This window comes from Anolis carolinensis, unplaced genomic scaffold, assembly GCF_035594765.1.
Source record: "Anolis carolinensis isolate JA03-04 unplaced genomic scaffold, rAnoCar3.1.pri scaffold_13, whole genome shotgun sequence".
Taxonomy (NCBI): Eukaryota; Metazoa; Chordata; class Lepidosauria; order Squamata; family Dactyloidae; genus Anolis; species Anolis carolinensis.
In genome coordinates, this window is record NW_026943824.1 from 12726664 (window position 1) to 12870842 (window position 144179).

Genomic DNA, 144179 nt, shown 5'->3' on the forward strand with positions numbered 1-144179 from the left:
GGAATTGCTACAAAATCTGGAGAGGTGTCATTTTGCATGGACTTTTGCCCAAAAGAAAACTGTTGTAAACTATAAATCCCAGGACTCCATGCCAGTTAAAATGGTACCAAGCTGGATTACTTCAACAATGTAGATGCACCTAAAGAGCAGTCGCAGGAAGTCAGCCTAAACATTTTGGATACTATTCAACACAGTGAGGACTGGAGGGTCGGGAACCACTCTTCGTGCCAAAATTGGGATTTTAAGAGCCATGAAAACATGCATGATGATGACGATTACGATAATAATAATAATAATAATAATAATAATAATAATAATAATAATAATAATAATTACATTGCATGGAAAGTTCCTTGACAAAATTGAAGGAAAAGCTGATAAGGAGAAGACCTGGCTCTGGCTCACAAATGGGACCCTGAAGAAGGAGACAGAAGGCCTGATCCTTGCAGCCCAGGAGCAAGACATCAGGACAAAGGCAATTCAGGCCAAGATCGAAAAATCAGCTGATGACCCAAAATGCAGACTGTGCAAGGAAACCGATGAAACCATTGATCATATCCTCAGCTGCTGTAAGAAAATTGCACAGACAGACTACAAACAGAGGCACAACTATGTGGCCCAAATGATTCATTGGAACTTATGCCTCAAGTACCACCTGCCAGCAGCAAAGAACTGGTGGGATCACAAACCTGCAAAAGTATTGGAAAATGAGCACGCAAAGATACTGTGGGACTTCCGAATCCAGACTGACAAAGTTCTGGAACACAACACACCAGACATCACAGTTGTGGAAAAGAACAAGGTTTGGATCATTGATGTTGCCATCCCAGGTGACAGTCGCATTGACGAAAAACAACAGGAAAAACTCAGCCGCTATCAGGACCTCAAGATTGAACTGCAAAGACTCTGGCAGAAACCAGTGCAGGTGGTCCCGGTGGTGATGGGCACACTGGGTGCCGTGCCGAAAGATCTCAGCCGGCATTTGGAAACAATAGGCATTGACAAAATTACGATCTGCCAACTGCAAAAAGCCACCCTGCTGGGATCTTCACGCATCATCCGAAAATACATCACACAGTCCTAGACACTTGGGAAGTGTTCGACTTGTGATTTTGTGAAACGAAATCCAGCATATCTATCTTGTTTGCCGGGGCATACAACATCGTTGTGTTGATAATAATAATAATAATAACAATTATTATTATTATTATTATTATTATTATTATTATTATTATTATTATTATTATTTATAGTTGTGGAAAAGAAAAAGGTTTGGATCATTGATGTTGCCATCCCAGGTGACAGTCGCATTGACAAAAAACAGGAAAAACTCAGCCGCTATCAGGATCTCAAGATTGAACTTCAAAGACTCTGGCAGAAACCAGTGCAGGTGGTCCCAATGGTGATGGGAACATTTGGTGCCATGCCAAAAGATCTCAGCCGGCATTTGGAAACAATAGACATTGACAAAATTAAGATCTGCCAACTGCAAAAGGCCACCCTACTGGGATCTGCGCGCATCATCCGAAAATACATCACACAGTCCTAGACACTTGGGAAGTGTTCGACTTGTGATTTTGTGATACGAAATCCAGCATGTCTATCTTATTTGCTGTGTCATAATAAAATAATAATAATAATGTTACCTACTGCCTGCTTTTTGTTTGAGCCATTGAGCTAATTCAATGGGCTCCTGTCTTTTCTATTTTTCTATTTTCTATTTTTCTTTTACAGAAAGTCAAATGAAAATCTGCTGCCATGACTCCCATCCAATTACACTATGTAACAAGATTTGGAAAAAAAATTATGTTCCTGGTTTGAAAATGTTCTTTCCTATTTAGTCATGTGGCACTTACTTTGAAAGTAGTTGTCCTACTCCAGAAACTTCGCTTTTGTGGCTGCCACACACTAGGTTGAATTGGTTGAGACTTGATAACATATTCATTGAAAAACCAGAGCCAAATGTGTTGGAGGATGTCCCACAAAAACAAAGTTTTGGCACTTTAATAAACGTTCCCCATGCTGTTATGATAGATCCAATTAGGAAATGACATTTATAAACCAGGAACAAAACGTGTGTTACATAGTGTAATCAGGGGCCTATTGTGACATCCTGAGTGATGAAACCCAAGGGCTGCCATTGTAAGGACAGCTCCTGGTCCCATCGGAGGCCTTTTTTCCTCGTCCTTTGGGGAAGGGATCCCATGATTTCGACTCGGGGGTCCGCAATGTCATTCGAAGAGACCACCAGCCGGAGGAGGAAGAAGCGGCACATGATGCTGGTCTTCTACTGGGTGAAGAAGAAGAAGGCGGCAGCGGTAGAGGAGGAGAAGAGCGTGACCCCAGGACCAGACTGCGGGGCCCCCCACACCCCGCCTTACTTCACCCGCAGCAAACGGCACGGCACCCAAAGACCCACAACCCCGTCGCCCCCCACCGAAGAGACGACCCTGTGCCCCTTCGCCTCCACCTCGGCCATCGAGGACGTGATCCAGAAAAGACCTCGGCAGAAGCCCCAGCAGAAGCCCCGGCAGAAGCCGAAGAAGAGGAAGAAGCTCCGGAAGAAGAGGAGGAAGAAGAAGGTAACGGTGCCGGCACCCGGTCCTTGTTTCGAGGGTCCTCAAACCTTTTAAACAGTGGGAGGGAAAGGGGAAAGAGAGCCAGGATGGAGAGATTTTGGTGGAGCAAACCGAGAAAGGGCTAATGGTAATAATAAATAAATGTTTATTATTATTATTAATTCATTTCTATCCCGCTTTTCTCCCGTGGGTGGGATTCAAAGTGGCGTACTGAAATGGCAGACAAAGGTTTGAGGAAATGAGACAAAGGGAGTTCCGGTGGCTGTAGAAAAAAAAGACATTTATTCTCAGTGGCCAGAGAGAATAAGTAAATAAGAAAAAGACCTTCCCCTGTAATCAGGAAAGCGAAGGTGTCAGACAAAGAAACACAGATCCTTATATACTATTTTGGCCTACCTCTATCTACGTCACATAGGTATTATCCATCACCAATTAGTGTCAAAAAAAGTCTTACTTGGCACTTAACTAAAAAGCTACCTTTGCATTTTTCCTAAATATAGACTACTTCAAGACCTCTGACCTCCATTAGGCGTTATCTCTGGAATTCCCATCTAAGTTCTCAGGATCCATTAATTAAGGAATTTCCCCCTATCTTAGCTGTCAGAGAGTCATTAGCACTCCTCCAGGGCGCCAGGTCTTATCTTGATATCCCCAAAAGCCTTAATTTGTCTTTTGTCCATTAGCTTATCTACTCTTGTTGACACTTAACATATGTCCCTGGCACTCAGGGTGAACTTTGGTCTTGCTTATGGGAAGACAATTATTTGCTGAGCAGAGTGTATTTTTGGGCTATAGGCACACAATTCTGCTTGTGATTACATTTTTCCTATTTCTATTTCTTAACATGATTACATTCAATATATAGTTTCCAATACAAGTATTATATTTTCCCAATACACCTTCATCATTACAACATATAAAATTATTACAAATACATTCATACAAAGATATCCATAACCTCCGGCCTGGGAAGCCTCCCAAGGCCAACAAGTGCTGGAAGGGCAAGGCCAACATGCTGGTATCTCCTTCCTTCCTTCCTTCCTACTCTTCCTTTCCTCCTCTTTCTCGCTCTCCTCCAACAGCGGCACACACTCTTGGTACCAATTTTCCCCACATGTCTCGTGCACCTTATTTTAGGTCCTGCAGCCCACCAATGGGCTGTGGTCCACTGCTTTGCAGAGAACAGCCAGTAGGGTGTTAGGAATTGTGGGAGTTGGAGTTCAAAACACCTGGCAGACCATGCTTGCTCTAAACCTTCATCCAATCATTATTAAACATGCCCTACAATGAGGTCGGGTGGGCCATATCTGGCCCCGCGGGATGTAGCTTCCTGGGGAACCTAAGGGTGCATTTTTAAATACAGTATGACCATTTTAAATATGACCACAAAAGAACCAGCCACAGAGCCTTGGGCTTTTAAAGGGATCTCTGCGGCTTTAAAGACGGACCAGATCAAGGGTCTACAATTCTCAATGCGTCTACAAGGGATAGCAAAGAATAATTTCTAATTTATTTCAAATTCTCTTGTTTCTGTTTCTCATAAAGGACAAGACACTATCATTGACGACTTCCACCCGGATATTGAGATCCGCGTCCAAAGCCCTTTCCTTGTTGCCTTTGCTGGACGAGGTGATTCTATTTGTATTCTTGATGTCCATGATTTCCAATATGATGCTTATGTCTTATTGATTTCAATTGATCTCATACGGAGTAAACAAGACTGTATCCAATATTGGTAAATAATAAGAATACATAATAAATAACATGATATAATATATAATAAATAAATGATATAATATATAATAATATAATATATTATAAATAATAGGATATAATATGCATAATAAATGATAGGATTAGATCCAATGAAATAATTTATACAAATAATATATATGAAGGTGTTGTTGAAGGCTTTCATGGTTGGAATCATTGGGTTGCTGTGAGTTTTTCAGGCTGTATGGCCATATTCCAGAAGTATTCTCTTCTGATGTTTCACCCACATCTATGGCAGGCATCCTCAGAGGTAATGAGGATGCCTGCCATAGATGTGGTCGAAACATCAGGAGAAAATGCATCTGGAACATGTCCATCCAGCCCAGAAAATGCACAGCAACCCAGCGATTCCAGCCATGAAAGCCTTCGACAACCTATTGACAGCATCTTAGTAGACAACCCTAATTTGACTATGTCCATTTGCACCATCTTAAATCCTGCCACCTTACTTCCAGTTTCAGAGGGAACTCTGATGCAGCAGAGGTTGGAGGTCCAAAATGGCACATGCACAATTGGAACTTTAATTCTTGCAGGATGGAAATCCTTTGACATACAACAACCACTTGGGCCAGAGTTAAAAGGGCACACAGTGACACATACAACCATGTTCAGTTCCAATTATTAGACAAATCTGGCACATTGCAGCACAACTCAAGAAACTGGTAAACTACGATGAAAGATTTGCAATCCCTCCAAATGGGAGCAGGCTCTCTAGCCAACCCCCGGATACAGCACAGATTAGCATTGGACAAAAACACAACTTGTTGTCATTCAGGGCAAATTAATCCAAGAAACACCAGATGATAAACACGATATACACACAGAAATCAGGTTAGTAGAGTCCTCTCGCCTTTTGACTTCCTAACCTACTGTGGGCAAAGGCTCTGGTCATGTTTGAGATTGCAATTTTCATAATATTATTGATATTCTTGTGTCGCTTCATCTTGATAACATGTGCTTATAGTATTGCACTGTCCTCTGCAGTGGCCCTATATTGTTCCCCACTGAGACCGCAAGAACCACACAAGAGAATACAATCCGAAATTAGCAGAAACATCCAGAGTGGATGCAGATGATTGATCAGAATAGGGGTCATTGCGTGACAATGATGTTAACTGTTGTTGTTGTTTTTTTACTTTCAGTTCGAAAAAAGGAAAAAAAAGTGGGGAATGTAGGGACCATAAGCCAGAAAATAGTAAACTATTGCCAATATAGCTTTGCCTCTGCATATATCATATAGCCTTTATATAGACAATATAAGCACTTTGTATGAACCAAAGTAGTACCATGTTTCCCCGAAAATAAGACAGTGTCTTATGTTAATTTTTTGCTCCCAAAGATGCACTATGTCTTATTTTCAGGGGATGTCTTATTTTTCCACATTTATTGTTGAACAAAAAAATGAACATTTATTATATACTGTGCAGTAGTTGTCATCACAAACCAGCATAACCAGGCAAACTGTGAATCCTATCAAGAATTTCTTGTTATTGCCATTATTTCTATGTACAACAATCTATGGTACGCACATTTACCAATCCTTCATGCTCTGGTGCTCTGTTTGCTAGGTCTTACTTTCAGGGGAGGCCTTATATTTAGCAATTCAGCAAAATCTCTACTAGGTCTTATTTTCAGGAGATGTCTTATTTTCGGGGAAACAGTGTATGTGCAACACAGGGCCTGTGCCACTCCCTTCCTGTGAGCTGGTGCCTTCCTTCAGGAAGTTCCAGAGAGAGAGAAAAGTTCAGAGTAAACAAGTTAGGTCATTGGTATCACTTGTGCCAAGTAGGTGTGGAAGGTAGGGAAGATCCTCAGCCATTGGTCAATTCTAGATAAGCCGAGATATAAAGTTCTTTGTTTGCTACGCATGTGTTGCGATGGCCATTTGTATGGTACGAACCCACAAAATGTGGGTCCCCACGGCTATTTTTGCCTTATCATCAGCTGTGATAATAAAAGGCTTATTTTATTGCTCTCCTGGAATTCTCTCCTTTACTCCCCCTCCGGGCTAGTCTCCAACAATATTAGTAATTTATGTTGTTACTAGCTGTGCCCTGCCACGCGTTGCTGTGGCCAATTGGAATTGCAGTGAATAGCCCTGCTGCTTCAAAGCCTGGTCGTTTTCTACGTAGGGTATCTTTGCTAGGCCAGGTTGAATGAGATGGAGTAGCCTCGTGGTTTCCAAAGTCTGGCTTTGAAGCTGCAAGGCTGTTCGGTGTTAATCAAGGTGGGCCACAAAGGGGTTGAGATATGTGTGGAATAACGTGCAGTGTGGTAGAAAGAACTGTTGTGTGGTTGAGGCAGGTGTTGCCATGGATCTCCTTGATTAGCATTGAATAGGCATGCAGCTTCAAGGTCTGCCTGGTTAGTACTTGGAAGAATCCTTTACTGGGACGTGTTAGCTGGGTGTGATTATTTAAGTTGTTTAGCATTGAATGGTCTTGTAACTTCAAAGCCTGGCTGCTTCCTGCCTGAGAGAATCCTTTGTTGGGAGGTGTTAGCTGGGCCTGGTTGTTTCCTGTGTGGAATTCCCCTGTGTTCTGAGTGTTGTTGTTTATTTAGTGTCCTGATTTTAGAGATTATATTGTTGTGAATTGTTATTGGAGCACAGTAATTATTACACATTATATTGATAATGTTATATGATTTGCCTGGAACAGGATTATATGAGGCCCCTTCTACACAATGGTTTAAAATCCACACTGAAGTGGTGTTGGTTTTTTTGGGGGGTTTTTTGTGGGCCTAGGAGGCAGGCTGGCTTTGAAGCTGCAAGGCTGTTTAGTGTTAATCAAGGTGGGTCACAAAGGGGTTGATCTATGTGCTGTCTGTGCTCAGACTGGCCTTTGGCGCAGGCGCAGGATAGAGCATTCTGGTTTTTGGGGTTTTTTGGCCCCATGGAGGTTAGGGATGTGTAGTTTGTTTGTAAGAACGTAGAGACGTGGATGAGGGGTTGTGTTGTCAATTTTCTAGGTTGGGGGGCCTTTAGTTTTGTTGCTTTGCCCGGTGGAGCGATGCCATTCTCCTTTTATATATATAGAAGATAATAATATTTTCTTTGATTAAAAAACACAAAAAGCTACTCAAATGCATATGTCAAAATATTAAAAAAATACAAAAAGCATACCTTATGACTCAGGTTTTTAAAAGGTTAAAAGTGTTTCTGAAGGCCTTAGATTTTTAGAGCAACCGGAAGGCCCCGCCACGTTCTGGCGTTGCCATGGCGACGGCTTCTCTCCCCTCTATGGGTCCTTCGCTATGTGGCGTTGCCCCGGAAACGCCTTTCCCCGCCCACTCCGGCCCAGCATTCTTTGCGCGCAGGCCTGTTTCTTTTTTCCCCCTTCCAAGATGGCGGCGCCCAGTCCCGAGCCGGGTCGCCCTCCTTTCCCGTTCCGCTTCCCGGTCCCTCCGGCGGGCGAGGAGGAGGACCGCCCGGCCCGGAGGCAGCCCCAGGAGGAAGGCCCCCGGCGGAAGAAGCCCGCCTGCCGCGCCTGCACAGACTTCCGGAGCTGGATGCGGGAGCAGAAGAGGCAAGGCGCCGCGGTGAGTGAGTGAGGCCTAGCCGCCGCCCTCCGGCCTGCCCTCGCCTTGGAGGCCCAGTCACGGGGGAAGATAGATAGATAGATGGAAGGCCTGCACTTCTCAGAATCTTAAGCCTAGCCACTGGGATCCAAGGGCCTTCTTTATAAGAAGAGAGAAAAGAAATAGAGAAAAATAGAGACAAAGATAGATACATATAGATAGTTAGGGAAACAGAGAGAAAGATAGAGATAGATAAATAGAGAGATAAATACAGAGATAGATATAGATAGAAATAAATAGAAAGATAAATAGAGATACAGAGAGAAATAAATAGAGATAGATAGATCGATAGATAGATAGATAGATAGATAGAGGAAGGCCTGCACTTCTCAGAATCCTAAGCCTAGCCACTGGGATCCAAGGACCTTCTTTATAAGAAGAGAGAGAGAGAAATAGAGAGAAGTAGATACGGTAGATAAATAGAGAAAGAGAGAGAGAGAGAGATTAATAGCTAGATAGATAGATAGATAGATGGAAGGCCTGCACTTCTCAGAATCTTAAGCCTAGCCACTGGGATCCAAGGGCCTTCTTTATAAGAAGAGATAAAAGAAATAGAGAAAAATAGAGACAAAGATAGATACATATAGATAGGGAAACAGAGAGAAAGATAGAGATAGATGAATAGAGAGATAAATACAGAGATAGATATAGATAGAAATAAATAGAAAGATAAATAGAGATACAGAGAGAAATAGAGAGAAATAAATAGAGATAGATAGATCGATAGATAGATAGATAGAGGAAGGCCTGCACTTCTCAGAATCCTAAGCCTAGCCACTGGGATCCAAGGACCTTCTTTATAAGAAGAGAGAGAGACAGAGACAAAGATAGATACATATAGATAGGGAACTAAAGAGATAGATAAATAGAGAGAGAGATAAATACGCACACAGAGAGATAGATGTAGATAGAAATAAATAGAAAGATAAATAGATAGAGATAGAGAGATAAATACTGAGAGAGAAATAGAGAGAGAGAGAGAGATAGGTAGATAGAGGAAGGCCTGCACTTCTCAGAATTCTAAGCCTAGCCACTGGGATCCAAGGACCTTCTTTATAAGAAGAGAGAGAGAAATAGAGAGAAATAAATAGAGACAAAGATAGACATATATAGATAGATAGGGAAATAAAGAGATAAATAGAGAGAAAGATCAATACAGAGAGATAGATAAATAGAGAGATAAATACAGAGAGATAGATAGAAATAAATAGAAACATAAATAGAGATACAGAGATAAATATCGAGAGAGAAATAGAGAGAGAGAGAGAAATAGGTATAGATAGAGAAATAGAGATACATAGATAGAGGAAGGCCTGCACTTCTCAGAATCCTAAGCCTAGCCACTGGGATCCAAGGACCTTCATTATAAGAAGAGAGTAAATAAATAGAAAGATAAATACAGATACAGAGATAAATACTGAGAGAGAAATAGAGGGAGATAGATAGATAGATAGATAGATAGATAGATAGATAGATAGATAGATAGATAGATAGATAGAGGAAGGCCTGCAGTTCTCAGAATCCTAAGCCTAGCCCCTGGGATCCAATGACCTTCTTTATAAGAGGAGAGAGAGAAATAAATAGAAATAAATAGAGACAAAGATAGATAGATAAAGATAAATAGGGAAATAGAGAGAAAGATAAATACAGAGAGATAGACAAATAGAGAGATAAATACATAGAGATATATATAGATAGAAATAAATAGAGAGAAAGATAAATAGATAGAGATACAGAGATAAATACTGAGAGAGAAATAGAGATAAATACAGAGATAAATACAGAGAGATATATATACAGTAGATAGAAATAAATAGAAAGATAAATAGATAGAGATACAGAGATAAATACTGAGAAAGCGAGAGAGAGAGAGAGAGAAATAAAGATAGAGAGATGGAAAGATAATTAGATAAGAGAGATATAGATAAGACTGCACTTCTCAGAATCCCAAGTCTGGCCACTGGGATCCAGGAGCCTTCTTTATAAGAAGAGATAGATAAATAGATAGAGAGAAGTAGATAGATAGAGAAAGAAAGAGAGAGAGAGAGAGAGAGAGAGAGAGAGATAAATAAAGAGATAGATAGATAAATAAAGAGAGATAGATAGATAGATAAATAAAGAGAGATAGATAGATAGATAGATAGATAGATAGATAGATAGATAGATAGATAGATATGACTGCACTTCCCGGATCCCAAGCCTAGGCACTGGGATCCAGGAGTCTGATTTATAAGAAAAGAAAGATAAATAGATAGAGATAGATAAAGATAAATAGGTAGACAGATAAAATGATAGCGATAAATAGAGACATAGGTAAATAGAGAGATAAATAGATAAATAGGTAAGAAAGATAGATAGAAAGATAGATAGATAAATAGAGAGAAATATAAATAGGTAGATAATTTGAAAGATAATAGATAATAATAAACTTTATTTATATTCCACCCCATCTCCCCAAGGGGACTCGGAGCAGCTTACAATAATGTAACAATGTAAATAAAAAACAGAAGGAAGACAAATAACCAATTTAACTTACGTATATTATCAAAAGTAACAATGCAAATCAATTAAAATATTACATTGACACAACAACCATCATCCATGAATAAAAATAAACAGCAGTCATGTTATATAGGGGAGAATAGGCTACACCTGTTAATTTTACAGGGAAGACATTCATAGATGAGCTAAAATCAGTCTGTATTTGAAATGCATGGAGACAGAAGTATTTTGATTGATTTTAGATTTTTGAATATTTACATATACTTAAATGAGATGACTTGGAGCCAGGAACTAAGTCTATAAACATAAAACGAATTCATGTTGGGATACATATATACATTCCGCATAGAACCTGAAGATAAGTTGCATACATTTGTTTAAATAATGTGTAAGCATAATACAAAGTGTGAAATGTCCTTTCATGTGTTAAAATACACAAAGTGTGAGTATTTGTCTTCTGTTAGGCTAAGATATTTTGGTACCCAAAGCAGCAAAAAGCCTCTCTCCCAAGCAATGAAAATCCAACAGGAATGGATTTCTCATCTAGTAATTAGTCAAAAGCTTCTGCCAGGGGGAGCTGCCTCATTTTGTCTAATTGTAGAGAAGGAAAAGGAGCTTGCTAACACTTTGAGTTTCCGAATCCATTCTTTATGACTGTTATGTGTTAAAATATTTACATCCCACCATTTATCTTTGGATTTGATGTGGGCCTTACAATATAGACTCTTTCAAACACTTCTACATTTAAAACTGTGGGTGGTTTTTAAAAGATATATTAAACATGTCCGCAGTTGAAATGGGTTTGAAACTGCCATCAACTTGAAAAAAAATGATCATTTTCCAAACAGGAAATTGGAGCCGAATTGAAAGAGAACCCCTTGAATTGTCCTCTGGATCGGGAGGAGTTGGGCAGGAATTCCTGGTCCTTCCTTCATACGATGGCGGCTTACTACCCCGACCGGCCCAACAAAACTGAGCAGCAGGAAATGATCCAGTTCATCAACCTATTCTCCAAGGTTTTCCCTTGTGAGGAATGCAGAGAAGATTTTAGGAAAAGGTGAGGGTTCATTTTACATATATATATATATATAAAGGTAAAGGTTTCCCCTGACGTTAAGTCCAGTCATATCTGACTTTTGGTCTCCAGCTCAGTGCTTTAACGCACTTCGCCACCAGGGCTCCACACACACACACACACACACACACACACACACACATATATATATATATATATATATATACACACACACACACATACATACAGTCAGTCAGTCAATGACACTGGAGCCTCGCTTTTTTCTTTTTTGACAGGATACAACAGAATCAGCCCGATGCCTCCAGCCAGCGCAATCTGACGCAGTGGTTTTGCCGGATCCACAACGAGGTGAACCAGAAACTGGGAAAGCCCGAGTTTGACTGTTCCCTCGTTGACGAGCGCTGGCGGGACGGATGGAAAGACGGCTCCTGCGATTAGAAGAACTTGAGAGACTATTGGAACTGGATCAAAGGATCTATCTATATATTTTTTTAATGAAAAACCCAAGAAAATCAAGTCTGACATGGACCCAAAGCAGGGAAGTAAAATCATAGCTGTTTACATTCATCTCCCTCATTTCAGCTGCTAGAAAGAGATCTCATTGTTCCGCCTTCTGAGCCAGACCATGCAAAAAGGGACAGAACTATCCTCCTATTTTGAAAATTCTTTTTACCTTTAAGAAAGTGTGTGCTGTTTTTTTTCTTTTAATGTTCTGATCATATCAGACTGGCCCTTCTCTCATGTAACAGTACAGTAGGAGGTTGGAGAACATTTGGGTAGACCTTAGGCCATGCATTTGCAATGTTTGTGCCAAACTCAGAAGTCTGGGGCTACAAAACATTCAGAGCTGCAGGTCAAATTGCATCCACAGAACAATGGGATTATAACTTAGCCACATATTGGATTCATGTAACTTGGACTTCAGGGACCCCAGTTTGCATCTAACTGGAGTTTTCCATTTTACCTGAATATTGAAATTTGTGGTTTGGATAAATGATTATTACACAACTATAGTTGTCATCTATAAGATTATCTTTTGATACTCGGTTTGTGACCTCTGTTTCTGCATTCGCTGCCGCTCCTGCCTTGACTAGTATTTCAAAATCATTACAATCAGTTTGATAAACTGGCAGATTGTGGGCATCTGGTTAATGGGTTTAAGTGAGTAATTGTTGAATTATTGTTTTGAGGCATTTCTAATAATTTGCATAGGCCTCCTTTAGCTGCATTTTCTTGCCATGTAAACCTAGGGATTACCCTGCAAAGACATTGCAGCGGAAGTGAGAAATGGGACACATTGATGCCCCGATGCAAAGACTTGGTGTGATTTTTAGGGGGTCAAAGCACTGACTTAGATAGTATAAATTTCTGTCATTTCCATCCATCCATCCATGGAAGAATGAAGAACACAAGGGCTGGAGACTTCTGGCAATCTGTGCAATTAATCTTCATACTACATTGATTGGGATCCTTTCCAGGCTTGGTAATGTTGAGTTTTGGAATGCAGGTCTTAAGAGTCCTAAAAAGTAACTTCCCCAAGGTCCAGTTAAGAGCAGATAATGTCTAGTCTCGAACAGTAACCTTATGGACTGTATGTTGCTCAAGCTGGGACTGGAGATGGTACAATTCAGTGAGACATCTGAATATTTCTGTAATTCTGCTAGAATTAAGATAGCCGATGGGGAGAATGTGTGTAAAACTACCCAACTGGAGCCATGTTTAATACATAAAAATAGTCCATAATCCAACTCGTATTAATGACTTCCTTGCCAACGTTGGATGCATTTTTCATGATGGAAATCTTGAATTTTGCAAATAAAAGAACCATAATCTGTAATTTTTTTCCGTAAGCATTTCATGATGAAGAATACGAATTGTTTGAGAGCACTCTGTGAAGGTGATGGTAAATAAAGTGTGTGTTGGTGGCCAAAGAATAAAAAGGGAAATTTGACTGCTACTTGTTTCTTTTTAAAAAATAATATTTCCCTCCAGTGATAACAGGCCTTGGAAGAAGGCGTATTATTTTATTGTGTTGCGGAGAGATGGGCAAGGCTTCTCGTTCAAATACAGAATGCATATCTACATATACATAAATTTGCAGAATGGATGGATAGATAGATAAAGGGATGGATAAGAAGGAAGGATGGGTGGGTGGGTGGGTAGATAGATAGGAAGGTAGGGAATGGATAGTATGTGGATAAATATATACAGTAGAGTCTCGCTTATCCAGGCCTTGCTTATCCAAGCATCTGGATTATCCAAGCCATTTTTGTAGTCAGTGTTTTCAATATATCGTGATATTTTGGTGCTAAATTTGTAAATACAGTAATTACAACATAACATTACTACGTATTGAACTACTTTTTCTGTCAAATTTGTTGTCTAACATGATGTTTTGGTGCTTAATTTGTAAAATCATAACCTAATTTTATGTTAATAGGCTTTTCCTTAATCCCTCCTTATTATCCAAGATATTCGCTTATCCAAGCTTCTGCCGGCCCGTTTAGCTTGGATAAGTGAGACTCTACTGTAGATAGGAAAGATGTGCTACTCAAGCAGGCCAATGGCAACATTTACACTTGCCTCAAGCAGACAAAGAGTTCTTTCTCCCACTTTGGACCTTCCACAGATATATAAATCCCACTTACCTACTTTCCAACAGACCTTACAAATCTCTGAGGATGCCTGCCATAGATGTGGGTGAAACATCAGGAGATAATGCTTCTGGAACATGGCCATACTGCCCGGAAAACTCACAGCAACCCTGTGATTCCAGCCATGAAAGCCTTCAACATTTAAACCAAGTTTCTGCAGCTACGTTAAGCCTAGAAGACAATGTCCCCAAATAAACCACACACACATATACAAATGGGCTTTGCGACCACTTAACCTCATAGAGTCAAAGGGCACTCCAAAGGCTATCTAGTCCACCCCCATTCCTATTGGAAATACAACCTTCAAGTGATTTGTTTATCTATGATTCTGTTGTTTACTTATTGTATGTATGTTCTGATATGCAGCTTTATTTCCTTGCTCTATGTTTTCATGGGGGTGGGGTGTTGCAGACCCCACGATCTGCTGTGAGAGGAGCAGAGCTCAGACTCCATTAAACCTTTATTTATTTTTATTTATTTACAGCATTGATATTCCATCCTTCTCACCCCGAAGGGGACTCAGGGCGGATCACATTGCACACATAAAGGCAAACATTCAATGCCATGACATAGAACAGAGACAGAGACAAGACGCAGGCACCGGGCTGGCCTCGAACTCATGACCTCTTGGTCAGAGTGATTTGTTGATTTGTTGCAGCTGGCTTGCTTTCCAGCCTGTGCCACGGCCCGGTCCTTTGTTGATTTGTTGATCAGTAAGGCCTTCGACAAATTCCCTCACAACCTTCTAGCAAACAAACTAGTAAAATGTGGGCTAGACAAAACTACAGCTAGGTGGATCTGTAATTGGCTAAGCGAACGAACCCAAAGGGTGCTCACCAATGCATCGTCTTCATCATGGAAAGAAGTGACAAGTGGAGTGCCACAAGCAGGGCTCCGTCCTGGGCCCGGTTCTGTTCAACATCTTTATTAACGACTTAGACGAAGGGTTAGAAGGCACGATCATCAAGTTTGCAGACGACACCAAACTGGGAGGGAGAGCCAACACTCCAGAAGACAGGAGCAGAATTCAAAACGATCTTGACAGACTAGAGAGATGGGCCGAAACTAACAAAATGAAGTTCAACAGGGACAAATGCAAGAGACTCCACTTCGGCAGAAAAAATGGAATGCAAAGATACAGAATGGGGGACACCTGGCTAGACAGCAGTACATGTGAAAAAGATCTTGGAGTCCTCGTGGACAACAAGTTAAACATGAGCCAGCAATGTGATGCGGCTGCTAAAAAAGCCAATGGGATTCTGGCTTGCATCAATAGGGGAATAGCGTCTAGATCCAGGGAAGTCCTGCTCCCCCTCTATTCTGCCTTGGTCAGACCACACCTGGAATCACACTGAGTCCAATTTTGGGCACCGCAGTTGAAGGGAGATGTTGACAAGCTGGAAAGCGTCCAGAGGAGGGCGACTAAAATGATCAAAGGTTTGGAGAACAAGCCCTATGAGGAGCGGCTTAAAGACCTGGGCATGTTTAGCCTGCAGAAGAGAAGGCTGAGAGGAGACATGATAGCCATGTACAAATACGTGAAGGGAAGTCCTAGGGAGGAGGGAGCAAGCTTGTTTTCTGCTGCCCTGCAGACTAGGGCGCAAGGGAACAATGGCTTCAAACTACAGGAAGGGAGATTCCACCTGAACATCAGGGAGAACTTCCTCACTGTGAGAAGGGCTGTTCATCAGTGGAACTCTCTCCCCAGGACTGTGGTGGAGGCTCCTTCCTTGGAAGCTTTTAAACAGAGGCTGGATGGCCATCTGTCGGGGGTGCTATGAATGCGATTTCCTGCTTCTTGGCAGGGGGTTGGACTGGATGGCCCATGAGGTCTCCTCCAACTCTACTATTCTATGATTCTATGTTGCAGCTGGCTTGCTTTCCAGCCTGTGCCATAGCCCGGTCCTTTAGACTCCACAGACTCTATTAGACTGCTCAGATCAAAGACTTGAATGCACATGTTTGCTGTTTGTTATAAGAGAGATATTCTGACCAGATGGCACAGAGATGATCTCAAAAATATCTGAAACTGGACTGTATATGCTGAACACATGAAGATTGTGAGTAAACCAAACGTGTTATTTTACCAAAGCCTACGCCATTTTTTATCTCTTGAGTGCATGATATAAACAATTTGTTTTCATGGGAGTTGATGCTTTTTTGGGCACTGAAGAACACTTGTAAAGCACTGCTATTTTATGCACTGGCATGATCTCTGTTTTCCTAACAGATCAGAGATAACAGGTTATTCTGTCTAATAACTGAAGCCAGTTGCCAAGCATTATTGCATTTGGTTGTATACCACATAAGAAGGTTCTACTCAAACAGATTTTGCCCCTTCTCTGAAAGGTCGTGCTTTCCAAAAGGTTAGGATCTCCAAATTGTTATAAATGCCATCTGGGGACAGAGGCCGTTTCTAGTTCCTCAGCTCCTCTGTCCTTCGTAAAACTATAAATCCCTGAGTTCGACTTATGTATCTCTTTTATTAGGGGAGGTCTGGGGTCTTTGATCACATAAAGGTGCTTTACATTTGCTCTTACTTTGGCACATGTAAGTGTGTGCGTCCAAATATGCAAGTAATTGTGTTTGCTAAGAGTCGAGAGTGTCGTGCAGAACCTTCAAAAGGCCAGTGTTGATCCTCGGCTGCGTCCATAGGAACGGAAGGTCTGGATTGTCGGTCACAGAAGGCCAGGAGAACGGCTCCTTTGTGACCCGCTTCTGGTTCAGTCAGAGACTGTTGGGAGAGATTCATTCCACAGGTGGAAAGATGGAGCCTGGTGTCTGGCCTTTCTTCCTCCTGTGGGATGATGCTGACACTTGGTTTATTTTTTCATGGCATGTCCTTATTGTCCTCGCCTGTGTTGTCATCTTCAGGCTGAGGAAATCTGGTGCAGCCGCCAAGTCTTTAACCAGCAAGACGGTAAATTTTTCTTTGTTGGAAGAGGAAGAGGATGAAGAGGATTTACTCCTGAGTTCATGCTCATCTTTTTCATCTTCGTCATCTTTGTCGAGCCAGGACCTGGAGACTTCCTCGGAGGAGGAGGAGGAGGAAGAAGATAATGACGAACACCAGCTGAGGAAGAGGCAATGGGCACGGCGAAGACTCAGAAAGCTGAAGCCTGTGGTCGAGGGTTTGAGAACCTTGCCGTTCATGGAGGAGGGCCACTTGGATGGAGTGAAGAGTGGGAGGGCAGGGCGGGATCACCAGCACCCTCCATCCTCATGTTCCACAGCTCCAAAGGATGGATCCCACCCTTTCCAGGTCAGAATTTGGGTTCATTCTGGGAAGAAGTCGCTCCAGACTGGGCCCAAGACCGTTCCTAAACTGGTGGTGACCTCCCAAAAAACCACTGCCCCAGAAGAGGAGGTGAAGCGGCCTATGCCCAAGCTCATCCTGCATAACAGCCGCCGAGAGTGCAGCGGACCAAGCCTCCTCCTCCGATGGAAGACCAACTGTGTGGTCATGAACCTGAAATGCAAGTCCCTCCAGGTTGTATGGAACCACCAAACCCAGTGCCACCAGTCCCTGCCCAAGACAGCACTCATTCCTTTGCAGCCGCGGCCAGATATTCCACCTCGGAGACACGCCGTCCTTGAATTCAGAGGTGTAAAAACTCCATATTGTTTCCACCGTGCACGACAGCTCTTGGAATCCCATAGAATTGGGGGAAAACTCCGGCACCAACGGGGACAACAGAGGCTGGGACCATGGTCCTTGGGAAGCTTTGATGTGCTCCTTGGCAGCTCCCAGTCTTTCATCTGCAGAGAGACAGCACAACAACTGGACAACCACATTCAGAGAAAGATGGCAGAGAGGGTGTTTGGCCTTCCCAGGAGGGTCATGGACTCTCTTAATCGCTTCATGCCTGCCCCCCTTGCGATCCCAGAGGTGCCCACAGATAACAGGGAGGCCTCAACGTCTCTCCAAAGTGAGATATCTTGGACAACTTCGACAGCGGCACTGAGTTTCATACAAGGACAATGCCCAGGAAGCGGCCAGCCCTCAACAATGCAAAGACTCATATCCAAATATTCTGTGCAGATCCATCTGAAACTGGCAGGTGTGGCATTCAAAGTGCCCCCGGTGACAGCCGACCAGGTCAGGGAATGCCAAAGTCTTCCAAAAATGATCTCACGTGGGATGAAAACCCATCAGCTGCGAACCCAAGAGCTCTCCTTTGTGGAACGTGAAGCCTTGGGCCACCTCGAACTCAACCTCATCCACAAAGACTTGATTTTCAAGTGGGGTCTGCCCACGCTCTACCAAACATCCCTCTCCTTCCTGTCTGCAAGTGTCTGGTGCCAGGCAGGCCCTCCTTCCTCAACTTGGAGGAGCACAAGCGTCGGCTTCCCTTCCACAAAGACCCTGCGGTTCATTGGCCAGGGAGCCCAGATGGAGCTGGAATGGCACATCAGATGGAAGAGGCTGCAGCACTTGTGGGGGCTGCCCCGCCTTGTCCAGAGGTCCCTGAGGAGGCTTTCCCCAGAAGCCCCCCACATGCAGAGACCTGGGCAGATGGAGGTGGTTGTGCTCCCTGCTCAGCTCTCCTTCCTGAGTGATGTTACCAAACAACAGCTGGAGAGAAACTTGCGGAAAAGGATCATCTTCCGGCAATGGTGCCTGCCCAAGAGAGTCCTTGAGTCCCTCTGGCTGCTTTGCCCTGAGATGGTAAGGACTGTAGATGTGGAGCGCAGACTGAGGAGCAGAGCAGAACCAGCTCCACGGCAACCTCGGGTGTTCCCCACGCCGCGTTGTGAAGCCCTGGAGAAGATGGTGCTCCACTTGGAGAAGAAGTGTTTGGAGGTGCAACTGGGAGTCCCCCTGGCCTTGACCCAACCACCCTCACCCACATTGAGGCGGCCTCTGCCCCAAAAGATCTTCCCTGGCCAGAGATGCCCCAAACCACGCAGCCACTCTCTCACCTTTGGCCGCCAGGAGGACATGGACCGCCTGGAGCTGACCCTGCGGCACAACCACCTGACGTCCCTCTGGGGACGGGGCACTCGTTTCCTTGAGGATCTGGGTCCAAGGGCGCCCCGTGCCCCCTCCTGCTTCCAGCCCCCCAGGCCCAAGCAGGCAAAGGCTCTCCCGCTCTCAGAAGAGGAGACCCCGTTCCTCCAAACGCAGGAGAGGGAAGCCTTGGAGCTCCATGTCAAAAGCAAGAGGCTCCAGCACGAATGGCGCCTGCCTGGCCTGCTTGAGAGGTCACTTTCGGGATTCCGGCCAGCTCCCCGCTTGCAGACCGGCCCCTCAAAACTGGGTATCTCTATCGATGTTCTGCGGCAGGACCCCTGCTTTCTCCCACAAAGCACCTTCCAACGCTTGGACTTCCATCTTCAGAGGATGAAGCTGCAGAGGCAATGGGGATTGCCCAAGAGGGTCCTGGGATCCCTGAAGGGTCTCTGCCCTGGGATCATGGTGGGTCCCCCTGATGTCCACCAGACGGAAGATGGGGTGGCCCTCTCCCAGGGTCCTGGTCATCATGTGAATCCTGGTCTCTCCATCCCTGGGAGGACGGAGGGGAAACTTCTTCCCATGTTGGCGCCCAACATTATGAACAGGATGGAGGTCCACTGGGCCAGGAAGTCCATGGAGGTGAATCTGGAATTGGTTCCAGATATGGTCAGGCGCTCTTGGCTGCAGATGGCCCGTCTTTCCAGGCACCCCCTCCCCAGAAATATCCCTCCAGGTTTAATGCCGCAGAAGGTCCGCACATCCTCCTTCCCATTTCTCCATGCAGGGAAAATGGACAAGATTGAGATGTCCGTGAAGTGTCACCACATGGCCTTCCTGTGGGGCTTGGGGACTCTCCATGTAGAGGCCCTGAGTGGGATGATGGAGCCCAAACCCACTCCTGAGCATCCAGGACCCAGAGGGAGCTGCATTGCTTTCTCAGAATCGGAAACACCCTTTCTCCTGGAGGAGGAGAGGCAAGCTTTAGAGACTCATGTGTCAATGAAGAAGATCCACCATGCATGGGCATTACCAGGCCTTGCCCAGAAGTCCATAATGGCTTTTATGCCAGAGCCTCCCCAAGCACCCTTCCATCAGAAAACCACGATTGACATTGAGATCATTCCAGGGGAGCTCTCCTTCCTTTCCCAAAAGGTCTCCAGTGTCTTGGAATTCCACATTCATAAGAGGACCATCAAGCAACAATGGGGCTTGCCCAGGAGGGTGCTCCAGTCCCTCCACCTGATGGCCCCAAGGGATGGAAGTCATCACCAAGAGCCTTCTGATGGCCAGAGCTGGAGAAGCTGCCTCAGATGGCCTGTCCATGGGGAAACCCCCATTGGAAGTTGGCCAATGGGTGCAAGAGGAGCAGAGCAGGACATCCTGAGGAGAGGGGCAGAGAGTATTTTGGACACCGAGATCTTGAGAAAGGTGGCTAAAAAGGGTACAGAAATGTTCTTTGAGGCTTCCCCAATAGCCACTGAAGCCTCCTGTGAAGATGGAGGTCCCCAGACAGGACAAGCCTTTCTCAAGGTGATCCCTGCTGGCCATGGCACCAGGCAGCCCCAAAGCACTTCTCTGACCATGGTATCCCACAAAGAGATGGGGAGGATGGAGTTGGATGTCCAAAGCCATCACTTGTCTCCCTTATGGGGCATGAGCAAGACCGACAAGGAAGGGCTTCCTGGAATGGGGCGGGCATCATCCAACCTGCCCCATAAGTACAGACAGGTAGACATTGAGTTCTTGGAGATACAGACACCCTTCATCCTGAAAGAGGTGAGAGAAGCCCTAGAACTTCATGTGACCAAGAAAAGGATCCAGCATGCATGGGCATTACCAGGTCTTGTCCAAAGGTCTGTAATGGCTTTTATGCCAGAGCCTCCCCAAGCACCCTTCCATCAGAAGACCACGATCGACATTGAGATCATTCCAGGGGAGCTCTCCTTCCTTTCCCAAGAGGTCTCCAGTGTCTTGGAATTCCACATTCATAAGAGGACCATCAAGCAACAATGGGGCTTGCCTAGGCGGGTGCTCCAGTCTTTCCGCCTGATGGCCCCACGGGATGGTGGTCTTCATCAAGAACCATCGGATGGCCAGAGCAGAAGGAGCTCCCTCAGAGGGCTTGGCCTTGGGACAACCACCATTGGAAGTTGGCCAATGGATGCAAGAGGAACAGCGCAGGAAATTTTGAAAAAGAGAGGGGCAGTGGATATGCTGGATGCTGAGAGAGTGAAGAAGGTGGAGCATCACGTGGCTAAGAAGCACATGGAGATTCATTTCAGGGTTTCCTCAGTGGACACTGGAGTCTCCGGGGAAGATGGAGGTCCCCTGGCAAGGCAATCCCTTCCCAAGCTGATCCCTCCTGGCCATGGCAGCAGGCAGCCCCGAAGCACTGCTCTGACCACGGTATCCCACAAAGAGATGGGGAGGATGGAGTTGGCTGTCCAGCGTTGTCACTTGGCTTCCTTGTGGGGCCTTGTGGGGACTTACATAGATGGGCTCGCAGGAATGGGTCCAGGGCTATCCACCCGGCTCCCCAGGTATACACAGGTAGATGTTGAGTTCTTGGAGATGGAGACGCCCTTCCTCCCAAAGGATAGGAGAGAAGCCCTCGAATTTCATGTGACATGGAAGAGGATACACCATACATGGTCCTTACCAGGCCTTGTCCAGAGGTCTCTTCAGGCCTTCCTTGCACCTTCTCTGCTGGTGCCAACGTCAAAATATCACCCAGTTGGCACAGTCCAGGAAATTGGGATCCAGAGCAATAGACCATCTTTTTTCTCTGACTCGGTCCAGAAGGACCTGGAGGCCAGTTTGAAAAAGATGGCCATTCGCCGGCAGTGGGGCCTCCCCAAAAGGGTCCAGAATTCTCTCCATGCGGTCTCACTGGCCACACCAGCCACCAGGGCACAGTGGCCCCACCAGGAAGAGTCCCGTTCTGCAAAACCCGCAAGAGGAGGCCATGGACTTAAAATGGAAACAACACCGCCAAGAGAGGGTCCTCGTCAGAAAAAGGCGGTCCAAAGGTTATCTAAGTTGGATCCTGTCTTCAGGCAGAAGCAGCTCAGGAGCCCATTCCTGCCCTTCCTGGAGGAGAAGATGGTGGATATGATGGACATGAACATCCGGTACAAGTACCTGAGGTACCTCTGGGGGTTTCCCAGTGACCATGCGGGCTCCTTATACTGGAGACACTGGAGGGCAAAATCCAGACCCAATGTCAAGAAGGTCCCCATGACCACCAAAACACTGGAGATAGGTAGGGCTCCAATGGTCCCAAAGGGACATGGGGTAAGGAACCAACCAAGATCTATGGCTAAAGTGTCTGCAGGACTGAAGGCCATGGACCCCACAGCATCCCACAAAGGGAACAGGGAACTGGAAGAGTTCTACATCACGCAAAAGAAGATTTGCTACCAACAAGGTCTCCAGAACTTTTCGGCCACACTCAACGCAAGTGCCCTCAAAACCCAAGTGAGCCCAGAGACTCCTGAGGAAGAAACGTTGGAGACCAGAGAGGAAGAGATGCCTCTCTTGGGTGGAAGCCAAGGGATTGAGCAGACTTTGAGTGAAAGGTCATCCATCTCTGGTGAGAGTAGTCCACAAATCATAGAGGAACCAAGGGAGCAACCCCAGAGAAAGCTTCATGGGAGACATTCGGAGGCAAAAGCATCCACAGGTGGTCAGACCATGGATCTCCGTGCCTTCCAGGAGGGGAACAGGGGGCTGCTAGAGTTCCACATTATGCACAAGCAAATCTGCCGCCGGTGGCAGGACTCCTTGGCAGCCTACAGCCCACCGGACTTCACCTTCCAGGTGAATACAGAGATATCTCCGGAAGAGACCTTGGAGACCACCGAGAAAAAAATGGCCTCCTCAGAGGGAAGCCATGAGGTTACGAGAGTGTGGTCTGAGCAAAGATCACAACTATGGGACAAAATAGATGCTACAGATGGACAAAGCCGATCCACCACCACTGAAGGGCGGTCCAGTAGCGAGAGTGTCCACACATCTGAAGGGTCAGCTGTGGAAAGGGTCCTGGCAGTGACTCCTGAGCCACTGAGCCCATCTGCTGCTAAGGAGGAGACTGTCCCTGACACCTATCTCTCCTCATGGGCCACAGAAGACTATTCCACTACTGATGATCAAGGAGGCCTACTCCATCCTTACGTCCCATCTTCTCAGGAGGATCTCCTCCAGCCCTCACAAGCAACCACACACCAGACACGCATCTACGCCCGAGCTGTGCGGTCCTTCTTTCAACTTGTGGACATTGTCGAGGATGGGTTGGTGGTGGGGTTGACCCAGGAACAGAAGAAAATACTTCGCTGGAGGGCCAGAGAGCAGGAATCCCGAATCTGTTCTGGAAGGGGACCCACAGAGGCACCCACCGAGGCCACCCTTGACAGTGAAAGCTCCTCATGGACCAGCGAAGACACCAATAGCTCCTCATGGACCACTGTAGACACGGATAGCTCCTCATGGACCACGGAGGAGTATGAGAGCATGCCTGGATCCCCTCAACCTCACGACGAGGAGAGTCATTAGCTCTTTTAGCAGAAATATAAAAAGAAGTTAAGCTTGTCTATTTGTCTTTATTTATTTGTTTGTTTGTTTATTTATTGCATTTATATACAACTTTCCCCAGAGTTGGACAGAGTTTTCCCCAGGGAAAACCTTTACCTTTACCTTACATAGGTAGGTAGATACATAGAAAATATATACCCGTATATACTCAAGTATAAGCCGACCCGAATATAACCCAAGGCACTTAATGTTATCACAAGAAAACTGGGAAAACATTGACTCCAGTATAAGCCGAGGGTGGTAATTTCAGCAATAAAAATAGAAACCAATAAAATTACATTAATCGAGGCATCGGTAGGTTAAATGTTTTTGAATATTTACATAAATCTCTAATTTAAGAGAAGACTGTCCAACTCTGATCAAATCATTATTCTCATCTTCTTCAATGTATCCTTTTAATAATAAGAGTAAAATAATAATAATAATAATAATAATAATAATAATAATAATAATAATAATAATAATAATAATAATAATAACAACTCAGGACCTCAAGATTGAACTTCAAAGACTCTGGCAGAAACCAGTGCAGGTGGTCCCGGTGGTGATGGGCACATTGGGTGCCGTGCCAAAAGATCTCAGCCGGCATTTGGAAACAATAGACATTGACAAAATCACAATCTGCCAACTGCAAAAGGCCACCCGACTGGGATCTGCACGCATCATCCAAAAATACATCACACAGTCCTAGACACTTGGGAAGTGTTTGACTTGTGATTTTGGGATATGCAATCCAGCATATCTACCTTGTTTGCTGTGTCATAATAAAATAATAATAATAATAATAATAATAATAATAATATATTGGAGAACTCTCTAGGAAAATATTATTATTATTAATATTAATAATAATAATAATAATAATAAATACAGTAGAGTCTCACTTATCCAACATAAATGGGCCAGCAGAATGTTGGATAAGCGAATATGTTGGATAATGAGAGATTAAGAAAAAGCCTATTAAACATCAAAATAGGTTATGATTTTACAAATTAAGCACCAAAACATCATGTTATACAACAAATCTGGCAGAAAAGTAGTTCACTACACATTAATGCTATGTAGTAATTACTGTATTTACTAATTTAGCACCAAAATATCACGATATATTGAAAACATTGACTACAAAAATGGCTTGGATAATCCAGAACGTTGGATATGTGAGACTCTACTGTACAGGAAAATAATACATGTAATAATAAATGTAGTAAAATAATAAATGCAATAATAATAATGTCACGCTCACTTCAAAGGATCAGTCTGAACGCAGATCAAAGATAGCTGCTCTCAAATCCAATCTTTATTGAAGAATACATGACTTTGGAAAAGTCGAGAATGACCTAATGTTTACATACATTCAATTTTATCACTTCTGATGCAACGTAATAGCACACGCAAATATCATCATCAAACCCCACCCTCCGGATCACATTACTACCATTCCCACATACTACATCAATTATAATTGTTTATACTTTCAACCCTGAGTTCCCAGGCTCATTTTATCTTCTCCCGCCAGGTGCTTGCAGGGTTGTTTTATGTTATGAAGCCAGATTCAGGGCTTGGAAATCCAGCCCTGGGATTTGGCTCCATGACATGGCGCCCTCGTTTTCTTCGTCCTCCTCTCCGGTTCTTCTTTCATCATAGTCCTGAAACAAATCAAACAATAACTCTATGTGTCCATTTTGTCCAAAGTCCCCATATACTTTTTCAGTAAGCTGCGATGGAATACTGGGTGTATTTTCCCTAAACTTTTTGGCAATGCCAACTGGAAAGTTACTTCATTGATAACACCCTGTATTCTGAATGGTCCAATATATTTGGGGCCCAACTTTCTCGAAGGTAGCCCCAATTTGATGTTTTGGGTACTTAACCACACTAGATCTCCTTTATCCAATTTATCGCCTTCCACCCTCTTTCTGTCCGCGAACGCTTTATACTTTTTGTGTGCTTCCTTTAAGGATGCAGTCACTTGACTCCAGCATTCTAGCATTTGCGTTTTCCATTTTCCTGCCTCTGTTTCCTCATTCTCTGTCCATCTTGGCAACTGGGGCAAAGGCTGTATTTCATACCCGTAAACTACTTCAAAGGGGGTTTTATTTGTTGCTGAATGTATAGTCGAATTAAAAGCTAGTTCTGCAAAAGCCAACCACCTAGACCAGTCATTTTGTCTCATGTTAGAGTACATTCGAAGGAACTGCCCAAGTGTCTGCTGAGTACGTTCTACTGCCCCGTTTGTCATGGGGTGAAAAGCAGAACTTAGACTCCTTTCTGCTCCTAGCATTTCCAAGAATTTTTCCCAAAATTTTGCTGTGAATTGTACTCCTCTGTCACTGACCACTCTACTGGGACATCCATGCAGTTTGTAAATATGGTTTATGTACAATTCAGCTAGTTTCTCGGCCGATGGTAGTTTCGTCAGTGCTATAAAGTGGGCCTGTTTAGAAAACAGGTCTAATACTGTCCAAATATAACGATGTCCTTTGCTAACCGGCAGTTCCCCCACAAAGTCCATAGCTACACATTCCCAAGGTCTGGTAGGTTCCGCTACTGTTTGTAATAATCCCATAGGCTTCCCTCCTCTCGATTTATTTCTGGCACAATCATCACATTGAACAACATGATTCTTTATGTCCTTCCTCATTCCTGGCCACCAACAATGTTTTGCTATTGCCTTCGTTGTTTTTGTAATTCCTGTATGACCAGCGCTCTGGTTATTGTGAAAACGATGCAAAATCTTAATCCTTAATATTGCTGGGATATACAGTTTCTTGTTAACAAACCAAAATCCCCCCTTCTGCTCCCCCTTTTCTGCGTTGGATGCGATCCACTGATCTCCTTCATAAGACTGTTTCAGTTCGTTTCCCCAATTATCTTCCCCGTCGAGTTCAACAATAGCCGTGTTCTCCTTTTGGGTTTGCGCTCTTGTCCTGACAGCTAAGCCCCATTGTTTATCAGAGAATATTGTCCCCTCTTTTGCTGTGGTTATGCCTTCGTGTTGAGGCATGCGTGAAAGGGCATCTGCCAAGACATTCTGCTTCCCTTGAAAAAATTTTAATTGGAAATCGAACCTGCTGAAGTATTGCGCCCATCTAATTTGTTTGGGGGACAATTTTCGAGGAGACTTTAAATACTGGAGGTTCTTATGGTCAGACCAAATTTCAAATGGGATTCCGCTTCCTTCGAGGAAGTGTCGCCAGCATTCTAAGGCTTTTAATATGGCTAATGCCTCTTTTTCCCATATTGGCCAACATTTTTCAGTTTCGCTGAACTTCCGGGACAAATATCCACAGGGTTTTAAGTTCCCATTTTGATCTTTTTGCAATAGTACTGCCCCGTACGCACAGTCTGAGGCATCGCAATGGATTATGAAAGGGCTTCTGATATCTGGATGTTTTAGGATGGGTCCTTCTGTGAAGCATTCTTTTTAGGGTTTCAAATGCCTTTTGGCATTCTGGCGTCCAACTCAGTTTGGCGCCAGGAGCTTTTACTTTTGCTGTCTCCCCTTTCCCTTTTGTTTTTAAAAGTTCAGTAAGGGGTGCGGTTATTTGCGCGAAGCCTTTTATGAAGGATCTATAAAAATTTGCAAACCCCAGAAATGATTGTAATTGCCTCCTTGTTTGAGGCACTCCCCATTCTTTTACATCTGATACTTTAGCTGGATCCATAGCTAACCCTTCTGGAGATATCCGATACCCCAGAAAGTCAATTTGAGTTTTATTAAATTCACATTTGGACAGTTTTGCGTACAGCTTTGCTTCTCTTAGTCTCTGCAACACTTCCCGGACCAATTTCACGTGCTTTTCCTTATCTTCGCTCACAATCAAGATATCATCAAGGAATATGAATACCCCTCTGTACAACAATGGGTGTAGTATTTCATTTATAAGCTGCATAAAGCAACCGCCTCCGTTTTTTAATCCGAAAGGCAAAATTTTATATTCAAAATGGCCGAATGCGCAGGAAAATGCAGTTTTCCAAGTATCCTCCGGTTTGATTCTTAATTTATGATATGCTTCAATTAAATCCAGTTTAGTAAATATGCTCCCTTTCTTCAATACGGTAATTAAATCCTTTACTAAGGGCATAGGGTATTTATTGTCCTTAGTAATTGCATTTAAATTTCGATAATCAATGCACAATCTTAGGGAGTTGTCTTTCTTTCTCCTAAATAACACTGGGGCCCCGAGAGGAGAATTGGATGGCTTAATGAAGCCTCGCGCCAGGTTTTTATCAATATATTTCCTCAATTCCTCCTTCTCCTGCACAGACATGGGATACACTTTTGGTTTTGGTAAGTTTGCTCCTGGGGTTATTTCAATTTCTACTTCTATATTCCTTTTGGGAGGTAATTTACTTGCTTCTTTCTGATTGAAAACATCCACAAAGTCTCTGTATTCAGGCGGCAATAGCTGTGGGTCTATTTCACCTGCTTCATCTCCCTCGTCCTCCTCTTCTGCAATTTTGCTTATCTCCCATTGCGTCTGCTGTTCTTTAAATGCTAGGCTCTTTCCTCTCCAATCTACTTCAGGATTAGCCTGTTCGAGCCATGGTATCCCTAATATTACGTGGTATGCGGCAATAGGGGCTATCACAAAGGATATTCTTCCTTCCCATTTGCCTATTTTACATGGGACCCCCCGTATTTCCTTTGTAGATACTTCCCCAGCAGCAACTGATCCATCCAGCTGCGAAAATGCAATTGGGGAGTCAAGCGCCATCTGCTGGCACTTCAGCGCTCCTGCTAGTTCCGGAGTTATAATGTTCCTAGAACAACCACAATCCACGAATGCCTTGCAGGTGGCCCGATTCTCTAGCCCCGAGATGCAGATTGGCACTACTATCATGCGTTTGTCCCGACTCACCAGTTTTTCTGAAGATTCTGGGGCATGCACCTCCTCCTCCGCACGCCTCCCGGTTGCTGGCTTGGGTTTTGAGGGTTTTGGTGGCTCCCCCTTCCGTGCCCAACATTCTGCTGCTCGATGGCCCGTCTTCCCACACACAAAGCATCCCGGTTTAGGTTTGTTGTCGTCTCCTCTGGAGGGAATCCCCGGCCTCCCTCCGGACCTTTCCTGCTTCCTCGTTTCTCCTCGGCCTCTTGCCACCGGTCTTTGCTGGCCGCCGCTGCTCCTGAAGCGCTTCACTTGGGCCAGGGTGGACTCAACGCGCCCCGCTAGTTGAATCCATCCCTGGAGCGTTTCGGGGTCATCTCTGTGCGCTGCCCAGCTGAAAACCTCGGGGCGTAGTCCCTCTTTAAATATTTCCACTTTGGTCACTTCAGACCACTCTGGTACCCTTTCCGCGAGGTGGAGGAATTCCTCTGCGTACTCGGGCACCGTTTTGTCCCTCTGCTTTATTCCTTTAAGCTGGTCTCGAGCCCTCAATTGCTCTAGCCGGTCTCTGAACCGGTTTTCCAGTGCGGCGAGGAAGCGGGGCACTGACCTCAGGCATGGGTCACGTCTGGCATGTAGTTGCACATACCAGCTTGCAGCTCCTCTCTTTAGTGTGTTGCCGATGGCTCGAACCCTGCTTGCTTCGGAGGGGAATGTGTGTGCATTGTCTTCCATGTATCCTCTGATGCTAATTAGAAAAAAGTTCAATTCAGCTGATTCCCCTCCGTATTCTAGTTTGAGATCTTCCCTCCTTGGCATCCATTCTGCGGCCCGTTGGTGCTGTCTGGGAGGCAGGGGGAAGGGTTGCATCGGGTTTCCTTGGACGGCCCCTCTGAACACGCCGCGCCCCACTCCGGTAGTCATTCTGCGCGGCTCCCGAAATTCTGCCGCCGCTGTCGGCCCTTCCACCCATCCGCATACGGGCCTCGCTGTTGCCCCCGCATCTCGTCTTCCCTCGTTGTACAGCACATTCTCCTCCTCTTCCTGGATCTCCTGCTCCTCTCCGCCTTCGTCTGCTAATCCACTGGACCCGATCCCTGGCCCCAGTGGTCTTTCCACCCCGACGCCCATTCGGGGGGTTGGGAGCTCTGTTGGAGATGGCGGCCTCAGAGTTCCCAGAGCTCGCTGGCGCTCCACTTCGCGTGCCATTCTGTCTCGGAACTCCAGCTCCTGCCAATATTCCTCATCTCCCTCGCCCCTCGCGGCCACGGGACTCTGCGTTGATGCTCGCTGGCCCCTCTGGCTCCAATCTCCTTCTTTACTTGGCTCTCTCTCGGCGCCATATCGGATGGGCTCCTTTTGGAGATTCTCTTCCAATAGTGGCACCAACCTCCCTACGGTTTCCGACAGCCTGGATAAATTTGTTTCCAGGATGGATAACCGCAGGGCCACGGTCTCCGGCATGCTTCCTCCAGATCCCCAACTGGTTTCCGCAGCCGCAGAGACGCCTCTTCCTCCCCTGGGAATCCTCTGGGTCACGCCGTCCGGCCTGGGGTACCCCGTAGAGGAAGCTATGGCTTGCAGCGTCTCTTCTCCCAACGGCCGGGCCCCTTGCAAAGGCCTCCCTGCTCCATTTGGGCTTTGATCTCCTTCTCCACTCATTATCACTTCACTGCGAATTTCGCAGGAGGGTGAGAACGGGATTCTCGACTTAAATGTCACGCTCACTTCAAAGGATCAGTCTGAACGCAGATCAAAGATAGCTGCTCTCAAATCCAATCTTTATTGAAGAATACATGACTTTGGAAAAGTCGAGAATGACCTAATGTTTACATACATTCAATTTTATCACTTCTGATGCAACGTAATAGCACACGCAAATATCATCATCAAACCCCACCCTCCGGATCACATTACTACCATTCCCACACACTACATCAATTATAATTGTTTATACTTTCAACCCTGAGTTCCCAGGCTCATTTTATCTTCTCCCGCCAGGTGCTTGCAGGGTTGTTTTATGTTATGAAGCCAGATTCAGGGCTTGGAAATCCAGCCCTGGGATTTGGCTCCATGACAATATCAGAGTGAAATAATAAATGTATTAACAATAATAATAATAAAAATAAAGTAAAACATGTAATAATACCAATAATAATAGAGAAAAATAATAAATGTAATAATACCAATAATAATAGAGAAAAATAATAAATGTAATAATACCAATAATAATAGAGAAAAATAATAAATGTACCATATATTCTCGAGTATAAGCTGACCCAAATATAATCCAACAAGGACTCTCACCCGAGTATAAGCCGAGGGGAGCTTTTTCAGTCTTAAAATAAGGCTGAAAAACTAGGCTTATACTTGAGTATATACAGTATTTGTTTGTTTGTTTATTTATTGCACTTATATACCACTTTTCCCCCAGAGTTGGACACAACTAGACTTAATGTCAGGGGAAAACCTTTACCTTACATAGGTAGGTAGATAGATACATAGAAAATACATACATAGAAAAATAGAGCTAGATAGACAGAAAAATAGATGATAGATAATAGAAAAATACATTTATAGATCAAAATAGATTGATATAGAGAGAGATAAATAGAAACATAGATATAAAATTAGATGATAAAAAATAGATACTATAGATGATTGATAGAAAAAATAGATAATTGATAGAGGGATGGATGACTTGTCAAACTACAGCTCCCAGGATGTCATATAGCTTTGAGCCACGGCGGTTAAAAGCGGCACCAAACTGCATTAATTCTGCAATGTAGATGCACCCGTCTGGGCCTCGATGCCCAAATGAATGATCAAAAACGAAAACGCAACAAAGGTCAGCATCAAAGTGGCGAAGCAGAGGAAAGGAAAGCAGAAGAGAAAAAGGAGAAGTGTCTGCAAAGGAAAAACCCTTGACAAAGGTGTGAAAATAACTTTTTTTCCTCAAAAGGTTTCACTGGTGAGATTCATGCGAGAGCCAATGTTGGACTCAATGATGATGATGATTATGATTATAAGTCAAGTCTTTCCTTATCCGAAATACTTGGACAGACTTATGATTACAGGTTGAATCTTCAGCAGCAGAATAATAATAATAATAATAATAATAATAATAATAATAATAATAATAATAATAGAACTAAGAGCATCCCAGGTGACAGTCGCATTGACGAAAAACAACAGGAAAAACTCAGCCGCTGTCAGGACCTCAAAATTGAACTTCAAAGACTCTGGCAGAAACCAGTGCAGGTGGTCCCGGTGGTGATGGGCACACTGGGTGCCGTGCCAAAAGATCTCAGCCAGCATTTGGAAACCATAGACATTGACAAAATTACGATCTGCCAACTGCAAAAGGCCACCCGACTGGGATCTATGCACATCATCCGAAAATACATCACACAGTCCTAGACACTTGGGAAGTGTTCGACTTGTGATTCTGTGATACGAAATCCAGCATGTCTATCTTGTTTGCTGTGTCATAATAAAATAATAATAATATTGTTCCTTCAATATAGGTGAAGTATTCCCTTATTAGTCTTCTTTTTTGTAATAATAATAATAATAATAATACAAATAATAATAATATTGTTCCTTCAATATAGGTGAAGTATTCCCTTATTAGTCTTCTTTTTTGTAATAATAATAATAATACAAAGATGACAGTTTGATTGTTCCATCAATATCGATTAAGTATTCCATTATTATTTTATTGTATTTTATTTTATTGTATGACACAGCAAACAAGATAGATATGCTGGATTTCATATCACAAAATCACAAGTCAAACACTTCCCAAGTGTCTAGGACTCTGTGATGTATTTTCAGATGATGCGTGCAGATCCCAGTCGGGTGGCCTTTTGCAGTTGGCAGATCATAATTTTGTCGATGTCTATTGCTTCCAAATGCCGGCCGAGATCTTTTGCCACGGCACCCGGTGTGCCCATCACCACCGGGACCACCTGCACTGGTTTCTACCAGAGTCTTTGAAGTTCAATCTTGAGGTCCTGATAGCGGCTGAGTTTTTCCTGTTGTTTTTCGTCAATGCGACTGTCACCTGGGATGGCGACATCAATGATCCAAACCTTTTTCTTTTCCACAACTGTGATGTCTGGTGTGTTGTGTTATTATTATTATTATTATTATTCCAAGTTGTAATAATTTTGACTCCCATCCCTTGCTCATTGTGACACTCTCTCAGCCTCAAATGCCTATCATCTGGGAGTTTTCCCGCACCTGCCTTTGCACAGACCTAGGACAGCTCCTAAGAGCCTAATAATATCTTATTATTTGGAATTAATTACAGTAGAGTCTCACTTATCCAACACTCGCTTATCCAACGTTCTGGATTATCCAACGTATTTTTGTAGTAAATGTTTTCAATGCATTGTGATATTTTGGTGCTAAATTTGTAAATACAGTAATTACTACATAGCATTAATGTGTAATGAACTACTTTTTCTGTCATATGTGTTGTATAACATGATGTTTTGGTGCTTAAATTTGTAAAATCATAACCTAATTTGATGTTTAATAGGCATTTTCTTAATCTCTCCTTATTATCCAACATATTCGCTTATCCAACGTTCTGCCGGCCCGTTTATGTTGGATAAGTAAGACTCTACTGTAGATATCTCTCCCTGTTTGCAGGCTGCAGCCTCTCTTCTCTATTTCCCCCCTATTTCTGCAATGGTACAGTCCACCCTCTGCTTCGCGGCCGCGGCGACGGACGAGTCCACTTTTCCTTAGAGGGGAGGGAAGGAGAAAGAGGGCTTGGAGGGCGAGAGACGCGCCTTTGCAGGCTCCACGGGGGAAGGAAAAAAGGGGGGAGGCGTGGGCGAGTGGGCTGTCTCGGTGGCCCATCCTTCCCCCTTCCCTTTCGCCTTCCTCCTCCTCTTCTTCCTCTTGCTTTGCTGCTGCAAAGGCGAGGCGCTGCAAACAGGACTCGCCCTTCCCTGGGAAATCCTTGCAAAGGATACAATAAGAGGGAGGGATTGGAGAGGCCCATCATCCACCATGGAAGGAGCATCCTTTGGGGCCGGGCGGGCAGGGGCTGCCGTGGACCCCCTCGAGTTCATCCAGAGGCCCCAGACCATCCTCAGGATCATCTCTGGGGTGAGTATCCCATAACCCCGTCTATATCAGGCTTTGCAAAGGTCACCTGCATGCAAAAAATGGGACAGGTTGCAATGCAAAAAATGGGACAGGTTGCAAGCATCCTCAGGTGCAATGCAAGCAAGGCAGCGGATATTGCATTTTATTACTACAGGGCTTTGCATGGGTCCAAGGAAAGGGTTCTTGATCCTTTATCCTAGCATTATAATTCCCATCCAACCCCATTGCAAACATCACCATCACTATATTGCATATCATTATTATTATTCTCATTTCTCATGTAGTGATTGCTAAGGTCCCCCATTGCAAACATCATCATCATATTGCATATTATTATTCTCATATATTGCATATTATTCCAATATATTGCATATTATTATTCTCATACATTGTATTTTTCATGTAGTGATTGCAAAGGTCCCCCATTGCAAACACCCTCATTATATTGCATATTATTATTCTCATATATTTCATATTATTATTCACATATATTGCATATTATTATTCCCATATATTGCATATTATTATTCTCATACATTGTATTTTTCATGTAGTGATTGCAAAGGTCCCCCATTGCAAACACCCTCATTATATTGCATATTATTATTCTCATATATTTCATATTATTATTCACATATATTGCATATTATTATTCCCATATATTGCATATTATTATTCTCATACATTGTATTTTTCATGTAGTGATTGCAAAGGTCCCCCATTGCAAACACCCTCATTATATTGCATATTATTATTCTCATATATTTCATATTATTATTCACATATATTGCATATTATTGTTCCCATATTTTGCATATTATTATTCTCATATATTGTATTTTTCATGTAGTGATTGCAAAGGTCCCCCATTGCAAACATCATCATCATATTGCATATTATTATTCTCATATATTGCATATTATTATTCCCATATATTGTATTTTTCATGTAGTGATTGCAAAGGTCCCCCATGGCAAACATCATCATCATATTGCATATTATTATTCCCATATATTGCATATTATTCTCATATATTGCATTTTTCATGTAGTGATTACTAAGGTCCCCCATTGCAAACATCATCATCGTATTGCATATTATTATTCTCATATATTGCATATTATTATTCTCATATATTGCATATTATTATTCCCATATATTGCATATTATTATTCCCATATATTGTATTTTTCATGTAGTGATTGCAAAGGTCCCCCATTTCAAACACCCTCATCATATTGCATATTATTCTCATATATTGCATATTATTATTCTCATATATTGCATATTATTATTCTCATATATTACATATTATTATTCTCATATATTGCATTTTTCATGTAGTGATTGCAAAGGTCCCCCATTGCAAACACCATGATCATATTGCATATTCTCATATATTACATATTATTATTCCCATATATTGTATTTTTCATGTAGTGATTGCAAAGGTCCCCCATTGCAAACATCATCATATTGCATATTATTATTCTCGTCATATGTTGCATTGCAAAAAAATGCCCCACAAAAGGCCCATCTAACCCCATTGCAAACATCACCATCATTATATTCTATATTATTGTTATTACTATTCTCATATGTTGCATTTTTCATATAGTGATTGCAAAGGTGCTCCACAGTAGGCCCATCCAACCCCATTGCAAACATCACCATCATTATATTGTATATTATTATTAATTTCTCATATATTGCATTATAATTTAGTGATTGTGTGATCCAGGGAGAGAAATAGGAAAGGTTTCTTGATCCTAATTTGCTTTTAGCTCATCCAACTCCATTGCAAGCCATGTTGTTGTTGTTGTTGTTGTTGTTGTTGTTGTTGTTATTATATATTGCATTTTTCAATATAGTGATTGTATTTTTCCAAGGAGAGGGAGAGGAAAGGTTTCTTATCACCTTCTATTTTGAGTCTAGCAACAGGGCCTCAAAAATGTCAATTCGACCCTATTGAAAACCTTATTATTATTATTATTATTATTATTATTATTGATTGTATGGTTCAAGGAGATAAACAGGAATAGGAAGGGTTTCTTTATCCTTCTAATTTGATTTTAGCAAGGATGCCTTCCCAAAATCCCCACCCAAACCCATCAAAAGCATTATTATTATTGTCATCATCATCATCATCATCATCATCATCATTCCTTCTATGATTCCAGCAAGGTTGCCTTCCAAATGTCCATTCAACCCCATTGAAAACATTATTATTATTATTATTATTATTATTATTATTATTATTATTCCCCAAAATGCCCACCCAAACCATTATTATTATTGTAGTCATCATCATCATCATCATCATATTATTATTATTATTATTATTATTATTATTATTATTATTATTATTATTATTATTATTATTATTATTACTCCTTCTTTGATTCCAGCAAGGGTGATTCCAAATGTCCATTCAACCCCATTGAAAACATTATTATTATTATTATTATTATTATTATTATTATTATTATTATTATTATTCCCCAAAATGCCCACCCAAGCCCATTACAAGCATTATTATTATTGTCATCATTATCATATCATCATCATCATCATCATCATCATCATCATCATATACTGAATGTCTTTTAAATAGTGGCCCAATAAAATAAACAGGAATGGGAAAAACTCCTTATGGGATTCTAGCAATCATGCCCCCCAAATGCCCACCCAACCCCATTGCAATCCATTATTATTATTATTATTATTATTATTATTATTATTATTATTATTATTATTAGAAAAATAGTAATTGTATGGTTCAAGGAAATAAACAGGAAAAGGAAAGGGGTTTTCCCACTCCAATTGCCCCAGTTTAATTCTGGGGTCCTTCCCAAAACGCCTATCCAATCCTACACATTATTATTATTATCTATATATATAAAAGGGTAATGAAATTTCAGCCTAGGACAAAACAGCAAAACTACACATCCCAGAAATACTAAACTTGGCAGCACAACCCCTCATCCATGCCTCTAGGTTGATACAACAAAAAGAAAAGAAAAATAAAGTCCTAACTAGAGGGAGAGGAATAATTATTTTTTCCCCAATTGCTGCCAGTTAGAAGGCTAAGCTCCGCCCACTTGGTCTCCAAGCAACCCTCTCAGCCCAGGGGACAGGCAGAGTTAGGCCTCACTTAGGCCTCTTCCACACTGCCTATAAAATACAGATTATCTGATTTGAACTGGATTATATGGCAGTGTAGACTCAAGGCCCTTCCACACAGCTATATAACCCAAACATGGCTCTTCCGTTGTGCTTTTGGAGAGTAACTATTTTATATTTCTTTTCCGTTGCTCCCGCTAATATCTATCCTCCAGACTACCCCACTTCCTTATGACCCTGTTCGCTGTGTTTTTTTATTCCTATGTCTCTCTCATCCTGAGTTTTAACTTAATGTTCATGTGGTCCGCCCTTGTTTTTCATTGTTTCCTTGATTTATTTTGTAATGGATATTATTATTATTTATTGTATTGCTTATTGTGTTGTGATGTGTTGTTCTTTTATATGCTGTTTATATTGTATTGTTTTGGGCATGGCCCCATATAAGCCGCCCCGAGTCCCCATTGGGGAGATGGTGGCGGGGTATAAATAAAGTTTTATTATTATTATTATTATTATTATTATTATTATTATTATTATTTATAATGGACTTAATGTCAGGGGAAAAGCTTTACTCTTTACCTTAACTACCACTAATTCCTCAATAATTTATTTGCCATACCACCAGACTTCGCCACAGCAACGCGTGGCCGGGCATAGCTAGTTATTTAAAAGGCATTGCCACACCTGTCCAAAACAGCAAAGAATTAGACATAGCCTCTCAAGATCCCTGTTTGGTCTAGTTTTTGACCGTATTTGGAGATGCCATAGAGACTTTATGGGGAGGGGATTCCTGTTTCTATTTGCACCCTTTTTTGAGACCCTGCTTGCAAAAACCTTCTGCACCAGGCAATGTTGATTTGGAAAGGAAGGAAGAAAAGGGGGTCTTGCTCGGGTGTTTACATGTTTGTGTATGTGTTTGTTTGCGTGTGTGTCACGGCCAGGTGAGGTCACGCTGTTGTATTTTATAACGGCCCGAAATGGAGATTGGGTGGCACCTTGGCATAGAGATGGTTGGCATTTGTCTGGAAGGCCTGGTGTGTTTGTGTGTGTTTATGTGCAATCGCCAGGTGAGCTCCCACCTTTGCATTGGGAGTTTTCCTCTGTCTTGTTTGTTTGTTTATGGCCTGAAATGGGGGACAGGATAGTACCTTGGGCCTTTGGCGTTGTGATGGTTGGCGTCAAAGCAAAAGCCCGGTGTCTGTGGATTTGTGTGTGTATGTGTGTGTGTTAATGGCTAGGTGAGCTCTCACCTGTGGGTTGCAGGTCTTCTCTCTGCCTTTAGTTTTATTTCTATGGCCCGATATGGAGACTGGGTGGCACCTTGGCATATAGTTGGCATTGTCTGGAAGGTTTGGTGTGTTTGTGTCAATGGACAGGTGAGCTCTCACCTGTGCATCGCAGGCCTTCTTCTGTCCTCACTTGCTTTTTTATGGCCCGAAATGGAGACCAGATGGCATGGCACCTTGGCATGGAAATGGCTGGCATTGTCTGGAAGGCTTGGTGTGTTTGTGTATTCATATATGTTTATGTGCAGTGGCCAGGTGAGCTCTCACCTGTGCATTGCAGGCCTTCTTCTGTCCTTACTTGCTTTTTTATGGCTCAAAATGAAGACTGGGTGGCACCTTGGCATATAGTTGGCATTGTCTGGAAAGCCTGGTATGTTTGTGTTAATGGCCAGGTGAGCTCTCACCTGTGCGTTGCAGGCCTTCTTCTGTCCTCACTTGCTTTTTTATGGCTTGAAATGGAGACTGCATGGCATCTTGGCTTATAGTTGGCATTGTCTGGAAGGCCTGGTGTGTATGTGTTAATGGCCAGGTGAGCTCTCACCTGTACATCAAGGCCTTCTTCTGTCCTCACTTGCTTTTTTATGGCTTGAAATGAAGACTGGATGGCACCTTGGCTTATAGTTGGCATTGTCTGGAAGGCTTGGTGTTTGTGTCAATGGCCAGGTGAGCTCCCATAATGGCCAGGTGAGCTGTCACCTGTGCCTTGCAGGCCTTCCTCTGTCCTTACTTGCTTTTTTATGGCCCGAAATGGAGACCGGATGGCATGGCACCTTGGCATAGAGATGGCTGGCATTGTATGGAAGGCTTGGTGTGTTTGTGTATTCATATATGTTTATGTGCAGTGGCCAGGTGAGCTCTCACCTGTGCATTGCAGGCCTTCTTCTGTCCTTACTTGCTTTTTTATGGCTTGAAATGGAGACTGGATGGCACCTTGGCATTGTCTGGAAGGCCTGGTGTGTTTGTGTCAATGGCCAGGTGAGCTCTCACCTGTGCATTGCAGGCCTACCTCTGTCCTTACTTGCTTTTTTATGGCTCGAAATGGAGACTACATGGCACCTTGGCATATAGTTGGCATTGTCTGGAAGGTCTGGTGTGTTTGTGTCAATGGCCAGGTGAGTTCTTACCTGTCCATCGCAGGCCTTCTTCTGTCCTTACTTGCTTTTTTATGGCTCAAAATGAAGACTGCATGGCTTCTTGGCATATAGTTGGCATTGTCTGGAAGGCTTGGTTTGTTTGTGTCAATGGCCAGGTGAGCTCTCACCTGTGCCTTGCAGGCCTTCTTCTGTCCTTACTTGCTTTTTTATGGCCCGAAATGGAGACCGGATGGCATGGCACCTTGGCATAGAGATGGCTGGCATTGTCTGGAAGGCCTGGTGTGTTTGTGTATTCATATATGTTTATGTGCAGTGGCCAGGTGAGCTCTCACCTGTGCCTTGCAGGCCTTCTTCTGTCCTCACTTGCTTTTTTATGGCTCGAAATGGAGACTGGATGGCACCTTGGCATATAGTTGGCATTGTCTGGAAGGCTTGGTGTGTTTGTGTCAGTGGCCAGGTGAGCTCTCACCTGTGCGTTGCAGGCCTTCTTCTGTCCTCACTTGCTTTTTTATGGCTTGAAATGGAGACTGCATGGCATCTTGGCATATAGTTGGCATTGTCTGGAAGGCCTGGTGTGTTTGTGTATTCATATATGTTTATGTGCAGTGGCCAGGTGAGCTCTCACCTGTGCATTGCAGGCCTTCTTCTGTCCTTACTTGCTTTTTTATGGCTTGAAATGGAGACTGGATGGCACCTTGGCATTGTCTGGAAGGCCTGGTGTGTTTGTGTCAATGGCCAGGTGAGCTCTCACCTGTGCATTGCAGGCCTACCTCTGTCCTTACTTGCTTTTTTATGGCTCGAAATGGAGACTACATGGCACCTTGGCATATAGTTGGCATTGTCTGGAAGGTCTGGTGTGTTTGTGTCAATGGCCAGGTGAGTTCTTACCTGTCCATCGCAGGCCTTCTTCTGTCCTTACTTGCTTTTTTATGGCTCAAAATGAAGACTGCATGGCTTCTTGGCATATAGTTGGCATTGTCTGGAAGGCTTGGTTTGTTTGTGTCAATGGCCAGGTGAGCTCTCACCTGTGCCTTGCAGGCCTTCTTCTGTCCTTACTTGCTTTTTTATGGCCCGAAATGGAGACCGGATGGCATGGCACCTTGGCATAGAGATGGCTGGCATTGTCTGGAAGGCCTGGTGTGTTTGTGTATTCATATATGTTTATGTGCAGTGGCCAGGTGAGCTCTCACCTGTGCCTTGCAGGCCTTCTTCTGTCCTCACTTGCTTTTTTATGGCTCGAAATGGAGACTGGATGGCACCTTGGCATATAGTTGGCATTGTCTGGAAGGCTTGGTGTGTTTGTGTCAGTGGCCAGGTGAGCTCTCACCTGTGCGTTGCAGGCCTTCTTCTGTCCTCACTTGCTTTTTTATGGCTTGAAATGGAGACTGCATGGCATCTTGGCATATAGTTGGCATTGTCTGGAAGGCCTGGTGTGTTTGTGTATTCATATATGTTTATGTGCAGTGGCCAGGTGAGCTCTCACCTGTACATCAAGGCCTTCTTCTGTCCTCACTTGCTTTTTATGGCTTGAAATGGAGACTGCATGGCATCTTGGCATATAGTTGGCATTGTCTGGAAGGCCTGGTGTGTTTGTGTATTCATATATGTTTATGTGCAGTGGCCAGGTGAGCTCTCACCTGTACATCAAGGCCTTCTTCTGTCCTCACTTGCTTTTTTATGGCCCGAAATGGAGACCGGATGGCATGGCACCTTGGCATGAAAATGGCTGGCATTGTCTGGAAGGCTTGGTGTGTTTGTGTATTCATATATGTTTATGTGCAATGGCCAGGTGAGCTCTCACCTGTGCATTGCAGGCCTTCTTCTGTCCTCACTTGCTTTTTTATGGCCCGAAATGGAGACCGGATGGCATGGCACCTTGGCATAGAGATGGCTGGCATTGTCTGGAAGGCCTGGTGTGTTTGTGTATTCATATATGTTTATGTGCAGTGGCCAGGTGAGCTCTCACCTGTGCATTGCAGGCCTTCTTCTGTCCTTACTTGCTTTTTTATGGCTCAAAATGAAGACTGGGTGGCACCTTGGCATATAGTTGGCATTGTCTGGAAAGCCTGGTGTGTTTGTGTTAATGGCCAGGTGAGCTCTCACCTGTGCGTTGCAGGCCTTCTTCTGTCCTTACTTGCTTTTTTATGGCTCGAAATGGAGACCGGATGGCATGGCACCGTGGCATGGAAATGGCTGGCATTGTCTGGAAGGCCTGGTGTGTTTGTGTCAATGGCCAGGTGAGCTCTCACCTGTGCCTTGCAGGCCTTCCTCTGTCCTTACTTGCTTTTTTATGGCTCAAACTTGGGTCCTCCAAGTGTTTTGGACTCCAACTCCCATCGTTCCTAACAGCCTCAGGCCCTTTCCTTTTCACCCTCAGCCGCTTAAGCGGCTGAGGGTGAAAAGGAAGGGGCCTGAGGCTGTTAGGAACGATGGGAGTTGGAGTCCAAAACACCTGGAGGGCCCAAATTTGCCCAGGCCTGGTCTACACTATAGAATAATAAGAAACTGCCTTTCGAACCCCTGGTTTTGTTCCCCTTTTTCGTTCTTTGTGAAAGTGACGAAACCCCAAAGCGGCGGTGCAAACGGTGTGCATTTGGTTTCGCCGAAACCGGAACGGAGTGTTTTATTTTTAACTGACCTCTATAGAAGTGTGGCACGTTTATTCCACTCCTGAGTGTACTTCCTTCCCGCATTGGCCATGCAATTGGTGCATCCGCACTGCCGATGGGTGCCGCTTTGACAGCCCTGGCTCCTTGCGATGGGACTTGCAGTTTTGTAAAACTACCACTCCCATTGTTCCCTATAGCATTGAGCCATGGCTGTTGAAGTGGGCTCAAAGCCCACTCGTTCCACGGTGAAGAATGGGAGTTGTACCTCACAACCTCCGAGGATGTCTGCCATAGATGTGGGCGAAACGTCAGGAGAGAATGCTTCTGGAACATGGCCATACAGCCCGGAAAATGCACAACAATCCGGAGTTGTATGTGTTATCAATGGCCAGAATCACTTGGTTGCTGTGTTTTTTCAGGCTGTATAGCCATGTTCCTGTAGCATTCTCTCCTGACATTTCGCCTGCATCTGTGGCTGATGGCATCTTCAAATGTTCTGTTCAGAATAAAGCAAGTGGGGTGTATATACACCTGTGGAATCATGTCCAGGGTGGGAGACAGAACCCTGTTTTTGTTTTGATATTCGTTGTAATTGCTTTATTCTGCTTTGTTTTGGGCCTCGCCCCATGTTAGCCGCCCCGAGTCCCTTTGGGGAGATGATGGCGGGATAGAAAAATAAAGTATTATTATTATATTATTATTATTGTCTGTTTGAAGCAAGTGTGCAATTAGCAAGCTTGAATAGCATTGAGAAGCCATGAAGTTTGCAAAGTCAATGAGTGAGGGTATCTGCATAGAGGTAGCCTGGCCTCTGTTACCAGGAGACACCCTCTGTTTGGGAGGTGTGAACTGGCACTTGATCGCTTGCTGTCTGGAGTTCGCCTGTTTCTAAGTGGTGTTCTTTATTTACTGTCTTGATTTGAGTGTTTTTAAATACTGTACTGGTAACCAGATTTTCTTCATGTTCATAGTTACTAGTATTAAGTTACCAAAATGAACAAAATCTGGCAAATAAGGAAAACCACTCAAAAACAGACAGCAAACAATCAAATTGCCAGTTAATGGCGCCTAAGCTGAAGATGCCTTCAGGCAACAAGAGCCAGGCTGCCTCTATGCCAATACCCTCACTTATTGGCTTTACAGCTTCATGGCTACTCAGTAGTGATCAAGGTGGCCAACTGCAACATTCATACTTGCTTCAAACAGACAAAGGTCCTTTCTCCCATCCTGGACATTATTCCACAGGTATATATATACATCCTACTTGCTTTACTGCCCACAGAACCTCTGAAGATGCCAGCTACATATGCAGGCGAAATGTCAGGAGAGAATGCTACTGGCACATGGCCACACAGCCTGAATAACTCATAGCAACCCAGCGCTTCCGGCCATGAAAGCCTTGCCTGGTTTCCAACAGACCTCACAGACTCTGAAGATGCCAGCCACAGATGCAGGCGAAATGTCAGGAGAGAATGCTACTGGAACATGGCCATGCAGCCTGAAAAACTCATAGCAACCCAGTGGTTCCGGCCATGAAAGCCTTGCCTGGTTTCCAACAGACCTCACAACCTCTGAAGATGCTAGCCACAGATGCAGGCGAAATGTCAGGAGAGAGTGCTACTGGAACATGGCCATGCAGCCTGAAAAACTCATAGCAACCCAGTGGTTCCGGCCATGAAAGCCTTGCCTGGTTTCCAAGAGACCTCACAAACTCTGAAGATGGTAGCCACAGATGCAGGTGAAATGTCAGGAGAGAATGCTACTGGAACATGGCCATGCAGCCTGAAAAACTCATAGCAACCCAGTGGTTCCGGCCATGAAAGCCTTGCCTGGTTTCCAACAGACCTCACAAACTCTGAAGATGCCAGCCACAGATGCAGGCGAAATGTCAGGAGAGAATGCTACTGGAACATGGCCATGCAGCCTGAAAAACTCATAGCAACCCAGTGGTTCCGGCCATGAAAGCCTTGCCTGGTTTCCAACAGACCTCACAACCTCTGAAGATGCTAGCCACAGATGCAGGCGAAATGTCAGGAGAGAGTGCTACTGGAACATGGCCATGCAGCCTGAAAAACTCATAGCAACCCAGTGGTTCCGGCCATGAAAGCCTTGCCTGGTTTCCAAGAGACCTCACAAACTCTGAAGATGGTAGCCACAGATGCAGGTGAAATGTCAGGAGAGAATGCTACTGGAACATGGCCATGCAGCCTGAAAAACTCATAGCAACCCAGTGTTTCCGGCCATGAAAGCCTTGCCTGGTTTCCAACAGACCTCACAACCTCTGAAGATGCCATTCACAGATGCAGGCGAAATGTCAGGAGAGAATGCTACTGGAACATGGCCATGCAGCCCGAAAAACTCATAGCAACCCAGTGTTTCCGGCCATGAAAGCCTTGCCTGGTTTCCAAGAGACCTCACAACCTCTGAAGATGCTAGCCACAGATGCAGGCGAAATGTCAGGAGAGAATGCTACTGGAACATGGCCATGCAGCCTGAAAAACTCATAGCAACCCAGTGGTTCCGGCCATGAAAGCCTTGCCTGGTTTCCAACAGACCTCACAACCTCTGAAGATGCTAGCCACAGATGCAGGCGAAATGTCAGGAGAGAGTGCTACTGGAACATGGCCATGCAGCCTGAAAAACTCATAGCAACCCAGTGGTTCCGGCCATGAAAGCCTTGCCTGGTTTCCAAGAGACCTCACAAACTCTGAAGATGGTAGCCACAGATGCAGGTGAAATGTCAGGAGAGAATGCTACTGGAACATGGCCATGCAGCCTGAAAAACTCATAGCAACCCAGTGGTTCCGGCCATGAAAGCCTTGCCTGGTTTCCAAGAGACCTCACAAACTCTGAAGATGGTAGCCACAGATGCAGGTGAAATGTCAGGAGAGAATGCTACTGGAACATGGCCATGCAGCCTGAAAAACTCATAGCAACCCAGTGTTTCCGGCCATGAAAGCCTTGCCTGGTTTCCAACAGACCTCACAACCTCTGAAGATGCCATTCACAGATGCAGGCGAAATGTCAGGAGAGAGTGCTACTGGAACATGGCCATGCAGCCTGAAAAACTCATAGCAACCCAGTGGTTTCGGCCATGAAAGCCTTGCCTGGTTTCCAACAGACCTCACAACCTCTGAAGATGCTAGCCACAGATGCAGGCGAAATGTCAGGAGAGAGTGCTACTGGAACATGGCCATGCAGCCTGAAAAACTCATAGCAACCCAGTGGTTCCGGCCATGAAAGCCTTGCCTGGTTTCCAAGAGACCTCACAAACTCTGAAGATGGTAGCCACAGATGCAGGTGAAATGTCAGGAGAGAATGCTACTGGAACATGGCCATGCAGCCTGAAAAACTCATAGCAACCCAGTGTTTCCGGCCATGAAAGCCTTGCCTGGTTTCCAACAGACCTCACAACCTCTGAAGATGCCATTCACAGATGCAGGCGAAATGTCAGGAGAGAATGCTACTGGAACATGGCCATGCAGCCCGAAAAACTCATAGCAACCCAGTGTTTCCGGCCATGAAAGCCTTGCCTGGTTTCCAACAGACCTCACAACCTCTGAAGATGCCAGCCACAGATGCAGGCGAAATGTCAGGAGAGAGTGCTACTGGAACATGGCCATGCAGCCTGAAAAACTCATAGCAACCCAGTGGTTTCGGCCATGAAAGCCTTGCCTGGTTTCCAACAGACCTCACAACCTCTGAAGATGCTAGCCACAGATGCAGGCGAAATGTCAGGAGAGAGTGCTACTGGAACATGGCCATGCAGCCTGAAAAACTCATAGCAACCCAGTGGTTCCGGCCATGAAAGCCTTGCCTGGTTTCCAAGAGACCTCACAAACTCTGAAGATGGTAGCCACAGATGCAGGTGAAATGTCAGGAGAGAATGCTACTGGAACATGGCCATGCAGCCTGAAAAACTCATAGCAACCCAGTGTTTCCGGCCATGAAAGCCTTGCCTGGTTTCCAACAGACCTCACAACCTCTGAAGATGCCATTCACAGATGCAGGCGAAATGTCAGGAGAGAATGCTACTGGAACATGGCCATGCAGCCCGAAAAACTCATAGCAACCCAGTGTTTCCGGCCATGAAAGCCTTGCCTGGTTTCCAACAGACCTCACAACCTCTGAAGATGCCAGCCACAGATGCAGGCGAAATGTCAGGAGAGAATGCTACTGGAACATGGCCATGCAGCCCAAAAAACTCACTGCAACCCAATGGGAGTTGTAATTTGGTGAGGCACCAGCCTTGCTTCTCTTGCATCCTGGATTTGGGATTTGGAAAGGCGAGGAAATGGAGTAGATCTCCCCAAAATTGACCCAATGGCTGACTAACCCAGTGCCGCCGCCTCTCCTCCATTATTCATCCAAAACGCGGCTCCTTCTCGGCAAATCGCTGCCGGTGTTTCTGCGGATGGCAGAACGGGGCGGGAAGGAGCCTTTCTTCATCATTTATGGATGAGATCAAAACCCAAAGGAAAGCTCTAAGGAGGGAGAGAGTGCAAAAGAAAGCAATGCCGCCTGTATTTCGGCACCATCCTCCTCGTGTGCTCAGTCACTCGGGTTGTACGTTGGCTGTTCTTTGTTATTCTCGGGTTTGAGCCTAATAATAATAATAATAATAATTTTATTTTTGTACCCCACCACCATCTCCCCAGAGGGACTTGGGGCGGCTTACAGATATAAAAACAACATACAATAATATCAAATACAAAAACACACAGATAAATTTAAAAGGCATTAAAAACCTAGAACCATGGTGGGGAGGAGTACCTTGATCTGGTCAACCAAAAGGCACAAAAGAGACCACAACTTTCAAAAGCAAGTGTGATATAATATAGGTGGGTGGATGGGTGGATCGAAAGGGGATAAATGGATGGAAGGAATAAACAGATAAATTGATGGATGCTGCAGAGTCAATGAGTGAGGAGATCTGCATAGAGGTAGCCTGGCCTTTGTTGCCTGGAGGCATCTTTTGTTTGGGGGATGGATGGGGATAGACAGACAGATAGATCAGGGGTCCCCAAACTAAGGCCCGGGGGCCGGATGTGGCCCTCCAAGGTCATTTACCTGGCCCCCGCCCTCAGTTTTATAATATAACATTTTATATCATTTTTAATAATATATTGTATTTAGGTGTAATATTGAAAATATTATGTTATACAATATACTAATACTAATACTATATAATAATATTAATTACTAGCTTTGCCCGGCCACGTTTTGCTGTGGCTTATGCTTTCAGAGTGTTGTCTTTTATTTACTGTCCTGATTTTAGAGATTATATTGTTCTGTATTATTATATCACAGTAGTTATTACATATTATATTTATAATTTTATATTATCTGCTTAGAACTGGATTATATGAGGCCCCTTCTACACAGCTGTATAAAATGCACACTGAAGTGGATTATATGGCAGTTTGGGTTCAAAGCAGATAATATAAGATTATAAATGGCTAATAAATATAGCTGTGTGGAAGGGCCTTGAGTCTACACTGCCATATACTGTAATCCAGTTAAAATCTGATAATATGTATTTTATAGGCAGTGTGGAAGAGGCCTAAGTGAGGCCTAACTGCCTGTCCCCTGGGGTGAGTGGGTTGCTAGGAGACCAAGTGGGTGGAGCTTAGCCTTCTAACTGGCAGCAATTGGATAAAAACGATTATTCCTCTCCCTCTAATTAGGACTTTATTTTTCTTTTCTTTTTGTTGTATGAACGTAGAGGCATGGATGAGGGGTTGTGCTGCCAAGTTTAGTGTTTCTGGAATGTGTAGTTTTGTTGTTTTGTCCTAGGCCGAAATTTCATTACCCCTTTATATATATAGATATGTTATATATTACATATAATATTACAATATAGTGCAGGGGTCTCCAAACTAAGGCCCGGGGGCCGGATGCAGCCCTCCAAGGTCATTTATCTGGTCCCCGCCCTCAGTTTTATAATACAATATTTTTATATCATTTTTAATAATATAATATATTGTATATACTTATAATATTATTATATGGTATTATTATCAATATTATATGTTATATATTACATATAATATTACAGTTTAGTGGTATAGTTCAATATAGTAATATATAATGCAAATATTGTGCTATGCTAATAATATAATATATTGTTTGTACATACAGCTGCTCTGAGTCCCCTTCAGGGTCCGAAGGACAGGATATAAACATAATAAATAAATGTAGTAAATGAATAAATAAATAATTTTAGACTTAGGCTCGCCCAAAGTCTGAAATGACTTGAAGGCACACAACAACAACAATTCTAATTCACTTGACTATCTCTTTGGCCAGAAGCAGGACCACACTTCCCACTGAAATCCTAATAGGTTTATACTGGTTACAATTGTTTTCATTTTTAAATATTGTATTGTTCTTTCATTGTTGTTGTTGTTTTGCACTACAAGTAAGACATGTGCAGTGTTCATAGGAATTTGTTCGGGTTTTTTTTTTCCAAATGATAATTCGGCCCCACAACAGTCTCAAGGATTGTGGACCAGCCCTCTGCTTTAAAAGTTTGAGGACCCCTGAGATAGATGGATGCATCGTTGGTTGTATGAATAAGTGAGTGGATGGATAGGTAGGTCTTCCAACTCTAAGATTCTATGATTCTAGGTGGATTGGTGGATGGATGGATGGATGGATAGTTGGGTGAGTGGATAAATAGATGGATGCATAGGTGGACAGAAGACTGGATGAATAGATGGATATATAAATACATGGAAGCATGGATAGATGAATTGATAAATAGATAGGCAGATGGATGGATGGTATAATGGATGGGTTGTGGTTTGGATGGATGGATAGATGTATGTATGCATACATGGATGTATAGATAAATGTATGGATGGAAAGATGGATGGATAGGTGGGTGGATAAAAGCCTGGATGGATAGGTGAACAGATGGCTAGATGGATAGATAGGTAGATATATAAATACATGGAAGGATGAATAGATGGATTGATAGATGGATAGGCAGATGGATAAATGGATGGATAGGTGGACAGATGGCTGGATAGATAGATAGACAGGTGGATGGATAAATGGATGGATAGGTGGACTGATGGTTGGATAGATACATGGATAGGCAGATGGATAAATGGATGGATAGGTGGACGGATGGTTGGATAGATAGATGGATAGGCAGATGGATAAATGGATGGATAGGTGGACGGATGGTTGGATAGATAGATGGATAGGCAGATGGATAAATGGATGGATAGGTGGACGGATGGTTGGATAGATAGATGGATAGGCAGATGGATAAATGGATGGATAGGTGGACGGATGGTTGGATAGATAGATGGATAGGCAGATGGATAAATGGATGGATAGGTGGACGGATGGTTGGATAGATAGATAGACAGGTGGATGGATAAATGGATGGATAGGTGGACTGATGGTTGGATAGATAGATGGATAGGCAGATGGATAAATGGATGGATAGGTGGACGGATGGTTGGATAGATAGATGGATAGATAAATACATGGAAGGATGAATAGATGGATTGATAGATGGATAGGCAGATGGATAAATGGATGGATAGGTGGACATATGGCTGAATAGATGGATAAATACATGGAAGGATGAATAGATGGATAGTTGGATGGATAAATGGATAGGTGGACAGATGGCTGGATAGATAAATACATGGAAGGATGAATAGATGGATTGATAGATGGATAGGCAGATGGATAAATGGATGGATAGGTGGACAGATGGCTGGATAGATAGATAGACAGGTGGATGGATAAATGGATGGATAGGTGGACTGATGGTTGGATAGATACATGGATAGGCAGATGGATAAATGGATGGATAGGTGGACGGATGGTTGGATAGATAGATGGATAGGCAGATGGATAAATGGATGGATAGGTGGACGGATGGTTGGATAGATAGATGGATAGGCAGATGGATAAATGGATGGATAGGTGGACGGATGGTTGGATAGATAGATGGATAGGCAGATGGATAAATGGATGGATAGGTGGACGGATGGTTGGATAGATAGATAGATAGGTGGATGGATAAATGGATGGATAGGTGGACTGATGGTTGGATAGATAGATGGATAGGCAGATGGATAAATGGATGGATAGGTGGACGGATGGTTGGATAGATAGATGGATAGGCAGATGGATAAATGGATGGATAGGTGGACGGATGGTTGGATAGATAGATGGATAGGCAGATGGATAAATGGATGGATAGGTGGACGGATGGTTGGATAGATAGATGGATAGGCAGATGGATAAATGGATGGATAGGTGGACGGATGGTTGGATAGATAGATAGACAGGTGGATGGATAAATGGATGGATAGGTGGACTGATGGTTGGATAGATAGATGGATAGGCAGATGGATAAATGGATGGATAGGTGGACGGATGGTTGGATAGATAGATGGATAGATAAATACATGGAAGGATGAATAGATGGATTGATAGATGGATAGGCAGATGGATAAATGGATGGATAGGTGGACATATGGCTGAATAGATGGATAAATACATGGAAGGATGAATAGATGGATAGTTGGATGGATAAATGGATAGGTGGACAGATGGCTGGATAGATAAATACATGGAAGGATGAATAGATGGATTGATAGATGGATAGGCGGATGGATAAAAGGATGGATAGGTGGACAGATGGATGTATGGACAGACAGATGCATATACACATCCATGGCTGGATAAGATGTCTCACCCGCCTTGGGCCTTCCCCTCCCTCCTGCTCCTCCTGCAGGTCTTTGCCATCGTGGTCTTTGGCTCCATCATCAACGAGGGCTACGTCAACACGGACAAGTCCCCGCTGCTGCGCTGCGCCTTCAACGGCAACGAGAGCGCCTGCAACTACGCCATCACCATCGGCCTCATTGCCTTCCTGGCCTGCAGCCTCTTCCTGGTGGTCGACCTCTACTTCCAGCAGATCAGCAGCGTCAAGGACCGCAAGCGCGTGGTGCTGGCCGACCTGGGCTTCTCGGGTGGGTCCCGGCGGGAAGGGCGGAGAGGGCTTGTCTGCCTTCGGTGGTTTTGTAGTAAAGCAAATGTGTAGATGATAAAGTCAAAGGCTTGCTTGAAGGAGGAAGGAATCCTCTTGCTGGATGAGATGTAACCGGCCACTCTTTGCAATTTCCCCGCTCCCTTTGCAGGCTTCTGGGCCTTCCTGTGGTTCGTGTCCTTCTGCTTCCTGGCCAACCAGTGGCAGCGGACGGCGCCCAGCAAAGCAGCCTCCCACGCCGGGGATGCGGCCCGAGCGGCCATTGCCTTCTCTTTCTTCTCTATCATCTCCTGGGTACGTGTTTCGGCCACCAAGGCCCTCGTGGTCGAGGAAAGACCCCCTGCACGTATCCCAAATCCACGACCAGCAGCACATCCACAATGTAGAATTAATCTGGTTTGGCACCACTTAAACTGACGTGGCTCAGTGCTAAAGACCATGTAAATTTACACCTTCTATAGCAGGCATGGGGCTGTTAGGAATTGTGGGAGTCGAAGTCCAAAACACCTGGAAGGCCCAAGTTTGCCCATGCCTGTTCTATAGCTTCGAGCCACCGCAACTCAAATGGTGTCTAAACTGCGTCATTTCTACAGTGCAGATACACCCCCTGGTCAAGCAAAAGGCACAAACAAGATAGCACTTTCTTCCCAATGAACTGTAGCAGGCTTTCCACCTTTGTGGGTGCTTAAATTTGTAAAATCATAACATAATTTAACATTTAATAAGCTTTTACTTAATCCCCATTTATTATTCAAGATTTTTGCTTATTCAACGTTCTGTTGGTGGCACAGTGTGTTAAAGCGCTGAGCTGCTGAACTTGCAGACCAAAAGGTCCCAGGTGAAATCACGGGAGTGGAATGAGAGCCCACTGTTAGCCCCAGCTCCTGCCAACCTAGCAGTTCGAAAACATGCAAATGTGAGTATATCAATAGGTACCACTCCGGCAGGAAGGTAACGGCGCTCCATGCAGTCATGCCGGCCAAATGACCTTGGAAGTGTCTATGGACAACGCCAGCTCTTTGGCTTAGAAATGGAGATGAGCACCAACCCCCAGAGTCAGACACAACTGGATTTAACATCAGGGGAAATATTCACCTTTATTAACGTTCTGTTGGCCCATTTATGTTGGATAAGTCAGACTACCGTAGTAGTAGTAGTACTTACTTAGGCGATCCCTCGTAGCTCGAGGATGCTTGTTTTCCATCCCTGGTGTTTCGGGGGTGGGTTCTTAGGTGGCTGAAGAGACCGATTCTTGACCCGCATATTCTCCTGCAGTGAGGACATTGGTTTCCAGGTGGAAGGCGGTCCCGGTCGGGGTTAGCTTGTTGCTCCTTCCTCTTAGCACGTTTCTCCCTTAAGCCCTCCGTTCGTGCCTCTTCAAACTCCGCAGCACTGCTGGTCACAGCTGACCTCCAATTAGAGCGCTCAAGGTCCAGGGCTTCCCAGTTCTCAGTGTCTATGCCACAGTTTTTAAGGTTGGCTTTGAGCCCATCTTTCAATCTCTTTTCCTGCCCACCAACATTACGTTTCCCGTTCTTGAGTTTGGAGTAGAGTAACTGCTTGGGAGACGGTGATCTTTGGGCATTCGGACAACGTGGCCAGTCCAGCGGAGTTGATGGCGTAGGAGCATCGCTTCAATGCTGGTGGTCTTTGCTTCCTCAAGCACGCTGACATTTGTCCACCTGTCTTCCCAAGAGATTTGCAGGATCTTTCTGAGGCAACGCTGATGGAAACACTCCAGGAGTTTGGTGTGACGTCTGTACACAGTCCATGTTTCGCAGGCGTAGAGCAGGGTTGGGAGGGGAATGGCTAGTAGTAGTAGTAGTAGCACAAGGGGTAAAAGGAGAAGCAGAAGAAGATGAAGTAGTCCTCCAGCGCAACTTCATGGTCAACTTCTACCTCAACATCATCTTCATCTTGGAAAGAAGTCACGAGTGGAGTGCCGCAGGGCTCCGTCCTGGGCCCGGTTCTGTTCAACATCTTTATTAACGACTTAGACGAAGGGTTAGAAGGCACGATCATCAAGTTTGCAGACGGGACCAAACTGGGAGGGAGAGCCAACACTCCAGAAGACAGGAGCAGAATTCAAAACGATCTTGACAGACTAGAGATGGGCCGAAACTCACAAAATGAAGTTCAACAGGGACAAATGCAAGATACTTCACTTCGGCAGAAAGAATGGAAATCAAAGATACAGAATGGGGGACGATGCCTGGCTAGACAGCAGTGTGTGCGAAAAAGACCTTGGAGTCCTCGTGGACAACAAGTTAAACATGAGCCAACAATGTGATGTGGCAGCTAAAAAAGCCAACGGGATTCTGGCCTGCATCAATAGGGGAATAGCGTCTAGATCCAGGGAAGTCCTGCTCCCCTCTATTCTGCCTTGGTCAGACCACGTTACCTGGAATCACACTGTGTCCAATTCTGGGCACCGCAGATGAAGGGAGATGTTGACAAGCTGGAAAGCGTCCAGAGGAGGGCGACTAAAATGATTAAGGGTCTGGAGAACAAGCCCTATGAGGAGCGGCTTAAAGAGCTGGGCATGTTTAGCCTGCAGAAGAGAAGGCTGAGAGGAGACATGATAGCCATGTACAAATACGTGAAGTCATAGGGAGGAGGGAGGGAGCTTGTTTTCTGCTGCCCTGGAAACTAGGACACAGAACAATGGCTTCAAACTACAGGAAAGGAGATTCCACCTGAACATCAGGAAGAACTTCCTCACTGTGAGAAGGGCTGTTCAACAGTGGAACTCTCTGCCCCGGACTGTGGTGGAGGCTCCTTCTTTGGAGGCTTTTAAGCAGAGGCTGGATGGCCATCTGTCGGGGGTGCTTTGAATGCGATTTCCTGCTTCTTGGCAGGGGGTTGGACTGGATGGCCCATGAGGTCTCTTCCAACTCTACTATTCTATGATTCTATGAACATGACCATAGGAATGCCTTGGAGAACCCAGAGAGCTTGCTAGAAGTGTTTCCTCTGGGTCAGGCATGGGCAAACTTTGGCCCATGCCTGACCTAGGCCCCTCCATTACAACTTTATAGTTGACCTGAAGGACTTCCCAGAGAAGACCCAGATGCCTCCCCTAAGTGCAAACAGACCTTTTTGTGCCCATCTTCCAACCAGCCCCTCTTTCTCCCCTAATGCAGGTGGCCCTGGCCTTGAAGGCGCTGCAGCGGTTCCGCCTGGGGACGGACATGTCGCTCTTCGCCACGGACCAGTTCCCGCCGGACCCCAACGCGGGATACCCCGGGTACCCCACCGGCTCGGGTGTGGAAAGCACGGACACCTACCAGAGCCCCCCGTTCTCCGAGACCTTGGACACGAGCCCCAAGGGCTACCAGGTGCCGGCCTATTGAGGAGCATGGCAGGGTCTGCTATTATTTTGGGGAGGGGGGTATCGTCCCATGTGGTTGTATAGCAAACGGGATCCCGGCTGACCGGAAACTGACCCGGCTTCCCTTTCTATGGTGCAAAGTATAGTCAACTGGTTGGTCGCGAAATGTATTCAAGAGTCCTCTTCTTAGTTTTCTAAATGTGTGGCAAGTTTTAAACGTGTGCCGGGTTCAACTTTTAACTCTTAGCTCATTTGGTGATACAGTGGATTCTGTACTGTGGTGGTATTGGTTCTTGTCTTTTACCTGTCCGAGGATCTTCTTTCTTTTTTTAAAGAGATATATAGACATACATATAAATAAATATATATATATAAATATATATACAAAACACAAAGTCAACAGTGTTCCCTCTAAGCAGGACATTCGAGGACGGTTGCTGCTGCTCATGGCTGGAAAACGCACAGGAAACGAGCCATCACTCGGCCAGTTTTTCCAAAAAAAACCCTTCTGTTTTCCACTTTCTTCCCCCAAATAAGTAGATGCATTATCTTGTCTTCCAGGGAGAACCCCCCCCCCAAAAAATTGTTCTCTTAATTTTCATTTGAGGGATTTTCTCCTACCTTTGCTCTTTCCTTTTTTAACCATAGGAAATGTCACTTGGGTTCCTCTCGTCCCGTCCCCTGTCCCCCCAAAAAAGTGCCAAAATCTCAAGCCAAAAATTAAATTATGTTACTTTTTATACAGTTATAAAATTCCTGAAACGAATGAATCTAGGCTGCAAACTTTAGCTTAATATCTGCGTTTTCAGATGGGATTCTGGGCTTTAAAATGTTTCCCCGTCACTTGTTTAAAACACATTTTTTGCACTTAAGGCAGTGGGAAAACATTTCAGATCTGGAACAGCCATCACTGGAGTGAGAAATGAAGCATTATGGTAGGTCCAGAAGAGCCTAAAAACAGGCGAAGTGGAGCATCCCGGCTTTCCGACTCATATATTCTTCCATCTCTAAAGTTAGAAAGAGGTATTTGAAGCCATTTTGGAGGAAAGGGATAAATAGAAAAGGGCCAAGAATGGGAAAACCAGTTCCCTTCAATGGGAATGGTCTCAAAATACATTGAGAAGGAATGCTGTGTTCCTCATATGCAGCCATTTGACAACCTTTTTATGCCTTTGTCACACCAAAATACAGTGCCATTCTACCCTTTGAAATATTAGGGGTATGTTGTGTGTTTTCCAGGCTGTATGGCCATGTTCCAGAAGTATTCTCTCCTGACGTTTTGCCCACATCTATGGCAGGCATCCTCAGAGGTTGTGAGGTATATGGGAAAACTAAGAAAGGAAGATTTATGACTGCCATAAATGTGGGCAAAACTTCAGGAGAGAATATGGCCATACAGCCCAGAAAACTCACAACAACCCTGTGATTCTGACCATGAAAGCCTTCAACAACACGATTTGGGATGTTTGTAAGACATGTCCCTATGCCCTTAAGGCTGGCTATACCCCGCCTGGCATTTTGATAAAGACATTTACTAAGTCAATGGCCAGTGTGTAAACCCAACACTGTATCGAAATCGGTAAGTCTAGACAAGTCTATACAGAAAGTGTTGGATTGACCAATCAGCCATTGATTGAGTAGCCTTGAACCCATCTCAATCACTATTGAATCAATGGGTAAGTTTTGGGGCCAAAATTATACATTTCAATATGACCCATATATTGGTTTAGACTTAAAGCTGGCTATACCTGGCCTAGCATTTTGCTAAAGACATGTACTAAATCAATGGCCAATTTGTAAATCCAACATTCTGTATAGACTTCTTGATTTATACAAGGGTCATATCGAATTCTGTAAATCAAGATTGGTCTCTACAGAAAGTGTTGGATTTACCATTTATTGTACACACTTGATGTGCATGTTGACCCCATGTTTAAGTCAAGGGCAGGTTTGGGGGACAAAATTATGAATTCCTTCCAAAGTTTCTGCAAACCCTAACCTATGTGTATGGAGATGCTTCATAAGTATTGCATATGAGTCATATTATTAGAGTAATGGTAGCTCCGTTAAATAACATTGGGTACCAGCCTACAGACAACCAAATTGGCTGTATTCACATTTTAGTATCTGTCCCACATTCACAATTTCATAACAGGACACAACCGGGTTCGATCTCCAAAACCCCCAAACCTATAGGGTCTGAAGCTGGAACGGTTTCCGAAACAAACAGGGTCCGAAAGCAGTCAAACTGTAGCAATATTTCCCTTAGAGAGAACACTGCCATCCTAGCGGGGCGACCGTGCGTTTTTCGGTATTTTTAGGCAACAAACGGAAGCTGTCATACACCTTAAATGTCTTTTCTTTCAATCGAGATTGTACAAAATATAAATGTCTGTTCGGTACAAGTGTATTTTTTCTAACTGTATAAAAAAAAAGAAATCCATTCCAGAGTATCCGTGTATTTGCCTGTAAAAAGGAGGAGAAAAAAAGGAGAGAGTCCATGTTCTTCTGTCTGAGTGGATAGCAGTGTTTATGTGCTGTATATTACCATTTTGAATGTATGCACCTTATGCCTACGGATATATTCTCTTTTCCATCCTTGACCCCCAACTCATTTTTTCTTCTTGGGCCTGAAAGGACTCCAAAGGTATTGGCTTTAACGGCGCTTTGTAGGAAGGCTTTCTCATCTGACAAATAAGGCCTGTCACGTGACTTCCCCAAAGGATTCTTTTTGGGCCAAGAGGAGAGTCCACTGCTCACCCAGGTCCAGCAAGGTGCCCTCAAGTGGCTTGGACAGCATCAGGAATTGTGGAAGTTGCCTATGGACTGATCCACTGGCTTAGATTATATCCTTCTGTCAATGCATTCAAGGTGCCTGAGGCAGCAGACAGCATACTGTCTGTGACATACAATATACTGTATTTACTCAAATCTAATGGTCGCCTTTTTTGGCTAAACTACCGTGCCAAAATTAGCATGTGCATTAGATTCGCGTATTAGGTTAATCTTAGTGCTGAGCCAAAGCAATAGGGGAAGCTGCTTAAGGAGCACCTGGAGCTTCTATTAGTTAATTGTCATAGTTCAATGCTGTGTAATCTTGGGATTTGTAGTTCGGTGAGGCATCTGCATCTTTGGCAGAGAAAGCTCAATGCCTTGCAAAAGTACAGCCCTCAAGACTCAACAGCATTGAACCAAGGCAGTTAAAGTGGATTCATTCTACAGCATAGATGCACCCCAAGGTTTCTTTCCCATTGCTGGAAGCTTTGGTGTTCCAATAATTTCCAACTGTTGCAACTGTAATGGGCATATTACAGAGTGCGTCTTCTGTTGCTGTGCATTACATTCGTCAGCAAATACTTTTTGGTTTCAGGGTTTTGTAAATGGAGATGCACATTAGATTCGATGGTGCATGAAACTCAAGTAAACTTAGCCCCCATTTTCACAGGGGACTTAGCAGCATGGAAATGTGAATTCTACTCAAAATGAGCTGCTTCTGGAGGAAGCACATTACAGGATTGAGCCAGAGGACCTGGGAAATGGCATCTCTCTAGTATTTCCAGGCTACCCAGTGCAGTTGTATGATTAGTTTGCAGAAATATTCCATGGAATTATGCTGGAGGACCTAGAAAATGCCTAGAGAGAATGTGCCTCTGTATTTCCAGGTCCTCCAGTGCCAACCTTTTGCTTCTTCACCTGAAGCCGTAAAGCCCATCCTCCCTTTGCTCCACTGAGGATTTCCAACCAGACTGGTTTGGGGAAAAACCAGGGTTCAAATCCCTGCTCAAGCCACGGAAACATTTGGGTGGCCTTCTTTTGGGTGAACAACCTCTCTCACTCTCTCTGCCTCGGAGGAACCTCCATGAAGTAAAGCCCTGCCAAGGAATGCCTCACATGGCCTTCATGAATCCAGCCAACCACAGCCTTTAAGGCTGTCTAGCAAAAGTCCATATGTCTGCCAAGTCGACTTTCTTTTTATGCCACAGGAGCAAAAACAGGTTATTAACCCAGGCCTCCCTTCACACCACCTACATTCTAGTATGGGGCTTCTTCACAACAAGGGCCAAACCCTTCTGCCTTTACCTGCGAGAGAGAGAGAGAGAGATATATATATATATATACACACACACACACACACACATGTGTATATGTATATATGTGTGTGTGTATATATAGATATAGATATATGCAGGGCAGTCCCTCCCACTTTTGCTTCCAAGGCCTCCGCTGTTGCTTGTAATTCAGATTATAGAAATACAAGAAAGAAAGCAAAAGAGGGATTCCCTCCCAGCGGCCTGCAGTCTGCTGTGATGCACACATCTCCACCTCCTTCGCATAGCGTCCAATAAAATATACCAAACGTGCAGATACCTCTCTTCCAAAGCACGAAACTGCTGCTACCGAAAACAACAACAACATACAGTTGCAGTTGTTAATCCTCCAATGTATACTGTGGTCAAAAAGTGGTCTGTGTAAAAGAAGTTTCTTCTTTCTTTTTTAATGTTTACAGTTTGTTTTGTTTTTTTGTATGTACATAATGATAATGACTATTCTAGAAAGACAAAAGACCATTTGGAAAGACAAAAACCACCAATCTGTGATTGTGTACTTTTAATTGTCTGTGAACTGACTGCAACTTATTTTCCAATAAAGGTTTTAAGATTTAACGGCGTCTCCATTAATGTCCTATGACAGAAACCAAGGGGAAGGAGAAGGAGGCCATGGGACACTCTTAAAGTGGTTAAAGCAGACATTGAATGCAGCCTGTGGCCATCTATAACAACTGAGAATCTCTATTAACAACTGAGAATCTCTTCTGAACAATGGAAGTGTCACTGACCCTGGTTTATTTGAGCCAACGTTGGCTAAAGGCAGGGGAAAAGTATAGCCAGAGACCCAGGCAAGGCAACAAAATGGATCATGGGCTGCAAAGGGTGACTTGTGAAACTGAGCCAGTTGTGTGCCCTGTTTTATGAGAGTTGTGTTTGTTAAAACCCCAAATAGGAAGGCAGCATCTACAGTAGCTGCTCTGTTCGTTGCTATACTTGCCCCATCAAAACCTGTGGGAGCCCAAGCAGGAATCAATGGAGGTAAACGCGTTCTGAGGAGCGTCGTATTCAATGCCCTGCAGGGCCGAAGACCGAAAGGGAGGTCATACAGCTTGCAGGCCTCATGCTGTCCCTAAATATCCCTTTTGCCGCATCTAGATCTCTATACTTCCTGTGCTTCAAACCTCCAAACACTAAAAAAAACCCACCAAATTTTGGGTACATGTAGGCCTGGTTCGTCTTTGGATGGGAAAGGCCACTGCATTAAGAATCTACCTGAAAGCTATCAGTTTCAGCTGATATTATCAGTCTACATGGGCATCCAATGGGGCTCCCTATATTATTTTTATTCTAACTTGGGGGGTATTTCACTCCATAAGCCAAGCAACTTATTTGTTTACTGGAAGGAAACACAAAAAGCCAGCCAAGGCCGTTCCGCAAAAGGACTTGAGACCCTCCTATCTTGTTGACCTCCGTTAATATCCACTTTCGGAGACACGAAACAGCAGCATTGGATGGTCAACGTGGAGCCGCTTTTAATGAGCCATCTGATCAGAGGTGGAGTGCTGTTCTTTCCTCCCAAACAGTGGAACACAACCTGAATTGCATCTCTGAGCTAAAAATGCAGGTTTACAGGGAGATGGAAAAGTACAGAATGTGGCCTGTTCCTACATAGAGTTCTAACAGCAGGAAAAGGAAATGAGGTTTCTCTTACCCAAAAACAATCTATAAAGGCTTAACAGCAGCTTCAAATTTATCATAAAGTGAAGGAGTGAAGAGGACAGGGCTCGTTGCGCCTATCTTTATTCCTGGACCTTCTGCCTGCACCTTTCACCATTCCCAATGGTTCCCCTTTGCAGCTAACCATCCTAACCTTTTTCTGTAAAAACGTCCCCACCTGTGCTTCATGTTTACATTCAGAAAACAGTGACTTCCCTGTCTCTGATGGGAAGCCAAGCCACAAAGCCTGTGACCCTGCAATGCCAGCCTATTCGGAAGAAGCAGAACTTCCCTGGCACCATTGCCTCCCCAATATGCTAGCACCTCTGCTTCCCCCTCTGACTCACACAGACATCCACAGCGCCATCCGCTCTCTTGAGAGCCCACCCCCCAAGAAGCATGTGTTGCTTGTTTTTTTTTTAAAGATGGAGACGGCCCTTTTTATTGGTTCACCTGGCACAGCTAGCTGATGATCCTGCTGATGGCCTGCAGGGACGGGAACTCCTCCTCTTCCTGCTCCAAATGCAAGGCCTTGTGGGAGGCCATGTCCTGCGGGGTCAGCACCTGCTGGCAGGTGGGGCAGACACAGCAGTCCAGGCCCAGGCCCGGCTCCGGTTGCCAGGCCGCCTTGCGGGGGTTCTTCCGGGGCTTCCCAGCCTTGGCCCGGGCCTCGTTGTGGGTGGCCAACAGTTCCTGCTGCTTGGCCGTGTCCGGCAGCAGCACCAGCAGCTCGCTGAAGATCCTTCGGAAGTTCTCTCCCAGCAACTCCTGGCAGCTTCGATAATACTGCTCCGCAGAAATCTGGCCCTGAAAAGAAGAGGGAGATTGGAGCATTTTAGAAAGCGGAAAAGCGGGAAGGCCCTTTTCATGAAACAAATTACGGGATCTTTTCTTTTAGAATAATCAATAAAACTTTTAAGACAAAAATATGGATTCCATTTACGAGGAGAGATATTCCAACGAAGTATCAGGCAGGGTTTCTTCACAGAAAGAGCTATTTGAGAGTGGAATGAAGAGAAGTGAGGAATGAGCAAAAGGTGGCAAATGCTTCGAAAATGTGGGCTCCTCACCTGCCGGAACTGCCCCGAATAGGTCTTGAATTTGTTGAACTGAGACTCGTCGTCCTGAAGGAATTCCTTGATGGACTGGATAAGCTGGATGTTCCGCTGCTGGAAGTTTTCTAGGATCAGGTAGGGTCCTTGGCAAGGTTTTGGCCTGGTTTTTTTTGGAGGGGGGAGGGAAGAACCAAACCATCTTTGAGTGTTTTTTTCCCAAAAAAACCCCATTGCTGCAGATGCTCACAGAGAGGCATCAGAACACTGTCCTGCAAGTGTAATTCATTTCCCCCCGTCTTCTGGAGCATTAGCTCTCCCTCCCAATATGGTGTCATCTGCAGACTTGATGGTCATGCCTTCTAACCCTTCATATAAGTCAGGGGTCCCCAAACTAAGGTCCCCCACATGCGGCCCATCAAAGCCATTTATCCGGCCCCCACAGCGCATGCCTTTCCTGCCTCCTCCCTCACTCGGTGCACACCTTCCAGAGCTTTGCTTGTTTATAATGGCATTTTTATTATTTCATTAATAATTATCAAGGGGATGCTTTGCTAGTGTTTTTGGTGCACAAAGGCAGAAGGGGGGTGGACTAAATGGCCTAAGGGGTCTCTTCCAATCCTCTTTATTATTATTATTATTATTATTATTATTATTATTATTATTATTATTATTATTAACACAAAGAGATGGTATAACACAGAAAACGAGATAGATATGCTGGATTTTGTATCACACAATCACAAGCTCCCAAGTGTTTAGGACTGTGTGATGTATTATTATTATTATTGAGGCTGGGTGGCCATCTATCAGGGGTGCTTTGCTTGTGCTTTTGATGCACAAAGATAGAAGGGGGTGGACTAAGTGGCCCAAGGGGTCTCTTCCAACCCTCTATTATTTTTATTATGATTGTTACCATTGAAACTGTATTTGTTCTCGTTTGGGTTTTTTTACTTCAAAATAAGAGATGTGCAGTGTGCATAGGAATTTGTTTATAGATTTTTTTTCAACTATAGTTCGACCCTCCAATGGTCTGAGGGACAGTGAACTGGCCCCCTGTTTAAAAAGTTTGGGGACCCCTGATCTAAGACATTAATAAAGATGTTGAACAGAACCAGGCACAGGATGGAAACCTGCTTATGAGACTCCACTAATCATGAAGAGGAAGCATTGGGGAGAATCACCCGCTGGGCTCGTTCGCTTAACCAATTACAGATCCACCTAACCGTAGTTTTGCCTGGCCCATATTTGACTAGATTGTTTGCCAGAAGGTCATCAAAGGCCTGCGGCAATAAGAAGGTATCTTTTGGCACAGGAAAGGATCTCTAGAAAGCGCCTCCAGAATTCGGAGGCCACCATGACAAGATCCTCCTCATCCTTTGCCGTAGTTGTTCCCCCCACCCCCCAAAGACTAACTGCCACTCTGGGCCAGAGTGAGGGGGACCAGGAAGACATCATTCCATCATGTCTCCTGTGTCAATATAATAATATACAATACTCATATTATGCTATACTATTAATATATTTTATATACCTATAATATTGATAATAATATTATAATGTAATGCAATAATAATACACTATTTTAATTGTATATTTATATTACATGTAATATTACTAATAATATTGCAATATAGTGTTATATTGCAATATCTATATATATAAAAGACTAATGGTGTCCCCCCGCCCCCGCCACTAAACAACAAAAGTACAAGCCCCAGAACCTAGAAATTTGGCATCGCAATCACCATCCTTGCTCCTAGGTTCCGACAACAAAAATAAAGTCCTAATTAGAGGGAGAGGAATAATTGTTTTTATCCAATTGCTGCCAGTTACAAGGCTAAGCTCTGCCCACCTGGTATCCTAGTAACCCACTCAGCCCAGGGGACAGGCAGACTTAGGCCTCACTTAGGCCTCTTCCACAGATTATCTAATTTGCACTGGATTATATGGCAGTGTAGACTCAAGGCCCTTCCACACAGCTATATAACCCATTTATAATCTTATATTATCTGCTTTGAACTGGATTATCTTGACTCCACACTGCCATATAATCCACTTTAGTGTACATTTTATACAGCTGTGTAGAAGGGGCCTCATATAATCCAGTTCTCAGCATATAAGATTATAAATATCCAGTAGACTCTCACTTATCCAACATAAACAGGCCGGCAGAACGTTGGATAAGTGAATATGTTGGATAATAAGAAGGGATTCAGGAAAAGCCGATTAAACATCAAATTAGGTAATCATTATACAAATTAAGCCCCAAAACATCATGTTATACAACAAATTTGACAGAAAAAGTAGTTCAATTCGCAGTACTGCTATGGTCACAGGTTTGAATTGGGGGAGTGGAGAGAGTCTCCACTGTTAGCCCCAGCTTCTGCCAACCCTGAAGTTCGGAAAACATGCAAATGTGAGTAGATGAATAGGTACTGCTCTGGCAGGAAGGTAATGGCGCTCCATGCAGTCATGCCACATGATCTTGGAGTCTATGGACAACACCAGCTCTTCAGCATAGAAATGGAGATGAGCACCAACCCCCAGAGTCAGACATGAATGGACTTAATGTGAGGGGAAAACCTTTACCCTTTACCTTAACTACCAACAATTCCTCAATACTTTATTTCCCATACCACCATACCTCGCCACAGCAACGCATGGCCAGGCACAGCTAGTAGTAATATATAATGCTTATATTGTGTTATGCTAATAATATAATATATTATGTGTAAATATAACTTGTAAGCTTCCCTGAGTCCCCTTTGGGGTGAGAAGGGCGGGATATAAATGTCGCTAATAAATAAAGCCTATCTCACTACGTAAAGGCAGAATAGAGACCATGCTGGAGCTGCCACTTACTCTTTCGGAGGAACGGGGGCAGTGTCCGGAACGGGTGCAATTGGAACGAAGCCTGGAGGCGGTTTGCTCAGGGGCCCTGACAGCCCCGGAGGAGGCAGTGGGTTGAGCAGCACCACAGAGTTGAAACCTAGGAGATTTGGAGCCAAAAAGAGCCATTATGACATCAGACAAAGCTAGTATTTTATTTACTGCTCTTCAGGGCCTTCATGAATTTTGTTCCTATGCACTGAGGGTGAGCCAGAAGTGACTCCTTGAGTTATTTCCAGAAATAGTCTTAACCATTTTAAGGATCATGAACCAATGCTGTGGAACAGGCAGAGGAGAGGCATACATTAGCGTAACAACGTAAGTGTGGAGTCCCAGCTCAATCCCAGTCAAAGGCTCTCAGGGAAAAGAACTGGGAAAGGTCCTGGAGAGCCATTACCTGCCCAAACAGGTAAAACCCTAGCTAGGTGAGCCATTCGCCTGTCTCAGTATTAAGAAAGCCCTGTCTGATTGTGTGAAGGTTTGGATTCAATTCTCTTTCATCCCAGAATGAGCTGTTCAGAGAATTCAGTGACACTCAGAATTTGCTCCTGGAAAATCTGCTTAACAGCAATAACAATAATAATAATACAATATTTCTAAAGTTGTATAAAAACCATCAATTGTCAAACACACCCTAATTTCAGTACCATTGCCACCAATGAAAATACGTAAGTTACACTTGCAATTCTAAGATGTAACCAATTTTTAGAGATGTTTATGTAGAGAATTGAATTGAAGAATATAATAACAACAATACTATGTAACATGATTTTTGTTATGGGGTTACAAATGTCATTTCCTAATTGGTTCTATCACAAAAACATGGAAAAGGTTTATTAAACTGCAAAACTTTGCTTTTGCGCGACATTCTGCAGTACATTTTGCTCTAATTCAACATAGTTTGTGGCAGTTACGAAAATGAAGTTTCTGTTGTAGAACAACTACTTTCAAAGTAAGTATTACACAATTAAACAGGAAATTCAAACCAGGATCGAATTTTTTTTTGTAACATATCGTAATAATAGGATCTTAGAATTGTGTCTTAGAATTAAAGAAAAACAACAACAACAACAACAACAACAACAACACCACTTTGTTTTTTATCTGCATGTCCTTGTGGCTTGAGGAGGGCCATGATATAGTTAAAAACACATCATAAAATGTATTTTTGGCAGGACATAAAGGCATAAGGTCCTGTACTTTCCCAGCCATAGCTGGTGGCAGGAACCTTTGTACATGCTCGTGGGCATGGCCAAAAAACAGCCCTAACCCAGTCCATGTCAAAAAGAGAACCTAGGCTCTGTCGCTGAATCTCATCCAAGCACATTCAGAATCAATTTTTGTAGCCACCTGGCATTTTTAAACATTTTGGGGATTAATGAAACAAAATTCCTATCCCTATGGTGTGTTCTGAATTCCCACCTGCAGCCCTTACCTGGAGGGGGTGGCATTCGGGGCGGTCCAGCGTTTCCAAGGGCAGGGAAGTCTTCTTGAGGCAGCAGGGTCTGGTTCGGGGCGGGGGGCTTCTTGAGGCCAGGGGGTTCCTTGGAAGCCTGACTGGGGAGGAAGGCTTTCTCAGAGTGGCCGTTCACGACAGTCGCAGCTGGAGGAAGGTCAGGGGAGAGCTTGGCATCCGGCCCCTTCTCTCCCAAAGCCAGGTCGGGCGCCGCATCCTGCAACGTGGGAGGCGAGGCCGCCTTCAACTTCTCCGCCCCGACCTTCTTCTTCCGGCCCACTCGGATGAACCCTTGGGAACTGGAAGTGGCCAGCAAGGAGGATACGTCTACCATGGTTGGGGCCGCACGGATCTCCTGGGTGGTGAGGCCACCGCGGTCCTCCTCGTCTCCGGAAAGAAGTGCTGCCTTGGTCTTTTTGCCCCCCTTTGCGCCACCGCTGGGGGCTGCTTTCCGAGGGGGTTGGCTGGGGTTAACGGCAGCCACAGTCCGGGCCACATTTTTGCCAGAGCTGCAGCTCCAGGCGGAGGTGAGGGCCGAGACTGGGTTTGGCTGGACGCGGGACACCAAGGCCGGGAAGTCCTCCTCTTGGAAGGCAGACCTCTTGGCGGTGGCTGTGTAGCTCAAGGAGAGGGCTGAGGAAGCGGCAGGAGCGGAGGAGGAAGAGAGGCTGGGGAAGTCTTCTTCGTCCAGCTTGACCGGAGCTGGCTGGGAGGAGCTACAAGGGGTATATCGCATGTGAGGACTAACACTGTACAATACCATGCAACCCTAAACTGTTGGAAATGACAAACTTCTTCAAGCCTTCTCCAGTAATACTTGGGAACATTGTATGTCTGGCTATATCCTTTTTTGGTGGATGCAGAGGTTGGTCTTTCCTTCCCAACATCCCAACCATATCTCCCCCCAATGATCTGTGGAGAGGAAGAGAGTGAATGGAGAAGGCTACGGAGCCAAACTCAAATAATTACATCCACCGAGACCCTTAGCAGGTTTCATCATTTTGCCTCTGGCTACAGGAACGTAGCCAGGCACTTTGCTGCACTCTCCCCACTTTCCATTAGCAAGGAGAGGGCTGCCGTGGCATGATGGTAACTCCAGATTGCAGAATTATGTAGCAGAATTATGTACGTTTTACACAGGATGTCAGATTTGGAGAGGAACAATGGCCATAATTACCAGAGAGAGCCTGACTTGCAACTGTCCCCAAGCAATTTTTGGTCTAAATTATTTTACATCAGCACACACAAATGTGGCCTGAGCCTGGTCCCACCAAATCAAGACCTCACCTCTGCAAACAGCCCACGACCGGTGTGCCAATGGCAGGGAAGTCTTCCTGACTCAGAACGGCATTCGGAAGAGCTTCCTTGGGAGCTTGGGAGGAAGAAGAGGGAGGCAGGTTGAACTAAGAGGGCCTTTAAAGGGCCCTCTCTTCCAGAAAGGCTAACTTCCGATCCCATGGGTGACTCACCTGGTGCTTCAGCCTGAGGCTTTGGTCCTCGCTTTGAGGTGTTCAAGTCTGGGTCCTTTGCGTCTTCCTTCTTCCCACGGATGCTCTCCTCTTTTTCTTCCCCACGCTTTTTCTCCTCTTGCCTTTTGGCAGCGACTGAGGCCCTAACTGCTGCAGCAATGTCCCGGTCTTCTTCTTCCCTGGTTTTTTAAAACAACAAGAATAAAGTGAGCCAGCAAAAGGCAAAACCTCACAACCTCTGAGGATGCCTGCCATAGATGTGGGCGAAACGTCAGGAGAGAATACTTCTGGAACATGGCCACAAAGCCCGAAAGACATACAACAACCCTGTGATCTCGGCCATGAAAGCCTTCGACAACAAAAGGCAAAATGTTCTCCCCTCTTCTGAAAGCACAGGAAGGCAGTCCCTCTTCACTAGAGGCCAAATTAGGGGCAGCTTGGCAGGACACACCAAGGGCTGGTAGTAACAAATTATCCAGGAAGAGACTACTAGCAAGATGGAAATTTCTATATTACAGAGAACACCTGTTGACCAAAGGCAGAGCACACAAGCTGCAAACCAAGATCATGTTTGGCCTGCCTATGCTCACTTATGCTGGAAAAGTCATTATGGATCGGCCATGATTTCAAGTATATTTCTTCTTCTTTTTAAGTAAGTCTTTTTAGAGTTGGAATTTATTACGCAGCAAATTCTTCTGTACTTTCCAGGTGATTGGCTTATTTTTTAAAGAGCTCTTGGGAAGCATTTCACAACATGAAAAGCAGACCATGTATTGCATATTGCCAGGCTGTGGCGCAGGCTGGAAAGCAAGCCAGCTGCAACAAATCACTCTGACCAAGAGGTCATGAGTTCGAGGCCAGCCCGTGCCTGCGTCTTGTCTCTGTCTCTGTTATATATTATGGCATTAAATGTTTGCCTTTATGTGTGCAATGTGAGTCCCCTTCGGGGTGAGAAGGGCGGAATATAAATGCTAGAAATAAATAAATAAATAAATAAATGGAAGCTAACTGGAAAAGGTGCCGAAAACTGTTCTGTCAGCAAATTCCAAGAGCATCCTGAAATGATGCAGAGGTGACACTCTTGTTTCCCAGTTTACATTGTTGTCCACAAACTGTTTTCCAACTTGCAACACCCCCCCCCCCTCCAAGACAACATTACCTTTTGTATCGCCAGCTGCCCCTCCTGTTTTGTTGCCCACCTCGCAGGCCTGTCCTGGTTCCTCTCATTTGGCGGCTGTATCGATCAACCTCTTCGTAATCTTCCCCGCTCACGACGCCTGGAATTAGAAGATACAGGGCACATCAGCCTCAAAACACCCCATTTTCCCAAAGGGTTACTATTCCAGAGGATTAGAACATGTTACAACAGAGATGAACTGCATGTTCAAGACCTAACTTGTTTCCCTCAAGCAATAAGGAGAGGTGGGTAAGAAATAAACATTATTATTATTATTATTATTATTATTATTATTATTAGTAGTAGTAGTAGTAGTAGTAGTAGTAGTAAAATAATAACAACAATAGCCTGCTAGGTAAGTCTTCCTGGATATAAAAAGGCCAGAAGACTTTCCACAGTTGTGAAAGTACATGCCCACAGACACTATTCAACCAAGTTCAAGGTCACTTTATTATGATCAATGACCAGCTCGTAAGAAGAGTCCCGCACAAACACATCAGGTCTAAGAGTCAGTAAATTTTAAAATTTTACTTTAAAACTCTAAAACCTTAAAATAAGTGCACTGCCAGGACATCAAGACAATTAAGCCAAAAATCTAAGCCAAAGCTATATACAGGATTATACCAAAACCCAATACAATTAGTGGAATTAAAAGAAAGAGAGTCTGAAGGGAGGGAATTGGGGTGCTCATGAGGCAGTTTTCCATGGTTTCAGCAAACAAATCCTTGCCCATTAAGAAAGCCAAGACTCTCAAAAAGACTGCATCCAACATCTACATCTGCATCCAGCATTTTTCCTCTGCAAGGGAAACATGCACAAAGCAAACATTCCAAGCACCCTATAGTTCTATAGTTCAAATTCTATAGTTGTAGAATTTGAATGTTAACACTTGTCCTCTAGAAATGGTTGAAAAATGGAAAAAAAAAAAAAACAGCCAGGGGACTGATACTCAGCCCACCAGTCTAGTGTACCCTCGTTCCTCCGCTGATGCCTTGGCGCATAGTTGAATTGAAGGTCGATCTGCCGGTTCTGCCGGGCCTCTGCTCGGTTCTTGCTGTGGCAGGCTGTCTTGTGGGCCTTGTAGTCTATCTCAGTCCGGAAAGCATGGGTAAACTGCTCGGTGCTGCACCGACCTTCTTCACAGAGGAAGTGCTTCTCACGGAAGTGTTCCCGGAGGTATTCGTAATCGCTGCAGAGGAGGAATAGACGCAGCTCCTGTTAACTGACCCACGAACTCAAAAACATAGGTGTGTTTACGGCAGCAAAAACAGAAATGGAACCACTCACCAATTAGCTTATATTACCAAAATCACAACAAAAGCATGTTGGCATAGATGTGGCAAAACAGGAACCTTTATATATATGTCATGGGAATGTGACAAGGTACAAAAATTTTATTGGAAAATAAAGGGTGAAATGGAAGAAATATCTGGGCTACAAACAGAACTGAATAAAAACTTTTTTTAACCATGAAAATGGAAGGAAAAGGTTGTAACAAAGATTGGGCAGATATTCTAAAATATATGATAGGAGCAATACAAGCAACGTATGGAAAGAGCACAAAAAATTTAATCACAACTGCACCTGGGGGGTGGGGTGGAATAAGGAGAAAGATATAAGTAGGAGACTATGATGGAATTAGAAAGAAGAATTTTAGCTATACTAGAAGAGTACGTAGTTTCTTTTACTTGTATTGTTTAATTTTGTTAATACTTCTGTAATATAATGGTGACAGTTGTACTATATACAAGCCAATAAATATATATATATATATATATATATATATATAAATAAAAATGGAGACAAACCAACATGGAGCTGGGCTTGGAGAGAACTAGTGCCTCATTTCTAAGAGGCCATAGTAGCCCAGGTTGTTGCTGTGCCCACAAACCTATAATATTCCTGTGCGCCGTCAGAATCACAGAAGTGGCAGAAATAGTGGTCTCTTCTCAAATGTTTCAGTAACTCGTCGTTGTCCAAATAGCGCTCATCACAAAATTTACACAAGGGGTGGCCGCGGTGAGATGTGTCATCAGGGTCCCCGTGGATCCTGTGTCGAGCCAGGTCCTTGCGCGAGTACCACTTGCGCTCGTAAGTAAAGATCTGGAATGCAAGTGGGAAAGAGAGAGAGCAGAGCCTTAACTGTGGCAGGCAGCAAGAGGTTCCCTTTGACTCTGAGGACTCCAAAGGCCTCATGGCCACTTACCTTCAGGTGCTTCACACAGAGTTTGCAGCAGAAGAGTTCATGCTGTTTCCTCATGTGTTGCTCCAAGTCCACGACGGTGGCAAAGGGCCTGGCATCCGGGCAGAGTGGGCATTCATGCTGCAAAAGCTTCCTGGGAAAAGAGGCCACAGGACAACAGTCACAAGCTGCAGAGAGCTTTCCTCAATACAAGCCCCTTTGCTTCTCATCAGAAGCGCAAACATCTTTCACAGTCATTTAAAAAATAAATATCACTGTTTTCTACGTGCCTTGAGTGTGGGCTAGATTTTATTTTGATTTACAAATGCATGCTAAGTAATGGAGAAAAGGCTTACAATGACATGATGCAAGCTTATTTATTACACAGACATGTATTGCATATAGCTCCATCTCATGCACACACATGCTTGCACATAAATGTTGCTCATTTTGCAATATTCATTCTGCTTCTGCCTGTTTGCCAGATGGACACTGAACTCTTTTCTCTTGACCATGGAAGTCTTGCTTAGGTTCTTTTCTCCTCCTTTCATCAGGCACATATTTTCCCACAGGGACATCTTTCATCCTTAACTTCCTGGCACTGAGAATGCAAAAGTATTTACGCAGCTGCTTATTTGGCATTCCTTTTCTCACTAAAGGAAGCTGTTTCCATTTCCATTTCTAACCCCCGCTGTTGAAACAGTTTGGGATAATACAAATCAGATATTGTTATTGTTATCATGCCTACAGGGATTGTCACTGCTACTGTAATTTTAAAGAGCTAGTTTATAGAATAAGTTTTAATATTTATATCGGAAAGTGTATACTGTACTTTTAAAAGTTATACATTATTTCATGTCATGGCCTATGGCTGGTACAATAAACAATTCATTCACTAAAGGAAGCAAGATAAAGGGCCGTTACCTATAGAGAGCATAAACTTTTCCATCAGTAAAATAGATGTCATATTTCTTGTCATGCTGCAACTGGCTGAGGTTGATTGTGGAGAATGATGTCAGCTTCCTCCCAAAGACCACCTAAATAGGACAGGAAGAGGAGAGTTAGAGCATGTGCCAAAGTATAAACGGATCAGCTTGGATACTGAGGAAATCATCAGGGAAAGGACACAGACTGGGGCAGTGCTGATGGTGGCTGCAGGAAGGTCAGGTTCAGATCCCAGACAAACTGAGACCTTCTCAGTTTGATTTTTGCCATATGGTTTCCAGAGAGGAAAGAAAAGAGGGATAAGTCACTGCTGTCCAAAGTGGAAAAGAAATTGAGAGAAATCTCATTTTTCCTGGAGTCAGAGAACACAGGATCCCTGTGAGAAAGTGGAAAAACCACAAATATAAATCTGCTATTTTTTAAAATCTGAGAGAATATTTCTCTAGGTATTTCTAAGTCTTCCAGTGCAATTCTATGGCCAATTTCCAGCAAACATTGGCTACAGAATCGCACTGGAGACCTTGAAATGCCAAAGGAGAATATACTTTTTTGGTCACATAAAGGGTGGCGGCAAGCATAGCCATCCGCAAATTACCAAATCTATGAATGCTTTACTTCCAAATGTGGAAGGACAACTGAACTCATTAGTTCTACCCAGGTGAGCTATGTAAGCAACCTACCATTTGAGACACTGGGCTTTATGATCAAAGGGAACAATCACCATTGGATCAAAATGTCTGAGCAAGAGGCAGCAGATGCAGAAAAGACTCAAAGGAGGACACAAAGGGTTTCATTTCTCAAAACCATGTGGTCTGTTTAAAGTTTGTTTTCTCAAGTCACCGGCATGACCTGACTCATTCTACCTTCAAAAAACATCCCTGGTTTGGAGGAACAGATGGTTTCCATTGTTTTGAATGCAAGATGAGCTCATGTAGAAGAAACAGAGGTTACAATAATCTAGCATTTCCCGCTGAGTTGGAAAGAAGGCTTCCCAGAGATCTCTGAGTTGCTTCCTCCCTGCTGATGCCCTAATGGCCTTCTCTCTTTCCCTACAATTTGAGAGTTATGAAAAAGGAAATGCCTCTAGCTAGTGACACACCATGTCAATAATAAATGGGAGGCGTCATCTAATCGGACTGGAAGGGAGGGAGTCATGCTGCAAGAATGTGGGTTTGGGGAGCTCTCCAGAGCAAAACAGAAGAGCAGCCTTGAGGTGAGCCGGATGGACAGGAAGCAAGTTTCAAAGCTTTCAGGGTTTCTCCTTGACATATCCAGCTTAAAGAATCAGGTGACAGACTCTGAAAACCACTACAGAAAGCCATTGGACAAGTCACACTTTCTCAGCTTCAGAGGAAGGCCAAGGCAACCCAGTTCTGAACAAATCTGGCCAAGAAACCCCTATGAAATGTTTGTCATAGATTTGAGAGCACACAGCAAGAACAACCAAGCCATAACATAAACAACAAGCCCCATAGAGAAGTACTGTCTGTCAAAATTCACAATAATGGGTGAGATACACAAGGGCAGGCCATATGTCTAAAAGAAGCACCTTGCAGGGTTCTGTCTCAAGGCCCATGGCACAACCTGATGCCAAACGTCACACTTGCCAAAACTGTTGAGCCATGTCTACAAGTGATGGCTATGAGTTGTGGCAGGAAAATACAAAACAGCTACTTATAATCCTGAGGGGAAAGGAAGCTGCTGGTTTCTAAAATATCATCCCCAGAGAAACTGGACTAAACGTGAGGGCTTGGAAGGAGATATTCTTTCAACATCCAAGATCTGGATACTCAAGAGTTTTATAAGATGTTGGCAAACGCCCAACATAGAGGGTTTTTTCTTTGGTCTCCGAACCTAGCCCTAATGCTATTTCTCTATTCCTTTTCTCTATTCCTGGTTCTAAAGAGCCACTTCCACCAAAAAAATTATCAAATAACATGATCCCTGTGTCTGACTCTTGAACTTGGCAGCAGCGGGAGCACAATGCAAACAAAATGCAGGCAAACACCCCAGAGCATGACAAGGGCAAGCTCACAAGGCTTCCTTTCAAAAGGAGGTGTCAGTGACTGTCCACACAGTAGAATGAGATCAGTTGGAAAACTTTAATGACCTATGGCGCTCTGACCTGGACACAGTCAAATCTCCAAATGGTGATGTCACTACTTTCCAAAGAATTAGAAACGAAACAGGCTTCACTTGCAAACAGGGTGAGCCTGTACTTCCATCATTTCTGTACAGGAAATATCTGAATCGCCTGCCTTTTCAAGCCTTTAATTTCAAGACTATTTGGAGACCTGGCCTCGAGGACAAGAAACAAGTCTTCCAAAAATAAAATGAGTGCATTAGAAACAGTCCAATTTAAAATAGACAGATTTAAAATACACAAATAGAATAAGAATAAAACAACATTGGACAAAACCTATTATCAATCAGGTCTCATAAACAACACATTAAGCAGGTACAATCTGCATAAAAATATACAAGTACGTAAGTGTGGCTCTCCAATGATGATGATGATACCCTGTTTCCATGAAAATAAGACATCCCCTGAAAATAAGACCTAGTAGAGGTTTTCCTGAAGTGCTAAATATAAGTCCTCCCCAAAAGTAAGACCTAGCAAAGTTTTTGTTTGGAAGCATGCCAGCCAAACAGAACACCAGAGCATGCAGGATCGTTAAATGTACCTACAATAGATAGTTGTACATGGAAATAATGATAGTAACAAGAAATTCTTGATAGGATTCAGTTTGGTTATGCTGGTTGTGATGACAACCAGGGCTGTAGCCAGAAAAAAATGTTGTACTATAAAAAGGTAACGGTAAAGGTTTCCCCTGAGGTAAAGTCCAGTCATGTCTGACTCTGGGGGTTGGTGCTCATCTCCATTTCTAAGCCGAAGAGCCGGCATTGTCCGTAGACACCTCCAAGATCATGTGACTGGCATGACTGCATGGAGCGCCATTACTTTCCCGCTGGAGCGGTATCTATTGATCTACTCACATTTGCATGTTTTCGAACTGCTAGGTTGGCAGGAGCTGGAGCTAACAACGGGTGCTCAAGCTGCTCCCGGGATTTGAACCTGGGACCTTTCGGTCTGCTAGTTCAGCAGCTCAGCGCTTTAACGCACTTCGCCACCGGGGCGCCACAGTATGTGTGTATGTGTGTGTATATAACTAGCTTTGCCCGGCCACGCGTTGCTGTGGCTTATGCTTTCAGAGTGTTGCTCTTTATTTACTGTCCTGATTTTAGAGATTATATTGTTCTGTATTATTATATCACAGTAATTATTACATATTATATTTATAATCTTATATTATCTGCTTAGAACTGGATTATATGAGGCCCTTTTACATAGCTGTATAAAATGCACACCGAAGTGGATTGTATGGCAGTGTGGAGTCCAGATAATCCAGTTCAAAGCAGATAATCTAAGTGTGGAAGGGCCTTGAGTCTACACTGCCATATAATCCAGTTCAAATCAGATCATCTGTATTTTATAGGCAGTGTGGAAGAGGCCTAAGTGAGGCCTAACTCTGCCTGTCCCCTGGGCTGAGTGAGTTGCTAGGAGACGGAGGTTAGCCTTCTAACTGGCAGCAATTGGATAAAAACAATTATTCCTCTCCCTTAAGCGGCTGAGGGGGAAAAGGAAAGGGCCTGAGGCTGTGAGGAATGCTGGGAGTTGGAGTCCAAAACCCCTGGAGGGAGGGCCCAAGCCTGGGTGAAGAGTACCTGGTCGAGCTCCTCGCGGCAGACGGCGCAGTACCTCCCGTTGCAGAGGGCCCTCATCCGGACGGAGCAGCGGAAGCAGACGGGGTGGTCGCACCGGCCCAGCGCCACCACCTCCAGCTCCCCGCAGCACAGCACGCAGCAGGGCCCGGCAGCCGCGGGCGGAGGCGGCTTCGCGGCCGAAGGAGAGGCCGGCGGCGGCGTGGAGGCCATGGCAGGGCAGGCCGCCCCGGCTGAGGCAGGCCCACTCGGCCCCGCGCGCAGCCTAGCAACCGCCCCCTCCTCCCTCCCTCTCTCTCTCCCCCCCCTGCCTCCCTTCCTGCCTTCTCCCGCACAAAGAGAGCGGCACTTCCGCTCGTCGCCCCGCACTTCCGCTCGTCGCCTCGGTGACCACTTCCGGTAGGCTGCTAGGCATTGTGGGAGTTGAAGTCCAAAACACCTGATGGGCAGGCGCAGGCTCGCCTCTCCTCCTACTCACTGAAGACTGAATACAGTACTCTTCTAAAAAAGTATATAAGCCTTGATTATGTATACATTGTTATGTAGTGGTGTTAACAGGTACAGTAGAGTCTCACTTATCCAAGCTAAATGGGCCGGCAGAAGCTTGGATAAGCAAATATCTTGGATAATAAGGAGGAATTAAGGAAAAGCCTATTAAACATCAAATTAGGTTATGATTTGACAAATGAAGCACAAAAACATCATGTTTTACAACAAATTTGACAGAAAAAGCAGTTCAATACGCAGTAATGTTATGTTGTAAATACTGTATTTATGAATTTAGCATCAAAATATCACGATGTATTGAAAACATTGACTACAAAAATGCGTTGGATAATCCAGAACGTTGGATAAACGAGTGTTGGATAAGTGAAACTCTACTGTATTACATATAATATTACAGTACAGTGGTATAGTTCAATATATAGTGATATATAATGCTAATATTGTGCTATGCTAATAATATAATATATTGTTTGTACATACAGCTGCTCTGAGTCCCATTTGGGGTGAGAAGGGTGGGATATAAATGTAGTAAATAAATGTAGTAATAGTAAATAAATAAATGAATAATTTTAGACACAGGCTCGCCCAAAGTCTGGCATGACTTGAAGGCACACAACAACAACAATAACAATCCTAATTAACTTGACTATCTCATTGGCCAGAAGCAGATCCACACTTTCCATTGAAATCCTGATAGATTTATGTTGGTTAAAATTGTTCTTATATTCAAATATTGTATTGTTCTTTCATTGTTGTTGTTTTTTGCACTACAAATAAGACATGTGCAGTCTGCATAGAAATTTGTTAAATTTTTTTTCAAATGATAATTCGGCCCCTCAACAGCCTGAAGGATTGTGGACCGGCCCGCTGCTTTAAAAGTTTGAGGACCCCTGCAGTCTCACTTATCCAAGCTAAATGGGCCAGCAGAACGTTGAATAAAGTGCGTGCATATTACTTAACTGTACAAAGATCCCACTTGGCCACCACGCTCACCAAGAGATGCAACAAAAGCAAAACATTCCCATCACATGCACCAGCTGTGGCATGTTCCGCTTTTTCACACAAAAACTAGACAACTACATCTGCTCCAAATGCAAACAGATGACTATGATGGAGCAGAGGATCCAACAGCTCGAGCACCGTATTAAGACCCTTAAGGACATTCAGGCACTCGAGCTCTTCTTGGACACTGCACAACAAGCTGCTGTAGATCAGCAGCCTGCATCACACCAACACCACCAAGACCATGATCAGGAACCTTATGGGGAGATCAACTCAAAGGCTTGGAAGGAGGTCACCCATAGAAGGAGACGCAGGACCAGGCAGCCTCCGCAGAACTCCTCTGCTCAGCTGCATTTACACAACAGATTTGAAATTCTTACATCATTAACATACAATCAGGAAACACATCTTGTGGAGGACCACAGTTTCTTAGATACCACTCAGTGGACCACCCTGGATCAATGCGCAGGGGATAGCCCTGACGGGGACAGTGCATCACCACAGTCACACTTATGTAATCATGCAAATGCTCCATCCCCAATCATAGACCAGGAGCAACAGGAACATCCTTGGGAGAGTAATGGGCTCTCGGATGTATCTCAATGGATTGTCATTGATGAATGCACTGGGGATGTTGAGGAGGAGGACAACACTTTACACCTACATGATTCACTTCAACAGGAACACTCTTCAGGGGACATACACACTGTCTTGCACAAAAGGGACCCTGTCAATCCTCAAAGGAAACAGGTCTTGGTAGTAGGTGACTCCCTCCTTAGAGGAACGGAAGCCATCATTTCCAGACCGGATGGGATGGCTCGAGAAACATGCTGCCTCCCGGGGGCAAAAATACACCATATCACTCAGAGGCTCAGCAGGCTCCTAAAGCCCCATCACCCTCCCCACCTTATGTTGATACATGTAGGTACCAATGACACCGCTAGGCATACTTTTCAAAAGATCACAAATGATTTTCAAGCTCTGGGAACAAAGCTAAAACTGTATAATGTACATGTGATCTTTTCATCCCTCCTCCCTGTTGTAGGACACGGCTCTACAAGGGCCGGAAAAATAGTACAGGTCAATAACTGGCTCAGAAAATGGTGTCAAGAGGAGCATTTTGGCTTCCTTGACCATGGTCTACTCTTCCAAGAGGATGGACTACTGGCAAGCGATGGGGTGCATCTCACACAAGTAGGAAAACATCTTTTTGCACACAGACTCACAAACCTCATCAGGCGCACTTTAAACTAGATCCACTGGGGGAGGGGAACAACAGCCTGGCGAACAATATATTACCCATGACCACAGGGAACCGCCGAAAGGCTAAACGGAGGGCTGCACAAACACAGCAAGGACCAAGTACAGAGAGCACAATAATCCCAAATAAACAGTTCGAGAGGAGGTCACAGGGGCTTACATGTCTTTACACTAATGCTCAGAGCATGGGAAATAAGCAAGACGAACTCCAACTCCTAGCACTGCACCACACATACGATGTCATAGGCATCACTGAAACCTGGTGGGATGACTCCCATCACTGGAATTTAACCATTGAGGGCTATAACCTCTTTCACAGAAATAGAACAAAGGGGAGAGGAGGGGGAGTAGCTTTATATGTCAAAAACAGTTACGTTGCAGAAGAAATGCAAGACTGTAATCCGGGAAACCAGCTTGAAAGCATCTGGATAAGAATCAAGGGAACCGGGACTCAAAAAGATCTTGTCGTGGGTGTCTACTACAGACCTCCGAGTCAGGATGAAGGACTTGATGAAGCCTTCTGTCAACAGCTGACCAAACAGGCACAAAGAAGAGATATAGTAGTCATGGGCGATTTCAATTATCCCGATATCTGCTGGAAAACAAACTCAGCCAAGAGTACAAAGTCCAACAAATTCCTCACTTGCCTTGCAGATAATTTTATGGTCCAGAAGGTAGAAGAGGCAACAAGGGGATCAGCAACTCTTGATCTAATCTTAACAAATGTGGAAGACCTGATCAATACAGTTGAAGTGGTTGGATCCTTAGGGGCAAGTGACCATGTGCTCCTGCAGTTTGCAATACAAAGGAATGCTGAAACTAAGACAAGTCAAACACGCTTTCTGGACTTTAAGAGAGCTGACTTCCAAAAAATGAAGGAATTACTGAGCGGCATTCCATGGACGCCGATATTAAAAAACAAGGGAGTTAAGGATGGATGGGAGTTTTTCAAAAGTGAAATACTCAAGGCGCAAATGCAAACAGTGCCAACAAAGAAGAAAAATAAGACAAGTGCAAAGAAGCCAGAATGGATGTCCAAAGAACTTCTAACTGAGCTAAAGCTCAAAAGTGACATGCACAAGAAGTGGAAAAGGGGAGAAATCACCAAAGAAGAATTCGAACGTATAACCAACACCTGTAGGGAAAAGGTTCGCAAGGCTAAAGCGCAAAATGAGCTCAGGCTTGCCAGGGACATAAAAAACAACAAAAAAGGCTTTTTTGCTTACGTTGGTAGAAAAAGGAAGAAAAAGGAGGCGATAGGGCCATTCCAAGGAGAAGATGGGGTGATGGCGACAGGGGACAGGGAAAAGGCAGAACTGCTCAATGCCTTCTTTGCCTTGGTCTTCTCAGAAAAAGAAAGCCATCTTCAACCTCAGCAACACGGAATGGACGAAGGATTGGGGAAAATCCAACCCCAAATAGGGAGACACGTTGTCCAGGAACACCTGGCCTCTCTAAACGAATTCAAGTCCCCAGGGCCAGATCAGCTACACCCAAGAGTACTGAAGGAACTAGCGGAAGTTATTTCAGAACCACTGGCAATTATCTTCGAGAGTTCTTGGAGAACGGGAGAAGTCCCAGCAGATTGGAGGAGGGCGAATGTGGTCCCTATCTTCAAGAAGGGAAAAAAGAACGACCCAAACAATTACCGTCCGGTCAGCCTCACATCAATACCAGGCAAAATTCTGGAAAAGATCATTAAGGAAGTGGTCTGCGAACACTTAGAAACAAATGCGGTCATTGCTAATAGTCAACACGGATTTACCAAAAACAAGTCATGCCAGACTAATCTGATCTCTTTTTTCGATAGAGTTACGAGTTGGGTCGATACAGGGAATGCCGTGGATGTAGCGTACCTGGATTTCAGTAAGGCCTTCGACAAAGTCCCCCACGACCTTCTGGCAAACAAACTAGTAAAATGTGGGCTAGACAAAACTACGGTTAGGTGGATCTGTAATTAGCTAAGCGAACGAACCCAAAGGGTGCTCACCAATGCGTCGTCTTCATCATGGAAAGAAGTGACAAGTGGAGTGCCGCAGGGCTCCGTCCTGGGCCCGGTTCTGTTCAACATCTTTATTAACGACTTAGACGAAGGGTTAGAAGGCACGATCATCACGTTTGCAGACGACACAAAACTGGGAGGGATAGCTAACACTCCAGAAGACAGGAGCAGAATTCAAAACGATCTTGACAGACTAGAGAGATGGGCCAAAACTAACAAAATGAAGTTCAACAGGGACAAATGCAAGATACTTCACTTCGGCAGAAAAAATGGAAATCAAAGATACAGAATGGGGGACGCCTGGCTTGACAGCAGTGTGTGCGAAAAAGACCTTGGAGTCCTCGTGGACAACAAGTTAAACATGAGCCAACAATGTGATGCGGCTGCTAAAAAAGCCAATGGGATTCTGGCCTGCATCAATAGGGGAATAGCGTCTAGATCCAGGGAAGTCCTGCTCCCCTCTATTCTGCCTTGGTCAGACCACACCTGGAATACTGTGTCCAATTTTGGGCACCACAGTTGAAGGGAGATGTTGACAAGCTGGAAAGCGTCCAGAGGAGGGCGACTAAAATGATTAAGGGTCTGGAGAACAAGCCCTATGAGGAGCGGCTTAAAGAGCTGGGCATGTTTAGCCTGCAGAAGAGAAGGCTGAGAGGAGACATGATAGCTATGTACAAATACGTGAAGGGAAGTCATAGGGAAGAGGGAGCAAGCTTGTTTTCTGCTGCTCTGCAGACTAGGACACGGAACAATGGCTTCAAACTACAGGAAAGGAGATTCCACCTGAACATCAGGAAGAACTTCCTCACTGTGAGAGCTGTTCGACAGTGGAACTCTCTCCCCGGGGCCGTGGTGGAGGCTCCTTCCTTGGAGGCTTTTAAGCAGAGGCTGGATGGCCATCTGTCGGGGGTGCTTTGAATGCGATTTCCTGCTTCTTAGCAGGGGGTTGGACTAGATGGCCCATGTGGTCTCTTCCAACTCTACTATTCTATGATTCTATGATTCTATGATAAGCGAATATGTTGGATAATAAGGAGAGATTAAGGAGAAGTCTATTAAACATCAAATTAGGTTATGATTTTACAAATTAAGCACCAAAACATCATGTTAGACAACAAATTTGGCAGAAAAAGTAGTTCAATACGCAGTAATGTTATGTTGTAATTACTGTATTTACGGATTTAGCACCAAAATATCACAATATATTGAAAACATTGACTACAAAAATGGCTTGGATAGTCCAGAAGCTTGGATTAGCGAGGCTTGGATAAGTGAGACTCTACTGTACTTATAAATATTATATGTCTCCCTCTCTCCATATGTATGTATATATTATGTCATCGGTGTAGATGTACATCTATATATAATAGACATTATGTCTATTATGTCGTAGACTACATAGTATAAATATGATATGTGTGTATATAATATAGTGTATACATCTATATATACATATGTATAATAGATATACAGTAGAGTCTCACTTATCCAACATTCGCTTATCCAATGTTCTGGATTATCCAATGCATTTTTGTCGTCAATGTTTTCAATATATCATGATATTTTGGTGCTAAATTTGATGTATAATATATTCATCTATATATACTTATATAATATATACCTATACATATAGTATGTGTGTATATAGGTGTGTGTATATTATAGATATATGTGCATATATAATAGGTAAAGGTAAAGGTTTCCCCTGACGTTAAGTCTAGTCCTGTCTGACTCTGGGAATTGGTGTTCATCTCCATTTCTAAGCCGAAGAACCGGCGTTGTCCGTAGAAACCTCCAAGGTCATGTGGCCATTGGCATGAATGCATGGAGCGCTGTTACCTTCCCGCTGGAGCGGTACCTATTGATCTACTCACATTTGCATGTTTTCGAACTGCTAGGTTGGCAGGAGCTGGAGCTAATAGCGGGCTCTCACTCCGCTCCCGAGATTTGAACCTGTGACCTTTCGGTCTGCAAGTTCAACAGCTCAGCGCTTTAACACACTTCACCACCGGGGCTCTTACATATATAATAGGTAAAGGTAAAGGGTTCCTCTGACGTTGTCCATTCATGTCTGACTCTGGGGATTGGTGCTCATCTCCATTTCTAAACCGAAGAGCCGGCGTTGTCCGTAGACACCTCCAAGGTCATGTGGCCGGCATGACTGCATGGAGCGTCTTTACCTTCCCGTCGGAGCGGTACCTATTGATCTACTCACATTGGCATGTTTTCGAACTGCTAGGTTGGCAGAAGCTAAAGCTAACAGTGGCCGCTCCCGGGTTTGAACCTGGGACCTTTCGGCCTCCAGCTCAGTGCTTTAACGCACCGGGGCTCCTGTTTATATATAAATATTTCAGTGCAAACTTTACTGGGTTCCTTCCACTAGATGGCATACGACAACACTGGCAAGCTTTAGACCTCAGCCCAGTTGTGATTTTTGGCTAATATTGCAATATTTGCATGCTTTCAGACGATATTTGTATACTATAGTCTGCATTTGAGAATGGAATAAAAAATGCGAGGGAATATTCAACATCAGCGCAGATTGTAGCACAATAGAGCAAAGGTATGGCATGCATACACTGCAGAATGATGCATTAAAAACAAAGCAAAAAGAGAAACATCCAGAGATGTTCCTCTACTGCAGATGAATGCAGTTTGACTCTAGTTTCATTGCCTTGGCTACTTGGGGATGATGGGGACTGTTGTCTGCCTCCCTCGAGGTAAATGGTTTCATCATGTGAATCATCCCCAGTTTGGGCTTGAAGTTAGTTGTTCACAACATAAACAGCAAAGAGGTTTCTGTGATCTTTCGGCAGCTGACTCACTTCATGTTTAATTCAAGAACAAAATAAACTGTTTGTATTTGTTACTAAGCTGCGTTGGGTTTGAAATGATAGTTGGGTGGATGACACCCACTTGTGTACATGTTTGTTTGTGTGTTTGTTTGCCTTTGCATTGCCTCTTGACTTGGGAATATTTGTAGGGTGCATCCACACCATGGAATGAATGTGATTTAAACCCACTTGGCTAAATGCTACGGGAGTTGTAGTTTGTCACTCTTGGGCAGGGAAGGCTGAAGAACTTGTAAATCTACAACTTGCCAGGATTGCATAGTAGCCAAAGTGGTGACAAAATTGCATTCATTCTGCAGTGTGGGTGCACACTGAGACTCTGCTCTGGTCTTGCAAAGCCATGGCTTCCCTGTTATCGAAGACTGCTACTCCCACCATTAATAAAAAGGGATTTATAGTTAGGAAACTAGCTGTGCCCGGCCACGCATTGCTGTGGCGTTGTCTGGTGGTGTTGGTGAGAAATTATTGAAGTAGTGGTAGTATTGAATGTCTGTTGCAGGGGTCCTCAAACTTTTTAAGCCGAGGGCCGGTCCACAATCCTTCAGACTGTTGAGGGGCCGGATTATCATTTGAAAAAAAAATACAAACAAATTCTGATGCACACTGCACATGTCTTATTTGTAGTGCAAAAACAACAACAAGAACAATGAAAAAACAATACAATATTTAAAAATAAAAATAATTTTAACCAACATACATTTATCAGGATTTCAATGGGAAGTGTGCTTCTGCTTCTGGCCAATGAGATAGTCAAGTTAATTAGGATTGTTGTTGTTGTTGTTGTTGTTGTTGTTGTTGTTGTGTGCCTTCAAGTCATTTCAGACTTTGGGCGAGCCTAAGTCTAAAATGTATTTATTTATTATTTATTTATTTACTGCATTTATTTACTACATTTGTATCACACCCTTCTCACCCCAAAGGGGACTCAGAGTGGCTTTCAAATTATATGTACATACAATATATTATATTATTAGCATAGCACAATATTAGCATTATATATTACTATATTGAACTATACCACTACACTATAATATTATTAGTAATATTATATGTAATAAAGAATATATAATTAATATTATTATATGGTATTATTATTAGTGTTATATTGTATTACATTATAATATTATTATCAATATTATATGTATATACAATATATTATATTATAAAACTGAGGGCGGGGGCCAGGTAAATGACCTCGGAGGGCCGCATCCGGCCCCCGGGCCTTAGTTTGGGGACCCCTGGTCTGTTGTATGGTTGTCTTTATGTTTAGTATGCATTTGGTTGTTTGTGTACTGTGATAGAGGGGGTCTATGTCCTTGTGTAGTATTGTATAGTATTTATACGTTGTCCATGTGTTGTGAATGCTTGGATTGTGTCCTGCTGTATAGTAGAAAGGGTTGGGCTGGATGGCCCCTAGGGGTTTCTCCAAACTCTTGGATTCTATGCTTCTATCATCATCATCATCATCATCATCATCATCATCATCATCATCATCATCATCATCATTATGTAGAGGCTGGATGGCCATCTGTCAGGAGTGGTTGGATTGTGTCCTCCTGCATGGTAGAAGGAAGTTGATCTGGATGATCCTTAGGGGTCACTCCAAACCTTAGGATTGTATGATGTTGTTGTTATTATTATTAGTATTAGTATTAGTATTGAGAGGCTGGGTGGCCATCTGTTGGGAGTGCTTGGATTGTGTCCTGCATGGCAGAATTGGGTTGGACTGGATAAGTGAGACTCTACTGTATATTTATAATCTTATATTATCTGTTTAGAACTGGATTATCTGAGGCCCCTTCTACACAGCTGTAGTGAATTATCTGGCAGTGTGGAGTCAAGATAATCCAGTTCAAAGCAAATAATATAAGATTCTAAATGGGTTATATAGCTGTTTGGAAGGGCCTTGAGTCTACACTGCCATATAATTCAGTTAAAATCTGATAATCTGTGGAAGAGGCCTAAGTGAGGCCTAACTGTGCCTGTCCCCTGGGCTGAGTAGGTTGCTAGTGGGTGGAGCTTAGCCTTCAAACTGGCAGCAATTGGATAAAAACTTATTGCTCTCCCTCGAATTAGGACTTTATTTTTCTTTTCTTTTTGTTGTATCAACCTAGAGCCGTGGATGATGGGTTGTGTTGTCAAATTTCGAGGTTGGGGGGGCCTGTAGTTTTCTTGTTTTGTCCGCTGCCCTGATGCCATCACTCTTTTATATATATAGATAGATTATAGTTTTCCATGGGCAGCTTGCCAGAAAGGGATAAATTGGCACCCTCTCTTTTGCATGAAGCCTCCCAAGCCTCACCACCTCTAGACCCTTGCTTCTCTCCTCTATCCTCCTAACCATAAACTGTATTTTATTCCACTTTATAAGTTTTTCAGATTTCCCTGCCTAAGAGTGCCAAACTACAACTGTCATAGCATTTAGTAAGGTAGTTAAAGTGGTTTCAAACTACACTAAGAGACATTGGTCAAAATGCAAACCATCTAGCTATTGTGCCATAATGGGAACCAGCCCCCCAGTGTGGCCATTTCAACATGATTTATTTGGCAGGCCTGGGAAAAGACATCTATATGCCCAGAAATCCAAAGAAAAAACTATTATTCTACTTTTATTCCCTTAAGGTTTGGACTAAAATCTGGAACGGGGCCACCATGACTAACTTGAGAACCAGCAGAGTCCCTATACAGGGAGAAAGACAGAATAATCAATATAAAGTCAATAAAGTAAATATATACAGTAGAGTCTCACTTATCCAACACTCGCTTATACAACATTCTGGATTATCCAACGCATTTTTGTAGTCCATGTTTTCAATATATCGTGATATTTTGGTGCTAAATTCATAAATACAGTAATTACTACATAGCATTACTGTGTATTGAACTACTTTTTCCTCTCAAATTTGTTGTATAACATGATGTTTTGGAGTTTAATTTGTAAAATCATAACCTAATTTGATGTTTAATAGGCTTTTCCTTAATCTCTCCTTATTATCCAACACATTCACTTATCCAACATTCTGCTGGCCCGTTTACGTTTGATAAGCGAGACTCTACTGTATATAGATTGCTGCTATGGGTCAGTTCCGGTTCTATTGATCTTGACAGTATTTACATTCGTTTGGATCTGTTGTCTCTTTCTTTCATGTTGCTCTCTGTCTGAATATTAAAATATGCATTGTTTTCCCCCTCCCAAACATTGACGGTGGCAAGTTAATGCCTAATCAATGCAGATTAATGCTTAATCAATTCAGATTTGTTTACTTGCATGCAATCATTAGACAGTCCCAGAAAAAAAAATAACAGAGTGAGCTACACATCTACAGAGGTCTGAATCTCAAGTCATATCACAAAACAGATAGCAAATACGAAGCGGGTCTGAATGAAACCATTCTTTTAATTAGGAGAAGTATTTATAAAATGAGATGGCATTACATTTCATTAAACGAACCGCCGAACATTGCAAGGAAAAATTCATCACCTATCATTCAGTGGGTTCAGAGCCACAGTCCCAGGTTCTCAAACCACTACACCATGTTTTGGATACTTCATTTGTTTGGCTTGCTGTGAGTTTTCTGGGCTGTATGGTCATGTTCCAGAAGCATGCTCTCCTGATGTTTCACCCACATCTATGGCAAGCATCCTCAGAGGTTGTGAGGTATACTGGAAACGAGACAAGGGAGGTTTATGTATCTGTGCAAGGTCCAGGGTGGGAGAAAGAACTCTTGTCTGTTGGAGGCAAGTGTGAATGTTGCAATTAATCAGCCAGGCCTTGAAGCTGCAAGGCTTTTCAATGCTAATCAAGGTGACTAATTGCAACATTCACACTTAGGAATTGTGGTAGTTGAAGTTCAAAACATCTGGAGGGCCCATGTTTGCCCATGCCTGATGTAGATACACCCCAGGACTCAGTTTTTGGCTTCCAAACCTTCATAGTCCTGAACAGACCCAACTCTATCAGATACCTAAATTACAGCAAATGTAATTTAGTCTAAATGGGACCTTGGTGCCGTCAGGCCCAAAGCAAGATGAACATTACCATTAAAGATTTAATCATGCCTTTTTTGTGTTTTTAATGCAACCCATAAAACTCGGCGATCGGGAGCCTGTTGCTCCCAAGTTCCCCCTCCGAAACGTGTCCTGACTTTTTTAATCCTTGAATAATGTGCGGAGATTGCATTATATGCCAGGGAGCCAGCTGCAGAATATCCACATTCAGGTGGAGAGGAAAAACACACAACACACTCTCCCCATTTCTGCTTCTAAGGATAAATAAAACAGATAACTGGACGTTTATTCATTTTCAGGTTAGCAAAAGACCTGGGAAATGTGGGATTTAAGGGATGTTTTCCCCGATAAGATTAAAAGGGGATATTATTCCCTTTTTTGCTTCTTTTGATTCACCTCTGAACAGCATATTATCTGACTCAAAATACTGGAGGATGGAAGATCTGTTTGCATTAATGTCTCCGGGGTGAAACTCTGGCTCATTCGCGATCACAGAGACTCATCCTTATTCACCGCAAAGGGACCCAAGAGACAAAAAGGGCCGGAAATGGGAGCGGTGGACCCAATTCGGCGGATCCAGAGTCCTCCGTTACATCCATTTCATGCCAGTTTATCAAACCAAAGAGTTTACAAGGGCCTTGCCAAACTGCAAATCCCAAAATGGTATAGGATGGAGCAATTAATAGTGTCAAGAAACAGATATACAATTGCATTCAGTCCCTTTCATGCCTCTTTATGGCCCTATCTGCACTGCCAATATAATGCAGATTGAACTGGATTTTATTTATTTATGACATTTATATCCCACTCTTCTCACCCCAGCTTACAAATTATATGTACATACAATATATTATATTATTAGCATAGCACAATATTAGCATTATATATTACTACTAGCTGTGCCCGGCCACGCGTTGCTGTGGCCTTGTCTGGTGGTGTTGGTGAGAACTTGTTGAGGTAGTGGTGGTATTGAATGTCTGTTGTATGGTTGTCTTTATGTTTAGTATGCATTTGGTTGTTTGTGTACTGTGATAGAGGGGGTCTATGTCCTTGTGTAGTATTGTATAGTATTTATACGTTGTCCATGTGTTGTGAATGCTTGGATTGTGTCCCGCTGCATAGTAGAAAGGGTTGGGCTGGATGGTCCTTAGGGGTCTCTCCAAACTCTTGGATTCTATGCTTCTATTATTATTATTATTATTATTATTATCATCATCATCATCATCATCATCATCATCATCATCATCATCATTATTATGTAGAGGCTGGATGGCCATCTGTTGGGAGTGCTTGGTTTGTGTCCTCCTGCATGGTAGAAGGAAGTTTATCTGGATGATCCTTAGGGGTCACTCCAAACCTTAGGATTGTGTGATGATGTTATTATTTTATTGTATGACACAGCAAACAAGATAGACATGCTGGATTTCATATCACAAAATCACAAGTCGAACACTTCCCAAGTGTTTAGGACTCTGTGATGTATTTTCAGATGATGCGTGCAGATCCCAGTAGGGTGGCCTTTATTATTATTATTATTATTATTATTATTAGTAGTAGTAGTAGTAGTAGTAGTATTGAGAGGTTTGGTGGCCATCTGTTGGGAGTGCTTGGCTTGTGTCCTGCATGGCAGAATTGGGTTGGGCTGGATGGCCTTTAGGGATGTCTCCTAACTGTCTGATTCTATGATTCGATGTGTATTATTATTGTGCAGATATTGGATGGCCATCTGTCAGCAGTGCTTGGGTTGTGTCGTCCTGTATGGTAGAAGGAAGTTGAACTGGATGATCCTTAGGGGTGTCTCCTAACCTTAGGATTGTATGATCTTCTTCTTCTTCTTCTTCTTCTTCTTCTTCTTCTTCTTCTTCTTATTATTATTATTATTATTATTATTATTATTATTATTATTGAGAGGCTGGGTGGCCATCTGTTGGGCGTACTTGGATTGTGTCCTCCATGGCAGAATTGGGTTGGACTGGATTACCACAGTAATTATTTCATATTACAGTAGAATCTCACTTATCCAACATTCGCTTATCCAATGTTCTGGATTATCCAACGCAGTCTGCCTTTTAGTAGTCAATGTTTTTGTAGTCAGTGTTTTAAATTCATTGTGATATTTTGGTGCTAAATTTGTAAATACAGTAATTACGACATAGCATTATTGCGCATGGAGCTACTTTTTCTGTCAAATTTGTTGTATAACATGATGTTTTGATGCTTAATTTGTATAATGATTACCTAATTTGATGTTTAATCGGCTTTTCCTGAATCCCTTCTTATTATACAACATATTCACTTATCTAACGTTCTGCCGGCCTGTTTATGTTGGATAAGTGAGACTGTACTGTATATTGATAATCTTATATTATCTACTTAGAACTGGATTATATGAGGCCCCTTCTACACAGCTGGATAAAATGCACACTGAAGTGGATTATATGGCAGCGTGGAGTCAATATAATCCCAGTTCAAAGCAGATAATATAAGATTATAAATGGGTTATATAGCTCTGTGGAAGGGCTTTCAGTCTACACTGCCATATAATCCAGTTAAAATCTGATAATCTGTATTTTATAGGCAGTGCGGAAGAGGCCTAACTCTGCCTGTCCCCTGGGCTGAGTGGGTTGCTAGGAGACCAAGTGCGCAGAGCTTAGCCTTCTAAATGGCAGCAATTGGATAAAAACAATTATTGCTCTCCCTCTAATTGGGACTTTATTTTCTTTTTGAAACCTAGAGGCGTGGATGATGTGTTGTGTTGTCAAATTTCGAGGTTGGGGGGCCTGTAGTTTTGTTGTTTTGTCAGTCGCCAGGATTCCATCACTCTTTTATATATATAGATATTGATAGGAACCCCTGTGGCGAAGTGCATTAAAGCTTCAAAACCCGGGAGCGGCGTGAGCGGCCGCTGTTAGCTCCAGCTCCTGCCAACCTAGCAGTTCGAAAACATGCCAATGTGAGTAGATCAATAGGTACCGCTCCGACGGGAAGGTAAAGACACTCCATGCAGTCATGCCGGCCACATGACCTTGGAGGTATCCACGGACAACGCCGGCTCTTCGGCTTAGAAATGGAGATGGGCACCAACCCCCAGAGTCAGACATGACTGGACTTAATGTCAGGGGATACCTTTTATTACTATATTGAACTGTACCACTATACTGTAATATTATTAGTAATATTACATCTAATATATAATACATAATTAATATATGGCAGTATAGACTCATATAATCCATTTTAATCTGCATTACATGAGTCTACACTGCATTATATGACAGTGTAGATGGCTCCTTTAAGATTAACTGCATTGCACTGGATTATATGCCAGTGTAGACTCATATAATCCAGTTCAAACTGCATTATATGGCAGTGTAGGTGGAGCCTTTAAGATTAACTGCATTGAACTGGATTATATGGCAGTATAAAGATGATAGATAGATAGATAGATAGATAGATAGATAGATAGATAGATAGATAAATAGATGATAGATAGATGATAGAAAGATGATAGATAGATAGATAAATAGATGATAGATAGATGATAGATAGTAGACATGTCCAAAAAATCGTTTTGAATCGTATATCGGAATTATTTCGGATTGTTCTCGCTTTTTGATATGCATTCCGAGACATTGTTTCACAGTGCAACCAGCAATGTAATTCGAACCATTGTTGGCCCATTCTCTAATTGTCTCTTAATGTTTTGTTAATCCCCCCCCCAAAAAAAATGTTAAAATATATTTTAAAAAATATTTAAAAATTCTTTTTGTTTCTGCAACCTACCTTGAATGGGAGCTTAGCGCAGCCTAACATGGCTGCCGCTCCCCGGCCAATCAGAAGCTTCCACGCAAAGGTGGGGGCTAACGTCCTCTGCGTCCACATGGAAGATTGCCATACAAGCCCAGTGTGTAGCGATTGCGCATGCGCGTCCGCCATTTTAGAAACATTTAGAATCATTACGAATTTTCGGAAATATCCAAAAATTTTGGGTGAAAAAATCGGAAATACTTTCTATAGCATCCCCTACTTTAGAAACGAGAATTGAAGCATTTTTTTCATCGATCGGACATGCCTAATAGATAGATGATAGATAGATAAATAGATGATAGATAGATGATTGATAGATAGATAGATGATAGATAGATGACAGACAGACAGACAGACAGACAGACAGATAGATAGATAGATAGATAGATAATCTTTGTGGTTCTGGCTGCTAATTTGAACAGGAACTACAACTTCCCAATTTCTCCAATATATTCTATTTATCAATTGTTGAGACAAACTTTTCTCCCTCGATGATGATGATAATGATTCTTCCGACGCCTTTGTTGTGATGCCGTTTTAATGAATGGGGAGGAAAAAAAGGAGCGAAGTGCACGCTTGTCAGAGCATGAGCAAAGCGCGAGTCATCCCTCCGTTGTTTAATCACACATGAAATGATATCTGACACAGCATCGAGGGGGAGAAGCAGCAAATTGGGTGACAATGGATGGGGAGGGGGATGCATCCACACTGTTGACTTAATGCACTTTGACACCACTTCAGCTGCCTTGGCTCCATGCAATGGGCAAGGAAGCAAAAAGGCTTTGTGAAACAACAACACCCAGGACTTGATAGCATCGAGGCCCCATCAACATTGCCATATAATTCACTTCAATGTCCTTAATCTGCATCCTGAACCTATACGAGTGAAACCATAGGAGTGTAGTAGACTCATATAATTTAGTTCAATCTGCATTATATGAGTCTACACTGACCATGATGATCCAAACTGCATTGAACAGCAATGTCGATGGGGCCTGAGTTCAAGTATTGCCAAACTGCATTCATTCTACAGTGTAGATGCTCCCCTAGAAAGGACATTTGCAATCCAATTTAGAAATGTGAAAACATTAAATGCATAGAGATGACTATAATTCTCAAAGAGATAATATAGGAGGAAAGAAATGGGTGTTTGAACTGGAATGAATGGCCTGAGTGATGCCAGGCCTGGAAGGGGTTGGACTAGATGGCCTTTGGGGACCCCAACTCTAGGATTATATAGTCTACACACTTTCTAATGATTATAAGGCTACATGGGCATCTGTCAGGAGGGATTTTGTTGCATCTGGTCAAAAGGGATTGGACTGGATGGTCTTTGGAGGCCCCAACTCTAGGATTATATAGCCCACATACTTTCTAATGACTATGAGGCTGGATGGCCATCTGTTGGGAGGGATTTAATTGCGTCTGGCTGGATGGGGTTGGACTGGATGGCCTTTGGAGATCCCTTCCAACTCTAGGATTGTATGATTCAGAGGCTGAATGGCCATCTGTCAGGAGGGTTTGACTGTGTCTTCCTTCCTGGATGTCAGGCTACATTCATTCTAGAAGCCAGACCATCCCTTCTGTGCGTCTGGAGATAAAACTACAATTTAATTTTAAGTACAATTCCTGGGAGTGATTGAATAGCCAGTCCCCTGTGACCGGATTTGTGCCGAGGGGGGAAAATAAATAAATAAAATGTCCATGCAAAAATTCAAAATTAATTGGGGCTCATAGACGCCAAAGGGAGAGTTTCCATCTTTTGACTCAAAGCAGAGCATCAGATTTCCTTTGAAATAGAGCTTCGGGCAGCTTTCGCCTAGGCTGCTTTGGCTCAAAATATAAAGCCAGATAAAAATCAAGAAATCAACATCTGAGCTGGAGCATAAATGCACTTTGGCCCCTTCTACACTGCCATATAAGATCCAGATTATCTGATTTATATAGCAGTGTAGCCCCCTTACTTTCTAATGACTATAAGGCTGAATGGCCATCTGTCCGAAGGGATTTCAGTGCATCTGGCTGGATAGGGTTGGACTGGATGACCTTTGGGGGTTCCAACTCTAGGATTGTATAGCCTACACCCTTTCTGATGACTATGAGGCTGGATGGGCATCTGTTGGTTGGGATTTCATTGCATCTGGCCAGAAAGGGTTGGACTGGATGGCCTTTGGGGGTCCCATCTCTAGGATTCTATAGCCCATGCCCTTTTTAATGACTATGAAGCTGGATGGCCATCTGTTGGGAGAAATTTAATTCTATCTGGCTGGATGGGGTTGGACTGGATGGCCTTTGGGAGTCCCAACTAGGATTCTATAGCCCATGCACTTGGATAGGGGTCCTTTTGGACTCTAGAATTGTATGATTCAGAGCTTGGATGGCCATCTGTCGGGAAGGATTTAATTCAGTCTGGCTGGAAAGGGTTGGACTGGATGGCCTTTGGGAGTCCCAACTCTAGAATTCTATAGCCCATGCACTTTCTGATGACTATGAGGCAGGATGGGCCTTTGTCGGGAGGGATTTCATCTGTCGGGAGGGATTTCATTGCATTTGGCCTAAAGAGGTTGGACTGGATGGCCTTTGGGAGTCCCAACCCTAGGATTCTATAGCCCATGCACTTTCTGATGACTATGAGGCTGGATGGGCATCTGTTGGGAGGGATTTCATCTGTCGGGAGGGATTTCATTGCATTTGGCCTAAAGAGGTTGGACTGGATGGCCTTTGGGAGTCCCAACTCTAGGATTCTATAACCCATACCTTTCTGATGACTATGAGCTGGATGGGCATCTGTCGGGAGGGATTTCATTGCATCTGGCTGGATAGGGTTGGTCTGCATAGCCTTTAGGGGTCCCTTATGATTCAGAGCTTAGGTGGCCATCTGTCGGGAGGGATTTAATTCCATCTGGCCAGAAAGGGTTGGACTGGATGGCCTTTGGGGGTTCCAAGACTTGGACTGTATGATTCAGAGCTTGGATGGGCATCTGTCGGGAGGGATTTCAATGCATCTGGCTGGATGTGGTTGGACTGGATGACCTTTGGGGGTTCCAACTCTAGGACTGTATAGCCTACGCCCTTTCTGATGACTATGAGGCTGGATGAGCATCTGTCGGGAGGGATTTCGTTGCATCTGGCTGGAGTTAGACTGGATGGCCTTTGGGGGTTCCAATTCTAAGATTGTATAGCCTACGCCCTTTCTGATGACTATGAGGCTGGATGGGCCTCTGTTGGGAGGGATTTCATCTGTCAGGAGGGATTTCATTGCATCTGTCCTAAAGAGGTTGGACTGGATAGCCTTTGAGGGTCCCAACTCTAGGATTGCATAGCCCACGCCCTTTCTGATGACTATGAGGCTGGATGAGCATCTGTTGGGAGGGATTTCATTGCATCTGGCTGGATGGGGTTGGTCTGCGTAGCCTTTAGGGGTCCCGCATGATTCAGAGCTTAGGTGGCCATCTGTCGGGAAAGATTTAATTCCATCTGGCTGGAAAGGGTTGGACTGGATGACCTTTGGGGGTTCCAACTCTAGGACTGTATGATTCAGAGCTTGGATGGGCATCTGTCGGGAGGGATTTCATTGGATCTGGCCGGAAAGGGTTGGACTGGATAGCCTTTGAGGGTCCCCACTCCCCACTCTAGGATTGTATAGTCCACGCCCTTTCTGATGACTATGAGGTTGGTTGGGCCTCTGTCGGGAGGGATTTAATTGCATTAAAAAGGTGGGGGGGGGATTGGGAAAGGGGGCGGAGCTTAGAACAGGAGCCCCCTCCCCTTTGGCATGGACCTTATAAAGCCCTGGAAAGGCGAGAAAGAGGAAAGGAGAGTGTGCTTCCAGCCTCTCTCTCTGTCTCTATCCCGATCCAAGCCCCCGGGGGTCCGACTAGATGCCCTCATGGCGGGCCCGGGTCTCCTGCGCTGGGCGCTGGCCTGGGCGCTGCTCTGGGCTTCCTCTGCCGCCTGGTACAAGCACGTGGCCAGCCCCCGATACCACACGGTGGGGAGAGCCTCGGGGCTGCTGATGGGGGTCCGGCGCTCGCCCTACCTCTGGAGGAGGAACCCCGCCGCCCCGGAGACCGAGAAGGAGGCCGAGCGGACCCTGAGCCTCCTCCGCGGAGACCCCGCCCCGCCGCCCCCCAGGAAGGCCGGGAAGGGGGCTTGGGCGTGGGTCTCCCCGTGGAGCCCCCCGGAGCAGCAGAGGAGGAGGAGGAGCAGGGACCCCAGACTCCACGGAGAGGGGGAGAGGTAAGAGAAGGGAGCGGAGAAAGTTCCCCGAAGTAAGCATAGGCTCCTTCTTTGGAGCCTTTGAAGCAGAGGCTGGATGGCCATCTGTCGGGAGGGCTTTGGATGCAGTTTTCCTGCATCTTGGCAGAATGGGGTTGGACTGGATGGCCCACCAGGTCTCTTACAGTTCTTGGATTCTAGGAGAAAGGGGATGCCAGGTAACACTTCCCTTTGTTGGGAGGGGTTAGCTGGCCCTGATTGTTTCCTGTCTGGAACCCCCCCCCCCCTTTTTTTCCCCCAGTGTTGCTCGTTATTTACTACTAAAAAAAACTTGGCATTATACTTAATGTGCTTTGACCAGTAACTGGCCACTGGGATTTCTTTGTTGGGAGGTGTTAGCTGGCCCTGATTGTTTCCAATCTGGAATATCCCCCCCTTTAGTATTTCTCTTTATTTACTCTTACAGTAGAGTCTCACTTATCCAAGGTTCTGGATTATCCAAGCCATTTTTGTAGTCAATGTTTTCAATATATCGTGATATTTTGGTGCTAAATTTGTAAATACAGTAATTACAACATAGCATTACTGCGTATTGAACTACTTTTTCTGTCAAATTTGTTGTATAACATGATGTTTTGGTGCTTAATTTGTAAAATTATAAGCTAATTTGATGTTTAATAGGCATTTCCTTAATCCCTCCTTATTATCCAAGATATTCGCTTATCCAAACTTCTGCCGGCCCGTTTAGCTTGGATAAATGAGACTCTACTGTAAATACAACTTGGCATTATACTCAATGTCCTTTGAGCAGTAGCTGGCCACTTGGAATCCTTTGCTGGGAGGTGTTAGCTGGCCCTGATTGTTTCCTGTCTGGAATTCTCCTGTTCTGTTTTGGTGTTGTTCTTTATTCACTGTTAAATACAACTCGGCATTATACTCAATGTCCTTTGAGCAGTAGCTGGCCACTTGGAATCCTTTGTTGGGAGGTGTTAGCTGGTCCTGATAGTTTCTTGTTTGGTTTTCCCCTGTTTTTTTTAGTGTTGTTTTTTATTTATGGTCCCGATTTATGAGTTTTTTTAAAGACAGGAAACAATCAGGGCCAGCTAACACCTCTTAAGAACGGATTGCTCTTCCGACAAGCTTTCAATGGGTGAAAAACTCGGGGCTATGTCTGTTTTTATTGTTATTTTAAAGCCAAGTGTATTGTTTTAATCTATTTCTGTAAACCGCTCCGAGCCAAACTGGGAGTAGTGGTATATAAGTTTAATAAATAAATAAATAAATAAATTTCCCTAGGCAGGAAGCAGCCAGGCTTTGAAGCTGCCAGGCTATTCAATGCTAATCAAGGTGGCCAATTGCAACACTCACACTTGCCTCCAACAGACCAGGGTTCTTTCTCCCACCCTGGACATTATTGCATAGCTATATAAACCATACTTGCCTAATTTCCAACATGCCTCACAACCTCTGAGGATATCTGCCATAGATGTGGGCGAAACGTCAGGAGAGAATGCTTCTGGAACATGGCCATGCAGCCTGGAAAACTCACCACAATGTCCTACCTCATCTCTGTCTTTGTTTTTCACCCTTGCAGGATGTTTGAGCTCACAATCTAAGGAAACACAAGCCTGTCCTGCAGAAAAGGTGCCCAGAAAACCGCACACGCGTGTCCCCGGGAACATGGTCCCCCTTTTCCACCTGTTTGGACTCAATCCACTTTCCAGGAAGAAGCAAAGCGACTGCAAAACCCATCACCCCCCCCCCCCCCCCCCCCCCCAGTTCTGGGATGCCTGAAGATATTTCAAAACTCCCCCAAACATGTCGGGATGCAAAGCGGGAATTTGGAGGCTCAGGTGGAGAATAAAGCAAGGAAATGCATGATGTGGGCTCTTCTTTCCGATCCCTTTTGTCTCGTCTCTGCAATTTCATCTTATTTATTGCTAATTAAAATGAAATTTAATCAACAGAATGAGATGCTTCCTTGTGTAAAGAAAGAATTTGATGGCATTTTGGGAATAAAGGGAGGAAGGGTTCGTCTGCATTGCAGAACAAATGCAGTTTGACACCACCCTTGGCTTAAGGCTATGGGATCCGGGAGTTGTAGTTTTCGATGGCCTTTAGCCTCCTTTGACAAAAGGATGCATCATCTACACCAGAGGTCCCCAAACTAAGGCCCGGGGGCCGGATGCGGCCCTCCGAGGTCATTTACCTGGCCCCCGCCCTCAGTTTTATCTATATATATAAAAGAGTGATGGCATCACGGCGACCCACAAAACAACAAAACTACAGGCCCCCCAACCTCAAAATTTGACAATACAACCCATCATCCATGCCTCTAGGTTGATACAACAAAAAGAAAAGAAAAATAAAGTCCTAATTAGAGAGAGAGGAATAATTGCTTTTATCCAATTGCTGCCAGTTAGAAGGCTAAGCTCCTCCAACTTGGTCTCCTAGCAACCCAATAAAAAATAATAAAAAACACACAAAAATTGATACAATAAAATACTATAATAACAGAAAATAACTAAAAATAATACAAGAAAATAATAAAATATAATAAATATAACTTACAATAAAATTAATTTAAAAATGCAAATAACGTCAAATAAAAATTACACAACATTTTTTAACCAATACCACCACCACTTTGCCACAGCAATGCATGGCTGGGCACAGCTAGTAATATAATATATTGTATATACATATAATATTATTAATAATATTACAGTCTAGTGGTATAGTTCAATATAGTAATATATAATGCTAATATTGTGCTATGCTAATAATATAATATATTGTATGTACATAGAATTTGTAAGCCACTCTGAGTCAGCCTTTGAGGTGAGAAGGGTGTGATACAAATGTAGTAAATAAATGCAGTTAATAAATAAATAAGTAAATAAATACATTTTAGACTTGGGCTCACCCGAAGTCTGAAATGACTTGAAGGCACACAACAACAACAACAACCCTAATTAACTTGACTATCTCATTGGCCAGAAGCAGGACCACACTTCCCATTGAAATCCTGATAAATGTATGTTGGTTAAAATTGTTTTTATTTTTAAATATTGTATTGTTCTTTCATTGTTGTTGTTGTTATTGTTTTTGCACTACAAATAAGACATATGCAGTGTCCATCGGAATTTGTATTTTTTTCAAATGATAATCCGGCCCCTCAACAGTCTGAAGGATTGTGGACCGGCCCTTGGCTTAAAAAGTTTGAGGACCCCTGATCTACACTGTAGAATAAATGCAGTTTGATAGCACTTGAATTGCCTTAGTTAAATGCTATGGGATTCTGGGAGTTGTAGTTTTCCAAGGTCTTTAGCCTTCTCTGACTAAAGGTTGCACCTATCTTCTACACTGTAGTGTAAACGTAGTTTGATAGCACTTGAACTGCCTTAGTTCAATGCCATGGGGTCCTGGGAGTTGTAGTTTTCATGGCCTATAGCATTCTTTGCATCTACACTGTAGAATGAATACAATTTGATACTAGATACTTGAACTACCAATGGATTAATGCGCTGAGATTTTGGAAATTGTAGTTTTCCAAGGTCTTTACCCTTTTCTGACTAAAGGTTGCACCTATCTTCTACACTGTAGGATGATTATAGTTTGATAACATTTGAACTGCCTTAGTTCAATGCCATGGGGTCCTAGTGAATTGTAGTTTCCCAAGGCCTTTTGCCTTCTTGGCATCTACGCTGAAGAATTAATACAGTTTGGGACCACGTATTTGAACCGCCAATGGGTTAGTGCTATCCCGAGAGCTGCAGTTTCCCAAGGTTTTCTCTCTTTGTGAGAATGCAAACTACAATTCCCGCAATTCTGTAGCAACGAGCGTTTGCACTTGTGGCCAAAACCCACCTTCAGTTTTCATCTGTGTTCATTTATTTGCACTCCGCAGTGTATTAAAATATTTATATGTACGAGTATATATACACACACTAATTTTGATAGAATGTCTTCTCATGCAATTAAAAACACAGTAAAATAGAAGATGAATCCCCTCCCCCCACCCCAGGCAGGGAGCAGCCAGGCCTTAAAGCTGCAAGGCTATTCAATGCTAATCAAGCTGGCCAATGGCAACATTCTCACTTGCCTCCAACAGACAAAAGAGTCCTTTCTCTCTCCCCCCCACCCTTGCACATTAAGGATTCCCCCAAGCAGGAAGCAGCCAGGCTTTGAAGCTGCAAGGCCATTCCATGCTAATCAAGGTGGCCAATGGCAACATTCCCACTTGCCTCCAACAGACAAGAGTCCTTTTTCCCAGCCTGGACCTTCCACGGATCTATAAAACCCTCTTGCCTAGTTTCCAACAGACCTCCCAATCTCTGAGGATGCCTAGCCATAGATGTGGGCGAAACGTCAGGAGAGAATGCTTCTGGTTCAGCAACCCAATTATTTTATATTGTTATATTGTACTATATTATTAGGGCCCCCTGGTTAAAGCACTGAGCTGCTGAACTTGCGGACCAAAAGGTCCCATGTTCAAATCCCAGGAGCGGAATGAGCGCCCACTGTTAGCCCCAGCTCCTGCCAACCTAGCAGTTCGAAAACATGCAAATGTCAGTAGATCAATAGGTACCGCTCCGGCAGAAAGGTAACGGCGCTCCATGCAGTCATGCCGGCCACATGACCTTGGAGGTGTCTACGGACAACGCCGGCTCTTCGGCTTAGAAATGGAGATGAGCACCAGCCCCCAGAGTCGGTCACGACTGGACTTATCGTCATTACCTTACTATATTATTATACCACAATATATATAATACACCATCAGTATAATATATTATTAGTATTATGTCATATACTGTACTATATCGTAAGTTTGTAGTATTTATAATAGATATTTTATATTACAATGGAGTACGCATGCGTCAAGCAACTCCCTCCTTTCCCGCCCATTTCTGCGAAGCCCTTTCTGAGTCTATGACGTGCATGAGAATCCTCCAATCGCGTGGCGGCCCAGGGAGAAGGGGTGGGACCAAGAGAAAAAAGCGGGCGGTTTTGGAGGCGGGGCTTCTACTTGGCGTTTGTTTGATGCTGTTTCTTAGGAGCCCTCTTATTTCAAAACATTTACCTCAGAAATGGCCTTAAAAGTGAAATAGAAAGAGGAAAGGCCTATTTTATATATTAATACTATCTTAAACTTCAAAATGGTCTCAAAATAGTACAAGATCTTTCTCCAGATAAGGGTGGGTAAAGGCTTTGTGAAAAAGAAAGAAAAAAACTATTTATTTTATTAATATTTATTATATTTCAAACTTTTACCTCAGAAATCACCTCAAACGTCACAAAGCCTTTCTCTAGAGAAGAACAAAGCCCTTGTGAAATAGAAGATAATACCTATTTTATTTATTAATACTTTATTATTCTATCACCTCAAAAATTACAAAACTTTTGTCCAGATGTTGTCGACCGCGTTTTAGGGGATCGGGCCCTTAAGGAGAGACCCGATCCGGTCCTGAGAGAATGGACCTTGGCGAAGCCAAAAGGAGAATTACGAGCCGCAATACAACCTGAAGCCGAAATGAAGAAGGTCCGCCAAAGTTGAAGGAAAATCCGCCAAGGAGTCTTTATTGAGCAATTCAGCTGAAGAGGACTCTAGTAGCGAACATTCAGTCTACTAGGGTGCCATACTGTCAGAACCCTGCTACTAGAGCCTGGATGTGGCTCTGAGTTTCAGGGTCACTGACATTGATAAGACACCTGCGGCTCAGGACTCGGAGAAGAAACGGCTGCTGGACTTGGCGGGGAATTTGCGCGGGGTTTTACTGAGCGGGAAGAGACTTTTCAAATGAGGGGGAGGGTATATAAAGGATGGTTGGCCGGAGCCTCCCATTCTTGGCTTTTTTGATGTTCATGTTTCCTACAGTAAAAGTTTCTGGTGATATCACAGAGAGTCTCGTGTGTTCATTCAGGAGCGGCTGTGGTGAGCTGACACTAAGCCAAGAATACGGACACCATCCCGCTGTAGCGGTGAGGTGTAACATGCAAGTGGAGGATGAAGAGCTCTTGGGCGCAGGAGGAGGAAGGTCGGAAAGGGCCACTCCCGAGCCGGACGCTGAGTTCCACCAGCTGGCGGCCCTGGCGTCATCCACCGCTTATGCCCAGCCAAATGGGGTAACCCAGAGGCGTGGAGTGGTACGGGGAGATAGCACCGGAGGAGAGGAAGGTTCACCTTCCCCAGGCCCACAGAGGATGGTGTTTCTGGAGGAGAGGATGTCGGCGATGGAGACCACCCTGGCAGTGATGTCGAGGGCGATGGAGCGCCTGGCGTTTTTGGCGGAGCCAGAGAGAGGAAGGGAACTTCGGGCTGGCTCAATGTGGGACGTGAGCGTGGGAAGCAGCCAGGGCTTTGCAGACCTCCCAGCACCGAAGGGAAGGGAAATGCGAAAGGAGCCCGGCGCCCGGCCCAAGACCCAAACAAGCCTGACGCGGGTGGAGGAGAGTGACGACGAAGGGGAAAAACCTCCGAGAATCCCAGCTACGCTCCCAGCTGAGACCCTGGTGCCCCTGGCGAATGCCGGGCGTGGCACAGGGCCAAGAGAAGCAGCAGCGGGGCCCACTGGTCCGCAAGGGGGCTTGCGACGGGCGGAGAATTGGGGATTGCCGCCACAGGGACCCCTACCAAGACGAGAGGAACTAAGGATCGAGTTTGGGGGAGAGTCCTCTGAACTGGATTTTTTCCTGACCACGGTGAGGGGCTATATGGAGGACAATGCTCACACTTTTAGAACGGAATCCAGCCGGATACGGGCCATTGGTGCAGTGTTGAAGAGGGGAGCGGCTAGCTGGTACGTTCAGCTGCACGCGCGGCGCGACCCATGTCTGGGGTCACTCCGACGCTTTATGGGGGCCCTGGAGACCCGTTTCCGAGATCCACTGGAGCAGATCCGGGCGAGGGAGAAGTTGAAGACCGTCTCCCAGGGGCAGAGGTCGGTATCTGAGTATGCGGAGGAGTTCCAATGCCTCGCCGAAAAGGTGCCGGAATGGTCTGCAGTAACAAAGATAGAACTCTTCAAAGAGGGTCTCAGGCGGGAGATCCTCTCCTGGGCGGTGCATCGTGATGAGCCTGACACACTGCGCGGATGGATTCAGCTGGCGGGGCGCGTCGAGACATCGCTGGCCCAGGCGAGGAGGCACCGAGGAGGGCTACAGCAGCGGCCGCAGATGAAAGAGGGGAGCCGGAAGGAGGGATCAACCCCAGCCGGGAGGAGAGCGGAGCCGACAGGGAACGTGAGCGCCAGCAGGAGTGGCTGCTTTGTGTGCGGCCGGTTGGGCCACAGGGCTGCTGAGTGCTGGCAGAGAAAAGGGGAAGGCGGAGGCCCGCCCAAACCAAGAGCCGTGGCAGGGAAACGCGCCGAGGAAGAACCACCGATGAGGCACCACTCGGGGGGGTTGGTAAGTCAGGACAAAGCTATGATAGTGGTCCCCATTCAGCTTGAAAATGGCAGCAAACAAGCAACCTGCAAAGCATTTGTGGATTGTGGATGTTCCAGGAACATCATCTCCCCTGAATTAGCCGAGGGATTGGGATGCGAAAGAACGAACCTAGAATCCCCAATAGCTTTTTCGCAGTTGGACGGATCCACAGCATCGGGATCGTTAGCTAAGTACAGTGCCGAAGATGTAAAGTGTAAGATAGGGAGTTGGGAAGGAAAGGTGTCATTTGTGATATCACAAATAGCCAGCTATAATGTTATACTAGGCATGCCGTGGCTGGGGCAGGCCAACCCGCAAATCAACTGGGAGGATAAGAGCATGATCTTCAGGATGAATTTGGAAGAAGGGAGCCAGGAAGGGGAGAGGGAGCCAGGGAAAAGGGGGGAGGAAGACTCTATCAGAATAGCAGAACTGGCAGATAAATTACCCCCAGAGTATCGGGATTTTGTGGACGTGTTTGATGAGAAGGAAGCAGACAATTTCCCACCGAAGCGGAGAGTTGAAGTGAAAATAGAGCTAGTCCCAGGAGCAGAGCTTCCCAAGGCAAAAATATACCCGATGTCAGCTAGGGAAAAGGAGGAACTGAGAAAATACATTGATAAAAACCTAGCGAGGGGTTTCATAGAGCCTTCAAATTCCCCTTTAGGGGCGCCTGTGTTGTTCAGGCGGAAAAAGGACCAAACGCTGAGGCTCTGCATTGACTACAGGGGCCTAAATGCAATCAGTACTGTAAATAAATACCCCCTACCCTTAGTGAAGGACTTGATCGCCCAGTTATCGGAAGGACAGATATTCACTAAATTGGACTTAATTGAGGCCTACCATAAATTGCAGATCAAACCAGAGGACAGGTGGAAGACGGCCTTCTCCTGCGCATTCGGATTATTCAATTATCGTGTGCTCCCCTTCGGTTTGTGCGGGGGAGGGGCCGCGTTCATGCAATTAATCAACGAAGTATTGCATCCATTGTTGTACAAGGGAGTCTTTATTTTTTTAGATGACATATTGATAATGTCTCGGACTAAGGAGCAACACGTAGAACTAGTCAGGGAAGTCCTACAAAAGTTGAGGGAAGCGAAACTGTATGCGAAGCTTGCCAAGTGCGAGTTCAATAAAGACCAGATAGACTTTCTGGGGTATAGGATTTCCTCCCAGGGAGTGGCGATGGACCCTGCGAAGGTGGAAGACGTGAGGGGGTGGGAAGCCCCCAAAACACGGAAGCAGCTGCAATCCTTCCTAGGGTTCGCAAACTTCTATAGAACATTTATCAAGGACTTTGCGCGCCTCACTTTGCCATTAACGGATTTGTTAAAAACTAAAGGCAGGGGAGAAACAGCCAAAGTGAAGGCCCCAGGGGCCAAACTGACATGGACAATAGAATGCCAGGAAGCTTTCGAAGCCCTTAAAAAGCGTTTTACTGAGGAACCTGTCCTACAGCACCCCGATATGTCTAAGGCCTTTGTATTACATTGCGATGCGTCAGACCGGGCATATGGGGCAGTTCTGCTGCAGAAAGACGAGGGGGGGAACCTGAAGCCATGTGGCTATCTGTCAAAAAAGTTTAGCGATACAGAAAAAAACTGGCCGATTTGGGAGAGAGAAGCCTTAGCGATTCTAAAAGCACTAGAGTGCTGGAGACACTTTCTGGAAGGAAGTGGAACACCGTTTGAGGTGTGGACTGATCATAGAAATTTACAGTATCTAAGATCCCCTCGTAAAGTATCAGCGAAGCAAATTAGATGGGCCCAATATTTCAGCCGTTTTGATTTCAGACTCAGATTCTTCCAGGGGAAACATAACATACTCGCGGACGCTCTCTCTCGGATGCCTCAGCACGGGGGAGGAATTCAGGAATCTGAAGGGAGCCTGTTCCTAGATAAGCAATGGGGCCTGGCAGTACTAACTCGAGCACAAGCGGCCAAAGAAAACAAACGTACTGCCATTTCCACGGGGGGAGGAGAAATATGGGAGGAAGAGTTGAAACGAGCGTATGGAATGGACAAATGGTTACAAACTAACAAAGAAAAGGGAGAATTGTGTGGGGATTTGGTGTTTGTAAATAAGAAATTGTATATTCCTGAATGTTTAAGATGAGAAATGTTAAGGAAGTGCCACGATAACAAGGGTGCGGGTCATCTAGGCCCCACCAGGACTATTAAACTGTTGGCCAAACAATGCTGGTGGCCCGGAATGAGGAAAGACGCCAGGGGGTACGTCACGCAGTGTGAATTATGTGCAGAGGGAAAAACACCACCGGGGAAGCCCCAGGGGCTATTGCAGAAGGTGGTGGAGCCCATGAGGCCATGGGAATGCGTGGCCATGGATTTTGTAGGCGAACTACCCCCCAGCAGAGGCCACAGATACATTTGGACAATATTGGACCTATTCTCAAAACAGGCACACTTTGTGGCCCTGCCAAAACTCCCCTCAGCTGAAAAACTTGCTGATTTGTATGTGAAGCATGTATATCGCCTACATGGGTGTCCCGACAAAATAATTAGCGACCGGGGAGTCCAATTTACTGCAAAATTTTGGGGAAAATTCTTACAGCTGTTAGGAGCAGAAAGGAACCTGAGCTCGGCTTTTCATCCCGCAACCAACGGGGGGGGTCGAACGCACCCAACAAACACTGTGCCAATTCTTGAGGATGTACACCAATTATAGACAGGATGATTGGGCGGACCTTCTACCGTTTGCTGAGATGGCTTTTAACGGGGCCGTACATTCGGCCACAGGTCGTGCCCCATTCGAACTAGTATACGGACAGGAGGTGGCACCTTTCCCCAGGCTACCCGAGTGGAAGGAAGGAGAGGGCCAGACCGACAAGGAATGGCCGGCCAAAATTAAGCAAGGGTGGCAGAACGTGGTGGAGGCATTGCGGGAAACACAAAAGAAGTACAAGCTCTTTGCAGATCGTAGGCGCCGAGAGGGGGACAAATTGGGCGAAGGGGATCTGGTTTGGCTGAGCACAAAAAACCTGAAATTGGGGTTCCCATCTAAAAAATTGGCTCCACGCTATATAGGGCCGTTCAGGGTAGCAAAAAGAATAAACGAAGTGACCTATGAGCTGAGGCTACCCAAGGACCTAGGAAAGGTACACCCGGTATTCCATTGCAGCCTGTTAAAAAAGTATAAAGGAACTCTGGACAGCGGAGAACAATAGTTGTGTTTAATCTTTTCCTTCCAGGACGAAGGGGAGGAGGACGCCATGTCAGAACCCTGCTACTAGAGCCTGGATGTGGCTCTGAGTTTCAGGGTCACTGACATTGATAAGACACCTGCGGCTCAGGACTCGGAGAAGAAACGGCTGCTGGACTTGGCGGGGAATTTGCGCGGGGTTTTACTGAGCGGGAAGAGACTTTTCAAATGAGGGGGAGGGTATATAAAGGATGGTTGGCCGGAGCCTCCCATTCTTGGCTTTTTTGATGTTCATGTTTCCTATAGTAAAAGTTTCTGGTGATATCACAGAGAGTCTCGTGTGTTCATTCAGGAGCGGTTGTGGTGAGCTGACAAAATAAAGCCATAATCAAAATAAAGCCATATTTATACAAAATTTCAGTCTGACAGCCCTTTGAATTTCCCGCCCTGCTCCCCCCGCCCATCTGATCGTTGATAGGCTAGAAGGTTGAACGAGGCGGGCTTTCGTTTCCCGCCTTGCTCCGTTGGCCCAATAGGAAGCTGCCTTTTGTCTCTACTCGGACCAATCAGGAAAGAGAAGGCGTGAGTTATTGAAACAATGAGGTGACAGACAGGAACTAGCGGATTAAGTCCTGCTAGACCGATTTCTAAAGGGTGCTTAATTTATTAATGGCAGCAATCAAGGGTGTCCGGGTTTCTGTCACGTATACAGATTTTAGATATGCCTTGGGGTGTCAGAGATGGAAGCAAAGATGGGTGGTGATGAGCCATATTGACAGGCTCTGCAGGGCGCCTTCCTGAGGTGTCCTGGATTTTCCTTTGGGTGAGATATGACAATGTTTGCCGTGGGGCGAATCACCTTTAGGTCAGCAAACTCCGAATTCGGCGACTCAAGCCCTATATTGTCCATGCAATTTGAATTTGATTGGGTTTAGCGGTGGCAGATTATCCTTTTGTTTTTGGGAAGGGAAGCCTGGGTCATAGGAAATGGGATAAGTTCTGGGGTTCAGGTTGAGTTCAAAATATTTCCTATTTGATTTCATGACTTGACAATTATATGAAATAAAATGAAAAATAAAATAAAGTTGGAATATAAACCATGCTGGGAAAAATACATATTTTCCGGGGATCCCAAAGAGTACAAATACATATAGGCAGATAGATAGATTTCATGGAAATAAGGGAGAATTCATAAAAGTGAGTTACATTGCATAAAGGGGAATCATGAATGATATAAACAATTGAAAATACTTGATAAGAACGAAGTTCATAACATCTGGAGAACCCAGCATGGAAATCCATAAAAGTGGAGTTTTAGCAGCATGATTTTACAATTCATGAAGTTGCTATCTCTTGCCTCAGGCTAAAAGGTCAAACACCTTTTGTACAGAGAGTTTTAGTAAACCACAGTAAACTCCAGTAAAAAGTCTCAATCACCTTCTACTATAAATATATGGAATATAGAACATAAAGTCTTGATTTTTGAACTATCTTTTACAAAGTCCTGGGGGGGGGGGTGGTCACCTCGATCACACAGAGAAGGACAAAGACCAACATTTTTAGAAATTTATTTGATTTATATACAGCCTTAAGACCCCTAAGGGGCCATAAGGACCACATTTCTTTACTTTGACCAATAACTTTTACCTCAGAAAATGTTTGTTTTTTTGTCATCTGGATAACTTTTTTCATTCTTTCCTTATTATTTCAGTAATTTCTTTATTTCAAACTTTTCACTCAGAAATTACAAAGCGTTGTGAAACAGAAGGAAGAAACAAAGGCAACATATTTGAAAATTTACACAACTTTTACTGAAGGGACCAGGTGAATATTGTTGTATTTTATTTATTATAATCTGATTTATTTCTTGCCAAAGGCCCATATCACAAACGTTTACGTCAGGAATCGCCTCAGAAACCTTTGTCCATCAAAGGATAAAAGCCTCCTGAAATAGAAAACAATTTCTATTTTATGTATTAATACTTTCTGATATCACCCCCAAAATGACAAGGCATTCGTCCAGAGAAGGACAAAGGGCAACATTTTTGGGTTGTGAGTTTTACGGGTTGTATGGCCATGTAAGAAAATTGCACAGATAGACTACAAACAGAGGCACAAGCATGTGGCCCAAATGATCCATTGGAACTTATGCTCCAAGTATTTATTATTTATTTATTTATTTATTTAATTTATATACCGCTCTTCTCCCCCAAGGGGACCCAGAGCGGTCGTACATAATGGCAAGATTAATGCCACATATAATACAAAATATAGTAAAACAAACGATCGTAAAAACACACTTAAAAACCAATATAATACCCCATTTAAAACAGTAAAACACTGTGTGACCATTACAACAGGGCCAGTAGCATTGGGCCAAAAGTCAGAGCCAGTCTGTATTCAATTTCACCTTAATCCAATAAATGCATCAGATTATATCAACCGTATTTTAGGATGGGCCAAAAGCTTGGTCCCACATCCAGGTCTTCAGCTGCTTCCTAAAAGACATGAGTGAGGGGGCTCCCCTAATCTCCCTTGGCAAGGAGTTCCACAGCCGCGGAGCCACTACCGAAAAAGCCCTGTCTCTCGTCCCAGCCAAATGCACCTGTGACGGCGGCGGGACCGAGAGCAGGGCCTCACTGGAAGATCTTAATCTGCGGGGCGGCTCATAGGGGGAGATACGTTCGGAGAGGTAAGTTGGACCAGAGCCGTTTAGGGTTTTGTAGGCCAAAGCCAGCACTTTAAATTGTGCCCGGAAGCTAACAGGCAGCCAGTGGAGCTGCTTCAACAGAGGAGTTGTATGCTCCCTGTACGGCGCTCCAGTTAATAACCTGGCTGCGGTACCACCTCCCAGCAGTAAAGAACTGGTGGGATCACAAACCTGCAAAAGTATTGGAAAATGAGCACGCAAAGATACTGTGGGACTTCCGAATCCAGACTGACAAAGTTCTGGAACACAACACACCAGACATCACAGTTGTGGAAAAGAAAAAGGTTTGGATCATTGATGTCGCCATCCCAGGTGACAGCCGCATTGACGAAAAACAACAGGAAAACCTCAGCCGCTATGAGGACCTTGTTGTCGACCGCGTTTCTAGGGGATCGGGCCCCTTAAGGAGAGAGCCGATCCGGTCCTGAGAGAACGGACCTTGGCAGAGCCAATAAGAGAATATGAGCCGCAATACAACCTGGAGCCGAAATGAAGAAGGTCCGCCAAAGATGAAGGAAAATCCGCCAAGGAGTCTTTATTGAGCGATTCAGCTGAAAAGGACACTAGTAGCGATCATTCAGTCTACTAGCGTACCATATAACCAAAATAAAGCCATATTTATACAATGTTTCAGTCTGACAGCCCCTTGAATTTCCCGCCCCACTCCCCCGCCCATCTGATCGCTGGTTGGCTAGGAGGTTGAACGAGGCGGGCTTCCGTTTCCCGCCTTGCTCTGTTGGCCCAATAGGGAGCTGCTTCTTGTCCCCACTCGGGCCAATCAGGAAGGGGAAGGCGGGAGTTATTGGAACAATGAAGTGACAGGGCAGGAAAGATCAGATTAATTCCTGTCCGGCCGATTTCTAAAGGGATTAATGACAGCAATCAGGGGTTCCTGTCACGTATACAGATTTTAGATATGCCTTGGGGTGTCAGGGGGGGAAGTGGTGATGGGTGGTGATGAGCCATAATTGACAGACTCCACAGGGCGCCTTCCTGAGGTGTCCTGGAATTTCCTTAGGATGAGATTTGACAATGTTTGCCTTGGGGGCGAATCACCTTTTGTTTTTGGGAAGGGAAGCCTGGGTCATAGAAAATGGGGCAGGTTCTGGGGTTCAGGTTGGGGTCAAAATATTTCCTATTTGATTTCATGATTTGACAATTATATGAAATAAAATGAAAAATAAAATAAAGTTGGAATATAAACCCTGCTGGGAAAAATACATATTTTCCGGGGATCCCAAAGAGTACAAATACATATAGGCAGATAGATAGATTTCAAGGAAATAAGGGAGAATCCATAAAGGTGGGTGACATTGCATAAAGGGGAATCATGAATGATATAAACAATTGAAAACATTTGATAAGAACGAAGTTCACAACATCTGGGGAACCCAATATGGAAATTCATAAAAGTGGAGTTTTAGCAGCATGATTTTACAATTCATGAAGTTGTTATCTCTTGCCTCAGAGTGCAGGGATAATCCACAGTAAACTCCAGTAAAAAGTCTCAATCACCTTCTACTATAAATATATGGAATATAGAACATAAAGTCTTGACTTTTGAACTATCTTTTACAAAGTCCGGGGGGGGGGGGGAGGGTGGTCACCTCGATCACATTTTCCCCCCTTCGGGGCTTGGAAATGGCTATGAACATTTCCCAAAGCCCCGACATTTCACTGCATGCAGGGCCTCTGCCTTGGTAGATCAGATTGTGCCTTTTTGTTGGAGGGCAGGAGCTTGAAGAGGTGAAAGCTGAGGTTCAGTCAGTGGTGGGCGATCCCATGGTGTTGAAGCAGATGTCCCTTGGTCTGGAGTCATGGGAAATGGAGCATGAAGGTGGAGGTGGTGAGGGCTGGGGATGATGGAGGCTGTGATGCAGTACTCCCATTTGGCTGCCTTTTCTTGGCTGCAGCTTGGGCCCCCCTTTGTAGTTGGCAGCTGGGGGCAACTGGGCACAGCTTCTGCGCCTCACAGCACGGCGCCTCCTGGTGACTGCAGGCAGGTCCAGCACTCCAACAGAGGAGACGGAAAGGAGAGAGTGCCTAGGGAAACTAAGGACAGATTATAAGCCCCCCTCCCTCCCGTGGTGGGGTTAGTCAGGGAAGTCACTCATACCTTGTGAGGGCTCCAGCAGTCCTGGGGTCCTTCTTTGGCACAGCTCTGGTGAGAGTGGAACATCCTTCCCTCATGGTGGTCACTGGTAGAGTCCTGTTCACTTCTTCTGGGACATCTCCTGCCATGGCGGCCAATTCTGTCCCCTGGTGATGTCATGAGGGCCTCCTTGGCAGCGTCCAAGGCAGACCTGCACTCAGTAGCCCTTTGCCAGGGCAGAACCAGGCCAGCTGGAGGGCACCATACGGTGGTCTGGCCATAAAAGCCTGCCATGTGCAAGAATCCTTTCAGCAGTGTCTTAGTCTCTAGCCCCTGAGCCAGGCAGATGGTGTTGCTTCCCCCGTGGGGGTCTCAGATCAGCCACAGGTGGGGCTGTCTCTTCTGGGTGACTGGGGGTCCGGGCTTACCCTCACAGGACCATCTCCAATGGCCTCTGGGTTCTAGCTGCTGCATGAAATCCACAGCGCACTCCGAGAGCCCTTACCCAGGTCTTAGAACTGTTCATGGTGGCAGGTATGGATTATGGGTCTTGCAGTCTGGTCTGATGTCCTCAGTCAGGTGGTTGGGTCCGGTCCTCTGGATCTCTTCAGCTGTGCCTGGAAGGTCCCCTGGACTCTAATGCCCTCCTCATATTTTAAAGGCAGTTAGAGGGATTTTTAGAACATTCACACGCATGCACTCAGGGAAAGGGAGGGAGAAGGACCCGAAAGGAAGAAAGGAGATTGTTGGGGAACTGTGGAGAGTGAAAGAGTGCCTTTACTATAAAAGTAAACCAGGATTTTGACTGTATGTTTATAAGGAGAAATGGGAGTCCCCTTCACAGGGGAAGGAAGGGGAGGGGGAGAAAGCTTTGAAAAAGGAGAATGTTGAAGTGCATTTTGGCCTAGGAAAACATGAAGTGGAAGAGAGAGAGAGAGAAAAAACTCACATATAGAAAAATAAATCCATTCTTCCACCCCCCCTTTCTCCCTAAGATAAGGGAGGTTTGAGGAGAGAGAGAGAAGAAAAAGTTAAAACCACAGAAGCAGCAGGATTTCTCTGGGGGGGGGGGTCTCACAAAATATTAGGGCTTGAACCTTTGAAAATAGGGAGGTGAGATGGCACAGAAGAAAAGGGAGAGAGAGAGCATAGCACTAAGCTAGTCCATTCCAGCCCTCCTTCCCAGAAAACTATATATCACTGGTGGCTTTTAAGGCAAAGGGATGAGTAGAGAAGAGTTTACAGGCCACACATTACATAAACACACAAAATTTAACCAACACTTTTCTGGGAGTCCCCCTCCCCCACCCAAATCCTTTGCCATGCTTCCCAGATGGGAGAGAAAGAAAAGGGGAAATTAAGAAACAGAAGCGGCTAAAGGAATGCCCCCCTCCCCCCTTTGCCCCTCCAAAAACAGGAAGAGAAAAAAAGTGTCCTCTTTGCACAATCTCCCCGCGGCCCCTCCTTCTCCTCTCTCTCCAAGAGAGGAATGAGCGCAGAGAGAGAGAGAGAGAGAGCCTGGTGGGGGCAAGAGAAGGAGGGGGGATGGTGGGGTGATTCTTCCCATCTGAGGAAAACTCAGAATGTAGCAGGAGTTGAGTGGCAGGGGCAGATACAATATTTGGGGGGGGGGCATCAGGCTTCAAAGGAACGGCTGGGATGGGGGCTGAGAGAGTGTGACTTGAGAAGAGGAACAGTGTTTTGGATCAGGTGTGTTTTGGGGTGAGAGGGGAGGGGGCTGGGAGCCCTCCTCCACGTTAGACTGGGCTGAACTCTCTGGAGGGGAATTTCTTGGGGGGGGGATCCCTGAAGTAAGGGTTCCCTTGGAAGGCCAATTTGGGAGTCCTAGATCAGTGTAGGACTCAGGGTGAGGAGAAAAGGTAGGGATAGGGATTGGGGGAGGGGGCTGATGGGGTGGGGGAGAAGACAAGCAAATGTGTCCAGAAAATCCTCTGGAGGAGGGGGTAAGGGGAAAGGGTCTAGAGAGGAATCTTTGGGGGGGTTGTTTTTGGAGCCCAAATCTCTGCATGGGAAGACGTGGACCCCCTCCCCCCTCCAATTCTCTCCCTGGCTTTAGGGCCATGAACATTGCGGCATAAGCAAGCTGGGACCACCTGCCCTCCCCATGGCGAGGGGGGGGCAAGCTGTTCCCCCTTCAGGGGCCACAAGGGGCCACTTATGCACGCTGAGTTGGCCCAACCTGGCCTGCACCATGTTTTTCGATGCAAGCCCACCCCAATTGGCCAGGATCTTGCCCAATGGAGAATCCCTGGGGATGTCTGCTGGGGTGGGACACCCTAGACGTGCTGAACAAACACCCATCCTTGGCTCAGCCCCTGCCTACACTGACAGTTAATGGAGTAACGACTCACCCAACCGGCCGGATGCAGCTCGTCCTTTCAAGAGTTCCCTCCACCAAGGCTGAATGGCTGGCGTTCGTGGAATCCGCAGGTGCCCCGGGAACACAACCGTTCCCCTACCCCACGATCCTTGAACCTGTAATCTGCAAGCCAGACTGTTCTCACACGCCTCCAGGTGCCAGATGTTCCCGCGTTTCACCAGGAATTTGTTACCGAGCCCTGATCTGAAGTGCAATACCTCCAGAGCTCCGCCCACCTGGGTCTCAACAACGGAGCCGGTTCCCTTTTTTCAGGGCGTCCCCTGTTTCACGTTGGCGCCTTTCCTTCGAGGAGCTAAAAATCTGCTTCCTCCTATCTGGCTCCTTTGTTCAGTACCCTGAATCAGATCTAGAGAGAGAAAGGGACTGCCAGAGAAATTTAGATGTGAAATGAGGTCAAATTGTTGGTCGGAGGGCCCTCCTTGCAGCCGTTTCTCTCCCCAACCTGTTCCAGAATATCTGGACCAAGGTCGCCGCTTGGAATTTTAGCCTAGAAATTGATCTTTGGAACTTCCAAGCAAGTCCCTTCGTGGTTGCCAAATTATGTTGTCGACCGCGTTTCTAGGGGATCGGGCCCCTTAAGGAGAGAGCCGATCCGGTCCTGAGAGAACGGACCTTGGCGGAGCCAATAAGAGAATATGAGCCGCAATACAACCTGGAGCCGAAATGAAGAAGGTCCGCCAAAGATGAAGGAAAATCCGCCAAGGAGTCTTTATTGAGCGATTCAGCTGAAAAGGACACTAGTAGCGATCATTCAGTCTACTAGCGTACCATATAACCAAAATAAAGCCATATTTATACAATGTTTCAGTTTGACAGCCCCTTGAATTTCCCGCCCCACTCCCCCGCCCATCTGATCGCTGGTTGGCTAGGAGGTTGAACGAGGCGGGCTTCCGTTTCCCGCCTTGCTCTGTTGGCCCAATAGGGAGCTGCTTCTTGTCCCCACTCGGGCCAATCAGGAAGGGGAAGGCGGGAGTTATTGGAACAATGAAGTGACAGGGCAGGAAAGATCAGATTAATTCCTGTCCGGCCGATTTCTAAAGGGATTAATGACAGCAATCAGGGGTTCCTGTCACGTATACAGATTTTAGATATGCCTTGGGGTGTCAGGGGGGGAAGTGGTGATGGGTGGTGATGAGCCATAATTGACAGACTCCACAGGGCGCCTTCCTGAGGTGTCCTGGAATTTCCTTAGGATGAGATATGACAATGTTTGCCTTGGGGGCGAATCACCTTTTGTTTTTGGGAAGGGAAGCCTGGGTCATAGAAAATGGGGCAGGTTCTGGGGTTCAGGTTGGGGTCAAAATATTTCCTATTTGATTTCATGATTTGACAATTATATGAAATAAAATGAAAAATAAAATAAAGTTGGAATATAAACCCTGCTGGGAAAAATACATATTTTCCGGGGATCCCAAAGAGTACAAATACATATAGGCAGATAGATAGATTTCAAGGAAATAAGGGAGAATCCATAAAGGTGGGTGACATTGCATAAAGGGGAATCATGAATGATATAAACAATTGAAAACATTTGATAAGAACGAAGTTCACAACATCTGGGGAACCCAATATGGAAATTCATAAAAGTGGAGTTTTAGCAGCATGATTTTACAATTCATGAAGTTGTTATCTCTTGCCTCAGAGTGCAGGGATAATCCACAGTAAACTCCAGTAAAAAGTCTCAATCACCTTCTACTATAAATATATGGAATATAGAACATAAAGTCTTGACTTCTGAACTATCTTTTACAAAGTCCGGGGGGGGGGGAGGGTGGTCACCTCGATCACAACCTCAAGATTGAACTGCAAAGACTCTGGCAGAAACCAGTGCAGGTGGTCCCGGTGGTGATGGGCACAGTGGGTGCCATGCCAAAAGATCTCAGCCGGCATTTGGAAACAATAGACATTGACAAAATTACGATCTGCCAACTGCAAAAGGCCACCCTACTGGGATCTGCACGCATCATCCGAAAATACATCACACAGTCCTAGACACTTGGGAAGTGTTCGACTTGTGGTTTTGTGAAACGAAATCCAGCATGTCTATCTTGTTTGCTGTGTCATACAATAAAATTATTATTATTATTATTATTATTATTATTATTATTATTATTATTATTATTATTATGTTGCTGTGAACCATGAAAATGAATACAATCTGGCTCCAAGTATTCAAAAACACTAAAATCACAATATATAAAAATTACTGTGGTATAATAAAACAAAACAATACAATCTCTAAAATCAGAACACTAAATAAAGAACAACACTCTGAAAACAGGGGAATTCCAGACAGGACACAATCAGGGCCAGCTAACACCTCCCAACAAAGTATTCCCATCACCAAAGTTTGGCAAATCCTCTGTTTGACAAAAACAAAGTTTGACAAAGTCTGACAAAAAAAAAAGAACAATCAGAAATATTGTATATTCACAAGCTCTAGCAGATAATATCCCCTGATGGCGCAGCGTGTTAAAGCGCTGAGCTACTGAACTTCTGGACCAAAGGTCACAGGTTTGAATTGGGGGAATGGGGAGAGCCCTCCACTGTTAGCCCCAGCTTCTGTTAACCCTGAATTTCAAAAACATGCAAATGTGGGTATATCAATAGGTACTGCTTCGGTGGGAAAGTAACGGTGCTCCATGAAGTCTATGGACAACGCCAGCTCTTCGGCTTAGAAATGGAGATAAGCATCAACCCCCAGACAAGATTTAATGTCAGGGGAAAACCTTTACTCTTTACCTTAACTACCACCACTTCCTCAATACTTTATTTCCCATACCACCATACATCGCCACAGCAACGTGTGGTCGGGCACAGCTTGTGTGTGTGTGTGTGTGTGTGTATTCCAAGCCAGGGAGTAATGAGGAATGGAGGAATGCGGCTTTGGCAGAGCAAGTTTTCAGCCAAATCCACACTGGCAACGCTCCCTGGAAGACAAATTGGATAATCAATTGGAAGCAAAGGAGGTTCTGCCAGGAAAGGAGCAGCTGGGGAAGTGGGGGGAAAAAAGAGGTTTTCTGAGCATGTTTCTCCAGGGACAAGAGCCTCAGCTGCAGGATTGAAATATAATGTATCCAAGGACTCCCTGCTGAGATCCGGAAGCTGGAAGAGACCTCCAAAGGCCATCCAGTCCAACTTCTGCTATTTGGGAAGATCCATTCCCTTTATCATCTCCATGTCAGGAGGGGTGACCGTATGTCCGAAGCTATTTGGGGTCATTATTATTAGTACAGTAGAGTCTCACGTATCCAAGTTATTATTGGATAATAAGGAGGGATTAAGGAAAAGCCTATTAAACATCAAATTAGGTTATGCTTTTACAAATTAAGCACCAAAACATCACGTTTTACAACAAATTTGACAGAAAAAGTAATTCAATACGCAGTAATGTTATGTTGTAATTACTGTATTTACAAATTTAGCACCAAAATATCACGATAGATTGAAAACATTGACTACAAAAATGCATTGGATAATCCAGAACCTTGGATAAGCGAGTCTTGGATAAGTGAGACTCTACTGTATTACTATTATTATTATTAGAGTCACTGAGCTGCTGAACTCGCTGACCAAAAGGTTGGCGGTTCGAATCCGGGGAGCGGAGTGAGCTCCCGCTATTAGCTTCTGCCAACCTAGCAGTTCGAAAACATGCAAATGTGAGTAGATCAATAGGTACCACTTCTGCAAGAATGTAACTGCTCTCCATGCACTTACATACAAATTAAACTTAAGAACAAACTTATAAAATCTATCTTGTTCATAACTTGAGGTCTCTCTCTCTCTCTTTCTATGTATATACTGTACACACACATATACACACACAAAATAAATAAGAAAGATCTAGCTGAAAACTTACTGCACAAAATCCTCAAAAATATTCACAAGACTGTATGGGGTACTGAAAGAAGTCTGATAAGACTTCCAAATACAATTCACAACACACACACAAAAGTGCAAGGCTTTATTTAATTATTATTATTTTTACAAATAATACGCCTTGCTATAAAACTATTTTTTACAGGACCAGACATTGTGGAAATTGGGTTGGTGTATGTGTGTGGCCATGTTCCAGAAGTATTCTCTCCTGACGTTTCGCCCACATCTATGGCAGGCATCCTCAGAGGTTGTGAGGTATGGATAAACTGTGGAAGTTTTTATTAGGCAAATCCATATAGTGTTTTTTTCTAAATACATACATGTCATGGTTTGCAAAGATACTGTATGTGTGTTAACTGGAAAATCAAATGCATGAAGCCGATTGGCTGAGTTTGCAATGACCTGGGAATTGGTTTGCAACTGTTGCTGTCCTGCTGCTGGAGAACCGGTTTGAACAGGTTATTGTGTATGAGAATCTATTGAGTACTTGTTGGAAAGTACTATATGTTCTGTACTCAGAAAGGCCTGATTATTTCTGAGGCCTTGTTTGCTGCTGATCTTCACTGAAGCAGATTGATGGACTAAGAAAGGACTGCTTATGACCACTTATTTCTATAAGTGACTACTGTAAATACCATTTTTCTGTTGATCTCTTGGATTCAGTAAAGGTTCCTGTGTTATTTGTTCTGCAAAGCTGAGTGTGCATCATTCTGCAGGGTGACTCTGGACTCACGGGCACACTTAACAGCTTCTACCTCTCATCCACAATCTCCAAAAATACATGCATACATATATTACTTCTGTAGCATCAAAATATTGAATGGACTTACTTTCTCCTATATTTTGTAGAGCATCACAGTGCTCTTAACTTTAGTGGTAGGTAGGCAAGAGGTCCTGCCATAGATCCTCTTCAAGATATGGCAGCGACATGCTTCATAGCCCCATACAACCCCATCTCCATGTCGGGTTGTTTACGCATGTAAAGAAGTGTGTTTTTATTTTGATTTATAGATGTCATGTTTAATTTCGTTTTAAAAGTCATGTTTAGCTATGTTTAAAAAGGGTAAGTATTAGCCACCAGTGCGTGGGGGATGGTAACCAGCTCAGCATTCTGAGGCAGGTTGCCATAGTAACGAGGGCGGAGCCAACCGCCGTTTGAAGAAAAAGGAGGGAATGTTTTAAAAACAGTTCAGTCTGTGATTTTTAGTCACAGGGAAGACACTGGTTCCAAGTTAGGGAAACCAGGGAAACGCAGGTCTCTAGTTGTGTCAAATTAAGCAAGTTGGGTGACTTGTTTATATTTATTGTAGAGTCTGAGTAGTAAGGGGAAGTAATCCTGGTTAGATCCAAAGTGATCAGGTTTAGACTGCTCAAGGAAAAGGAGCAAGTACAGTAGAGCCTCACTTATCCAACACTCGCTTATCCAACGTTCTGGATTATCCAACGCATTTTTGTAGTCAATGTTTTCAATACATCATTATATTTTGGTGCTAAATTCGTAAATACAGTAATTACTATACAGCATTACTGCGTATTGAATTACTTTTTTTTGCCAAATTTGTCGTATAACATGATGTTTTGGTGCTTAATTTGTAAAATCATAACCTAATTTGATGTTTAATAGGCTTTTCCTTAATTATCTAACATATTTGTTTATCCAACATTCTGCCGGCCCGTTTATGTTGGGTAAGTGAAACTCTACTGTATTTTGAAAGTGTATTCATCATAAGTAATATTTGCAACCATTATCTTAGTGCCTTTAAAGAAGTTACTGTAACCACTAAGCTCTGTGCCTGAAATAAACTTGTTTTTGTTCTTCAATATCCAAGTCTCTGTCACCTATATTCAAAACTAAGTAACACTACCATCTAAAGTGAATAAGAACAAGAAAAGAATAAAATAAGAAAGATAAAGAAATAGAAATTCCCCTCTGCCTGAATTCTCCACAATTGGTGGCAGCGGATATAGTAAAATATATAATATAATTAATCAAAAAGATTCCTCCCTCCCACATCTTTACAACGCAGGAGTCAAATCCAGTGTTAAGCTGACCCCATCAGATTCCCAATTTGTTACGGCACTTGATGCACTTTCTGTTTTCCTCTCATCTCCCTGCAAAGCCTTTGGCTCTCCTCTTGAATGGCCCTTGACGCCAAACTTATCCATTAGCTTCCCACTCGCCCCTTTTGTGCCGCCAACTAAACTCTCTAAGCCTTTTCTCCCCGGAAGCCGGCAAATAATAAAAACACACGGCACCCACAGATCGGATGGGGATAATTGCGGTGTTAATGACTTCTGTGTGTCAATGGCAGGGAAATGAACCCCATTGAATGTGAAGGGTCTCTCGAAAGGCTAATGGGTTTCATTCAAATGTTGTTGAGCCATGATAACCGCACACACACACCGGAAGATTTATCGTTCAACAATTTTTAATTTTTTTTCCTTTTAAAAAAACTTTTATGGACTTCAGTGAGTTTGAGGCATCAGGAGACCAGGAGTGGACCAGAAGCAGCTTCAACCCCCACCAAAGATTATATTATTCCTACCCCTTCATAAATTATATGTATTTTTCATGAGTTTTTGGGTAACTTGTATCTTTCTGTGTACTCTATATACCTCTTGTACATAAAATGTGACCCAGAGACAGTGAACCCTCCATGACCCATCAAAGACAATCCCCTGAGAACCAGAAGGCTGGGTGAATCCCTCTGGCTGTTTCCCAAGACAGGGTCCTGAGAGCTCTCAGCAACCTCATGCCTTCCTTCAGCTGTCCTCCCGGCATAAGGATGGGGCCATTCACACCATCCTTATGCCAGGAGGAGGGCGAGACATGCTGTGGCTGACAGTGCTCCAGAGGGCTCTCAGCAACCTCATGCCTTCCTTGAGCTGTCCTCCTGCCAAAGGATGGGGCCACTCACACCATCCTTTTGGTGGGAGGAGGGCGAGACATGCAGTGGCTGAGAGTGCTCCAGTGGGCTCTCAGCAACCTCATGCCTTCCTTGAGCTGTTCTCCTGCCAAAGGATGGGGCCACTCACACCATCCTTATGCCGGGAGGAGGGCGAGACATGTGGTGGCTGAGAGAGCTCAAGAGGGTTCTCAGCAACCTCATGCCTTCCTTGAGCTGTCCACCTAGCATAAGGATGGGGCCACTCACACCATCCTTATGCCAGGAGGAGGGCGAGACATGTGGTGGCTGAGAGTGCTCCAGAGGGCTCTTACCAACCTCATGCCTTCCTTGAGCTGTCCTCCCGGCATAAGGATGGGGCCACTCACACCATCCTTTTGCCGGGAGGAGGGCGAGACATGCGGTGGCTGAGAGTGCTCCAGAGTGCTCTCAGCAACCTCATGCCTTCCTTGACCTGTCCTCCTACCAAAGGATGTGGCCACTCACACCATCCTTGTGCCGGGAGGAGGGCGAGACATGTGGTGGCTGAGAGTGCTCCAGAGGGTTCTCAGCAACCTCATGCCATCCTTGAGCTGTCCTCCCGGCATAAGGATGGGGCCACTCACACCATCCTTATGCCAGGAGGAGGGCGAGACATGCGGAGGCTGAGAGAGCTCCAGAGGGCTCTCAGCAACCTCATGCCTTCCTTGACCTGTCCTCCTACCAAAGGATGTGGCCACTCACACCATCCTTATGCCGGGAGGAGGGCGAGACATGTGGTGGCTGAGAGTGCTCCAGAGGGTTCTCAGCAACCTCATGCCTTCCTTGAGCTGTCCTCCCGGCATAAGGATGGGGCCACTCACACCATCCTTATGCCAGGAGGAGGGCGAGACATGCGGAGGCTGAGAGAGCTCCAGAGGGTTCTCAGCAACCTCATGCCTTCTTTGAGCTGTCCTCCTGCCAACGGATGGGGCCACTCACACCATCCTTATGCCAGGAGGAGGGTGAGACATGCGGTGGCTGAGAGTGCTCCAGAGGGTTCTCAGCAACCTCATGCCTTCCTTGACCTGTCCTCCTGCCAAAGGATGGGGCCACTCACACCATCCTTATGCCGGGAGGAGGGTGAGACATGCGGTGGCTGAGAGTGCTCCAGAGTGCTCTCAGGAACCTCATGCCTTCCTTGAGCTGTCCTCCTGCCAAAGGATGGGGCCACTCACACCATCCTTATGCCAGGAGGAGGGCGAGACATGCGGTGGCTGAGAGTGCTCCATAGGGTTCTCAGCAACCTCATGCCTTCCTTGAGCTGTCCTCCTGCCAAAGGATGGGGCCACTCACACCATCCTTATGCCGGGAGGAGGGTGAGACATGCGGTGGCTGAGTGTGCTCCAGAGGGTTCTCAGCAACCTCATGCCTTCCTTGACCTGTCCTCCTGCCAAAGGATGGGGCCACTCACACCATCCTTATGCCGGGAGGAGGGTGAGACATGCCGTGGCTGAGAGTGCTCCATAGGGTTCTCTCAACCTCATGCCTTCCTTGAGCTGTCCTCCTGCCAAAGGATGGGGCCACTCACACCATCCTTATGCCGGGAGGAGGGTGAGACATGCGGTGGCTGAGAGTGCTCCAGAGGGTTCTCAGCAACCTCATGCCTTCCTTGACCTGTCCTCCTGCCAAAGGATGGGGCCACTCACACCATCCTTATGCCGGGAGGAGGGTGAGACATGCGGTGGCTGAGAGTGCTCCAGAGTGCTCTCAGCAACCTCATGCCTTCCTTGAGCTGTCCTCCTGCCAAAGGATGGGGCCACTCACACCATCCTTATGCCAGGAGGAGGGCGAGACATGCGGTGGCTGAGAGTGCTCCATAGGGTTCTCAGCAACCTCATGCCTTCCTTGAGCTGTCCACCTAGCATAAGGATGGGGCCACTCACACCATCCTTATGCCAGGAGGAGGGCGAGACATGTGGTGGCTGAGAGTGCTCCAGAGGGCTCTTACCAACCTCATGCCTTCCTTGAGCTGTCCTCCCGGCATAAGGATGGGGCCACTCACACCATCCTTTTGCCGGGAGGAGGGCGAGACATGCGGTGGCTGAGAGTGCTCCAGAGTGCTCTCAGCAACCTCATGCCTTCCTTGACCTGTCCTCCTACCAAAGGATGTGGCCACTCACACCATCCTTGTGCCGGGAGGAGGGCGAGACATGTGGTGGCTGAGAGTGCTCCAGAGGGTTCTCAGCAACCTCATGCCATCCTTGAGCTGTCCTCCCGGCATAAGGATGGGGCCACTCACACCATCCTTATGCCAGGAGGAGGGCGAGACATGCGGAGGCTGAGAGAGCTCCAGAGGGCTCTCAGCAACCTCATGCCTTCCTTGACCTGTCCTCCTACCAAAGGATGTGGCCACTCACACCATCCTTATGCCGGGAGGAGGGCGAGACATGTGGTGGCTGAGAGTGCTCCAGAGGGTTCTCAGCAACCTCATGCCTTCCTTGAGCTGTCCTCCCGGCATAAGGATGGGGCCACTCACACCATCCTTATGCCAGGAGGAGGGTGAGACATGCGGTGGCTGAGAGTGCTCCAGAGTGCTCTCAGGAACCTCATGCCTTCCTTGAGCTGTCCTCCTGCCAAAGGATGGGGCCACTCACACCATCCTTATGCCAGGAGGAGGGCGAGACATGCGGTGGCTGAGAGTGCTCCATAGGGTTCTCAGCAACCTCATGCCTTCCTTGAGCTGTCCTCCTGCCAAAGGATGGGGCCACTCACACCATCCTTATGCCGGGAGGAGGGTGAGACATGCGGTGGCTGAGTGTGCTCCAGAGGGTTCTCAGCAACCTCATGCCTTCCTTGACCTGTCCTCCTGCCAAAGGATGGGGCCACTCACACCATCCTTATGCCGGGAGGAGGGTGAGACATGCAGTGGCTGAGAGTGCTCCATAGGGTTCTCTCAACCTCATGCCTTCCTTGAGCTGTCCTCCTGCCAAAGGATGGGGCCACTCACACCATCCTTATGCCGGGAGGAGGGTGAGACATGCGGTGGCTGAGAGTGCTCCAGAGGGTTCTCAGCAACCTCATGCTTTCCTTGACCTGTCCTCCTGCCAAAGGATGGGGCCACTCACACCATCCTTATGCCGGGAGGAGGGTGAGACATGCGGTGGCTGAGAGTGCTCCAGAGTGCTCTCAGCAACCTCATGCCTTCCTTGAGCTGTCCTCCTGCCAAAGGATGGGGCCACTCACACCATCCTTTCTCCAGGAGGAGGGCGAGGCATGCTAGTCTGAGAATGCTCCAGAGGGCTCTCAGCTGCTGCGTGTTTTCCTCTCCCTTTTTAAAAAAATAATTTTTATTAAATTTTGAAAATAACAATAAAATCCACTTTAGTGGGTTAGGAAAGTATGGGGGAAAAGAAAGGATGGGGGGTAGGGAGGGTGGTGGTGGTAGAAAGTGAGGGGAAAAGGGGTAATAAGGGTAGGGGGGTCGGGGTCCTTGTCGATTCTTGACTTCCATTCTTCTCTATAAAGTTGTCGTAACTATTTGTATTATTTATGTTGTTGGTAACCATTCATTTTTTGTGTCGACAGTTGACACTTCTCCTTCTTGTTAAGGGCTTTATAACAATATTCTAACTTTTTCTTTCTTCATCCAGTCCTTTACCGGTGTCCAATCTATCCTTTTTTTGGGCTTATTTCATGTTGTTGATAGCAGGAATGTTAGGTAGTCCATATTCATTATATCCCATATTCTTTTTATCCATTCTTCCACTTTGGGTATCAATTTCTGTTTCCATAATCTTGCAATAACTATTCTGGCAGCTGTTGTTAAGTGTGTAAAGATTATGTCTTCATTTTCCCCCCATTGGTTATTCGTCATGCCCAATAGAAAGAATTCTGGGAGTAGTGGTATTTTTATCTTTAAAATTGTTTGACATTTGTCGTGGATTTCCCTCCAGTACGGTTTTACCTTCTCACAAGACCACCACATGTGTAGATACTAGACATGTCCAAAAAATCGTTTTTAATCGTATATCAGAATTATTTCGGATTGCCCTCGCTTTTTGATACACATTCCGAGACATTGTCTCACAGCGCAACCAGCAATGTAATTCAAACAATTGTTGGCCCATTCTCTAATTATCTCTTAATGTTTCGTTAATTCCCCCCCCCCTTTGTTTCTGAAACCTACCTTGAATGGGAGCTTAGTGCAGCCTCACATGGCTGCCGCTCCCCAACCAATCAGAAGCTTCCACGATGGACGCAAAGGTGGGGGCTAGTGTTGATGAGGATAGCTCAAGAAAAATCTCCCCCCCCCCCCGGTTCCTTTTTTTTTTTTTTTGGCGATTGCTCATGCGCGTCCGCCAATTTAGAAACATTTAGAATCATTACGAATTTTCAGAAATATCCAAAATTTTTGGGTGAAAAAATCAGAAATATTTTCTATATCGAAGTGCCAGTGCTACTTTAGAAACGAGAATTGAAACATTTTTTTCATCGATCGGACATGCCTAGTAGATACGATCCTTCACCTCTTCCACATTTCCAGCATTTAATCTTCTTGCCTTTGGTAAATTTTGATATCCTTTTTGGGATCAGGTGCCACCTATAGAATATTTTCCACCAATTTTCTTTAAGTTCATAGGCATATGTATAATTTAATTTTTCCCCCATGAAAGTTCTCATTGATCTAATAATATAGTTCTTCCTAGATCTCTTGCCCAATTTGTCATGCACTCTTTTGTTCCTTCTCAGTGCTCCATTCCAATAAAACTTTAGATATTCTTGCAATTTTCCTCTTTCCCTTGTCTAATATTACATCCCATGGTGTTACCTTATCTTCGAATCCCTGAATCTTATCTTTATTGAAGCTTTCTTTTAATTGATAATACTGGAGCCAGGTTAGATTACCATCTTTTTGGCATTAGGACGTGGTGGGCCACCGTGCCCTTATGCTAAGAGGACAGGGAAAATGAGGAGGGCCTGATGTAATCGCTCAGAGGGCAACAACTGGCCTCCAAGTCTTAGTTTGCCAGTGCCTCCTATAGGGAGTCGTGTTGGGTCTCTTTTTTAGCCACTTTGAGACTTTTTTAGAGACATAAAGCAGGAGAGAAACAAGACCAACAACAACAGTCTAGAATTGTGCATCCTAACTATATATTTCCCAAGAGTTGTTTAGACTTCTATCCACTGAATGGCTGGCTGGCTTTTAAATGGAGATTTGCTGGAGTTTATCAAGGCTGGCTCAGCAGATGGCAGCATCGAATCAATTTTGGCCAAGCTTCGGCTGCCTCACATTGGAAAGCTCTCTGCAATATATTGAAGATCCAATGTCTTGTTCTTATTTACAGTTATATCACCGCACAGCAAAGTCTTGCCTTACCTTACGACCCTCTTGGTAGTAATTAATGTGTCTGGTTTGTAAAGTAAAAGGCAACAGAACCAGAAGGAGACCAGAATGGACTCAATCAAAAAAGCCCTGAGTTTGCAAGGCTTGAATATTAGGGTCTATTGGAGGTCTCTCACTCATAAAGTCCACCATTAACTAAAGCTGGCAAATGTATTATTATTTACTGCAAAGAGTCTACCTTCAAGGCACCAGATTCTGCCTCATCTTGGATGTTAAGCAGGGTCAGCCCTGGTTGGAATTTGGATGGGAGGTCAACAACGTATATCTCAGTGTTATAGGCAATGTTTCAAAGGAGGGAATTAGCAAAGAAAGGCCTAAATCCTCTAAAGGCAACATATCTCAACTGATTGTGGATACTAAGCAGGGTCAACCCTGGTTGGTACTTGGATGGGAGGCCGACAACATATATCTAAGTGCTATAGGCAATGTTTCAAAGGAATTAGCAAAGGCCTAAATCCTCTAAAGGCAACATATCTCAACTGATTGTGGATGCTAAGCAAGGTCAGCCCTGGTTGGTACTTAGATGGGAGGCAGACAACGTATATCTAAGTGCTATAGGCAATGTTTCAAAGGAAGGAATTAGCAAAGAAAGGCCTAAATCCTCTAATGACATCAGATCCCAACTGATTGTGGATGCTAAGCAGGGTCAGCCTTGGTTGGTACTTGAATGGGAAGCCGCCAGTGTATATCTAAGTGCTATAGGCAATGTTTCATAGAAAGGAACTAGCAAAGAAAGGCCTAAATCTTCAAAAGGCACCAGATCCCAATTGATTGTGGATGCTAAGCAGGGTCAGCCTTGGTTGGTACTTGGATGGGAGGCCGACAACGTATATCTAAGTGCTATAGGCAATGTTTCATAGAAAGGAACTAGCAAAGAAAGGCCTAAATCTTCAAAAGGCACCAGATCCCAACTGATTGTGGATGCTAAGCAGGGTCAGCCTTGGTTGGTACTTGAATGGGAAGCCGCCAATGTATATCTAAGTGCTATAGGTAATGTTTCATAGAAAGGATCTAGCAAAGAAAGGCCTAAATCCTATAATGGCATCAGATCTCAACTGATTGTGGATGCTAAGCAGGGTCAGCCCTGGTTGGTACTTGGATGGGAGACCACCAATGAATACCTAGGTGTTGTTGGCAATATTTCATAGCAAAAACCATGTCTAAGCCTTCCTTGCCTAAGAAAAGCAGGAAACCCATAAGCCTGGCAGTATGATGGCAATGGGAAAAAAGGGGAGCCCACACTGCATTTGCTACATTTGCTGCTTTGAGAATATATTCGCATAGCAGTAAGGGGCCAAAGCACTCAGCTTCCGAATCCTTTATAATGGAGGCCGTGGGCGGGATAAAGCACCTGGAACACGCCGCTCTTTGGGCCTCCGGAATGAGACCGGTGTGCAGAACGGCAGGAGACTTTTCTCCAAAAGCTTTCATGCGTTGCTCTTGCCATTTGCGAACAAAAGAGCAGCAAAATTGATGGAAGGGGGTGGATTTTGAAACACCTTCGCTCCCCTGAAAACATCAAGGTTTCCTGCCAGTTCTAGGTTCCAATCCCACTCCTGCAAGGAAAGAAAAATGTGGAAAAATAAGGCAATAGAATCATAGGATACTAGTGTTGGACAGGGTCTCTAAAGACCATCTAGATGAGTGTGAGCTCCAATCTTTTCCCACTTCTTTCTTGGAAATACCAGTGATTTACATGCTGGGTAGAAAGGGGTTTGAGTATCGATATGAATCTACATGGCAGAATTAATGCAGTTTGATGCCACTTGAACTGCCCTTGATTGCAATAGTATGAAGAATAGTTTGATTAAATAAATAGCCTTAGCTTTGGAAATCAATTGAGCCGCATAGGGTTGCCTTTAAAAGAGGTTTCGCAACTTAGCCTCTTCAATAGAAGGAAGGAAGGAAGGAAGGAAGGAAGGAAGGAAGGAAGGAAGGAAGAAGGAAAGGAAGACAGAAAGATAGTGAGAAGTGAAGAAAGAGAAAAAGGGAAGATAGAACTGAAGAGAAAAAGGGAGGAAACTAGAAAGAAGCAAAGGAAGGAAACTACTTGGCAAAAGGGTCTCCCCCTCTCAGGGGTTTTAGAGAAGGAGAGAGGGGGAAGAAAGAAAGAAAGAAAGAAAGAAAGAAAGAAAGAAAGAAAGAAAGAAAGAAAGAAAGAAAAGAAAGCAAGAAAAGGAAAAAGAAGAGAGGCCAGGTAGAAGGGAAGGAAGGAAGAATAGAAGGAAGAAAGGAAGGAAGGAAGGAAGGAAGGAAGGAAGGAAGGAAGGAAGGAAGGAAGGATAGATAGAAGGAAGAAAGGATAGAAGGAAGGAAGAATAGAAGGAAAGGAAGGAAGGGTAGAAGGAAGGAAGGAAGGAAGGAAGGAAGAAGGGATAGAAGGAAGGAAGGAAGGATAGAAGGAAGGAAGGAAGGAAGGAAGGAAGAAAGGATAGAAGGAAGGAAGGAAGAAAGAAAGAAAGAAAGAAAGGAAGAAAGGAAGGAAGGATAGAAGGAAAGAAGGAAGGAAGGAAGGAAGGAAGGAAGGATAGAAGGAAGGAAGGAAGAAAGGATAGAAGGAAGGAAGGATAGAAGGAAGGAAGGAAGGAAGAAAGGAAGGAAGGATAGAAGGAATAATAATAATAATAATAAAACTTTATTTATACCCCGCCACCATCTCCCCAACGGGGACTCGGGGCGGCTTACATGGGGCCATGCCCAGACACCATACAATATAACAAAATAAAACAACATATCATAACACAATATAACAGTGCAAAAATAATCATATACATTACAGCACAAATCAGAGAAAACAGTAAAAAACAGGGCGGGCCACATGAACACTTAATTAAAAACTCGGGAGAGAGAGACATAGGAATAGGGGGAAACAGGGAAATAAAATGGTGGAGCAGTCTAAAGGATAAAAACCAGGGGGAATGGCCAGAGCAATATATTACATTTACTCCCCAAAGGCACATCGGAAAAGCCATGTTTTTAGATCTTTCTTAAAGGCTAACAAGGTGGGGGCTTGCCTAATCTCAGTGGGCAATGAATTCCACAGTCGGGGGGCCACAGCAGAAAAAGCCCTCTCCCTCGTTCCCACAAGACGGGCCTGGGACAGAGGCAGTGGCGAAAGGAAGGCCTCCCCGGATGAACGAAGGGAACGAGCAGGTTTATGGTAGGAGATACGGTCCCTAAGGTAGGTGGGTCCCAAACCGTTTAGGGCTTTATAGATGATGGTCTGCACCTTGAATTGGGACCGGAAAGTGAACGGCAGCCAGTGGAGCTCTTTAAACAGGGGAGTAGATCGTTCCCTGTAGCTCGCCCCTGTTATTAATCTGGCAGCCGAGCGCTGGACCAATTGTAGTTTCCGGGCCGTCTTCAAGGGAAGCCCCACGTAGAGCGCATTACAGTAGTCCAGTCTAGAGGTAACTAAGGCATGCACCACCGTGGTCAAGTCAGACTTCACGAGGTATGGTCGCAGTTGGCGCACAAGTTTGAGTTGTGCGAAAGCCCTCCCGGCCACCGCCGACACCTGAGCCTCAAGCGTCAACGCTGAATCCAGGAGGACCCCCAAACTGCGGACCTGTGATTTCAGGGGGAGTGCAACCCCGTCCAGCACAGGTTGCCACCCAATACCCCGATCAGATGGGCGACTGACCAGGAGGGCCTCTGTCTTGTCAGGATTGATCCTCAGCTTGTTCCTCCTCATCCAGTCCGCCACAGCGGCCAGGCACTGGTTCAGAATCCGAGGGGCTTCCTTGGAGTTAGATGGAAATGAGTAGTGGATTTGCGTGTCATCTGCGTAGAGATGGCAACACCCTCCAAAACTCCGGATGACCTCTCCCAACGGTTTCATGTAGATGTTAAATAGCATGGGGGATAAAATAGACCCTTGCGGGACCCCACAGGTCAATGGCCAGGGGTCCGAGCAGGTGTCCCCCAGCTTCACCATCTGGGAACGACCCTCCAGGAAGGACCGGAGCCACTGCAGAACCGTGCCACCGAGCCCCATCCCGGCGAGCCTCCCCAGAAGGATACCATGGTCGATGGTATCGAAAGCCGCTGAGATGTCCAAGAGAACCAGCAGGGTCACACTCCCCCTGTCCAGCTCCCTGCGGAGGTCATCCACCAAGGCGACCAGAGCCGTCTCGGTACTGTACCCAGGCCTGAAGCCAGAAGGAAGGAAGGAAGGAAGGAAAAGTGAGAGAAGGAAAGGAAGGAAATGTAGGAGCTTCAGACTGTGTGAGAGAGAAGCATAGAAAGAAAAGAATAGAAGGAAAGGAAGAAGCAAAGAGAGGAAGGAAGGAAGGAAGGAAGGAAGATAGATAGAGAGAAGTGAAGAAAGAGAAAAAAGAAGATAGAAATAAGTGGAGTGAGAAAGGAAGATAGAGGTGAAGAAAGAGAGAAAGGAAGGAAGAAGGGAAGAATGGAAGAAAGAGAAAGTAAGGAAGGAAAAAGGAAAGAAAAAGGAAAGAAGGGAAGAAGGAGAGAAAAGAAGGAAGGAAGGAGGAAAGAAGTGAAGAAAGAGAGGAAGGAAGGAAGGAAGAAGTGAAGAAAGAGAGGAAGGAAGGAAGAAAGAAGTGAAGAAAGAGGAAGGAAGGAGAGAAGGAAGGAAGAAAGAGGAAGAAGGAAGGAATGAAGAAGTTAAGAAAGAGAGGAAGGAAGGAAGAAAGAAAGAAGTGAAGGAAGGAAGGAAGAAATGAAGAAAGAGAAAAGGAAGAAAGGAAGAAAGAGAAAAGGAAAGGAAGAAAGAGAAACGGAAGAAAGGAAGAAAGAAAGAAGTGAAGGAAGGAAGGAAGGAAGGATGAAAGAAGTGAAGAAAGAGAGGAAGAAAGGAAGGAGGAAAGAAGTGAAGAAAGAGAGGAAGAAAGGAAGGAAGGGAGAATTGAAGAAAGAGAAAAGGAAGAAGGAAAGAAGTGAAGAAAGGAAGGAAGGGAGTAGGAAAGAAGCAAAGGACGGTCGGAAGGAAACTACTTGGCAGAACCCCCCTCTCAGGGGTTTTGGAGAAAGAAAAAAAGAAAGAAAGAAAGGGAAAGGCAATAGGAAGGAGAGAAGCCAGATAGAAGGGAAAGAAGGAAGGAAGGAAAAAGAGAGAAGGAAAAGGAGGCAGGAAGGAAGGGTTTCTTTTCCCCCCTTAGGAGTTTGACAGAGATAGAGAGGCAGAAGTTGCAAGGAAGGAAGAGAAGGAGGAGGGAGGAAAGAAAGAGAAGAGAGAGAGCAACAAAGGAAGGAAGGAGGGAAGGAAGGAAGGAAGAGAAGGAGGGACGCCCCCTCCTCTTCCTTTGCGGCCCTCCCTTTTTTCCTTTCCCCCCAACCTCTGGAAGGTTCCGGTGGATGAAGGAAGGAGGGAGGACAGAGAGAGAGAGAGAAGGAGAAAGAGAGAGAGAGAGGAAGGAGGGAAGGGGCGGGGCGGCCTGGTTGTGCTTCCTCCTCCTCCTCCTCCTCCTCCTCCTCCCCCCCTCCGTGGCCATGATCCTCAACGGGGCTGGCGTCCCTCTCTAGCCGCGGCCATGGCCAAGGAGCAAGGCGGCGTTGGCGGCGGCGCTTCCTCGCCCTCCTCGCCCTCCGCTTCTTCGCCTTCTTCCCCGGCGCCCCCCGGCCCGCGCCTCTGCCCCATGCGCAAGGGCCCCTCCGGCTACGGCTTCCACCTCCACGGAGAGAAGGGCAAGAGCGGGCAGTTCATCCGGCAGGTCGAGCCCGGATCCCCCGCCGAGGCCGCCGGGCTGCGCGCCGGAGACAGGCTGGTCCAGGTCAACGGGCACAACGTCGAGAAGGAGACCCACCACCAGGTCTGGAGCACGGCCGCACTGGGGGTCTCTCTCTCTCTCCCCCCCCCCCCTCTCTCTCTCTCTCTCTCAGGCCTGGGCCAACTTGGGCCCTCCCTCCAGGGGTTTTGGACTGCAACTCACTCTCTCTATTGATCTGTATATCTATCATCTATCCCTTTTCTATCTCTCTCTTTCTAGCTATCTGTGTCTCCCTCTCTCTCTCTCTCTCTCTCTCTCTCTCTCTCTCTCTCTCTCTCTCTCTCTCTCTCTCTCTATCCCTTTCTATCTCTATCTGTGTCTCACTCTCTCTATTGATCTGTATATCTATCATCTATCCCTTTTCTATCTCTCTCTTTCTAGCTATCTGTGTCTCCCTCTCTCTCTCTCTCTCTCTCTCTCTCTCTCTCTCTCTCTCTCTCTCTCTCTATCCCTTTCTATCTCTATCTGTGTCTCACTCTCTCTATTGATCTGTATATCTATCATCTATCCCTTTTCTATCTCTCTCTTTCTAGCTATCTGTCTCTCTCTCTCTCTCTCTCTCTCTCTCTCTCTCTCTCTAACTATCCCTTTCTATCTCTATCTGTCTCTCACTCTCTCTTTCTATCGATCTGTGTATCTATCATCTATCCCTTTTCTATCTCTCTCTTTCTAGCTATCTGTGTCTCCCTCTCTCTCTTTCTCTCTCTCTCTCTCTAACTATCCCTTTCTATCTCTATCTGTCTCTCACTCTCTCTTTCTATCGATCTGTGTATCTATCATCTATCCCTTTTCTATCTCTCTCTTTCTAGCTATCTGTGTCTCCCTCTCTCTCTTTCTCTCTCTCTCTCTCTAACTATCCCTTTCTATCTCTTATCTGTGTCTCACTCTCTCTATTGATCTGTAATTGTATATCTATCATCTATCCCTTTTCTATCTCTCTCTTTCTAGCTATCTGTGTCTCCCTCTCTCTCTCTCTCTCTCTCACTAACTATCCCTTTCTATCTCTATCTGTGTCTCACTCTCTCTTTCTATCGATCTGTGTATCTATCATCTATCCCTTTTCTATCTCTCTCTTTCTAGCTATCTGTGTCTCCCTCTCTTTCTCTCTCTCTCTCTCTAACTATCCCTTTCTATCTCTATCTGTGTCTCACTCTCTCTTTCTATCGATCTGTGTATCTATCATCTATCTCTTTTCTATCTCTCTCTTTCTAGCTATCTGTGTCTCCCTCTCTTTCTCTCTCTCTCTCTCTAACTATCCCTTTCTATCTCTATCTGTGTCTCACTCTCTCTTTCTATCGATCTGTGTATCTATCATCTATCCCTTTTCTATCTCTCTCTTTCTAGCTATCTGTGTCTCCCTCTCTTTCTCTCTCTCTCTCTCTAACTATCCCTTTCTATCTCTATCTGTGTCTCACTCTCTCTTTCTATCGATCTGTGTATCTATCATCTATCTCTTTTCTATCTCTATCTCTCTAGCTATCTGTGTGTCTCCCTCTCTTTCTCTCTCTCTCTCTCAATCTGTCCCTTTTTTATCTCTCTTTCTGTCTGTGTGTCTTTCTTTCTATCTGTGTCTGTGAATCTATCATCTATCTATCTCTTTCTCTCGCTATCTCTATCTATCCATCTAACCATCCATCCATCTATCCCTTCTATCTCTCTCTGTGTATCTATCATTTATCTATTTCTATCTCTTTCTCTAGCTATCTGTGTCTCTCTCTTTCTATCTCTCATTCTGTTTCCATCTATCTATCTATCCATCTATCCCTTTCTATCTCTCTCTCTGTGTCTCTTTCTTTCTATCTGTCTCTGTGTATCTATCATCTATCTCATTCTCTCTCTCTTTCTATCTCTCTCTCTCTCTCTCTCTCTCTCTCTATCTATCTATCTGACCATCCATCCATCCATCTATCCCTTTCTGTTTCTCTGTGTCTCTTTCTTTCTGTCTCTGTGTATCGATCATTTATCTCTTTCTATCTCGTTCTCTAGCTATCTCTCTCTTTCTATCTTTCTATCTCCATCTATCTGTCTATCCATCCATCTATCCCTTTCTGTCTCTCTGTTTCTTTCTTTCTGTCTCTGTGTATCGATAATTTATCTTTCTATCTCGCTCTCTAGCTATCTGTCTCTCTTTCTATCTTTCTATCTCCATCTATCTATCCATCTTCTATCTCTCTCTTTGTGTGTCTCTTTCTTTCTATGTCTCTTTATATCTATCATCTATCTTTTTCTCTCTCTCTTTCTATTTACCTATCTCTGTCTATTTATCTTGCTCTTTTCTATCTCTTTCTCTAGCTATCTCTCTTTCTATCTCTCTTTATCTATCTATCTATCTATCTATCTAGCTATCTATCCATCCATCTATCCATCTATCCCTTTCTATCTCTCTATCTGTGTGTCTCTTTCTTTCTATCTGTCTCTGTGTATCTATCATCTATCTCTTTCTCTCTATCTCTGTCTATCTCTCTCTCTTTCTGTCTCTTTCTCTAGCTATCTCTGTGTCTCTCTCTTTCTATCTTTCTATATCTATCTATCTATCTATCTATCTATCTATCTATCTATCTATCTATCTATCTATCCATCCATCTAGCTAAACATCCATCCATCTATCCCCTTCTCTCTCTCTCTATCTGTGTGTCTCTTCCTTTCTATCTGTCTGTGTATATCTATCATTTCTCTCTCTCTCTCTCTGGCTCTTTCCACACAGCTGTATAAAATCCCGCATTATTTGCTTTGAACTGCTTTATATGTGGACTCAGATAACCCAGTTCAAAGCAGATATTGTGGGGTTTTCTGCCTTGATAATCTGGGTTATATGGCTGTGTGGAAGGCCCTCTCTCTCCATCTCTTTCTCTCTCTGTATCTATTTCTCTATCTGTGTATCTCTTTCTCTGTGTGTGTGTTTGTGTATGTTTATATCTGTGTATATACACTCTGTGTATCAATCTATCAATCTGTGCCTCTATCTATCTGTGTCTCTATTTTTCTATCTATGTATCTATCAATCTGTTTATCTATGTATCTATCTGTGTGTGTATCTATCTGTTTTTCTATGTATGTATGTATCTATCTATCAATCTGTTCATCTCTCTATGTATGTATCTGTGTTTCTATCTATTTTTCTATCTATCTATTTATATCTGTGTATTTCTCTCTCTCTCTCTCGCTTGTCTGTGGATCTACCTACCAATCAATCAATCAATCAATCAATCAACCAATCTGTGCATCTATCACTCTATTTATCTTTCTGTGTATATATTTCTCTCTCTCTCTATTTATTTGTGTATCAATCTATCAATCTATGTATGTACTAGCTGTGCCCGGCCTTGCGTTGCTGTGGCGAAGTCTGGTGGTATGGGAAATAAAGTATTGAGGAATTGTTGGTAGTTAAGGTAAAGGTAAAGGTTTTACCCTGACATTAAGTCCATTCGTGTCTGACTCTGGGGGTTGGTGCTCATCTTCATTTCTAAGCCAAAGAGCTGGTGTTGTCCGTAGACTCCTCCAAGGTCATATGGCATGACTCCATGGAGCGCTGTTACCTTCCCGCCGGAGCAGTACCTATTCATCTACTCACATTTGCATGTTTTCCGAACTTCAGGGTTGGCAGAAGCTTGGGCTAACAGTGGGGGCTCTCTCCACTCCCCCAATTCAAACCTGCGACCATAGCAGTACTGCGCATGGAACTACTTTTTCTGTCAAATTTGTTGTATAACATGATGTTTTGGTGCTTAATTTGTATAATGATTACCTAATTTGATGTTTAATCGGCTTTTCCTGAATTGCTTCTTATTATCCAACATATTTACTTATCCAACATTCTGCCGGCCTGTTTATGTTGGATAAGTGAGAGTCTACTGCATATTCATAATCTTATATTATATGCTTAGAACTGGATTATATAAGGCCCCTTTTACACAGCTGTATAACATGTACACTAAAGTGGATTATATGGCAGTGTGGAGTCAAGATAATCCAGTTCAAAGCAGATAATCTAAGATTATAAATGGGTTAGATAGCTGTGTGGAAGGGCCTTGAGTCTACACTGCCATATAATCCAGTGCAAATTAGATAATCTGTGGAAGAGGCCTAAGTGAGACCTAAGTCTGCCTGTCCCCTGGGCTGAGTGGGTTGCTAGGAGACCAAGTGGATGGAGCTTAGCCTTCTAACTGGCAGCAATTGGATAAAAACAATTATTCCTCTCCCTCTAATTAGGACTTTATTTTTCTTTTCTTTTTGTCGTCGGAACCTAGGGGCAAGGATGGTGGATTGCGATGCCAAATTTCTAGGTTCTAGGGCTTGTACTTTTGTTGTTTAGTGGCATGGGAGGACACCATTAGTCTTTTATATATATAGATGTATGTATGTATGTATGTATCTATCTATCTATCTATCTATCTATCTATCTATCTATCTTCTAAATCTCCATGACACTGGTCAGCCATTTGTGGGGAGGGTTTGCAATATGATCATAGTGTCCTTGAGTTGGAAGGGGCTTCTGAAGGCCATCCAGTCCAACCCCATTTAACTAAGCAGGAAGGCAGTCAACACCTGAGCCTTCCCTACAGATGGCCAATTAGCTTCCTGGACATTACAGAAAGTTCATGGAGGAATAGGGCAATATAATAATAGGATCTTAGAGTTGGAAGGGGCCTCTGAAGGCCATCCAGTCCAACCCCATTTGACTAAGCAGGAAGGCAGTCAACACCTGAGCCCTCCCTACAGATGGCCATTTAGCTTCATGCACATTACAGAAAGTTCATGGAGGAATAGGGTAATATAATAATAGGATCTTAGAGTTGGAAGGGGCCTCTAAAGGCCATCCAGTCCAGCCTGCTTCTGCCATAAAGGCACAATCAAAGCCTTCTCGACAGATGGCCACCCAACCTATGAATCATAGTAGACCCCAGTCCGACCCACTCTCAGGAATACATTATCCAAGGCATCTTGACATGGTTCATGGAATACTGGGCATTTGTAGGTGTCATGCCACCCTTTCCCGAAATGCAGCCTGCCCTCCTGCCCTTCCTTTGTCTTGCGCCTCTGTTGACTTCCCTTGTTGTTGTTGCTTCCTTGCTGTGTTATTTTGTGCGTAGGTGTTTGTATACCACTTTGGATAAACACTGCCTTATTATGGGACGCTCGGGCCATTGCTGCTGCCAGGGAAATTGGTCTATTTCAATGCGGCGAAATGAGCAGGTTGGGGTTTGCAGAGTTTGTGGTGACTGCATCCAGTGTCATGAATGCAGTTTGCTGCCGTTTCAATTGGTATGGCTCGATGCGATTGGGATCCTGGGACTACAACTCCCAGCATTGGGCCAGGGCAGTTAAACCGTTTCCAAACTGAATGAATTCGTTCGGCTATTTTTTTGGAGTGGTATACTGCATTTGTCAGTCTGAAACAAAGCAACAACAAATAAATAAAATATTTATTATTATTAAATATTATTAAATATTGATAAATATTATTAAAATATTTTTGAATACAAATAAATAAATAATCCCCCTAGATGCCACGTGTGCAGATTTGATTCTTCATGGATGTGCCCTTAATCCCAGAGAATGAGGAGGGTGGACTACATATCCCAGTTCTCAAAAGAGGGCAATCGGGGGGAAGCAAGGAATGACTCATTGCAGAAAGCGAGGGCTAATAATCCAAGGCGAACCAATCAAACTGGTTTTAAGATGATTAAGAGGCATATTTCCTTAATCTTTTGGGCGTCATGCAACTCCTTCCCCTGCCTTTGCGTGCTATTTCCTCCCCACTACAACTCCCAGAATCCCTTGCGCGGGATTATAACCCCCACTTAGCAAGGCAGCTTTATCCAGAATGGATTTCTTCAATCCATTCATCAACACAATGTTTGCAAAGTTTGAGGACTGCAACTCCCAGCATCCCCATGAACTGTCTCATCTGTTTATATGACATGAGCATAGCTCTTGGAAATGTTACTTTTAGGGGCCTCTCCATGGATGCTGGAAGTTGTAGTCCTCTGTGCCTGGTCTCAAAGCAATGTTCCAAACAGACTGACTTATTTGTAAGTCTTTCCCAAAAGGATATAGACTCCACCCATTACATTATCGCAGGGGAAAATGATCAGAAACAATGGTCAGAAACAATCCACAATTGTGAATTAGGAACATAACTTACTGGAAACTGAGATAACGTTGGGTTCGATGGCTGCGTGAAAAACAAAATGAGAAAATGGCAATAAACATTCTCTACCTGGCAACGCAAAAAGAAGTACAGTAGAGTCTCACTTATCCAACACTCGCTTTTCCAACGTTCTGGATTATCCAATGCATTTTTGTAGTCAATGTTTTCAATACAGTAGAGTCTCACTTATCCAAGATAAACGGGCCGGCAGAAGCTTGGATAAGCGAATAACTTGGATAATAAGGAGGGATTAAGGAAAAGCCTATTAAACATCAAATTAGATTATGATTTTACAAACTAAGCACCAAAACTTCATGTTATACAACAAATTTGACAGAAAACGTAGTTCAATACGCAGTAATGTTATGTTGTAAATACTATATTTACGAATTTAGCACCAAAATATCACAATATATTGAAAACATTGACTACAAAAATGGCTTGGATTATCCAGAGGCTTGGATAAGCGAGGCTTGGATAAGTGAGACTCTACTGTATATCGTGATATTTTGGTGCTAAATTCATAATTGAGAGAGAGGTGAGATATAGATAGCTAGGTATGATTGAGAGGGAGAGAGATGATGGATAGATAGATGAATAGATAGATAGAATTGAGAAGGAGAGGGGGAGATGATGGATGGATGGATGGATGGATGGATGGATGGATGGATGGATGGATGGATGGATGGAGAAACAGACAGATAGATAGATGGATAGATAGTTATAATTGAGAGAGAGGTGAGATATAGATAGCTACTATGATTGAGGGGGAGAGAGATGATTGATAGATGAGATAGATATGATTGAGAGAGAAATGATAGATAAGATAGATAATATAAGAGAGAGAGATAATAGATAACTATGATTGAGAGAAAGAGATGATAGCTAGCTAACTAGCTAGATAGATATGATTCAGAGATGGTAGACACAGGCCTGTAGCCAGAAAAAAAATCCAGTGGGATAGGTAAAGGTTTCCCCTGACATTAAGTCCAGTTGTGTCTGACTCTGGGACTCTGGTGCTCATCTCCATTTCTACGCCGAAGAGCCGGCGTTGTCCGTAGACACCTCCAAGGTCATGTGGCCGGTGACTGCATGGAGCGCCATTACCTTCCTGCCAGAGCAGTACCTATTGATCTACTCACATTTGCATGTTTTCAAATTGCTAGGCTGGCAGAAGCTGGGGCTAATAGCGGGTGCAATCTAAATGGGTTCCTGAGTCAACTCAACACAAATGACCTACTCTATACACAATTGAAAATATTGAAAAATGGTATCTCTAAAGAGAACAAGTGTTAAGTTTGGAACCATGTTAGTATTTGGCAATGGATGATGTTCTATGGATATATTTTCTTACTTATGTTAGTGTACGTAACTATTTTCAGACTACCAGAGGAAGGCCTGATGCGGGGCCGAAACCGGTCGTGGCGGACTTATTCTTCTCGGCATTAGAATACACAACGCCGACTGCATTTCAATGTATATTGGACAATCCATCTGACGTTGTTTGTTATTACTGTGAATTTAAACAGTATAACTAATTTGCCAGACATATTGTTTATTGAACTGGTTTATTTTCAGTTGTGTATAGAGTAGGTCATTTGTGTTGAGCTAATAGCGGGTGCTCATTCCGCTCCCTGTATTCGAACCACCAATCTTTTAGTCAGCAAGTTCAGCAGCTCAGCGCTTTAACTCACTGGGCTCTGAAGAGTTGTTGTTGTTGTTTTCATTTACATTCTTCATCGCTTGGCCCTGGCAGGTGGTGCAGCGGATCAAAGCGGTGGAAACGGAGACCTGCTTGTTGGTGGTGGACAAAGAGACGGACGAGTTCCTCCGGAGCCAGCAACTGACCTGCACGGAGGAGATGGCGCGGACGGGCCTGGCGGTGGGCGGCCAAAGCCCGGGGCTCCAGCCGCCCGGCGGTCATAGCAACGCCCCAGACTGGACGCCCCAAGCTGACCCCGGCGGGAGGCACCTCAAGAGGCACAAGCTCAGCTCCAGCTCGGAAAACAGCCGGAAGGTCAGGGTGAGCTGCCTGGGGGTGGGCATTTCGCCTGCTTGGCTTCCCTTTGACTCCTTATCCCACATCCATACTGCTTTTGTTAATGTGAAATCGTAAACAGCAAAAGTTTTTCAAAGAGAGCCACTGGTTAGAGGGCGGGGTTATTCGAGGCTGAGAGTATGTGGCTCGCTCAAGGTCACATAAGTAGTGTTTGATAAGCTCGAAAACGTTATATATCTGGTCGTTTCGGACTTATGGGTGTTTGTTTTTGTGAGGCTGAGAGTGTGTGACTTGCTCAAGGTCACATAATAATGATCGTAGTAATAATGCAATTTTATTACACATCTCTCTTGAAGGTGCATCTACAGCAGGCACAGGTAAACTTGGGGCCTGCAGGTGTTTTGGACTCCAACTCCCACCATTCCTAACAGCCTCAGGCCCTTTCCTTTTCCCCCTCAGCCGCTTAAGGAATGGTGGGAGTTGGAGTCCAAAACACCTGCAGGGCCCAAGTTTGCTCATGGAACGACTTGAGAAACTGCAAGTTGCTTCTGGCTGTCTGCAAGGACGTTACCCAGGAGTCGCCTGGATGTTTTGATGTTTTTACCATCCTTGTGGGAGGCTTCTCTCATGTCCCCACATGGAGCTGGGGCTGACAGAGGAAGCTCATCCGTGCTCTCCCTTGGTTGGATTTGAACCAGGTCAACAACCCCAATCTTCAAGTCATCAGTCCTGCCGGCACAAGGGTTTAACCCACTGCACCTCCAGGGCTTCTTTTTTATTATTATTACTAGCTGTGCCCGGCCACGTGTTGCTGTGGCGAAGTATGATAGTATGGAAATAAAGTACAGTAGAGTCTCACTTATCCAACATAAACGGGCCGGCAGAATGTTGGATAAGCGAATATGTTGGATAATAAGGAGGCATTAAGGAAAAGCCTATTAAACATCAAATTAGGTTATGATTTTACAAATGAAGCACCAAAACATGTTAGACAACAAATTTGGCAGAAAAAGTAGTTCAATATGCAGTAATGCTATGTAGTAATTACTGTATTTATGAATTTAGCACCAAAATATCACGATATATTAAAACATTGACTACAAAAATGCATTGGATAATCCAGAACGTTGGATAAGCGAGTGTTGGATAAGTGAGACTCTACTGTATTGAGGAATTGGTGGTAGTTAAGTTAAAGGGTAAAGGTGTGGAGTCCAGATAAACCAGTTAAAGCAGATAATATAAGATTATAAACGGGTTATATAGCTGTGTGGAAAGGCCTTGAGTCTACACTGCCATGTAATCCAGTTAAAATCTGATAATCTGTATTTTATAGGCAGTGTGGAAGAGGCCTAAGTGAGGCCTAACTCTGCCTGTCCCCTGGGTGAGTTGGTTGCTAGGAGACCAAGTCGGCTGAGCTTAGCCTTCTAACTGGCAGCAATTGGATAAAAACAATTATTCATCTCCCTCTAATTAGGACTTTATTTTTCTTTTCTTTTTGTTGTATCAACCTAGAGGCGTGGATGATGGGTTGTGTTGTCAATTTTCGAGGTTGTGGGGTGTTTAGTTTTGTTGTTTTGGCGGTCGCCAGGATTCCATCACTGTTTTATATATATAGACTAGCTGTGCCCGGCCACGCGTTGCTGTGGCGATGTATGGTGGTATGGTTAATAAAGTATTGAGGAATTAATAGGTAGAATTAAGAGGTAGTTAAGGTAAAGGGTAAAGGTTTTCCCCTGACATTAAGTCCATTATAAATGGGTTATATAGCTGTGTGGAAGGGCCTTGAGTCTGCATTGCCATATAATCCAGTTCAAATCAGATAATCTGTATTTTATAGGCAGTGGGGAAGAGGCCTAAGTGAGGCCTAACTCTGCCTGTCCCCTGGACTGAGTGGGTTGCTAGGAGACCAAGTGGGTGGAGCTTAGCCTTCTAATTGGCAGCAATTGGATAAAAACAATTATTCCTCTCCCTCTAATTAGGACTTTTCTTTTCTTTTTGTTGTATCAACCTAGAGGCGTGGATGATGGGTTGTGTTGTCAATTTTTGAGGTTGTGGGGTGTTTAGTTTTGTTGTTTTGGCGGTCGCCAGGATTCCATCACTATTTTATATATAGAGATTACAAAAGGAATAATAATTATAATTAATAATCATTATTATTCCTTTTGTGCCAAACCACAATTCTCAGTATTCCATTGCATTGAGCTAGGGCAGTTAAAGTGGAGCCGGACTGCGTAGAAAAACGGAAGGAATGATTTTGTCAAGGCAAAGGGTGCCTTTCTCCTTTTTCTCTCTTCTCACTTTTCAAACTTTTTAAGAAACGGTAATCAGAGCTTCCTAAACCTGACCCGGCACTGACATTTCCTTGCGTTTATGTGCAAGCTTTCAAACCAGAAACAGGGCGAAAGAAAAGAGAGAGCTGGAAAGAAAGCAACCATCAGAACATGTTGACATTCTCAGGGCCAAATGCTTATCTGCATTTCTGGGAAAAACTTCTGCAAGAGGCAAAAAACTGTATGGAAGATACATCAGGTTATCAACAGAAAGGCTCTGGAGGGCCTGTCTTCCCTTTTCTTGTAAGCCAGTTAACTAAAGCGTATTTATAAATATTATGAACATATTAATATCATAAACATTGGGTTGCTGAGAATTTTCCGGGATGTGTGGCCATGTTCCAGAAGCATTCTCTCCTGATGTTTCACCCACATCTATGGCAGGCATCCTCCGAGGTTGTGAGGTCTGTTGGAAACTAGGCAAGTGGGGTTTATATATACAGTAGAGTCTCACTTATCCAAGCTAAACGGGCCGGCAGAAGCTTGGATAAGCGAATATCTTGGATAATAAGGAGGGATTAAGGAAAAGCCTATTAAACATCAAATTAGGTTATGATTTTACAAGTTAAGCACCAAAACATCATGTTATACAACAAATTTGACAGAAAAAGTAGTTCAATAGGCAGTAATGCTATTTAGTAATTACTGTATTTATGAATTTAGCACCAAAATATCACGATATATTGAAAACATTGACTACAAAAATGGCTTGGATTATCCAGAGGCTTGGATAAGCGAGGCTTGGATAAGTGAGACTCTACTGTATTTATAAATATTATGAACATATTAATATCATAAACATTGGGTTGCTGTGAATTTTCCAGGATGTGTGGCCATGTTCCAGAAGCATTCTCTCCTGATGTTTCGCCCACATCTATGGCAGGCATCCTCCGAGGTTGTGAGGTCTGTTGGAAACTAGGCAAGTGGGGTTTATATATACTGTATGTGGAAAAGTGTCCAGGGTGGGAGACAGAACTCTTGTCTGCCTGAGGCAAATGTAAATGATGCAATTGGCCACCTTGATTAGGATTGAATAGCCTTGCAGCTTCAAAGCCTGGCTGATTCCTGCCTGGGGGAATCCTTTGCTGGGAGGTGTTAGCTGGCCCTGATGGGTTCCTGTCTGGAATTCCCCTGGAATTCTGAGCGTTGTTGCTCACACACCTCCCGAGAAAGGATTCCCCCAGGCAGGAAGCAGCCAGGCTTTGAAGCTTCAAGGCTATTCAATGATGATCTTTGTTTATATCCCACTTTTATCTCTTGATTGAAGGTGCATCTCCAATGTAGAATAGATTCTGTTTGGCGCCATTTCCACTGCCATTTATTATTTATTTATTTATTTATTAGACTTGTATACCGCTACTCTCAGTTTGGCTCGGAGCGGTTTACAGAAATAGATTAAACAATACACTTAGCTTTAAAATAACAATAAAAACAACAATAAAAGCATCAATAAAAACAGATAAATAAAAATAATAAAATAAAATTTTAATCCTTGGAGTTGTAGTTTTGCAAGGTTTTGCCCCTTCCCTGCCCAGGAGGGCTGACGCCTCATCAAACTACATATCCCACAATGCCATAGCATTGAGCCTTGGCAGTTATAAAGTGCATTTGTTTGACAGTGTAGATGCAGATCGGTGGGTCTCCCAGCATGTCCTTTAGCTTTTCCCCAGAGACAGATTGGATGGCCATCTGTCAGGAGGGCTTCGATGGTGTCCTCCTGCATAGCAGAAGGAGGTTGGACTGGATGGTCTTTCGGAGTCTATCTTCCAGCTCTAGGATTCTATAATTCTGTGTTAAGAGGAGTGATAAACCCGGGTTCACATGGGAACCCCATTGTCTTTCTATCCCAAACTGTCCTCCTGAAACGTCTCTGGGGTTTGGAGCCTTTCTTGGGAACGTTGGAGGCAGTTTTTGGCCGGAAGCCCCTCCTGGGAAGGAAAGGGACCCACCCAGGAGCAGAAATTTCCTCTCCACTGGTGTATTTTTAGTGGAGCACAAAGCCAGATTAGCATCAGGATGGGATGGGCCCCGGGCTTTTGTTTTGCGGTGGGGCCCTTGGGTTTCTAGACCAGAAGAAAGGGAGACCTTGCTCTTTGATCCAGAGGGATCAGGCCTGAACTATTTTGCAAAAGCATGCTGCTGGACCTCAGGCCCAAAGTTTCAGGGGCCGGTTCTGCATTGACTAACCATAGAATGCAGGATGGCTGAATATTATAGCCAATGCAGACCCCTATAGTGGAGTTTAATCTGTATGATATGGTCAGTATAGAACCCTATAATGGAGCTCAGTCTGTATGATATGGTCATATGGAACTCTATAATGGAGTTCTGTCTTTATGATATGGTCAGTATAGAACCCTATAATGGAGTTCTGTCTGTATGATATGGTCATATGGAACTCTATAATGGAGTTCTGTCTTTATGATATGGTCAGTATAGAACCCTATAATGGAGTTCTGTCTGTATGATATGGTCAGTATAGAACCCTATGATGGAGTTCAATCTGTATGATATGGTCAGTATAGAACCCTATAATGGAGTTCAATCTGTATGATATGGTCAGTATAGAACCCTATAATGGAGTTCTGTCTTTATGATATGGTCAGTATAGAACCATATAATGGAGTTCTCTCTGTATGATATGGTCAGTATAGAACCCTATAATGGAGTTCAGTCTGTATGATATGGTCAGTATAGAACCCTATAATGGAGTTCAGTCTGCATGATATGGTCAGTATAGAACCCTATAATGGAGTTCAATCTGTATGATATGGTCATATGGAACTCTATAATGGAGTTCAGTCTGTATGATATTGTCAGTAAAGAACCCTATAATGGAGTTCAATCTGTATGATATGGTCAGTATAGAACCCTATAATGGAGTTCAATCTGTATGATATGGTCAGTATAGAACCCTATAATGGAGTTCTGTCTTTATGATATGGTCAGTATAGAACCATATAATGGAGTTCTCTCTGTATGATATGGTCAGTATAGAACCCTATAATGGAGTTCAGTCTGTATGATATGGTCAGTATAGAACCCTATAATGGAGTTCAGTCTGCATGATATGGTCAGTATAGAACCCTATAATGGAGTTCAATCTGTATGATATGGTCATATGGAACTCTATAATGGAGTTCAGTCTGTATGATATTGTCAGTAAAGAACCCTATAATGGAGTTCAATCTGTATGATATGGTCAGTATAGAACCCTATAATGGAGTTCAATCTGTATGATATGTTCAGTGTAGAACCCTATAATGGAGTTCGGTCTGTATGATATGGTCATATGGAACTCTGTAATGGAGTTCTGTCTTTATGATATGGTCAGTATAGAACCATATAATGGAGTTCTCTCTGTATTATATGGTCAGTATAGAACCATATAATGGAGTTCTCTCTGTATTATATGGTCAGTATAGAACTCTATAATGGAGTTGTATCTGTATTATTTGGTCAGTACATATAGTCAGTATAGAACCCTATAATGGAGATCAGTGCAGTTCAATCTATATGATATGGTCAGTACAGAACCTTATAATCCTATAATGGCGTTCCATCTGCGTTATATGGTCAGTATAGATTTCTATAATGGAACTGAATATAGTTCAGTGGT

At 44.4% G+C, this 144179-nt stretch overlaps 7 protein-coding genes across 12 annotated transcripts in view; 5 read left to right on the plus strand and 2 right to left on the minus strand.

The window, feature by feature from the left end:
- Positions 1–7911, minus strand: part of noxo1 (NADPH oxidase organizer 1) — a 13630-nt gene extending 5719 nt beyond the window's left edge. The window contains exon 1 of one of the 3 annotated variants that reach the window (XM_062964518.1): positions 7477–7911. The gene's annotated coding sequence lies outside the window, so the exon portion shown is untranslated. Of the gene's footprint in view, positions 1–1856; positions 2465–7476 lie in introns of those variants that run through there. The other 2 variants (XM_062964519.1, XM_062964520.1) reach the window with 2 other exon arrangements.
- gfer (growth factor, augmenter of liver regeneration) lies at positions 2160–13420 on the plus strand. Its single transcript, XM_062964521.1, has 4 exons — positions 2160–2582; positions 4125–4208; positions 11282–11490; positions 11745–13420. Exons 1-4 carry the CDS (start codon positions 2205–2207, stop codon positions 11905–11907), a joined length of 834 nt encoding a protein of 277 aa, XP_062820591.1. The 5' UTR covers positions 2160–2204; the 3' UTR covers positions 11908–13420.
- A 3470-nt stretch (positions 13421–16890) lies between these two features.
- LOC134294221 (uncharacterized) lies at positions 16891–23667 on the plus strand. Its single transcript, XM_062964576.1, has one exon. It carries the CDS (start codon positions 16891–16893, stop codon positions 23629–23631), a length of 6741 nt encoding a protein of 2246 aa, XP_062820646.1. The 3' UTR covers positions 23632–23667.
- Positions 23668–33262: 9595 nt separating this feature from the next.
- syngr3 (synaptogyrin 3) lies at positions 33263–58755 on the plus strand. Its single transcript, XM_062964522.1, has 4 exons — positions 33263–33626; positions 50506–50743; positions 50912–51054; positions 53904–58755. The coding sequence occupies exons 1-4, from the start codon at positions 33528–33530 to the stop codon at positions 54111–54113; spliced, it is 690 nt and encodes a 229-aa protein (XP_062820592.1). The 5' UTR covers positions 33263–33527; the 3' UTR covers positions 54114–58755.
- znf598 (zinc finger protein 598, E3 ubiquitin ligase) lies at positions 58685–75082 on the minus strand. Its single transcript, XM_008122149.3, has 12 exons — positions 74756–75082; positions 71009–71121; positions 70109–70238; positions 69794–70005; positions 68874–69091; positions 67885–68002; positions 66726–66904; positions 66544–66628; positions 65236–65972; positions 63774–63900; positions 60927–61071; positions 58685–60663 (listed from the first exon to the last, which is right to left on the minus strand). The coding sequence occupies exons 1-12, from the start codon at positions 74963–74965 to the stop codon at positions 60319–60321; spliced, it is 2619 nt and encodes an 872-aa protein (XP_008120356.1). The 5' UTR covers positions 74966–75082; the 3' UTR covers positions 58685–60318.
- A 14572-nt stretch (positions 75083–89654) lies between these two features.
- Positions 89655–96289, plus strand: npw (neuropeptide W). Its single transcript, XM_008122150.3, has 2 exons — positions 89655–94429; positions 96003–96289. Exons 1-2 carry the CDS (start codon positions 93966–93968, stop codon positions 96022–96024), a joined length of 486 nt encoding a protein of 161 aa, XP_008120357.2. The 5' UTR covers positions 89655–93965; the 3' UTR covers positions 96025–96289.
- Positions 96290–128964: 32675 nt separating this feature from the next.
- nherf2 (NHERF family PDZ scaffold protein 2) overlaps positions 128965–144179 on the plus strand; it is a 66092-nt gene continuing 50877 nt past the window's right edge. The window contains exons 1-2 of one of the 4 annotated variants that reach the window (XM_062964294.1): positions 128965–130122; positions 137988–138254. In XM_062964294.1, coding sequence (XP_062820364.1) covers positions 129844–130122; positions 137988–138254 — 546 coding nt within the window. In that variant the 5' untranslated portion in view covers positions 128965–129843. Of the gene's footprint in view, positions 130123–131298; positions 133470–137987; positions 138255–144179 lie in introns of those variants that run through there. The other 3 variants (XM_062964296.1, XM_062964295.1, XM_062964297.1) reach the window with 3 other exon arrangements.

Excerpts from the sequence above, each read along its gene's own strand:
- gfer (XM_062964521.1), top strand. The coding sequence starts at position 2,205 with ATGATTTCGACTCGGGGGTCCGCAATGTCATTCGAAGAGACCACCAGC. Across the intron at positions 4,209-11,281 it reads TGTTGCCTTTGCTGGACGAG|GAAATTGGAGCCGAATTGAA; the intron begins GTGATTCTATTT and ends TTTTCCAAACAG. Across the intron at positions 11,491-11,744 it reads AGAGAAGATTTTAGGAAAAG|GATACAACAGAATCAGCCCG; the intron begins GTGAGGGTTCAT and ends CTTTTTTGACAG.
- LOC134294221 (XM_062964576.1), top strand. The coding sequence starts at position 16,891 with ATGGAGCCTGGTGTCTGGCCTTTCTTCCTCCTGTGGGATGATGCTGAC.
- syngr3 (XM_062964522.1), top strand. The coding sequence starts at position 33,528 with ATGGAAGGAGCATCCTTTGGGGCCGGGCGGGCAGGGGCTGCCGTGGAC. Across the intron at positions 50,744-50,911 it reads GGCCGACCTGGGCTTCTCGG|GCTTCTGGGCCTTCCTGTGG; the intron begins GTGGGTCCCGGC and ends CTCCCTTTGCAG. Across the intron at positions 51,055-53,903 it reads TCTTCTCTATCATCTCCTGG|GTGGCCCTGGCCTTGAAGGC; the intron begins GTACGTGTTTCG and ends CCCCTAATGCAG.
- znf598 (XM_008122149.3), bottom strand. The coding sequence starts at position 74,965 with ATGGCCTCCACGCCGCCGCCGGCCTCTCCTTCGGCCGCGAAGCCGCCT. Across the intron at positions 71,122-74,755 it reads GCCGCGAGGAGCTCGACCAG|GTGGTCTTTGGGAGGAAGCT; the intron begins GTACTCTTCACC and ends TGTCCTATTTAG. Across the intron at positions 68,003-68,873 it reads GCATCAGCGGAGGAACGAGG|GCGTCGTGAGCGGGGAAGAT; the intron begins GTACACTAGACT and ends TTCTAATTCCAG.
- npw (XM_008122150.3), top strand. The coding sequence starts at position 93,966 with ATGGACCTTATAAAGCCCTGGAAAGGCGAGAAAGAGGAAAGGAGAGTG. Across the intron at positions 94,430-96,002 it reads CTCCACGGAGAGGGGGAGAG|GATGTTTGAGCTCACAATCT; the intron begins GTAAGAGAAGGG and ends TCACCCTTGCAG.